The sequence below is a fragment of the Brienomyrus brachyistius genome, chromosome 8 (assembly GCF_023856365.1).
Source record: "Brienomyrus brachyistius isolate T26 chromosome 8, BBRACH_0.4, whole genome shotgun sequence".
NCBI classification, from domain to species: Eukaryota; Metazoa; Chordata; class Actinopteri; order Osteoglossiformes; family Mormyridae; genus Brienomyrus; species Brienomyrus brachyistius.
In genome coordinates this window covers 10,038,905-10,183,083 of record NC_064540.1, presented here as the reverse complement: position 1 = coordinate 10,183,083, position 144,179 = coordinate 10,038,905, and the positions used below count along the sequence as shown (strand labels likewise).

The 144,179-nt window shown below is 42.0% G+C and overlaps 7 protein-coding genes across 19 annotated transcripts in view; 2 read left to right on the top strand and 5 right to left on the bottom strand.

Moving 5' to 3' along the window:
- The window catches only part of LOC125747027 (inter-alpha-trypsin inhibitor heavy chain H3-like), a 55,679-nt gene extending 4,638 nt beyond the window's left edge, over positions 1–51,041 (bottom strand). Inside the window, exons 1-17 of the mRNA XM_049021696.1 lie at positions 50,895–51,041; positions 44,973–45,136; positions 44,657–44,761; positions 43,538–43,700; positions 43,312–43,422; positions 42,177–42,305; positions 41,077–41,193; positions 40,822–40,990; positions 39,227–39,349; positions 38,486–38,667; positions 38,216–38,395; positions 37,833–37,960; positions 36,951–37,117; positions 20,368–20,385; positions 1,949–1,987; positions 1,012–1,035; positions 544–663 (exon numbers count right to left, since the gene is read on the bottom strand). Of these exons, the coding sequence (XP_048877653.1) occupies positions 544–663; positions 1,012–1,035; positions 1,949–1,987; positions 20,368–20,385; positions 36,951–37,117; positions 37,833–37,960; positions 38,216–38,395; positions 38,486–38,667; positions 39,227–39,349; positions 40,822–40,990; positions 41,077–41,193; positions 42,177–42,305; positions 43,312–43,422; positions 43,538–43,700; positions 44,657–44,761; positions 44,973–45,136; positions 50,895–51,041 (2,086 nt within the window). The remainder of the gene's footprint in view (positions 1–543; positions 664–1,011; positions 1,036–1,948; positions 1,988–20,367; positions 20,386–36,950; positions 37,118–37,832; positions 37,961–38,215; positions 38,396–38,485; positions 38,668–39,226; positions 39,350–40,821; positions 40,991–41,076; positions 41,194–42,176; positions 42,306–43,311; positions 43,423–43,537; positions 43,701–44,656; positions 44,762–44,972; positions 45,137–50,894) is intronic.
- Positions 51,042–58,367: 7,326 nt separating this feature from the next.
- LOC125747946 (serine/threonine-protein kinase WNK2-like) lies at positions 58,368–95,983 on the bottom strand. Of its 8 annotated transcripts, none has more exons than XM_049023628.1 (29): positions 95,883–95,983; positions 94,654–95,429; positions 91,140–91,312; positions 90,633–90,853; positions 90,065–90,222; positions 88,284–88,372; positions 87,936–88,155; positions 86,052–86,289; positions 85,199–85,854; positions 84,666–84,800; positions 82,411–82,779; positions 81,984–82,193; positions 78,782–78,831; positions 78,241–78,418; positions 77,088–77,204; positions 74,185–74,355; positions 73,932–73,983; positions 73,685–73,831; positions 72,770–73,431; positions 72,572–72,629; positions 69,420–69,496; positions 68,500–69,104; positions 64,969–65,183; positions 64,274–64,477; positions 63,720–63,818; positions 62,692–62,736; positions 61,924–62,195; positions 61,552–61,650; positions 58,368–61,362 (listed from the first exon to the last, which is right to left on the bottom strand). In XM_049023628.1, exons 2-29 carry the CDS (start codon positions 95,308–95,310, stop codon positions 61,087–61,089), a joined length of 6,453 nt encoding a protein of 2,150 aa, XP_048879585.1. In that variant the 5' UTR covers positions 95,311–95,429; positions 95,883–95,983; the 3' UTR covers positions 58,368–61,086. The 8 variants fall into 8 exon arrangements, with proteins under 8 accessions (XP_048879585.1, XP_048879584.1, XP_048879587.1 ...); XM_049023627.1 differs by having other exon boundaries at positions 94,654–95,507; positions 95,883–95,959; XM_049023630.1 differs by having other exon boundaries at positions 63,744–63,818; positions 94,654–95,507; positions 95,883–95,959.
- Positions 95,984–98,367: 2,384 nt separating this feature from the next.
- Positions 98,368–105,609, top strand: LOC125747900 (ninjurin-1-like). Its single transcript, XM_049023499.1, has 4 exons — positions 98,368–98,509; positions 102,717–102,963; positions 103,818–104,024; positions 104,226–105,609. The coding sequence occupies exons 1-3, from the start codon at positions 98,477–98,479 to the stop codon at positions 103,976–103,978; spliced, it is 441 nt and encodes a 146-aa protein (XP_048879456.1). The 5' UTR covers positions 98,368–98,476; the 3' UTR covers positions 103,979–104,024; positions 104,226–105,609.
- A 2,540-nt stretch (positions 105,610–108,149) lies between these two features.
- On the bottom strand, positions 108,150–110,242 carry LOC125747898 (caspase recruitment domain-containing protein 19-like). 2 transcript variants are annotated; one of them, XM_049023497.1, is made up of 6 exons: positions 110,135–110,242; positions 109,421–109,560; positions 109,017–109,173; positions 108,861–108,917; positions 108,653–108,718; positions 108,150–108,512 (listed from the first exon to the last, which is right to left on the bottom strand). In XM_049023497.1, exons 1-6 carry the CDS (start codon positions 110,142–110,144, stop codon positions 108,397–108,399), a joined length of 546 nt encoding a protein of 181 aa, XP_048879454.1. In that variant the 5' UTR covers positions 110,145–110,242; the 3' UTR covers positions 108,150–108,396. The 2 variants fall into 2 exon arrangements, with proteins under 2 accessions (XP_048879454.1, XP_048879455.1); XM_049023498.1 differs by having other exon boundaries at positions 108,170–108,512; positions 109,421–109,517; positions 110,135–110,225.
- A 3,386-nt stretch (positions 110,243–113,628) lies between these two features.
- Positions 113,629–124,598, top strand: rad18 (RAD18 E3 ubiquitin protein ligase). Of its 2 annotated transcripts, none has more exons than XM_049023510.1 (13): positions 113,629–113,793; positions 114,222–114,300; positions 114,480–114,541; positions 115,943–116,013; positions 116,948–117,276; positions 117,593–117,692; positions 119,292–119,476; positions 120,316–120,386; positions 120,524–120,584; positions 122,757–122,885; positions 123,396–123,507; positions 123,811–123,855; positions 124,384–124,598. In XM_049023510.1, exons 1-13 carry the CDS (start codon positions 113,743–113,745, stop codon positions 124,484–124,486), a joined length of 1,398 nt encoding a protein of 465 aa, XP_048879467.1. In that variant the 5' UTR covers positions 113,629–113,742; the 3' UTR covers positions 124,487–124,598. The 2 variants fall into 2 exon arrangements, with proteins under 2 accessions (XP_048879467.1, XP_048879468.1); XM_049023511.1 differs by lacking the exon at positions 113,629–113,793 and adding an exon at positions 113,814–113,952.
- A 918-nt stretch (positions 124,599–125,516) lies between these two features.
- LOC125747910 (caveolin-3-like) lies at positions 125,517–128,805 on the bottom strand. Of its 2 annotated transcripts, none has more exons than XM_049023515.1 (2): positions 128,582–128,805; positions 125,517–126,126 (listed from the first exon to the last, which is right to left on the bottom strand). In XM_049023515.1, the coding sequence occupies exons 1-2, from the start codon at positions 128,690–128,692 to the stop codon at positions 125,785–125,787; spliced, it is 453 nt and encodes a 150-aa protein (XP_048879472.1). In that variant the 5' UTR covers positions 128,693–128,805; the 3' UTR covers positions 125,517–125,784. The 2 variants fall into 2 exon arrangements, with proteins under 2 accessions (XP_048879472.1, XP_048879474.1); XM_049023517.1 differs by lacking the exon at positions 128,582–128,805 and adding an exon at positions 127,798–128,527.
- Positions 128,806–132,056: 3,251 nt separating this feature from the next.
- On the bottom strand, positions 132,057–138,259 carry gpr61l (G protein-coupled receptor 61-like). 3 transcript variants are annotated; one of them, XM_049023513.1, is made up of 3 exons: positions 137,958–138,259; positions 137,417–137,544; positions 132,057–135,097 (listed from the first exon to the last, which is right to left on the bottom strand). In XM_049023513.1, exon 3 carries the CDS (start codon positions 135,001–135,003, stop codon positions 133,738–133,740), a length of 1,266 nt encoding a protein of 421 aa, XP_048879470.1. In that variant the 5' UTR covers positions 135,004–135,097; positions 137,417–137,544; positions 137,958–138,259; the 3' UTR covers positions 132,057–133,737. The 3 variants fall into 3 exon arrangements, with proteins under 3 accessions (XP_048879470.1, XP_048879469.1, XP_048879471.1); XM_049023512.1 differs by lacking the exon at positions 137,417–137,544; XM_049023514.1 differs by lacking the exon at positions 137,958–138,259 and having other exon boundaries at positions 137,417–137,940.
- Positions 138,260–144,179: the final 5,920 nt, after the last annotated feature.

The window sequence follows — 144,179 nt, the reverse complement described above, 5'->3', positions numbered from 1 at the left end:
TCAAATTAAATAATCTTGGAACTGTAGTCATATGGCTCTGGTGTAGAGCATTTTTATGGATAAAGTAATGCTCAATTGAGCAAGAAAGTTTAGCCTCTTCCTGAAGCATTTGAGATTAAGAATGAAATCACCCTGCTGACCATCTGATTTGAACCTGTGAACTTCCTTATCTTAGACACAGTGCCCCAACTCATTGAGACACACATCATCTGACAAATGAATGACAAATGCAATTATTAGGGATATAAAGCAGGGTTGTCTCTAGGGAGGAAGATTCAAGGAGAATATTAACAAGATATTAGAGAGGTAGTGAGCGCTCATAAGGGACATTGCATTCAGGCATAACCTCTTGGTTTCTTCATGTCCTTGGTAGATCCTAAAGAACCTCTAACCATTTGGCTTTTCGACTTTCTAGTATCACAAGAATTTAGAAAATTCCATCATTCCATACTCCAAAAACCCAAGTCCAGAATACCTGTCTATTTATCTTCATTATTATTTATACATTCTTGCTTGTGCTACAGTTACATGGAGTTGACTCACCTGCTGTCTGATCGTCTAGCAGCTTGTAATTTTGCTTTTGAGAAACTTGCACATCAAAGCAGAGCCGATTGCTGTGACCTGCCGTGGGCTGCAGGATCCGTAGATCAACCACATCCTCCACTTTGAATACATATAATTCATATGTAAGATGTATACAGTCAGAGACTTTTAACATGTTTAGGTACAGACCCCATTTTATTGACAGCAACAATGATTGCTTGCCATTTAAACTGCTTAAAATGTAAGTGTGACTGCTATATTTATAGCACTCTTTACACATGTATTTAATTTATGCCCAAAACAGCTGAAGAAAAATTTTTAATCAGAAGAGTAATACTATTTTAGATGGTGCCTCTGACTTTATGATACTGAGGAAAGAGTTTATGCTTAACCTGTCACTTGTTGATGCTTCATTTTGACTGATTCTACTTTGGTTGCTTATGGGTCTTTGTATAGGATGCTACTCACCAGGCTGACGTCCTTGAATGGTAGCTAAAAATATTAAAGAAAAGGAATAAATATGTAAATGAAAGGATGGAAGCTACAGAAAGGAAAAATAAATGTGTGCATGCTGAATGCATCATGACTGCTTGAAGTGTCTAAAAGTGAAAATTGGCTCTAATTTTGGAATTCCACACAAAAGTTTTTTTAAAGTTTAACATGTTAAATACCTTTAAGTATATAAAATCTGGAATTAATAATTAGGAGGAGAATTTGACCAAAATCATTTTTCATCTGTGAAAAAAATGTTAGATACCCTCTGGAGTCTGAGGCCTCTCAGCCACTTTTAAGGTAGTCTGACATGTTTTGACATTGTGAAATATTTTGCCTATCTAAAAACATTAATCCCAAAGGGCTACAAATGCTGTTATTCAGCTCAAACTCAGCTCAGCACCAATAATATGACACCACTTAGAATGTCGTTATTCTATTTTTTTTTTAATCTACTTTAAACATACACTTTTCAAAAAACTATTTTCAGAGGCGCTGAGAAATAGTAAAAAAAAATACATTATAAGCATTTCTAGCCAAGACTTTTGAGCTCTGAAGCTTATAGACAAAGGGGTTTGCCTAAACACAGGTGAACGAGACATTCTGAAATTTTATGGAGCTTGATTAATTGGAGATTGATTACTAAAGTGTTAGAACTTTGGAGTGACAACTTTTTCTTTCCAAAGCCAGTGGCCTTCACAATGAATATTGATGAGACAGATGTCACCACACCTGTAATAGCTTGCATACTGTCAATGGTCCATCAGTCTAGAATGCCACTTCACCCCTCGCACCCAAAACTTTGGAAAGGCAGTGTTAATTTGAATATGGAAATTAATATTGCAGTTTTAGGCATTATGAAGTAGGACTGAATATTAAGACCTTGTGCTTGTGTGTGAGTATTTGTACTTACGACGTATGTATGGTCCTACGTAATCGTAATCCACATCATCTAGAGAAGAAATGCAAAAAAAGTAAAAGTGATATATTTTACTCACAATCTCTGTCTGCCAGTATTTACCCCTCAGATTTATACATTCTTCGCAGATATAATTTCATGGCTATTTGGGGAAAATGGCTGAGGATAATTAAATCGGGGCTATAAATGACACCATTTGAATATCCCTTTTAATTCAAGGTAATGTCAGTTGCTCTGTGCAAAGTTCAAACATTGTATTTCACTGTAACATTTAGTCCTGTCTTAGGATTCCCATGATCCTCAGAATTACCTAATATAAGCATAGCAGGCTACTACCACGCTTTCATTTTTAAAATAAAGCAGCTTCTGAGGATTTCAATTAGGTTCATGGTATAAATGAAATAGTCCATGTTCCACATTTAGCTTTATGCCAATATCATGAAGGGTTTAACCCCCGGTTCTTGCTTAATACATTAATTAGACTTTTTGCATGGATGCACCTTCTTTTTCCAGGTGAAAATGTAGTGGATGTGACCATGCTGATGAGGGGAGAATACATGTAACTCAAAAGCGAGTAGCTTTTCCAGCAATTGATCGGAGAATAAAAAGTAATAAAGACAGTGATAGAAGTTAAAAAGTCACAGTGAAAAAGACAAGAATTAGAAAGGAGTTTGCTAAAGTTCTTCTTATGCTGGAATAGCAGTCTACTGAAAAAGTAATTAAAAAGCATTTCACCAAGACCGTAAATGTGACTTGTTTAAATTGATTCTAAGACATGTTATAATGTACATTATCCGTCAATCAAATGATGACTAAATTTGAACACATTGGCATGACAATTGGAAATACCCATCAGGACTCAGCAAAATGTCCTTGATGTTATTTATAACGGTGAACAGGTGAGCCATGGGAAAACACACCTTATGATGTGTGTTTCTCCCCATACCATAATAATTGTCAAACAAAAAATAATTGAGATCTTTAATAAAAACTATGAATACATCAGGACTCACCAAACATCCCAGGACTCCCTTCATGAAGACAAACAGGTGACCCATGGAAACACACAAGGATTTTGGAAAAATTCAACATTAATTGAAATTTTAACAGTCACTGTCAGTGTATAAGCTAACAACATTTACCCCAGAAATTATTGCACTCAAGAATTAAGTCAGATCAACAATGCAATAAAATGGAAGCAGAAATTTTCTGAAGAAAACTTCTCACTTTTGTGATTTTAGTATTAGACTTTGTCTAGAGTCTGTTTGCTGGGACGCTGTATTGGTAGAGCACTCGAATGGCTGTTGAGCAATCCTAGCACTCGAATGGCTGTTGGTTTGAATCCCATGAATGTCAGGAGTGATACTATTCTGTTCTGCCCATGAATAAGATCCTTAGGCTGCAATTGCTTTCTCCTGGGCATGATGTTAATCTACATCCAGCCCTATAAGAAGGTCCTCCAACTTACAAGGAAATATGGGGGTTGGTGGCAGGATTTTCACTCCAGCCACTAGAAAACACTGACACTGGTCCATTTGGATCTGTGTGGGGCTGAGGTATGACCTGCCACTGGGTTGCACTTAGGTTCTCATCTCTGAGGTGGTGCATTGTGTGGTGGGTGTGGCAACACACTGTTCAGTGCCTGCTACTTGCCTTACCTCAATGTTATAGGCAATGGAGAAGAGTTTAATGGGGAAAACAGAAAATGTTCAGAAAAGCAAAACGGAAAACTGTAAAGAAACACTACGAATATTGAGAGAGGCTGAATTAAGCTACAAAAAAAATACTATTTCAATGTCTTAAAGTTAAGCATATGATTTTATTAGAGTTAAGCCATCAGTGTTGACACACCACAGCAGACAGTGCAGAAGACTGAGATGCATCCTCTGCATTTAACCCATATGTGACATAACATAGGAGGGGTGGCTACATCAGCACCCAGGGAACTGTAGCTTGCTCAGGGTAACTCACTGATCAGGGATTCAAACCAGCAATCTTTCAATTACAAGTGCACTTCCCTAACCATTAGGCCACCACTGCCCTATTGCTACAACTAAAACAGAATAAAAGGGAAATCAGCCTTCTACTGACTGAGTGCCCTTTATTTAACTCGCTATAGCAATGAGACACAGTGGGATGTGATCTGTATATCCAGGTAAACCAGTCACTCACCTCCTATAGCTGAAACATGACATAGAGAAAAAAGATGAGAAACACATGGCAAGTTAAAAATCAGATCTCAGTGACAGAAAAAAGAACAAGCAGGTTCAGAATGAAAATCTCTAATGTTATTAAGGAAAAGGTGTGATTGGAAAAATCATGGTTATATACATTACACAAACAACCCTGATTTTAAAAAAGGAGTACTTTGCCACATCATTCATTTAAAATCTACATTTTCCGAAAGTATAAAAAAACCTAATGTGATTGTTTTTGCGTTTTAGTAAATAAAATGTTGTAAATTTTTTCCAGTATACTTTTTTTGTTCTCAAAAAGACTGTCATTCACCAGGTTACTGAGATTAAAATACATCTTGTAAGCTGATTCACTGGTATCTTTACAGCCTCCTCAGTGCTGGATGGTGATTTTTAAAAAGGTGGGAGCACAGTGTGGACAGCTGGCAGTATGACCTATAAATGTCTTTTTATTTCTTTATTTTATTAGGTCTGCTCCTTATATATTAATTCTGCTCTCATTCATCAGAAGACTTATTTAGCATGAAGTCAACAACATAAGCTGCAGTATCTGCTGAGCTTCAAAGCTTCTAACTCAGCTTAAACACACATAGACAGCAAGCTGACTAGCAAACTACTCTACTAAAAATCACTTGGCAAAGAACCTTGATACCAGTTCCAACCAACTTTGGGGTGAAGCGCTTAACTCAAAATAGCATTAACAGTTCACTGAATAAACCGAAAGTACATAATGAGTAAATATAAATAGTAAGTTGAGCATTTTAAATGTACATGTTGGAAAATATTGTGACGCAGTGGGACCGGTCAGTGGAGACTTCGTTATTTGCATCAGCCTACCGGCATGTCTGATGCTGCGCCGTTACCTGTGAAGTAGCCAGTAAAATACTCTGTGTTTTCATGTATTTACACTGTAAATAGTAATTGTTGTAATGGTTTGCAGTAAATGCTGTAATGTAATGTCTTTACCATGCTGTGCACCTGGTTTCATTCAGTGGCTACCCAGAGTGTGAATATTGAGCAAATTGTTAACTTTCCTTGTCTGTGCTGTTATACAGCAGGTTGTCTCTGGCACTGTGCTACTAATAAAGGCAAACTCCCTAAGTGTATAAAAAATCATGTCTGGTTTTCTTAAAACATGACAGACCACACAGATCCTATTAGAGTATTTTGTAGTGTATCTTTTCCCTTCCTGATTACATGTTAATAAAAGCGATTGAGATCTGATCACATTCGTTTATCACATGATATGAGGACTCACCAAACCTTCCAGGATGCCCTTCATGAAGACAAACAGGTGACCCATGGACACACACAAGGATTTTGAAAACTTCAACGTTAATTGAAATTTTAACAGTCACTGTCAGTGTATAAGCTAACAACATTTACCCCAGAAATTATTGCACTCAAGAATTAAGTCAGATCAACAATGCAATAAAATGGAAGCAGAAATCTTCTGAAGAAAACTTTTGTGATTTTAGTATTAGATTTTGTCCAGAGTCTGTCGGCTGGGACGCTGTATTGGTAGAGCTGAGTGCCCGTTGATAAACTCTGATAAACTGGATAAATATAATTACACATCATCAGTGTCATCCAGGAAAACGGTACACATCTAAAATCAGAAACACCTACAGGGAGTCCTTATGCGGTGGCTAGAATGGGCACAAAAAGGTACTGCTATAGTATAGGGTGGTTTGGTGGCTCTGTGAATAGGAATCTATCCTAGCGCTCGAAAGGTTGTTGGTTTGAATCCCATGAATGCCAGGAGTGATGCTATTCTGTTGTGCCCATGAATAAGATCCTTAGGCTGCAATTGCTTTGTCCTGGGCATGATGTTAATCTACATCCAGCCCTATAAGGAGGTCCTCCAACTTACAGGGAAATATGGGGGTTGGTGGCAGGACTTTCACTCCAGCCACTAGAAAACACTGACACTGGTCCATTTGGATCTGTGTGGGGCTGAGGTATGACCTACCACTGTGCTGCATTCAGGTTCTCATCTCTGAGGTGGTGCATTGTGTGGTGGGTGTGGCAACACACTGTTCAGTGCCTGCTACTTGCCTTACCTCAATGGTATAGGCAATGGAGAAGAGTTTAATGGAGAAATCAGAAAATGTTCAGAAAAGCAAAAAGCAAAACGGAAAACTGTAAAGAAACACTACGAATATTGAGAGGGGCTTAATTAAGCCACAAAAAATATTATTCCAATATCAGCAATCATTGATCATTGTCGACACACCACAGCAGACAGTGCAGAACAATGAGATGGCTGCACTGCATTTAACCCATACTGTATGTGACATGACATAGCAGGGGTGGCTAAATGAGCACCCAGGGAATAGTTGCTTGCTCAGGGTAACTCACTGGTCAGGGATTCAAACCAGCAATTGCTGAACGTGAAAGAATAAATAAATGATCAAACCCAAAACTCAATGGTCAATTGCAACCAACAGAAAGCCCAACGCTTCCTGAATGAAGTGGGGCAGTGTATAGTTCAGTGGGCTAAGACTCTGTGCCTGTGATCAGAAGCAGAACGGAAAAGGACTGTAAAGAAATATGAGGAATACTGAGAGGGGCATAATTAATCCATTTAAATAAATTAAGGAGTCACAGTAAAATATTATTTCAATTGTCTTGAAGTTAAGCATATGAATCTATTAGGATTAAAACAAAACAAATGTGAACTCAGCCTTCTGCTGAATATGCTGCAGTGATAAGAGGCAGCAGAACATGATCTGTATACAGTATATGCATGTAAGAGAGTTATACTGGAGGCAAGAGAAAGGAGAATACTTGTAAACTTACAAAATCACAGTTCAGGAAAGCAAAAAAGAAAAACTGTATGAAGTAATATTATTAACATTTTTGAGAGGGACATAATCAAGTGATTTAATTCCATTAACATGGAGTCACAGAGAAAAAATGCTGGGTGCCCTTTATTAAACTCGCTGTAGTAATGAGACACAGTGGGATGTGATCTGTATATCCAAGTAAACCAGTCACTCACCTCTTAGTCCTTAATCATGGCAGAGGGAGAAAATAAGAGAAACACATGGCAAGTTAAAAATCAGAACTCAGTGACAGAAAAAAGAACAAGCAGGTTCAGAATGAAAATCTCTAATGTTATTAAGGAAAAGGTGTGATTGGTAAAATCACGGTTGTATACATTACACAAACAACGCTGATTTTAAAAAAAGGAGTAATTTGCCACATCGTTCATTTAAAAGTTACATTTTCCGAAAGTATAAAAAACCTAATGTGATTGTTTTTGCGTTTTAGTAAATAAAATGTTGTAAAATATTTTCCAGTATACTTTTTTTGTTCTCAAAAAGACTGTCAATCACCAGGTTACTGAGATTAAAATACATCTTGTAAGCTGATTCACTGGTATCTTTACAACCTCCTCAGTGCTGGATGGTGATTTTTAAAAAGGTGGGAGCACAGTGTGGACAGCTGGCAGTATGACCTATAAATGTCTTTATATTTCTTTATTTTAGTAGGTCTGCTCCTTATATATTAATTCTGCTCTCATTCATCAGACTTATTTAGCATGAAGTCAACAACATAAGCTGCAGTATCTGCTGAGCTTCAAAGCTTCTAACTCAGCTTAAACACACATAGACAGCAAGCTGACTAGCAAACTACTCTACTAAAAATCACTTGGCAAAGAACCTTGATACCAGTTCCAACCAACTTTGGGGTGAAGCGCTTAACTCAAAATAGCATTAACAGTTCACTGAATAAACCGAAAGTACATAATGAGTAAATATTAATAGTAAGTTGAGCATTTTAAATGTACATGTTGGAAAATATTGTGACGCAGTGGGACCGGTCAGTGGAGACTTCGTTATTTGCATCAGCCTACCGGCATGTCTGATGCTGCGCCGTTACCTGTGAAGTAGCCAGTAAAATACTCTGTGTTTTTATGTATTTACACTGTAAATAGTAATTTTTGTAATGGTTTGCAGTAAATGCTGTAATGTAATGTCTTTACCATGCTGTGCACCTGGTTTCATTCAGTGGCTACCCAGAGTGTGAATATTGAGCAAACTGTTAACTTTCCTTGTCTGTGCTGTTATACAGTAGGTTATCTCTGGCACTGTGCTACTAATAAAGGCAAACTCCCTAAGTGTATAAAAAATCATGTCTGGTTTTCTTAAAACATGACAGACCACACAGATCCTATTAGTGCATTTTGTAGTGTATCTTTTCCCTTCCAGATTACATGTTAATAAAAGCGATTGAGATCTGATCACATTAGTTTATCACATGATATCAGGACTCACCAAACATCCCAGGACGCCCTTCATGAAGACAAACAGGTGACCCATGGAAACACACAAGGATTTTGGAAAACTTCAACGTTAATTGAAATTTTAACAGTCACTGTCAGTGTATAAGCTAACAACATTTACCCCAGAAATTATTGCACTCAAGAATTAAGTCAGATCAACAATGCAATAAAATGGAAGCAGAAATCTTCTGAAGAAAACTTCTCACTTTTGTGATTTTAGTATTAGATTTTGTCTAGAGTCTGTCTGCTGGGACGCTGTATTGGTAGAGCTGAGTGCCCGTTGATAAACTCTGATAAACCTGATAAATATAATTACACATCATCAGTATCATCCAGGAAAACGGTACACATCTAAAATCAGGAACACCTACAGGGAGTCCTTATGCGGTGGCTAGAATGGGCACAAAAAGGTACTGCTATAGTATAGGGTGGTTTGGTGGCTCTGTGAATAGGAATCTATCCTAGCGCTCGAAAGGTTGTTGGTTTGAATCCCATGAATGCCAGGAATGAAACTATTCTGTTGTGCCCATGAATAAGATCCTTAGGCTGCAATTGCTTTCTCCTGGGCATGATGTTAATCTACATCCAGCCCTATAAGCAGGTCCTCCAACTTACAGGGAAATATGGGGGTTGGTGGCAGGATTTTCACTCCAGCCACTAGAAAACACTGACACTGGTCCATTTGGATCTGTGTGGGGCTGAGGTATGACCTGCCACTGGGCTGCACTTAGGTTCTCATCTCTGAGGTGGTTCATTGTGTGGTGGGTGTGGCAACACACTGTTCAGTGCCTGCTACTTGCCTTACCTCAATGTTATAGGCAATGGAGAAGAGTTTAATGGGGAAAACAGAAAATGTTCAGAAAAGCAAAACGGAAAACTGTAAAGAAACATTAGAAATATTGAGAGAGGCCGATTTAAGCCACAAAAACATACTATTTCAGTGTCTTAAAGTTAAGCATATGATTTTATTAGAGTTAAGGCATCTGTCACGATCCGTGATAACGGGTGAGGCGAACGGGCAGGCGAGCAGACAGGCGAATTACGGGGTAAACTTGTATTTTTAATAAGGGAATCGGGGGAACGGAGAGCAGGAAACATCTGACGCGAACTAACATCAATGACAGACAATGGACTCAGGTAAGACATGGACTGAAATACACAAGACTGATCAAAGTAACTAGACACAGCTGGATACAATCGGGGAAGAACACGTGGGTAATCAGGGGGGCGTGGCACATATGAGGAGCGGACGAGCTGGGCATGACACCATCAGTGTTGACACACCACAGCAGACAGTGCAGAAGACTGAGATGTATCCTCTGCATTTAGCCCATATGTGACATAACATAGCAGGGGTGGCTACATCAGCACCCAGGGAACTGTAGCTTGCTCAGGGTAACTCACTGATCAGGGATTCAAACCAGCAATCTTTCAATTACAAGTGCACTTCCCTAACCATTAGGCCACCACTGCCCTATTGCTACAACTAAAAACAGAACAAATGGGAACTCAGCCTTCTACTGACTGAGTGCCCTTTATTTAACTCGCTATTGCAATGAGACACAGTGGGATGTGATCTGTATATCCAGGTAAACCAGTCACTCACCTCTTTCTCCTTAATGATGGCAGAGGGAGAAAAGAAGACAAACACATGGCAAGTTAAAAATCAGAACTCAGTGACAGAAAAAAGAACAAGCAGGTTCAGAATAAAAATCTCTAATGTTATTAAAGAAAAGTAAGAAAGAGGGAGACTGGGTCCCTTTTATTCAATTCGCTGTAGCAATGAGACACAGTGGGATGTGATCTGTATATCCAGGTAAACCAGTCACTCACCAATTTGTCCTTAATGATGGCAGAGGGAGAAAATAAGACAAACACATGGCAAGTTAAAAATCAGAACTCAGTGACAGAAAAAAGAACAAGCAGGTTCAGATTGAAAATCTCTAATGTTATTAAGAAAAAGGTGTGATTGGAAAAATCATGGTTATATACATTACACAAACAACCCTGATTTTAAAAAAAAGGAGTACTTTGCCACATGATTCATTTAAAAGCTACATTTTCCGAAAGTATAAAAAACCTAATGTGATTATTTTTGCGTTTTAGCAAATAAAATGTTGTAAAATATTTTCCAGTATACATTTTTTTGTTCTCAAAAAGACTGTCAATCACCAGGTTACTGAGATTAAAATACATCTTGTAAGCTGATTCACTGGTATCTTTACAGCCTCCTCAGTGCTGGATGGTGATTTTTAAAAAGGTGGGAGCACAGTGTGGACAGCTGGCAGTATGACCTATAAATGTCTTTTGATTTCTTTATTTTAGTAGGTCTGCTCCTTATATATTAATTCTGCTCTCATTCATCAGAAGACTTATTTAGCATGAAGTCAACAACATAAGCTGCAGTATCTGCTGAGCTTCAAAGCTTCTAACTCAGCTTAAACACACATAGACAGCAAGCTGACTAGCAAACTACTCTACTAAAAATCACTTGGCAAAGAACCTTGATACCAGTTCCAACCAACTTTGGGGTGAAGCGCTTAACTCAAAATAGCCTTAACAGTTCACTGAATAAACCGAAAGTACATAATGAGTAAATATAAATAGTAAGTTGAGCATTTTAAATGTACATGTTGGAAAATATTGTGACGCAGTGGGACCGGTCAGTGGAGACTTCGTTATTTGCATCAGCCTACCGGCATGTCTGATGCTGCGCCGTTACCTGTGAAGTAGCCAGTATAATACTCTGTGTTTTCATGTATTTACACTGTAAATAGTAATTTTTGTAATGGGTTGCAGTAAATGCTGTAATGTAATGTCTTTACCATGCTGTGCACCTGGTTTCATTCAGTGGCTACCCAGAGTGTGAATATTGAGCAAATTGTTAACTTTCCTTGTCTGTGCTGTGAAGGGGGGCTAGGCCGCGTGCTAACCTCTGTCACACTGAGAATGGGGAACTAACTGGAACTGGAACATAGGCAGGACAAAAAGGGGGGCTCCGGCCCTCCTCGAAGTGCAAGTAAATTTAGAAAAGCAGAAGGTACATTGACAGGGTCGCGGTAACATTAAGCTTACGCTTGACGTGCGGGGACATAACAAGGGAGGGGGTCGCTGACACTGCTAAATTGCAACATAACAAGACAAGGTAAAAGGGAACGGGTGTGGGGACTAACGCCAGCAATTTCAAAACAACACTTGTATGTTACGTCAACTGGAAAAATACCAACAAGAACAGTAGACGCCCTAAACGGGGTATAAAAACCAGACCCTGACAAGAGATATTGAGCTACTCTTGGTATGTACTGTTTTGTGCATCTAAGTGTGCTCCCGGATTGCAATCTGTGACGTCATTAAAAAGAGCTGACTTGCAACCAACCTTCGCCTCAGACTGCATCCTTCCCTCATCAACGGACTCGGTGGAGTCTAACTCCAACAATTTGGGGGCTCGTCCGGGATGAGGAGGAGGTTGTGCTAATTGGAACCAGAGACGAGGTCTTGCGGACGCGGACAGCCACGGGGCCCAGAGAAAAAGGTAGGCAGAGCCTGTTTTATCAAACTCTGCATATTGGCTATTCCTAAAAAGTGGCTGGAAGTGTCTCAGGATCTGTCAACCAATATTGGGGCGAGGGTTTGTTGGGGGTGTAGCTCTGAAGGGTCTGGGACCCTTGAGAATAGTATTGTTGTTGAAGGGTCTGGGACCCGTGAGGAAAGCGCTGTGATAGAAGGTCTGGGACCTAGGAGCCTTCGCAGGGGGTCAGGGACCCTGTAAAACAGAGGGCTCTCAGATGTGACGGTGGGTCAGGGACCCCGCACAGAACCTATTGGCAAGGGTCTGGGACCCGTCCGTGGATTGGCACCCCACCTACTGCTGGCAGGTAGTAGGACAGCTGGGCCTGAGCAGCCCGGGGATATAGGACCCCCAAGCAGCTCGTTTGGCTGGAGGAGTCAGGTTCATCCTCCCGAAAAAGGATCATTGTAGGAGGTATAGAATCCTCGAAACTACCCGTGTAAATAAAGTGTATTTAGTGCGAGTTGGTGACTGGGGGTTGGTGGGGAACTGGTGTGAGATAAGGTGTACATAGAGCCATTTATTCTTTGCATTTACAATTGATTACTTACTGTTTACTGTTGTCCGTGGCTTGATAATTGTGTGTGTGTTTATGTTTTGGTGGTGTTTATTGGTGGGGCACTCAGTGACAGCGAAAAGGTGTACTAAGTGTGGGGGGGTGAATCCACATCCTGAGGCGCAAGGGATATTAGATCAGGAAAAGCGTAGGTCGGATAAGGTAAAACATGGAGCACGAATTTGATAGAGAATTGGATGACGGAGGCTGGGGTCCACCAGTGCGCGGGCGGTGGAAGCCTCTGTCTGAACAAATGCAGTTGCTAAAAATAGCAGTGGGTAAAGCAGCACAGGAAAAGGGCCGAGAGAGAGAGACGGCAGATGCGTGGAAGCGTATGGGTATTGCAGTGAAAAGTGCTGGATACAAACCAGAGGAGAGGCAATCATTAGGAGCACTTTTATGGCGTAAGGAAAGGGAGCATAGAGGCCTGAAAGATGAGGCAGGACGTGAGCTAGAGAAAGCAAGGGGGTTGCAACAGGGAAAGTGGAGAAAAGAGGGAGAGAAACAGGAGTAGGAGAGGCAAGTGTGGGCTCACCTAGCCATTTTCTGGCAAGGGATCGATCACCTGCATAGGGAAAGTGGAGATAACGATAACTGTGACCCAGTCCCAGAGGGGCAGGGAACTAGGAGAAGTGACAAACAACCCCCGGCGTACACCAGCCGTGGGGGTTTTCCCACCGCTCCCCCTGCGCACATGTGTCCAGTAATACATGTTACTGGTGGAACTGTTCAGGTTCAAACGCAGGGAGAAGGGAGCCTCCTAGAAGGGGATTGCTGTAGTGGGGAGGAAAAGGATTCAGATTGTGAAATCTCTAGGGAATCCGAGGGAGAGAGTAAGGGAACCCTGGAAAAGGTATAACTAAACCAGCGTTTCAGGAAAGGGTGATTAGAGAGCAAAAGGAGGAGGCGGCCCAGGGTAATCGGGGCAGCCTCACCCCTCTCCGCGAACGGAGCCGTCTCCAGAGAGGGGAAGTGGAGATTATCGGTGAATTGTCGGGGTATTGTGAGGAAGATGAGGATGAGAAAGTGTTGATTGATTTGGACGGGGAACAAGGCGAGGGGGTAGAGCCTGAGAGAAGGGAATCCTCAGGGAAACTGATTCTCAGGTCCCGCATACTACCGCGGCGACCTAACCTGAAGTCTAAGCAGTTTCCCCTATTAAGGGGGGCTTCAGGGGGCCCAGAGAGATACAAGCCGTTCTCCTTAGGAGACGTGCAGGCACTAGCAGACAAGATGCCCCCTCCTGCAGACGGGGGAGGTCACTGGATGGATAAATTAGACCAGCTGACGCAGGGAACAAAGTTGGCCTTGGGTGATTTCAGAGCAGTGGCTGCGAGGTGCCTCACTAAACATTCTCTGCAGGAAATAGAGGAAAGGGCAGGGACACTTACTCGCAGCGACGGTGTGATTCTAACAGACGTAGTGCTGGGCTTGGGGGAAGCCATGCGGGAGATGTTCCCCGCCCCAAGTGGGGCTAGCATGCCAAAATTTTCGTGGGACCCTAAAACACCCCCCAGAGAATATCTGGACAAATGTAAGGAGGATTGGACGCGGAGAACTGGGTGTCACCCGGGGCAGGCGGGGGTTCAGCAGGAGTGGTTCCGGCGAGCGGTCCTGGAAGGTGTCCCTGAGCAAGTGAAAGCAGCTATGTTAGCTAATCCTGACCTCCCAGGCGCTGAGTCCCCCGTGTGGGATAGACATGTGTTGCATCATCTTCAGAGAGCGAGGGACGAGGCCACAAAAGAGGAAGGAGGTCTGAAAGATTTACAGACACAGTTGTTGAAACTGCAGGTGGGAGAAGCGAGACAAAAAGCACAGACTTACAAAAAGAAAGGGCAGGGGAGACAGATGGTGGCAGGAGCACCACCACCCCAGTTCGGCCCATGGGTTGGACAAACCCCCAACTACAGTAATCAGGGTTGGGGTCCCCAGCAATGGGGAAGAGGCCGTGGGGGCCGAGGCCGGGGAGCCGGGAACTGGGGATGGGGCCGGGGTATGTCGCAGAGGTGGCCACCGCAGGGAGCTTGTTTCCGGTGTGGGGCTGTGGGTCATTGGGCCAGGGAGTGCGGAGCAGGACAGGCCCAAGGAGGACCCCCAGCAGGACAAGCGACTGCACCCAATCCACAGGCTGTTCCCGGAGGAGGGCAGTACCCCACCCTTACAGGATCCAAGGACTGGGAGTGGGGAGACCCCTCCCAGTGACGGTGCCCACGGGTGGCCCGGGACGCAGGGGGGGCAGACCCCATGCTGTCCCTAAAGGTCATGGACAAAGAACTGCCGTTCTTGGTGGATACAGGGGCCACATATTCGACTTTGAATGTGATGCCTAACCAACAACATCTTTCCACCACTACAGTGACCGTTGTGGGCTTCTCCGGGGAGGAGCAGAAACTGCCAGTGACTAAGCCTGTGAGAGTGCGGTTGGGGGGACAGACCTTTCTACACCCGTTTGTGGTCTCCGCTGCAGTGCCTGTGAACCTTCTGGGGCAGGACATGCTGGTGAAGCTGGGGGCTTCAATTCTGTGTAATGCTGAGGGTTTGGTTGTCACCCTCCCCGAAGGGACCCGCCTGCCATGTGACGGAGCGACAGGCGGCACCGGGCAGTGGCTGATGCAACCTGTGTCACAACATCCGGTGGCTGACATCTACTGGGGCCTCCTGCAGCCTAGCCCGGCGGGTATCCTGGCGGTGTACTCCGCGTGGCGCTCCTGGATCTCCCTCCTGGAACCCTACGTTCCTCCGCCCGACCCCCCACATGTGACACTGTTTTATGACCGAAATTCCACAGAATGGTATGGGGACCTGTTTTCTGAGCAACTGGAAGGCCACGAGTGGCAAGTTGCTTCCCAAAACATTTATGTAGGTCCCGAGGGGGTGGCCTCAGCAGTCCACCTGTCTCCTGAGCAACTGCCCTGGTACAGGATGGGAGAGGAGGCGGTGCCACACGTCTCTCTCGCCCTACATCCTAAGCATCAGGCTAAAGATTTAGGCCCAATGGTGAAAAGAGCCACTTCAGCTACGGACTGGGTTCTCACTCAGATCCCTCAAATCTCGTACTCCCCCTCCTGCAGTTCCTACTGTATTCAAACTAAGGTGACAGACACAGCCAGGTTACAGCATGAACAATTGTCTAGGGACCATGGTAGGGAAAAGAGGGATCATCCCGGTGCAGCAGCACTACTGGCTTCTCTGCCAAACTCACTGTGGTCCACCAGCCCCACTGATGTTGGTTTGGTGGACTGCACGCCCGTCGACTTCCTACTGCACCCCAGTGCTGGACCCCTCTGGGTCAAGCAATATCAACACAAACCAGCTGCAGAGGAAGGGATAGCAGAGACTGTAGCCGGTCTCTTACGGGCGGGTGTATTAGAAGGGTCCACCTCGTGGAATACTCCTATACTCCCAGTAGAGAAGGCAGGAACAGGCAAGTATCGTATGGCGCACGACTTGCGCGCTATCAATGAGCTGCTGCTGACTCCCACTGTTCCGGTTCCTAATCCCTACGTCGCTCTCACCAATCTTACGCCGTCCCAAACATGGTTCACTTGCATTGATCTGGCTAATGCTTTCTTTTCTTTACCACTAGCACCCCACTGCAGGGACGTATTCTCGTTCACGTACAGGGGATGCCAGTTCAGGTACACGCGACTCCCACAGGGATTTGCTCTGTCTCCTGGGATTTTCAACCAGGTGTTGAAGCAGTCGTTGCAGGGCTGCCATCTCCCGGATGGGGTCACCCTCGTCCAGTACGTCGATGACTTGCTTATCGCGGCCCCGACAGCGGAGGCGGCACTCGAGGCAACGCGGTCAGTGCTCCTCTGGCTGGCAGAAAAAGGATTTAAGGTCAGTAAGGATAAGATACAGGTGGCCCGGACGGTGGTGTCCTTCCTGGGGAGGGTCCTGTCAGGTAAGGGAACAGGGCTCTCTCCGGCCCATCGGTCAGCCATCCTGAGTCACCCTAAACCAATTATTGTGAAGGACATGTTGTCCTTTTTGGGACTGACCGGATACAGCCGAACTTACATTGCAGATTACACAGGTCTGACGCAACCACTGAGGGCTCTGGTGCGGCCACATGGCCTGCGGAGCCTCAGCGCCACTCTGACGTGGGATCAACCTGCAGAGGAGGCTTTCATCACCCTCAAGCAGAGGTTGGCCCAAGCAGCTGATTTGGCGTTACCTGATTATTCTCTCCCGTTTCATTTAGATGTTTCTGAAACTGGAGACGTCGTGAACGCCGTCTTGTTTCAGAAAAAGGGGGGAGAGAGGAAGGTATTGATGTATATTAGCACCAAACTCGACACCACAGAACAGCGACATCCGTCATGCACCAGACATGTGGCAGGAGTGGCAAAAGCCGTGCAGAAAACAGCACACATTGTGATGGGCCATGCCCTACACATCCTGACCACGCACAGTGTGGTGGCCTATGTGAACTCACAAACGTTCACAATGACGTCTCTAAGACAGCAGAGGCTCAGCAAAATTTTAGAGGCGCCACATTTAACTTTTGTCCATGAGGGCATCAACATGGCTGATCGAATGGGGGGAGGGGCACCCCACGAATGTGAGGCCAGGGTTAGGAAAGAGGAAAAGGTCAGGGAGGACCTAGCAGCCGAACAGATAGAAGGTACGGAGGAGTGGTTTACTGATGGATGTTGTTTTCGAACAGAGAGTGGAAGTTTGCAAGCAGGGTTTGCAGTGGTAGCGAGAGAAGGCCTGGGATTCAGGACACTGAAAGCAGAGAGACTGGAGGGGGCCCAATCGGAGATCAGGGCAGTCATTGAAGCTTTAAAATTGGCCGAAGGTAAAGCAGTCACCCTCTATTCAGACTCAGCGTATGCGGTGGGGGCTGTGCATGTGGAACTCAGCCAGTGGCTGAGGGCTGGGTTCTTAACGGCAGGAAACAAACCGATTAAGCATGAGGCAGATATGAGAGAGTTAGCAGAGGCATTGATGCTTCCGGAGAAAATAGCTGTGGTAAAGTGCAAAGGACATGAGGGGTCAGGGACAGTGATAGCACAAGGCAATCAAGCTGCAGATGCGGAAGCAAAAGTGGCAGCGGGGTATGAGGTAAGCAGACAGATGGTTACAGTAGAAGAGGAACTGGAGGGACAGGGCAGGCTGACCTCAAGCAGGATCCGAGTCATGCAGGCCCAAGCCTCCCCAGAGGAGAAGAACATGTGGGCAGAAAAGGGGGGCATAGAAACAGAGGGCCTGTGGTGTAATAGGGAGGGGAAGCCAGCCCTCCCTATGGGAATTAGGCAACAGGTCATAGAGGAGGCACACGGTGTGGGGCATGTGGGGACAGGACAGATGCTTCACAATTTGAGAGCATGGTGGCATCCGTTCCTGAAGGATATGGTAAAGGAGTTTGTGAGAAGCTGTGAGATCTGTGCGCTGCACAACCCAAGACCCACGGTAAAACCAGAAAAGGGTCAGCTTCCAGCATGTCATAGGACTGGAGAGGAAATAGTCCTAGACTACACCGACATGATAATACCGGTGCGTGGGATGCGATATGTGCTGATGTGTGTGGATGCATTCTCAGGGTGGCCAGAAGCCTGGCCCACTAGGAGAGAAGACGGGGCCTCGGTGGTGAAGTTCCTAGTAAACCATTATATACCCAAGCATGGGTTCCCCGAGAGGGTGAGGTCAGACAATGGTTCACATTTCAAAAGCGAGGATCTGCAGAAGGCAGAAAGGGCGTTGGGACTTAAACATGCGTTCGGGACAGTGTATCATCCTCAGTCCCAGGGGAAGGTGGAACGCATGAACCAGACGGTCAAACAAAAATTGGCAAAAATCTGTGCACAGACTAAATTGAATTGGGTTGAGGCATTACCCCTGGCACTAATGTCAATCAGGTGCTTCATAAATCGGGGAACCGGGTTCACTCCGTTCGAGTTGCAGACAGGACGACAATTCCCAGGGCCCTACGGAGGACTCGAGGGGAAACCAGAACAAGGAGGGGTAAGCACGGCCAAAGCATATTATGAGGAGTTACAAGTGCTGGTGAAAGATTTCTCCAAGCAGGTCCAGGAAACGAGACCAGGGGCCCAGCCAGCCAAGCCACATACAGCGGAGTGGGTCCTTCTGAAGGTCATCAAAAGGAAGTGGTCAGAGCCCAGGTGGACCGGCCCCTTCCAAGTCACGGAACGGACGTCTCACGCAGTGCGGCTGAAAGGCAAAGGTGAAACCTGGTACCATTGGAGCCAGTGCGCAGCGGTAGCAGAGCCCAGCAGATCACTCGCCGAGATCCAGGAGGACCTCGCCGACAGCGCAAAGCAACCCGGTTCGGCTGAACCGGCAGTAACTCAGGTCCCAGCAGTAGGGGCAGAATAATCCCCTGACCTGAGGCAACCAGCAGGGTAGTCCACCCCTGACTGAAAGAAGACGACTACACCTCATCCACCAGAGAAAGATCGGGACCAGGATGACGATGATCAAGATAAAAAGGGGGACTGCGGGGGGAAAACAAGTAATGTGTATGACGTATAACGTGACTAACATGCCGATGGTGAAAATGTACGGTTCTGTCACCAAGGCGCTAGAAGGTCTCCACACCCTCTCTTACACCCTACATGAGCAGTCTGGCATAGGGAACCTTTGGGACGACTGGATAGCCTCCAAGTTTGGGCAGTGTAAGGGGCTAATTGCTTTGATACTAATATCGAGTGCTACATGCACTGGTCACTTGTGGCTGTTGTTGTATTCCCTGCCTATGTGCTCTTGCAATTCGGCTGATCACATCCACTATAGGGAACAAGGACAGGGACTCCCACACGTACATGTTAACAGTGCCCCTCCTTGCGACCGCAGAGGAAGGAGGGCCGGTGGAGGTACCATTGCCTGTTTAGAGTGTCCTCCTTGATAGGTGATCTCCTTGCGGAGATCAAAAGGGGGATACCGCAAAATTTCGCACAAAGCCATCCAATCATTAGAACCTGTAGTGATCTCCTTGCGGAGATCAAAAGGGGGATACCGCAAATTTTCGCGCAAAGCAATGTAATCATTAAAACCAGTAATGATCTCTTAGTAGAGATCAAAAGGGGGAATTGAAGGGGGGCTAGGCCGCGTGCTAACCTCTGTCACACTGAGAATGGGGAACTAACTGGAACTGGAACATAGGCAGGACAAAAAGGGGGGCTCCGGCCCTCCTCGAAGTGCAAGTAAATTTAGAAAAGCAGAAGGTACATTGACAGGGTCGCGGTAACATTAAGCTTACGCTTGACGTGCGGGGACATAACAAGGGAGGGGGTCGCTGACACTGCTAAATTGCAACATAACAAGACAAGGTAAAAGGGAACGGGTGTGGGGACTAACGCCAGCAATTTCAAAACAACACTTGTATGTTACGTCAACTGGAAAAATACCAACAAGAACAGTAGACGCCCTAAACGGGGTATAAAAACCAGACCCTGACAAGAGATATTGAGCTACTCTTGGTATGTACTGTTTTGTGCATCTAAGTGTGCTCCCGGATTGCAATCTGTGACGTCATTAAAAAGAGCTGACTTGCAACCAACCTTCGCCTCAGACTGCATCCTTCCCTCATCAACGGACTCGGTGGAGTCTAACTCCAACAGCTGTTATACAGTAGGTTTTCTCTGGCACTGTGCTACTAATAAAGGCAAACTCCACAAGTGTATAAAAAATCATGTCTGGTTTTCTTAAAACATGACAGACCACACAGATCCTATTAGAGTATTTTGTAGTGTATCTTTTCCCTTCCTGATTACATGTTAATAAAAGCGATTGAGATCTGATCACATTCGTTTATCACATGATATGAGGACTCACCAAACATCCCAGGATGCCCTTCATGAAGACAAACGGGTGACCCATGGAAACACACAAGGATTTTGGAAAAATTCAACGTTAATTGAAATTTTAACAGTCACTGTCAGTGTATAAGCTAACAACATTTACCCCAGAAATTATTGCACTCAAGAATTAAGTCAGATCAACAATGCAATAAAATGGAAGCAGAAATTTTCTGAAGAAAACTTTTGTGATTTTAGTATTAGATTTTGTCTAGAGTCTGTCTGCTGGGACGCTGCATTGGTAGAGCTGAGTGCCCGTTGATAAACTCTGATAAACTGGACAAATATAATTACACATCATTAGTGTCATTCAGGAAAACGGTACACATCTAAAATCAGGAACACCTACAGGGAGTCCTTATGCGGTGGCTATAATGGGTACAAAAATGTACTGCTATAGTATAGGGTGGTTTGGTGGCTCTGCAGATAGGAATCTATCCTAGCGCTCGAAAGGTTGTTGGTTTGAATTCCATGAATGTCAGGAGTGATACTATTCTGTTGTGCCCATGAATAAGATCCTTAGGCTGCAATTGCTTTCTCCAGGGCATGATGTTAATCTACATCCAGCCCTATAAGGAGGTCCTCCAACTTACAGGGAAATATGGGGGTTGGTGGCAGGACTTTCACTCCAGCCACTAGAAAACACTGACACTGGTCCATTTGGATCTGTGTGGGGCTGAGGTATGACCTACCACTGTGCTGCATTCAGGTTCTCATCTCTGAGGTGGTTCATTGTGTGGTGGGTGTGGCAACACACTGTTCAGTGCCTGCTACTTGCCTTATCTCAATGGTATATGCAATGGAGAACAGTTTAATGGCGAAAAAAGAAAATGTTCAGAAAAGCAAAACGGAAAACTGTAAAGAAATATTAGGAATATTGAGAGAGGCTGAATTAAGCCACACAAAAATACTATTTCAATGTCTTAAAGTAAAGCATATGAGTTTATTAGAGTTAAGCCATCAGTGTGGACATACCACAGCAGACAGTGCAGAACAATGAGATGGCTGCACTGCATTTAACCCATACTGTATGTGACATGACATAGCAGGGGTGGCTAAATGAGCACCCAGGGAACAGTAGCTTGCTCAGGGTAACTCACTGATCAGGGATTCAAACCAGCAATCTTTCAATTACAAGTGCACTTCCCTAACCATTAGGCCACCACTGCCCTATTGCTACAACTAAAACAGAATAAAAGGGAAATCAGCCTTCTACTGATTGAGTGCCCTTCATTCAACTTGCTGTAGCAATGAGACACAGTTGGATGTGATCTGTATATCCAGGTAAACCAGTCACTCACCTACTATAGCTGAAACATGACATAGTGAAAAAAGAAGAGAAACACATGGCAAGTTAAAAATCAGAACTCAGTGACAGAAAAAAGAACAAGCAGGTTCAGAATGAAAATCTCTAATGTTATTAAAGAAAAGGTGTGATTGGAAAAACCATGGTTATATACATTACACAAACAACCCTGATTTTAAAAAAAGGAGTAATTTGCCACATCATTCATTTAAAATCTACATTTTCCGAAAGTATAAAAAAAACCTAATGTGATTGTTTGCGTTTTAGTAAATAAAATGTTGTAAAATATTTTCCAGTATACTTATTTTGTTCTCAAAAAGACTGCCAATCACCAGGTTACTGAGATTAAAATACATCTTGTAAGCTGATTCGCTGGTATCTTTACAACCTCCTCAGTGCTGGATGGTGATTTTTAAAAAGGTGGGAGCACAGTGTGGACAGCTGGCAGTATGACCTATAAATGTCTTTTTATTTCTTTATTTTAGTAGGTCTGCTCCTTATATATTAATTCTGCTCTCATTCATCAGACTTATTTAGCATGAAGTCAACAACATAAGCTGCAGTATCTGCTGAGCTTCAAAGCTTCTAACTCAGCTTAAACACACATAGACAGCAAGCTGACTAGCAAACTACTCTACTAAAAATCACTTGGCAATGAACCTTGATGCCAGTTCCAACCAACTTTGGGGTGAAGCGCTTAACTCAAAATAGCCTTAACAGTTCACTGAATAAACCGAAAGTACATAATGAGTAAATATAAATAGTAACTTGAGCATTTTAAATGTACATGTTTGAAAATATTGTGACGCAGTGGGACCGGTCAGTGGAGACTTCGTTATTTGCATCAGCCTACCGGCATGTCTGATGCTGCGCCGTTACCTGTGAAGTAGCCAGTATAATACTCTGTGTTTTCATGTATTTACACTGTAAATAGTAATTGTTGTAATGGTTTGCAGTAAATGCTGTAATGTAATGTCTTTACCATGCTGTGCACCTGGTTTCATTCAGTGGCTACCCAGAGTGTGAATATAGAGCAAATTGTTAACTTTCCTTGTCTGTGCTATTAAACAGTAGGTTGTCTCTGGCACTGTGCTACTAATAAAGGCAAACTCCATAAGTGTATAAAAAATCATGTCTGGTTTTCTTAAAACATGACAGACCACACAGATCCTATTAGAGTATTTTGTAGTGTATCTTTTCCCTTCCTGATTACATGTTAATAAAAGCGATTGAGATCTGATCACATTCGTTTATCACATGATATGAGGACTCACCAAACATCCCAGGATGCCCTTCATGAAGACAAACAGGTGACCCATGGAAACACACAAGGATTTTGGAAAAATTCAACGTTAATTGAAATTTTAACAGTCACTGTCAGTGTATAAGCTAACAACATTTACCCCAGAAATTATTGCACTCAAGAATTAAGTCAGATCAACAATGCAATAAAATGGAAGCAGAAATCTTATGAAGAAAACTTCTCACTTTTGTGATTTTAGTATTAGATTTTGTCTAGAGTCTGTCTGCTGGGACGCTGTATTGGTAGAGCTGAGTGCCCGTTGATAAACTCTGATAAACTGGATAAATATAATTACACATCATCAGTGTCATCCAGGAAAACGATACACATCTAAAATCAGAAACACCTACAGGGAGTCCTTATGCGGTGGCTATAATGGGTACAAAAATGTACTGCTATAGTATAGGGTGGTTTGGTGGCTCTGCAGATAGGAATCTATCCTAGCACTCGAAAGGTTGTTGGTTTGAATCCCATGAATGTCAGGAGTGATACTATTCTGTTGTGCCCATGAATAAGATCCTTAGGCTGTAATTGCTTTGTCCTGGGCATGATGTTAATCTACATCCAGCCCTATAAGGAGTTCCTCCAACTTACAGGGAAATATGGGGGTTGGTGGCAGGATTTTCATTCCAGCCACTATAAAACACTGACACTGGTCCATTTGGATCTGTGTGGGGCTGAGGTATGACCTGCCACTGGGTTGCACTTAGGTTCTCATCTCTGAGGTGGTGTATTGTGTGGTGGGTGTGGCAACACACTGTTCAGTGCCTGCTACTTGCCTTACATCAATGTTATAGGCAATGGAGAAGAGTTTAATGGCGAAAACAGAAAATGTTCAGAAAAGCAAAACGGAAAACTGTAAAGAAACATTAGGAATATTGAGAGAGGCTTAATTAAGCCACAAAAAATATTATTCCAATGTCAGCAATCATTGATCATTGTCGACACACCACAGCAGACAGTGCAGAACAATGAGATGGCTGCACTGCATTTAACCCATACTGTATGTGACATGACATAGCAGGGGTGGCTAAATGAGCACCCAGGGAACAGTAGCTTGCTCAGGGTAACTCACTGGTCAGGGATTCAAACCAGCAATCTTTCAATTACAAGTGCACTTCCCTAACCATTAGGCCACCATTGCCCTATTGCTACAACTAAAACAGAATAAAAGGGAACTTAGCCTTCCACTGATTGAGTGCCCTTTATTTAACTCGCTATAGCAATGAGACACAGTGGGATGTGATCTGTATATCCAGGTAAACCAGTCACTCACCTCCTATAGCTGAAACATGACATAGAGAAAAAAGATGAGAAACACATGGCAAGTTAAAACTCAGAACTCAGTGACAGAAAAAAGAACAAGCAGGTTCAGAATGAAAATCTCTAATGTTATTAAAGAAAAAGTAAGAAGGAGGGAGACTGGGTCCCTTTTATTCAATTCGTTGTAGCAATGAGACACAGTGGGATATGATCTGTATATCCAGGTAAACTAGTCACTCACCTTTATCTCCTTAATCATGGCAGAGGGAAAATGAAGAGAAACACATGGCAAGTTAAAACTCAGAACTCAGTGACACAAAAAAAGAACAAGCAGGTTCAGAATGAAAATTTCTAATGTTATTAAGGAAAAGGTGTGATTGGAAAAATCATGGTTATATACATTACACAAACAACCCTGATTTTGAAAAAGGAGTACTTTTCCACATGATTCATTTAAAAGCTACATTTTCTGAAATAACAAAAAAACCTAATGTGATTGTTTGTGATTTAGTAAATAGAATGTTGTAAAATATTTTCCAGTATACTGTTTTTTGTTCTCAAAAAGACTGTCAATCACCAGGTTACTGAGATTAAAATACATCTTGTAAGCTGATTCGCTGGTATCTTTACAGCCTCCTCAGTGCTGGATGGTGATTTTTAAAAAGGTGGGAGCACAGTGTGGACAGCTGGCAGTATGACCTATAAATGTCTTTTTATTTCTTTATTTTAGTAGGTCTGCTCCTTATATATTAATTCTGCTCTCATTCATCAGACTTATTTAGCATGAAGTCAACAACATAAGCTGCAGTATCTGCTGAGCTTCAAGGCTTCTAACTCAGCTTAAACACACATAGACAGCAAGCTGAATAGCAAACTAGTCTACTAAAAATCACTCGGCAAAGAACCTTGATACCAGTTCCAACCAACTTTGGGGTGAAGCGCTTAACTCAAAATAGCATTAACAGTTCACTGAACAAACCAAAAGCACATAAAGAGTAAACATAAATAGTAACTTGAGTATTTTAAATGTACATGTTGGAAAATATTGTGACACAGTCAGGCTGGTCAGTAGATTCTTAATTATTTGCATAGGCCTGCTGGCATGTCGTCTGCTGCACCATTAGCTATATATGTACATGATCTCTATATATATGAATGTAAAAGAGTCTCTTACTTTGCTTGGTTCTAGCTGGTTCTAATTCATGATGGTGGAGAGTTGAATCATTGCAAACAAGAGAAAAACATGCCAAGTTAAAAGTCACTGAACAAAATTGAAATTTATAGTGTTACAGTGTAAAGCTACATCATGAACATTTTGATTTTGGGAAAATTCATTATTTCATAATGTACTTTGTCCCTTTCTTCATAACTGTCAATCAAAGTGATTGAGATCTGATCACATTCATTCACCACAACTGCTTATATACATCAGGACTCATCACGATATCGAGGATGCCCTTCATGAAGACAAACAGGTGACCCATGGAAACACATAAGGATTTTGGTAAAATACAACATTAAATAAAGTACAGTATAAGCAGTCACTGTGAGTGTGGAAGTCAACAACATCATCCATCCATCTTCCAATCTGTTTATCCTACTGGGTCGCGGGGGGTCCGGAGACTATCCCAGAAGTAATGGGCACAACCCAGGATATAGGGGCAGCCCATCGCAGGGCACACTTACACACCATTCACTCACACATGCACTCCTACGGGCAATTTAGCAACTCCAATTAGCCTCAGCATGTCTTTGGACTGTGGGGGGAAACCGGAGTACCCGGAGGAAACCCCACGACGACATGGGGAGAACATGCAAACTCCACACATATGTGACCCAGGCGGAGACTCGAACCCGGGTCCCAGAGGTGTGAGGCAACAGTGCTAACCACTGCATCACCATGTCGCCCCTAGCATTCACTTATTAAATTTAAAGTTACTGTGAGTGTAGAGGATGTATATATGTAACTGTATACAGGTAAAAGAATTACTCACCTGCAGGTCTTCAATCATAACATAATTAAAATTATTAATCATGAATTCATAATTAAAGGAATAGAGAAACAAGGAAAATCATTGAGCCAGTGTATGAAAGTCAATTTTATAGTGTAATAAAAAGGTACATGATGAACATTATTATTCATAAGGAAATGAAGATGGTGAGAGAAATTAAATGAAGTTACTGGGAAAATGACAAGCAACAGAAGAATTTTGATCTTGAAGTTATATTTCTAAATCTTGGAATACCATTTCGCTGAATTAAACATTTCAAAGGATTTATAGAAAAAACAGTAACAGGATTTTTTCTAAATTAAAAATATTCTATAATGTACTTCTCCCCATACCATAATGATTGTAAATCAAAAAATAACTGAGATTTGAACATCATCTTTAATCATAACTGTTGATATTTGTCAGAACTCACCATGAAGTAGAGGACCTCCTTCATAAAGATGAACAGGTGAGCCCATGGAAAAACAAGGATTTTGCGACAATTTAACATTGTGGGGAAAAACATTTACAATGGAAATAATTTCACTAAAGAATTAAGTCAGAAAAACGATGGAATAAAAAGGTTCCTATGTTTCTATGGAAAGTTTCTCTATTTTGTGATTTTAGAATCAGATTATGTCTACAGCAGTTCTCAACCTTTTCGCACACAGCGACTTAACTTATACCATGTGACCCTATGTCAAGTATAGGTCTAAATTAATGCTATGATCGAGTGTACAGTGCAGTGCACGGTAAGAAGTTGTGGACCCGAGACCCGTTAATATACAACTGTGGAAAAATATTAGACCAATTTTTTATTGTACTTATTTCTCAATTTATGAGTTTGTGTTAGTAATTTATCTGTAGTTCCTCCAAGTATGTAAGCAATAACTTCCTCACCGTAAATTTTCGTCACACTACTAGTCATAACAATTTGATTTATTCAGTTCACTGCCGATCTCTGCAGTTATGTGCAGCAGGATTACCCATGTTTCCCTTCACCAGCTGATGCTTGCTAGACCTCAGGCAGCAGATCAGAAGGTCCAAGAGATGACAGTAGTGGATATCATCAAGCCTTAAGACAACCCACAAACTACACCAGCAGTCCTGATTAAGAAAAACGACGGGTAATGGAATTTTTGTGTGAATTTCTGTAAACTAAATGCTCTGAGCCAGAACAACTCATATCCACTGGCCGAGATCGATGATGCACTGAATGACATCACCAGATCAATGTGGTTTAGCTCCATAGACCAATGAAGTGATATGGCTCTTGTTGCAACCTATGGGAAGGTGGGGTTTGACATCGAATGCAGTTCCTGATCAGAGTGCAATGATCACAGCTAAGACATTCAACAAGGAGTTCTTCTGCCATTTTGGTGTACCAGAGGGACTACACAGCAACCAGGGTTAAATCTTCAAGGTGCAGGTATAGTGAGAATCTGAAAACAGCTGGACATCGTGAAGACCCGCACCACTCCCCTTCACCCCCAAAGTGATGGGCTGGTGGAGTGGTTTAAGTACATGCTCAGCACATAACTTGCCATCCAGGTCGCCCACCCCCAGTGTGACTGGGACTGCCACGTGCCCCTGATCCTGTGGGCAAACTGAGCAGTTGTGCAGGAGAGCACTCGGTGCATGCCAGCTACAACTGGTGTTCAGGTGGAAGCTGTCCACGCTTGTGGATTAGAGGTTGGGCTGCCGCTGGAGCTAAAAGTGGTGTGAGAGTCAGGTATGGAGTATCTGCTGTATGGTACCTCTGGGAGTATCTGAGAGGTGTCCATGAACTGGCCCGGCAGCACCAAGGCACAGCAACTGTCCAGCAGAAGCATGACTACAAAGCAGTAAACTTTAATATTAGGGACCTGGTTTGGATATGCATTAATGCAAAGGGGGCTGCTCCCCACGCTCGACAGTCATTGGAGGGTACCGTGGGAGATCCTCGAGCATTTCTCCAATGTTGACTAACTCATGTGGCTGCCAAAGCAATAAAAGACTGGGGTTCTACACAGGGATCACCAGGCATTGTATCACCCCCTGGCCCGACCTGAACCACCTGCACGATGACACACCGAGGATATTGTGATATGCCAGCCACAGAGCCTCTGCAGCATCAGCGGTACTTTGTGTTGGACTTGGGAGTTACCGGAGATGGCTGATCCCTCAGGTGAGGGCGATATGATGCTACAAGCCTGGTTCCGAGAGACTGATTATTGAGATTACTGGTGTGCCTTGTGTGGTGCTGTTTGTATATGTAATTTCACGATTTAATGTGTGCAATGTGTGCAAATGTTTTTGTTAGCGTCCACTCCAAGTATTAGTGTCTTGTTGATTGCTGTCTTCCCTGTGTGTTCCCCTGCTAGTAATCTCTAGCAGTGCCATGTTAATAAACGTTGCCTCCTCTAATTAGTAAACATATAAACACACTCACCTGGTAGTCCTTAATCATGAGGGAGGGTAGGTGATTCATTGCAGCAAGAGAGAGAGAATTAAGTGAAACTTCAGAACTGACTCATAGTTACAGTAACAACAAAGTGGACACTTGAGCACTTAGTTATAATGAAGAACTGATACACAACTAAGCAAAAAATGGGTCATGGTGAAAACAGAACAGGAATTCATGGAGAAATACTCACAGCCAAAAAACAAGAAAAGTTAAATAGGGGAGTTAGGGCAGAGGCAATGGAGAAAAACCATTTCATCGAAATGAAACAGATTCACAATAAACTTAAGCATAGATAATGTTTTCATTAAGATTAAAACAGAATAAATGAGAAATCACCCTTCGTTTGAACATGCTGTAGTACTCTAATTGGAAAAAGGGAACCGATCGTTATATTTATAAAATGACCACTTACCTGCAGCTCCTTAATCATGACGCAAAGATGAATGATTGCAAAGAACAGAAAGACATGCTAAGTCAAATATCAGAACTTAGTGACATTAAAGGGAACAATTCAATTTAAAAGTGAAAATCACAAATGTTATAAAAAGGAGTAGAATTATTTTTTTTTTGTACAGACCAACTGGGCTAGTTCTGTAAGAACATACTAGCCAAGATAAATTTTTACTAGCCCACAATAAAGAACAACCAAAAGACATCACATCTTTCAGTAAGAATCTGTCTTGTAAAACGTTTACTTATTTAATCATTTACTTATTTACATAAACAAATTATTCATTCAGAGCACTACATTGTAACACATTCAGTACATAGCCAAGCCCTACCGGTCATCCAGCTGTCCAAAAATGCTCCGATTCTCACATCCTTGTGTTTTTTTTTAACATTAGGACATTTTGGTGATGCATTAAATTAAATTAGATTTTTCAGTGTCTTGATCTAGCATGTCTATGTCTCTCTTAATTATTTGCTCTGAGAAATGGAAAATCAGGGCTGTCGAACGATTTTTTTTGAAAATTGCGATTAATAGCAAATTTCATTTGTTATATACAACTATAGAACGTTTCTAAAAATCTTTGCTCATATTTTTTCCCATTTGAGTCTCAAAATATTACATGCATTCATGCAACAAGAAAAATTATAATGCATTATGACTTCAATGCTAACACATTAACTTTGATAGCCTTATACTGTATGTATTTCTTACTACCCAGCAGGCTGGTGTGCAGTGTTTTATATTCACCTTCCATCTACATCACTTGCCAAATGGCTAGTGAACAAGCATAATTTCCAGTCCTGATTATACAGGAAAATGAGTCATTGGGAAATTTCATGGCAGTGTTTCCCACACCATTATATTATGGGGGCAATCCGCCCCCCCAACTGCACCTCCCACCCCCATACACTTAATTTTATTTTCTATATAGCGCCAGATCACAACAGAAGTCATTTAAGGTTACCTTTCCTATAGAACAGGTCTATACATTGTCCTTTTATTAAACAAGCTAAATAGCCGTATACTATTTATCTTATTTACACAACAGCTTGTCATTTTTGTGACAAAGAAACACATGAGCACCATGAATCCTGTCGGCGTTCATCTGCCCCCCACCCCCCGAAAAGCTGTAAACCGAGGGGAAACACGGCATGCATATGTAAAGGAGTATTATATACACCAGCAGCCATGATTTTACCAAAAGGACTCCTTGTCACATCAGTCATTTAAAAGCTACATTTTTTGAAAGCATAATAAACCCTAATGTGATTGTTTTCATGATTTAGCAAATAAAATATAAAATATTTTCTCAGAAAGTTTGTCAACTGAAGTGAATGAAATTAAAATACGTATAATAAGTCAATACACTGATTCCCTACCGGACTCACTCACCAGTCAGTGCAGGGAAGGCTTCACAAAGATGAACAGGTGAGCCATGGCAACAACATAAGAAATTTGGGTCAATTCAACATTAAATAAAACATAAACAGTCACTGTGGGGTTAATTCTCCCAAGCACTTTTTATCACTGGAGCATATTCTCTCATTCATTTAGCATAGGGTTTATGCGCAATTAGGGTAGACATGCGCTCTGGGGTCTGTTCTCCCATAGAGAGGTTAAAGCCTAATTCGTACTTCACTTTTCCGCGAGTGCTTTCAGGCCACACATGGCCATGTGCGTGCAATCTTCTGTTTGTAACCCGGGTAAATAATAAGTATTGTGAATGTCTTTATATTTGTGTAATTAAGTTGCTTTATTGTAGAAAGGTGAGAAATGTTATGGTGGTTTAACCGATGGTTAATTTATGATTGGTTGTTCAGTTTGTCTGTCTGTTAGCCCATTCACTGTTAAGCTGGGGGCGGGGAAAAGGAGAGAGCGGGAAGGGCTAGAAGGAAATGGTGGAGTTTGTCTGTGTTCGGGACGAGAGAGAGTTTTTAATAAATACATAGTCCCTGTGTTTGGGGGAAAAAGCTTTAGAAACGAGTGGAGTATGTGTGCATTGAATGGACAGTGAACGTGCTTATGTCCCCACTGGGTTTTACGGTTTCTAAAACGCCATTCGAAAGAATAGGTTAATGTTAGCTTGCCAACGCGGGGAGCTAACGCCATTATAGAAGCGGAACAGTCGAAAGCTAAGCGAACGGCGAGGTTTTCACAGTGGAATAACCAAGTGGACTGACGTCCGTCCGGAAGACCGAGAGAGGGGCAGCGGTGGATTTAGAGCGTTGTGGCTCGCCACCACCCTGCCTTGTGAGAACCGGCGTGGGACGTGCACTGGAGGGGACTTTTGGACACCTGTTCGCCTCGTGGAGAGGATACAGCTACTTTTTCCAACTCAAGAATCAGGCCTGCATCGTTCAGTTAATGGGTACCCATTTCGTTTAATTCCATGTGAAATCGATGTAATGTTATTCTCGATTTATTTTCCATTTGTTCTGTGGTTTAGGGTTATCCAATGTGTAAGGAGTTTGTGGGGTACGGGACTGATTTATATTAAATTGTGTTATATTTAAATTGTGATTGTTGACTGTATTGCGGTGGAAGGTTTTACGGGAGGGAAAGTGTGTGTGCGTTTCATATACAAGTGAATGGGACAAAGAGACAAAGTGGTAGTAACATATGGTATATTTGGGTCAATTTAATATATACATATTATGAACCCAGTGCTCTGCCGCAGCAACCTCGGATTTAGGTAGACCGGGGAGGGTAGGGAGCGCTACAAGTTCATACTGTAATTCGCTGCAAGTACCTCAGCATCTCCTCATGCAGCTGTTCACTATAAGTACTACTACTGTACAACAATTATTCTTCTACTGTTTCTTGGTTGACTGCTGCTCTGTGAAACTTGTATTTAACCTGAAAAAGATGGCGCGGACATGCAAGAAGCATAATTAATGAATCAAACAAGAAAAGGCAGTTAAACCCTCAGTGATTTTGGCAACAAGCAAAACGTGGATGATAGACTATATAAGCCCTTTAGTTTTGAAAATTAAAGCATGACAGAGGCTTACTACGATTACATTACATTACAAATTTTCTCAAACCTGAGAATCATTCTACAAAAACAAAATGTAAAATTTAGGAATTTTGTGCAGAGCAATTGAGATGACCTTAACTAAGTGGATGTATTACAATTATGTAATTCATAATTTTGATCTAATGATCCCTCATAGTAATTATTCCCTAACAGGCACTACCTTTGTAGTTGTAAGTCGAAATAACACACAATTAGATAAAAGGTTCAATCTTACAACTTTACTGTAAGTAACCCACAGCAAACAATCAATGAGTACAATTAAATGTACGTTAATTTCTTCAATCGCTTTGCTCTGAAACTGATTAACTACCCCAGAGGCATAATCAACACTTTGGACAATAATATAATGTGAGTCCATTGTCAAATTAAAAAAAATAAATAGAGAAAACTCATGTTATGAGTTTTTGAAAATGATCCAAATGGTGTTTAAGAACAAATCCAAATACTACAAATTTTTCTCCCTCTACATTCTAAACAATTCTATAAACAAGCAAATAGGCCTTTAGTAAGTACATGCCTAACCAACAGATACAGTTTAAATGTAAGTACAGTATTAGTAGTAGCATGGACTGAAAGTTTAGAATGTATTGCTGATAAAATAATAATGCAGTCAACTGCATAATCCAAACAAGCTTATATGCTACAGTGTAGGCTGCATGTTAAAAAGTTTCATTTGCAATATTGCATTGTTTGTTTTACGCATGATTTAAAACAGACCTCGACAGTGCATACTGGAAAGTTCACTTAAGTCAGTGGCAGAATTCGCATAAGGGTCATTTACACGCGACATGCCCATCTTTTGGTGTTCTGACGAAAGCGCGTGAATCGCCTAAGTGCACTTAAACCCCAGACTTAAGCTGATGGGAGAATACACTTAAGTGAAAAACAAAAATGCCTAGCTATGCACTTTGTTCACTTAAGTCCAAGGCAGAATAAACCATTCTGAGTAAAAACTGACTCACCTTGTGGTCCTTAATCATGAGGGAGGACAAGTGAATCAGTCAAGTGTTTCAAAATGTATAATGCATTTACCCTTTACTTAACTTGAAATATGGGTCATAATAGCATATGGATTTACTACTGTGATTCACTTGGCTGGCATTACTCTATGGTTATAAATAATTAACCAACACAATTCGGATCAACACGATTCAAGAAACATTTCACATAAGAATGAATGCATTATAACAATAACAGGATAAACCTGAGCCAAAAGAAAGTTGATTCCTTATTTTTCACATTATATATGTATACAATATTTATATATCATTCTGTAGTCCTTCATATTTATGTTATATATGTATAAACTGACTTACCTTGTGGTCCTTAATCATGAGGGAGGGTAGAAGAATCATTGCAAACAAGAAAGAGAGATTTGCTAAGTTACACATGAGAAATTAATCATAATTACATACAAAGTGGACAATGGATGTTTAATTATTATGGAAAAAAAATAAATTGTGGGGAGAGCAGAACAACAAACACACAACAGGAATTCACAGAGACAGACTCAGCTAAGAAATGAGAAAAGCAAGTAGATTCCTTATTTTTCACATTGTATATGTATACAATATTTATATATCATTCTGTAGTCCTTCATATTTATGTTATATATGTATAAACTGACTTACCTTGTGGTCCTTAATCATGAGGGAGGGCAGATGAATCATCACACGATGTTTAATTATTATGGAAAAAAAATAAATTGTGGGGAGAGCAGAACAACAAACACACAACAGGAATTCACAGAGAAAGACTCAGCTAAGAAATGAGAAAAGCAAGTAGATTCCTTATTTTTCACATTGTATATGTATACAATATTTATATATCATTCTGTAGTCCTTCATATTTATGTTATATATGTATAAACTGACTTACCTTGTGGTCCTTAATCATGAGGGAGGGCAGATGAATCATTGCAAACAAGAAAGAGAGATTTGCTAAGTTACACATGAGAAATTAATCATAATTACATACAAAGTGGACAATGGATGTTTAATTATTATGGAAAAAAATTAAATTGTGGGGAGAACAGAACAACAAACACACGACAGGAATTCACAGAGAAAGACTCAGCTAAGAAATGAGAAAAGCAAGTAGATTCCTTATTTTTCACATTATATATGTATACAATATTTATATATCATTCTGTAGTCCTTCATATTTATGTTATATATGTATAAACTGACTTACCTTGTGGTCCTTAATCATGAGGGAGGGCAGATAAATCATTGCAAACAAGAGAGATTTGCTAAGTTACACATGAGAAATGAATCATAATTAAATACAAAGTGGACAATGGATGTTTAATTATTATGAAAAAAAATAAATTGTGGGGAGAACAGAACAACAAACACATGACAGGAATTCACAGAGAAAGACTCAGCTAAGAAATGAGAAAAAACAAAATAGGAGAGTTATGGTGGAGGCGATGGAGAAAAGATTAATGGTAAAAACAGAAAATGTTAGTTCAGGAAAGTAAAGCAGAAAAACTTTGTAAAGTAAAATGATGAATATTATTTTTTTAGGGGGGATTAAAGAAGTCAGTGTTCATTTCAGTGCCAAAAACTATGATGAAAATTATTTGTTGATGATAATAACGTATAACGTGGACCGTAGTACTTTAGGAATACTGTAGTATTTTGAAAGTTTGGCAAGACTGGACCAGAATAGCATTGCTCTTGAAGATACTGTCAAAATAACTGTCATGACCTGCTCGTCTGATCCTCTCGAGTGCCACGCCCTCCTCGTTAACCTCATGTGAAATCACTGTGATGTTATCAACTGCTTCTTGTTGTTTCATTACTGTAAGTCCTGTGTATTTAAGTCCACGTCAGAGTATGTATCCCCAGTTCTGTCATTGGCGTATTTATGTCTGTTGTGCTCCGTTTTCTGATTATTTATCCCAGTCCTGTTGCCCTTTCCTGCTTCCCCGGTTCCGCTTCAATCAGGACAATAAGAAGGTATAATGTCTGGATTTTATGAACAATTAAATACTACCCATGCCTAGTCTATGCCTCAGCTGGCTTTAGGTAGAAAAAGACATGCTGACATATGGATACATTTGACATTTGATGCGAACATTAGCTTCCTGATATATCATCCATCCATCCATTTTCCAAACCGCTTATCCTACTGGGTCACGGGGGGTCCGGAGCCTATCCCGGAAGCAATGGGCACGAGGCAGGGAACAACCCAGGATGGGGGACCAACCCATCACAGGGCACACTCACACACCATTCACTCACACGGGCAATTTAGCAAGTCCAATTAGCCTCAGCATGTCTTTGGACTGTGGGGGGAAACCGGAGTACCCGGAGAAAACCCCCCAACGACATGGGGAGAACATGCAAACTCCACACACATGTGACCCAGGCGGAGACTCGAACGCAGATCCCAGAGGTGTGAGGCAACAGTGCTAACCACTGCACCACCATGCCACCCCTAAAAAAAAAAAATATTTATAATTACAAATACAATAATTGTTTTTCTGAAGAGCATTTCGGGTCTGCATGAAAAATAAAGACAAATGATGTAACAGTATATTTCTTGTACGCCTTTCATCACATTATTTTTAGTTCACTGAAATTACTGAATACATAACATGGGCAAAATAGAAATAGAAAAAAGTAGAAGTTCAACATGGAAAATATGGAACACATGTTAAGATCCTGTTTGTGGACTTCAGTTCAGCCTTCAGAAATATTATTCCATCATTTCTCCGCAACAAGCTGACTCCGCTAGCCGCACCCCCAGTATCTCTCAGTGGATTTACCGTCTTACTGACAAGTAGGAAGCAATATGTAAGGCCAAGCCCCCACCTATCTTTCCCTATGGCCATCAGCACAGGCTCCCCCCAAGGCTTGCGTTCTCTCACCCCTCCTGTTTTACTTTACAAAAATGATTATATCTGCAGAAAAGTCGATAAAAATCTTAATGTTTGCAGGATGACACAACCATAGTAGCAGGGCCGGAGTGGAACTCATTTTCAGCCCTGGAGTTTCATGCCTCTGACCGGCCCACTTTAGATCACAACCTATTATTATTAAAATCATGTAATTATAACCATACAACCATACAACAATAACACAATCATATAATGTTATATTTTATGCCACAATGCCACACGATTCATTGACTTGATAATTAACTTGAACGGTAGTTTGCAGGCAAAGTGCAACATCTTGCCTAACCCGTGTCATCGTCCTCATTTGACGTTACAAACCGCGAGCTCGTTGTAGCAGAAAAGTTGGCAGTTTCTGCACATTCAGCTGCGCCTGTTTCTAGAGCTTTCCTCTATTTAACGCTAGCCTTCTCCGCGCCGCCTTTGCTCTTCCTACTTCCCATCTTTCAAACACCACTGACGTGTGACGGGAGCAGCGCACATGATCAAAAAGGAAAAGAAGGAAAAAAGAGAACACTGGCCCTCGCAGCTCAAACATCAGACCGGCCCACCCCAGCAAAGTGCTGTCTCAATTTTGGTGCGTTCTGTCTCAAAATGTGTCTGGAATGTTTAAAAAATGATTTTTAATTATTGTGCAAAAGAAAAAGAGAGAGAGTCTGCAGTGGACAGGTCTCATAACCATACAGTATGTAGCCCTGCTCTTATCCAGGTGTCACTTTCCTTTATAGAATCCAAAGTTTGCATTCTATACCAATAATCATTCTTCTCTTTTCATGCTCTGGATGTATATATTTAGTGAACTTCCTTCTTGTAAGAGGAATGACTGGTTAAGTGGAAAGTGTTGCACTGCCAAATTTACCTCTGTGGTCAGGCTTTCCCTCCTTGGGTTTGTGGAGCACCTGGGAGTCTTCACCCTCTGGCTTAGTAACTACCATTGAGGTCAGTGGGGTCACAAAGCTGTACTTAAGAGAAAGATCGAGGGCCTGCTTTCTGAGTGCCTCCTTCTCACTCTGTCCCAGCAAAACCCTGTGGGACAGATACATAAGCACAGGAGAAATGAGAAATGTGCATGCATATACACATCACACAAAGAAAGTGACAAGCACTCAAACACAGCATACTTACACATCATACAAAGGAACAAGTAAACAAACACATTATACTTACACATCGCACAAAGAAAGGGACAAGCACTCAAACACAGCATACTTACACATCATACAAAGGAACAAGTAAACAAACACATTATACTTACACATCGCACAAAGAAAGGGACAAGCACTCAAACACAGCATACTTACACATCATTCAAAGGAACAAGTACTCAAAAATAGTATACTTACACATTGCACAAAGAAAGGGACAAGCACTCAAACACAGCATACTTACACATCATACAAAGGAACAAGTACTCAAAAATAGTATACTTAAACATAGCACAAAGAAAGGGACAAGCACTCAAACACAGCATACTTACACATCATACAAAGGAACAAGTACTCAAACACAGTATACTTACACATCGCACAAAGAAAGGGACAAGCACTCAAACACAGCATATTTACACATCATACAAAGGAACAAGTACTCAAAAATAGTATACTTACACATCGCACAAAGAAAGGGACAAGCACTTAAACACAGCATACTTACACATCATACAAAGGAACAAGTACTCAAACACAGTATACTTACATATCACTCAAAAGAAGGAAGAAGCACTCAAACACAGTATACTTACTCCTTCTGTAATAGTTGTTTTACTGTAAGATATGCCCAGAGCCTCTGGATGTACATCTCAAAGATGTAGATGTCCAAGAGGTTCTCCTCCTTAACTGACACATCTTGGTACGTTACTTCATTGTTTTTCTGTAAGCACAACCTGCAGGTTACAACTGCACTAAAATAGTCACAGAACATCTACAATGTGCACTAAATGTACTTTATTGCATTGAAGTCGGGTTAATTAATTTGTATACATACTTACTGCAGCATCAAACAAATTTGTGACTAGTAGACGAAATGTTATATTGAAGATTGTATGGAAAAAGTAGACATTTTGCTAAACTTCCAGAAGATTATAATCAGGATGAATAAATACTGCATAAATAGAAGTGTTCTCACCGAACGAGCCGTGATTGTTCCCGTGAGGGTTTCCAAGTCGTTGTCAGAGATTTGTCCTGCAACCACAATCTCTGTGCCATTGTAGTACTGACTGAAGTTGGACTGAGTAAGGTTGGACACACCTGTGTAGCTCAGTTGGACATCCAACAGTAGAGGTGTAGCTACTTCCTCATAAAAGCCCTTAAGAATCAAAGAAAAACAATATTCATCAAGAAAGACATCTGTGCTCATGGACTCCTCCACGTACTCAGGTATTCCCAAAGATCATACCTGCAATTGCAGATCGGCATCCGAGTCGGGGTAAATTCTTCGGGCTACACCACTGTTCTGCAGTGCCATCTTCTCCAGAAACTCATAATTTACATCAAAGCCAAATCCCAGGCAGTAAAGCGAGTACCTCTTGCCTATGGCTTCCTTAACATTGGCCTGAATACTGTCTAGATTGGTTACACCTATGGGGATAGAGAAACTTGTCTTTGGCTTCATACCTCTGAATTTCACAAGACTTTACATGTAATCATAAATATATCTTTCCTTACAGCGTTCAAGCTACACATGAACTTTGCCTCAACTATATGGTTATGGTGTTGCATTTGGCCTAATTGTATAATCAAAATAATACACACTTCCTGGCATACCATTCAGGCTGTATGCCAGCCCTGTGTCTTATACTGTCTAAGATATTCTCCAGATCCCCTTAGTGACCATGACAAGGATAACTGGCCAAAAGATGAATATTAGAAGATAGATATTCCCCAGAGAGCCTCCCAACTGCGAGTTCCTTCTGACTACAGCTATATGCTGTGAGACAGTGCAATATCACAGAGCACCTTCACGCTCTAATTACATGGCAGTGAGTCAGCACTTGTGTATGTCAGTGAAGAGATGACCAATGATTATGAATGTCAGTCTCCCAGAAGCCATCTTTGATTTCCTAAGAAACTGCATGCATTTTTCATTGTGATAGAAAAATATGCAAAAAAATGGTCTACATGAAATAATTTGATGTACCTGAAGTGGGGTCTCCGTCTGTGAGAAGAATGAGAATGGAGGTGCTGTCTTTGGTGTCATGGCTCTCAGCCAGGTTGTTCAGCATCCTCACTCCTTCCAGCACTGCGTTGTTTATATCTGTGGCTGAGGAGGAAATGAAGATTTTAAATACAGTTTTTCTGAATTGCTAAGACACCAGACCACAATCTTTAAATGAGACTGTCAATTACCAAAATTCATTTATTGAATCAATCACTCATTTGACAAAATTGTAAACAGTTTTCACAGAGACAGAAATAATTTGTAGATCTCAGTCACCATTTTTGCAAAACCCTAAAAACATTCTCATTCACCCAAACACGTTTTTCATCATGGTGGACTTAGATGCAAAATAAAAGTACTGGCCACAAATATTAAATATAACTGCCACACAACAATTAAATAGAACTGCCACACAGCAGTTATAATTTAAACACAATGACTGAAAACTGTTCACATGTTTCTAAACATGGACGAAGTCCATGAGTGACTAGAACATAGAACACAGGATAGATGAGAGTGCAAGTGTCATAGATGAGTCAAATTTCAGTGTCAGCAGGTGCGAGAAAAGGCTTTATAGGCTGCAGCCTGGGGGCCCCACGTGTGGCGGCACATAAAACACGAAGCAGCTGGTTAGGTAGATATGGCAAAGGTAATAAGGTCAAATGCTGTTCAAATGATGTGTCATTCACCGTTACGTACCACAGCATAGTAACGTTATAAAATGGTGGAAAGATAATATGATAGTGGAGCACAAAAACGAAAAGCACAACGACTGAGAGAACACCGTGAGCAAAAACTCCTAAAAAAGATCCCTAAATTGACAGGATATTTCAAGGCTGCTGAATCATTGCGTAAACCACATAATAAAGAAATACAGCACTGTCATGAATTGTTAGCATCTAATAATGTAACGATTGATGGCGCTACCTCCAGCGATAATGTTCATGCTTCATATTCAGCTCACTGTGAGAAAGAGCATGACATTGAAGAATCGACATTTAATACACTTAATACTTCATATACTTCCACCGCCATCATATCAATAGTTAGCCATGATGATGTCTCAGTTCCAGCGATCACCACAGTCTCACCTGTTGCTGCTGAGAGGGCACAAGAGGCTGCAAACTCCACCAATGCTAATGATAGCATTACCTATCAGGGGTGCGTTTCCCAAAACCATAGTCGTTAACTACGTTAGCAACTTACGTAGTACGATGCATCGTTAATGCTAACTTCCGTCATTGTTCGGGAAACGCATCCCAGGTTAGCTCGGACCCTGCATGTTGGGGTGAAATTTTTGGATTGCTGATGTCTGTTCGTGCCCCTCATTGTGTCTTTCCTCTATTAAATCCTGAGTTTTACCCTAACTTCTGGATTCCAGTGCTTCCCTTCCTGTCGTGATCTCAGTGCATCATAACACTTTGTTCTTTACTTTATTCTATGTAAGAGTCTTTGTGATTCTGAAAAGAGGTATATACATAAAATGTATCTAAAACAAACAATGAGGTCAAATACTCCATAAATCATTTCAGTGGTAGGATATGTGGACCTTTGACTAGATATACGATTCTTACCTCCCTGATCAGTAATCTGTCTCACAAATGCCTGTGCAGCCTCCAGGTTTCCAGGTGTAGCCGGGACCAGGTTGGGTTTCCATTTATAGATGGCATTGTCAAAGCTGATAAGGCCAAAGTGGTCTTCTTCTGAGATATCTCCTAGGATCTTCAGCAGGGCCTCACGAGTCTGAAGGAGCAGATTATATGACAAGTCAAGGGAATTCTAGTCCAAGCAATATACCAAAAAGGAAACCGATTAAATGGTACCTGTACCTGTTTAATCTTTACGCCGTGCATAGAGCCACTCCGGTCGATGATGAACACCACATTTTTAGGGATGCGGGGGAGATCCGTTGGGGCAAAGTAATGCACAAAATATCCCTTGAGCACCTAAGATAATATCAGCCAGTAGGGGTGGGGTAGGGGAGTACACAGAAGAACACTTTAAAAGAGAAAATCCAGGAGAAACATAAGTATTTTTTGTTTATCATTCTGTATCACTGTTTATGTGTTTACTTTAGTTAGATTCTCTCTTCTTCACTCTTATATGTAACGCACCCTGTAACTGAATAACCGCCTCTATTTAATCCTGTGCTGCCTAATGACTCATCAAATGCTGTTCTTTCACCACACATACAGTATAAGTCTTCCCTACAAATCCCATAATATCCACTTGGAGTTTGCCCTATACCATTATTATCACTGGATACTTAGAGTCCAGCCGTGCCAATATTATAGCCTATACTAGAATGAGGTACAGTGACCTTGGCTGCTTTGTGGAGAGCGTAGGAAAATCTACCATTTTCCTGATTTAAGACATACAAACAAGCTGTCTGGCTGCATTCACTGTGCACATTTTCAGACAAAAAACAGTACAGTAGTGGTTTCCAAACACCTTTGCAACTAACAGACTCCCCAGAAAGATCCATGTATTATTTGGAAAATCCATTATATTACCAAACATTCAGCTTCACCAACATCAACGAATTACATCTTAAATTCCAGCTGAGGGATCAACATTTGAGTCGTGCATTGAATATTCTCATATCACAGAGATCTATGGTCCTCTGTGCTTTCATGAACAGGGTGATAAAAGTTGCTCCCAATAATCATTTCAAAAACAATTCTTGCGTGTACAGTACGTATCAATGACATTTTGGTGTTTCATTTTATTGAGCCTAAATTAACAAGGCTTGCTAGCTATTAAATGTTTGTAGCTAAACAGTCATGTTCCCTCATCAGTCATCTCCATAAGTGGTCCATTAAGCTTCTAAATTTACTGCAACCCTTGAGACAAAAGGTCAGCAGTAGTTATTTCCACTCAGTGCCCTACTTGGCAACCTTACCTTATATATACAGTCAATCCCCCCTACCTGAAAATCGCTCTTTGATTTGGGTCTATTGACATCATAGACGATGAGCAGGTCACCATCGAGTCCATTTGTCTCACAGCCTGGGCACTGTTGTTGCTGCTGCTTTGTGGGAGCAAACTGCACTGTGGCCTGGGAAGGGGAGAGGTGGGAAGGGCAGAAGGCATGTACAGTACAGGTTAGGTATACAGGTAGATGTATAATCTGCAGAGCACTGCTTCTTGTCACACCTACAGTATTTCCTTCATAGTATTTCCTCTGGGGTAGTTTGCAGCCGAGTGTGAAGTGGCTGGGATGAAAATCGGTTCCTCCAAATCTGAGACCATGGTCCTCAGCCAGAAAAGGGTGAAGTGCTCTCTCAGGGTCGGGGAGGGAGTCCTTCCCCAAGTGGAGAAGTTTACAGTAAGTATCTCGGGGTCTTGTTCACGAGTGAGGGAAGGATGGAGCGGGAAATCGACAGGTGGATTGGTGCGGCGTTAGCAGTGATGCAGGCACTGCATTAGTCTGTCATGGTGAAGAAGGAGCTGAGCTAAAAGGCAAAGCTCTCGATTTACCAGTTGATCTACGTTCCTACCCTCAGCTATGGTCATGAGCTATGGGTAGTGACCGAAAGAACAAGGTCGTGAATACAAGCGGCCAAAATGGGTTTCCTCTGCAGGGTGGCTGGTCTCTCCCTTAGAAATAGGGTGAGAATCTCGGTCATTCGGGAGGGACTAGAGTAGAGCTCGATCCTCCGCATCAAGAGGAGCCAGATGAGGTGGCTTGGGCATCTGGTCAGGATGCCTCCTGGACGCCTCCCTGGTGAAGTGTTTCGGGCATGTTCCACTGGGAGGAGGCCCCAGGGAAGACCTAGAACAAGCTGGCGATACTATGTCTCTCAGCTGGCCTGGGAACGCTTCGGGATTCGCCCGGGGGAGCTGGATGAAGTGGCCGGGGAGAGGGAAGTCTGGGTTTCCCTGCTGCCCCCGCGACCCAACCCGGAAAAGCAGTAGAGGATAGATGGATGGTCTCACAGCACGTTAAAATATGGTGAAGGCATAAGATATGTTATCTGCCATTGAAAGTGGAGAATTAAAAAGAGCTGAGTATCAGTTTAGGGTATAATGTTTAGAAATATTACAAGCTCTTTGAACATTACCTCGTCGTCTGACTGTGAGATCCTAGTGACCTTGTCTAGCTCTTTGGAGATAAGTTTTCCACGGGTGTCCAGGAAACGAATCCCTTGCCGCTCACGTATCTGCACTTCAATCTGCCACACAGGGGATATGGATCAAAACCACAGTTACTGTGACACAGACCAAGAGGCTCGTGATAACACTATGCCATAGCGGTATAGCTAGAATATCATCATTCCTCCTATGTACCTTGAAATCCTTGACTGCCTGCGTGGGCTTAGCTTTGATCAAAAGCTCGTACTGCCCCAAACGACGTTTCAGGAGCTCCTCGTAGGTGAGTTCAAAGGTCACTTTACTGTGTGCTGCTACCGTCACTGAGGTTTTGAACTCCTCAAGTGTACGTCCAACCGCACTAAAATACACACAGAAAAGTGTTAATATTTTACTATGTTTAAAGCTGCTGATGACAAAGTAACCTTGAATCTCGAACGCATAATATTTCAAATTTATTCTCTTGTACTTTTCTTAAGAGACAAAAACTATGTTTTGAGCTTGATTTAGTATTTTGTGGGTACAGCAAACTAAATTTGTGCACGATTTTGTACAAAAAGTACATAAAATAAAAAAACCTGTGGCTCCTCCTGAGTAACAAATTCAAGTATTTTTAAGTCTTGGCTCTTTCACTTGTAGTATACCAATTTCTTGTCCACAAACCATCAAGGAGTACTAGTGAACAACTGAATCTTGCCTGTTGGCTACACTCTTGTTCTGAATGGTACAACCTGGTTAATCGCTCTCCTTTTCAGAAATACACCGCACACTTACAGTATATGCACAGTTCAGGGTGAAGCTCGGGCTTGAGTGCAGCACCTTTATCCAGCACCCTGGCACATATATTTGTCTTAATGTAATCATATGTGACCCTCCAGCACAAAACCGTACGGAAGTCGCATGGCCGTATTTTTAGATATTTTTTGAGGATTTTTTGTGCTCTTTCATTTGATAACATAATCCTAATTTTTGACCCAATTGTACAGTTTTGTGCTGGAGGGTCACATATTTGCAAGATCTGCACATGTTGTTTCAAGCAAAAAAAGATCTGCTGAATACTTTTCGAGCAAAAAAATCTAGTATATAAGATCTGTAATCTGTCTCAAAATGTAAAACGTTCCAACTAGTCATTCATACAATTTCTTTTGTTTGAAAAATTCTGTCAAACCCTTTTTGAGTACAACCACAGCAGACCAGTTCCTAAACCGTACGCACTCCCCATCTAGGCAGTACAATAAGCCATGCGAGTTCATTGTGTAATGTGATATCTTTTACACTGAATGTGAGCATGTGAGCTGAGGCAGATGTCCTCCTAACCTGACAAGTCCAGCACTTTGGCCACGTTGGACAGCCTGGTCATATTGCTGCTGAGCCTCTGCCTTCTCCTTCACAACCCCATCGTAGATTTTGCCATCAATGGTCCTGAACCACACAGTTATAAGAGTTAAAAACATAGCCTGTCTACACATGTCACATCCCCACCCAGCAGGAATAAAAGTTCTGTGAAGCAACAGAATGATTAATTTGAAAAATGGAATAAGGATTTTTTTTTTTAAATAGCAAAAGATACTTGTAAATAATAAAATATTGTGATTAAAAGGGGGATCTACGATCTGCTTTAGTCCAGACTCACATGCTAAACTTGCTGATGAAGGCATTTTTGGGTATTTCCACATGGAAGTTCACCTCATGAGACTCATTGGCCAGGTTAGCCACTCTGCTGGTGATGACAGTCATGGCATAGCGACTTTGGACCATAGACTTAATGTGGAAGCTGTAGATGTCAATGCCATCATCCTGCAATAGAAGAGAAAAGACGTGTCAAGTCAGCAGTGTTAGGCCAAAAAAAATCAATTCCCTGCAACTGGTCCTAGTGTTTTCTGAATACAAACAGGCATTTCCCTACAATGCATTCTCTTATCTGTAACAGACAACAAAACAAATCCTACTGATGCTGGTATTCTGTTTCTGTTTAAATCAGAGTACAGAATATTTCAGTTGATTTGCAGAACATCCTAGAAGGTGACACTGAGGACATCTAATGGCTTATCATGGTCACAGCTACCCCTGAATTGTCATTTCTTCCGCCCTTGATTCTATGTGAGCAAGGGCTATGGCATCTCAGAACCTGCACACATGTTAATGTAGCGGTCTGTGACTAAGGATTTTCCCTTGAACTTAACGTGATGCTGAAGCTGATGAAGGGGGAACTAGGGTTAGCAAGCGGGTTCTGTGTAGCCTGAGACTTGCCTCCAGGCTTCAGCCATCTTGAGTAATCATTCGATAAACCCGTTTCCACTACCTAACTGAAAATACCGAGTAATGATATTGTCAACTATTGAATGACTACCGATTGCAGTACCGATATCCATTTCCTTTACCGACTAACCAACAGAATTAGGCAAGTCGATTGCATCAGTCTTATGTATTCACTCTCATCGTGCAGAAAGTCAGCTGAATTATTCTAGGCCTATATATAGGCCTCTCTCTCTCTGAGTCTGAAAGCAGTGCGTGGACATTTATGAAATGTTATACAATATTATTATTTGTACACTATAAAAGTAGTGTACAGCGTAAAATATTTTTGCTACTGGAAGCCTATAGTATTAGTTTAGTTGTTTGTTGTTGATAATCATCATGTCTCAATCTCAACTGGTGAAAAAGCGTAGTAATTTGTGACTGCACTCTACAATCATCCCGGGAGCTATGAAAGCAAAATGCAATATATGTGGGCAGCAGATCTCCTACTAAGGTGGATCCACGTTAGATTTAGGGAAACATTTGTGTGCAAAACATCTGCAATTTTGAAATTGGGTCATATTTGCTGGAATTACTAAAATACACTGATCGTCATGCTGCCGACAATCTGAGTGATGAGTTGAAACGTTTTATCAGTGCATGGAACCTAACTGGCAAAGTTGTTGCTGTGGTAATGCACCAAACCAAGTTGCAGTTGTCACTAAAGCTGAATTATCACACGTTCCATGCTATGCGCAAACTCAAAATCTTATAGTCCAGAATGCTGCCAATGGCTTACAAAACCTTAAGACCAAGGTCAAAGCCATCAAAGAACATTTTTGTCGAAGTACGTTGGCTGCAGACAAGATTAGAGCACTGCAGGAGCAAATGCAGCCAAACAGCACCATACTGAAATTAAAGAATGATGTTGTAACTATGTGGAACTCAACTTATTACATGTGTAAGTGTGCTTGTGAGGTCCAGGAACCATTGAACACTGCTATTGCAATACTACTTACTCCAGTCACTCCTCTGACTGTTGATGAATGGGCAGCACTGAAGGAAGTATGTACTGTATTACGACCATTTCAGGTGGTAACAACAGAAATGAGTGCAGAACAGAACGTGACAATATCAAAGGTCATTGTTGTGATGCATGGGTTGATGTCAGCCCACAATAAAATAAAGGCTACCCTCAAAACTACGATCGCCCAAGGTTTAAGCAAGACATTTAGCAATGGATTACAGAAGAGATTTGGGCCATATGAAAGCAACGACAAGCTTGCAAAGGTAACATTTTTGGACCAACAATTAAAAAAAAAAAAAGGGTTTGATAATGAAGCCAACTGCATCAACGTACACAGAAACGTCACTGCAACACTGACACAGATGTTATCAAATGCAGCATCAACATCCGGACCTGCATCAGCTTCAATCCATCAACCAGCAGCAAATGAGACATGCTTACAGCTTAATTTTTTTAATTCATTTTTATTCTACATTCCTTATAACTCTTGTCTATAGTGACACTGTAGGACTATAACGACAGCGGCATAATGCAGACAGGCAGGTGTCTATGCCCAAACAAATTTTATGGCGGATGGCTGCGCATTGTTGCGATGTCTGTGCCCAGTGAACGGATATTTTCTAAGAGTGGCCAGCTAATTAACGAGAGACATAGTCGGCTGTCAGCTGAAAAAGTGAAAATGATCATGTTCCTTAACAAGAACCACAATCTTTGTTCAAAACTGTATGATAAATAACTAATAGCAGCTTAAAAGCACATTGACTTTTGAGTTGACTGACTGCCAGGTAACCCTATATATTTACGTAACTGTTAGAATAGATCTATTGCATAAATATTCATAAAAGAAATGACAACATTCAGATTTTTCTTTCTTATAATCTTTATTCAGTATGTCATGCCCCGATCGTGCTGCTCTTCCTGTGTGCCACGCCCCCTCATTAACCTTGTGTGGAATCCCTGTGTGATGTTATTCTGTACTCCTGCTTGTTTCATCCCTCCAATAAAGCCAGAGTTTACCCCTTTATTTCCGGACTCCCGTGCTTCCCTTCCCATCGTGCTCACTGTCACTGTGACACAGTAGGCCATAGTTTTATATATAGGCTCTCAATTTTGAGAAAGCAGTCTTGATTGCAGCTTTTACAACCAGCAATAGCATTATGTGTCAAATAACCCACACTAATGCGACGCTGCTAAGTGCTATAGGCTTACAAACTATTGTATGCATAGCCAACCCAAGTAGTAATGAGTTTTGGGTAATGAGTATTAAGTAACGAATACTGGACTGCCGAGTACTTGGTAGTACTGATTACTCAAAAGTAATGGATAACCACATCACTAGAAGGAACACAGAATATTAGACTCTGAACTGTAAGGTGCACACATGGCGTGAGATTTACACTGGCTAAAAACATGCAGGAATCGTACAGGGTACACACGATACACATGCCATAACAGGGAAATGCAACCATTAACAACAACCACAATACAACAAGGGCTGTATACAATTACAGACAGGGGCTATTTACAATTACACATTGGGCATGCTGGGACATGCACTCCGCCAGTGCTACAATACGAAAGTAAAATTGCATGGACATTTGATTGAATTTGTAGCAGCGTGAATAAGTTTGATTGAAGCTAGAATATCCAGTAATGTGCTTCTTTACCAATAAGGCAGTAGTGGAGTAAAATGAGGCAACTGTATATTGATGAGAATGTCACGATAATAATAATAATACTAATAATTATAATAATGATATACAAAACTGCAATCCAAAGATTTAATTTTATAGGCTCCACAAAAAAATTGAAGAAAATGACTAAGAAATACGAGAATGCCTAGCATGTGAAATAGTGGTAGGCATCACCTGTGTCTACAGAAATGGTTCTCAGCAGTCAAGGACACTCACCTCTTCAAACGGAACCAGTGGCTGAATGGCTCAAAAACACTTGAATTTTAACTCGCAGAATACATGTAGAATGTGCATTAACAACACGTTAACTACATGTTGTTGACGTTAACGTATACTCCACACATATTCTGTGTGTTAAAACACATAGACAAAGAGGAGAAAAAAAAGCGGCAGAAGTCATGAAAAGTCATGTTTTACGTTATAACCTAAAACTTAAACCATAATATGGCATGGAAAAGGAGTTCAAAGTTTTCATCATTTGAAAAGATTTTGCTAACTGAGCTAATGGAAGAGTTTGGGGCAGTAACTGAGGAAAAGCAAACTGACAGCAGAACAGTGGACGAAAAAGACGATGCCTGGGAGGTATTAACGGAGTGATCTAATGGCATTAAGGAGATGAGGGACAAGATTCAACTTATAGCATGCTGGAAAAACCTAAAGGCAAAAGCTAAAAAAGATGCGGCAGAAGTCAGGCAGGGAAAGATTCAGACTGGTGGAGGACCGCCACAAGTAACCTGCCGTCAAAAAAAAAATCATCGATATGATTCCGCAGCAGATTTCTCCCCTCTCCAACCCCTATGATGATGACGGCGTACTGGACAAAGCTACAGACCACAGTAAGTTACTACTACTAAAGTTTACCAACTCCTAATCGATCACTGCTACAATTTTTGTGAATCGATAGATTTATTATTACTTACTGCACTGACTCACAAGTAAGTATGATTGCTATGATTAGAATAATTTTAACAGGTTTTCATAATTGCTGGTTCCCCATATCACTGCATTAATTGCAACAATTGAGTAATAAAATGTATTCACAATGTAATTGATTTGAAGTGCACCACGCAGGTGTTAAAATTATATTTATTATGTTTTCTGTAGTAGCCTGGAATGTGTTATTAAATATGTTGTTTCCTACTGTATATTACTGAACTTCAAAATAATCTGAATAAAAGTGTGGTGAATGTACATTCAGCTGTAGGTAGCCATCATATTTAAGTGTATTCAATGTTATTTGTTTTTTTTCTGTATAGCTGAGACTCCTGGAGGCAGTGAAGCCAGATAAGTGCATGGAAGCAGCAACACAACCTGTGGGACCTCTGGCTGAAGAGCGTACAAAGCTTTCCTCTTACCAGGAAATTGTTGAACTTGAGAAGGAAAGATGTATATGCAATTTAATCTAGGTTTAAGTGGAAATTAAACTCAGACTACCAAAGGTTTAGATTTAACCAGGATTAAATGTAAACTAAATTTAAACTAGGTTTAAAGTTTGGTGCAACAGAATTAGTAGATAAATCTTAATTTATTCCAGTTGGTGCAACCCAGCTCAACAGTATATTTGTACTTAACTGAGAAGAATATAAACAAATAGAGCCATATTGATGTTCATTTGTTAAGGATATCATTCAAAGTCTGAGATACGGATAAACTACTAATAAACTACTTTTGTTTATCTACCATTAAAGCTTTCATCCTACTGGCTAGCTTCACATAATACAGTTTAGCAGGAAATACAGTATAGCTATTTCCAACACTTCTAGTATTACAGTACTGCACAAATTAAATTGCTGAACTGTGTATAATTCAAATATGCTATAATTCAGTCCAGTACTGTACATAAAATACAAGTTATTGTAGTTTCGCCACTGCATCTTGGTGACTTGTTCTTGACACTATTCCAAATTGACATATTTCTGCTCAAGAGTACATACACACGCATGGTTCGGGTTTTGAGACTAATTTAATCGGCGAGCGAGTGAGTGTTGTGCCGACGCAAGTGCATAGAGAGGATGAGTTTTCTGCTCGCAAGCGAACCTGCATGCGTGGTTTTTATGTTCACAGGTTTTGAGAGGCTGACCACCAGATCAAAATATTGGAGGCCTCAGTAAAGGACTTTGACTCCCAATTGTGCAACACACTAGAGCACTAGGTTACCATCGATCCCTGCTGAGTTGCTTCAGAGATGTGAAGCAAATAAAGTCTATTGGGCAATAAGCAGAACTGACCCCAAGAGTTCTGTTTGTATGCTTAATTATAATATCACATGCTGCTGCAAAACTACTTCTTTTCCTAGCTCAGAAAGATGTTTTAAAGGATCCCCAGAAACCACAGTCTTTGAATCAGCTGCAAAGATAGTTTTTAATCCAAGTGTTTAAGAAAGAAGACTTCTCGCTCAAGAAAAGAAGCTCAATGAATCCTGTACTGTAAAGTCCACAATACTTTGAAGAGATACTCTTCTATCATTTGTTTGTTCATTTGTTGAGGATATAGTTTTTAAAAGGTTAAGACACTGAAACTGTCATTTAACTACTTTTTGTTTATTTGGTGTTTTTATCTATTCAATTAGAACTCTTTATCCTGGTAAGGATCTTACCTTCTGAACGTCCCTCTTGATAACAGCAGAAGAAACAGAGGCCAATAAAAAGCTGAGAATAACCAGTGGTACCATTTCCAAGCAGAACTGGAGAGCAGATGGATATGGCGCCCTTTTAAATCCAGGAGGGCAGCAACCCATTGGCATTGTGACACTCAAAAGTACACAGGAGCCAGTTAATCATTTTACTTTTATTGAACGTATCAAAGTCCTCACATTTCCTTTTCCCAGTTGACCAGTTCTCTTACTGGAAGTTGAATGACCAGATATTCGTATTTACATATTTCAATCAGCCAAGTAATCAACCAATCAGTAAATCTTCAAATGATTCAGAATGACTGATTAGCATCAATTTGATTTCGTGAACACTTTTCAATATGTTTTCTGCACCGGCATGGTGAAAGACGAGGACATGATCCACGAAGGGGCTCTAAGGCAGAAGCGCTTATACAGTACATTAGAAAACCAAAGAAACAAACAATAAAAGAGACCACAAGGGATCTAAAAACAATGGCAGGTAAGTAGAAGCCATGAACTAATGCAGGGAGTTAGGCACCAGTACATAACAGGAATAAGCCAAGAACCAAATATGAAAGAACAACCACACTATGCACAAACATGGTATGGCTGCCCTCAAACCCATGACAAGAGGAGAGTCTTAGCCAATTAAACCATGCGGGAGCCAGAGGAACAGGGAAACACTTGGAGCTGAGAACACAAGAATTGCCAGTGACATGTGCTGGCCAAAAATATACCAGTGGGTATATATCTGGGGCTACGGAACTCTAGGTCTCGGGCCAGAACCGAATCCAAGGGCCAGTGCTCTAAGTCAAGCATTGTCGGGTCAGGTGAGGGTGCAAGGAATGCAGATCCCAGCATGAGAGAGTCTGGGTAGAGCCTTGGGATCGTCAGGTCAGAGTTAGTCATTCTGTTACTGAGCAGCAGAGTGATAGATGAAGGGACAATTCATGAAATAGCTCTCAGGCAGAAAGGATTTAATTAGAAGACCAGACAAGAAAACAAGAGACGAGGGGTCTAAAACACTGGCAAGTGGGAGAAAACACTGAACTAAAGTACGGAGCAACACAGGAAAAAAAACAGCAGCACAAGGGGAAACTCCAATGACTAACTAATGAACAGAATGAGGACAGGCACTTAAATGCACAGATGAGGGCTACATGAGGGACAGGTGCAGGCCAAAACAATTCAAACACTAGGGTTAGGAACAAGTAACAGGTGAGGGCTATTAAATACTTAAGGCTTCAAATACTAGGAGAAACCAGAATAACGGATAGAAAGAGGAATAATGGCAGGGTGCCCAGTCTCACCTCTCGTCTTCACAATGACGATGGAGATCATTAACCGAGCCTCTCGGTGGGTGGCTGGGGGGCCTAAGCTCAAAACTGGTCTTCATCTCCCTACCATTAGTGTGGATGACATGACCATACTCACCACAACCAAGGCATGTGCCAAACAACTGTTGATCAAGCTGCAAGAGAACATCCAGTGGGCTCGAATGGAAATAAAGCCGAGCAAGTCCAGGAGCATATCAGTCGTTAAGGGAAGGCTGGTGGATCACCGGTATTATGTCGACGAAGAACCCATACCAACAGTGTCAGAGAAGCCAGTAAAGAGTCTCGGACGTTGGTATGATGTAACCCTCAAGGACACCAAACAAGTGGACCACCTTAGGCAGGAAAGCATACGGGGACTGAAGTGTATCAACATGACTATGTTTCCAGGCAGAATGAGACTTTGGTGCCTTCAATTTGAGCTATTACCATGCCCCATGTGGCCTCTGACCATCTATGAGATCCCAATCTCAAAGGGTGAGAAACTTGAGAGTGTGGTCAGCTCATACACGGGTGGTCAGCTCATAAAAAATGCCCCCCCCCCCCAAGATGCTTCAGTAATGTACAGTACCATTCAAAAGTTTACTTTTTTTTTTTTTACTATTACACTATTTTGTAAAATAATTGCTGTATTAAGACATAAAACTGCAGAATAACATGGAATTATGCACTGACCAAAGAGTATTAATCATCAATTTGTTGGGGGGGGGATCTGTGTTTTGGGACTCAAATGGTTGCTGGTTCAAATTTCTCCGTCAATAGAGTGATCCTGCCATTGGGCCCTTCAGCAAGACCCTTAACCCTAATTGTTCCAGGAACCGGCTGGCCTTATCTTCTCATCTATGCTAGTTTCATGAGTTAGCCTCCTGAGATACTTTTCCTGTTGTCCTTAAGGGGTTCCCACATTGACTGAACTCTCATTGGTTGCTTTTCTTTAACTCTGGTCAGACTCCTCCAAAACCATTTCTACTCTAGCTAGGTCAGGTGGTGAAGTTCTGTAATGCGACCCTCTATCGCTCTCCTTAGGCAGCTTGGCCTGTAGGCAGCTTGGCCTGTACGAAACTGACTGGTACTGTACAATGTCCAAAATCATTCGGATACAGGTCAGGAGCTTCAGCTGATGGTCACGTCAAACTCCATAAATGGGAGGAAAGGTGATTTAAGTGACTGAACATGGCATGGTATGATCATTTCAGAAACAGAAATGGCTAATCTTATGTGATCCTCTCACACAAACATCTCTAGGGTTTACAAAGAATGGCTGAAAAAGAAATAAATAACCATCATTCACTGGAAGTTGAGTGAAAATGCCTTGTTGATGGCAGAGGTCAAAGACGAATGACCAGACTGGTTCAAGCTTGGTTCAATAGTAACTCAAACACTCCTTGCAACCAAGGTATGCAGAAGAACATCTCTGAATGAATGACCTGTTGAACCTTGAAGCAGATGGGCTAAAACAACAGAAGAACTCATGAGGTGCCACTCCTGTCAGCTAAGAAAAGGAAACTGAGGTTACAGTGAACATAGGCTTACCAAAATTGGACAATGGAAGATTGGAAAACTGGTGGCTGGTCTGATGAATCTTGATTTCTGCTGCAACATTCAGATGGTAGACATCAGAATTTCACATTACCAACATAAAAGCATAGATCCATCCTGCCTTGTATCAACAATTTAGGCTGGTGGGTTAATGGATATGGGATATTTTCTTAGTACCTTAAACTCCATAGTACCAACTGAGCATTGTTTAAATGCCACTTCCTACCAGAGAATTGTTGCTGACTGTGTCTATCCATTTATGACCACAATACCCAGTTTCTAAAGGTTACTTTAAGCAGGATAACACCATGTTATGACAATAAGCTCATTGTACTCAAGTGATCTTCACAGTCACCGGATTTCAATGCAAATGAACACCTATGGGATGTAGTGGAGTGAGAGATTCACATCATGAAGGTGTCGCCCACAAATCTGCAGCAACTGAATAATGCGATCATGCCAAACACAGACCAAAGTCTTTGAAGAATGTTTCAAGTATCTTGGTGAATCTGTGCCATTAAGGCAGTTCAGAAGCTAAAAAGGGGGTCGAACCCAGTACTATTAAGGTGTACCTCATAAAGTGGCCTGTGAGTGTATTTTACATACACACCCTATTTTGACTCAGAGACTCCACAGCCTAGGAGTTTGTGGGGCAGCACTCAACTGCTTATCTTTGTATCTCATTGGCAGAAAACATTTCATTACCCTATCAGGTCATAAATCAGACACTGCAGTTGTCGCACATCCTCCAGGGCGCTGTCCTGAGGCCACTGCCCTTCATGGTTCACCCTCTACTCCGACTTCATTTTGTTCCACTCATCTTCCATCTTATTCCACAATTCAGTAATTGTATTGTGTTTATCAAAACTTTGTTGCCAGTTACCTTGTAGAGATTTTTGATAGGGTTCAGATCAGGACTCTGGGCTTGTTATTTCTTCCGCTCGATGTTCTCAGCTTTGAGGAATTACTTCTGACTTGCAGTATGGTAAGGGACATTGTTTTGCATGAAAATGCTGACGGATTGGGTGATGTTTGCTGGGAAGGAGCCACATGTTGAAGGAGGTTGTGAGACACATTAGCATTCACCTCGCCATGTAGCCACACGAGAGGCCTGACTCCTACTGCAGAGAACATACCCCACACCATAACACATACGCCTCCAGACTTCTTTACACATCTTTCCCCAATTCAACACCAGAAACAAGGTTTCCCCATCTGAACCAACTAAATTTACCTTTGGACCAGCTCTCCCTTGTTCACACAACATGATCCACAGCAAAGGGCTAGTCAAGCCTTTTATTCATTTTGCTGATATGTGGCTTGGCCATTGTAGTGGTGGCTTTCAATGCATGTTGTCCCAGATGATTAGAACCTCTGAAGGCAAATTCTTCCTATACAGAACTGATTTAACAAGCAATTCCAGCTGCTGCGTTAAACTGATCCACCAAGAGTCTCTGTAAAATCCTGTTCTCTCATGCCACTCTGAAGGTCTTACAAAGTTCAACCTCTGAAAGTTCAGTGAAGATGCAGCTGGGAGCACCGAGTGAAACCTCTTACACTGAAGTGCTAGTATGGTGGAGCCATCATTTCGTCTGTAGGTGCCGGCGAGGGGAAGAGATCCCTTAAATCTGTGACAAATGAATTAACATAGAACTATTATTAGGTTGCTGGAACTACCTGTGCAATTACATGAAGATAATCCACACCCGTGTGACATTTCTGAAGGAATAAGAAGACAATATTTACCAAAGTCATGGTATAATAAAGTGTATGGGGCTGATGCTCTTTCCGTTTGATTTTGTTTAAAAAGTATAAATAAAATTTGCTTGCAGTTTATTTTGACTACTTTGCAATACAAATGGAAACAAGAATAATATTTCTGTAGAATTCCACAGAAGAAAGAAGTTACATGAGACAAAAAGAGATCAAAATTTTGGCAAGATTTTACAGAAAAAAAAGTTGCATATTCCAAAACCAAAAAGGTTGACAGGCTCACAGGACCACAGAAAGTGAAGATAAAATCTCCCACCCCATGCATATGAATAACATTATGATAAATGTGGCAAAGCAGCAAGGAGTAGGAGTTCACTATGTCCCCCCCCCACCCACAAATAGCCCGACTCCGCCACCCCAGATGTTGGTTAGAATAACCCCTCTGGGGACAACATCACCCACACAAGTGCAACGCACTAAGCAGCAGGCGTAGATTCACTTACATTTGAAAACAAACACAAGATCTAAAAACCCAAATACATATAACACTCTTTATAAACAACCAAATAAAAGCTTAAATACAAAAAATTAAACCAAAGCAAGAAAAAACAAATGAAAGAAAAATCATTCACGACAATACAGGACTACCTTTACAAAGGGGTGAAAGACTAGCTGATGGTGTACCCCCATAGTCACTACTCGTGCACACTCGAAAACTCAACGTCGGTGCAATAATCCACTACAAACCACCCACACATTAGCCACACGAAATTCGTCCGTACACAAACATGTAATGTTCTGAGGACTTTAGCCGCCCATTCAAACCAACCACACCTCCCCAATCGATAACCCAAATTAGGGAAAAGGACAAGATATCAGTGCCGTTTCTACCAGACCACATAAAGATCATTCAATAAAAACTAAATCCCTACATTCTAAAGGAATTAACTAATATACAGGCAGATTCAGGAAAGGCAAGCGAACAATTAAAAGACATCATTGCTGATTCATGATGGTCAAACAAAAAAAGTAAGAAATAACAAAAGAGGGTCAACATCTGTTGTATTGATTCCAGGAAAGACTTTTATTTTGTTGGAAAATTGGTATGCTAGAACATCTTAAGGACTCCAATTGTCCTTCTGAAAAATATCTACACTACAGAAGAAGCCACAACCAGGATGGAAAATGAAGAAAACTGACTAGTACCACATCAGTAAATATGTTAGACAAGGATGTTTATCCATCGCAGGACACACACTACAGGAAATTTAGAAACACGAATCAGCTACGTTGTATGTGTCAGGATCGGTCACGGTCTTGTCTCATTCGGTCCATCATTTCCCTGTTGGGCCAGCAGGTGTCGCGGGTCATCGCGTTCAATTCCCTGTATTTTCCTTGATTTGCCCCCAGTTATTATGCTTATAGTTTCCCTCCTTCCCTAGGCCGCTGCATTGCTAAATGGGCTGAATATGTGGCTGTAAACCATTCATCCTCAAGTGACGTGAGTTTGAAGCTGGCCTCTTTGAATATTTTTGACTTTTGAGACCTAGAATTCTATTTTCTTAAATTCCATGTTAGTCCAGTTCTGTGTGTTTTGTACACCAGTTGGATCCGTGCCTTTAGTGTCACTGCTTTCCCTGTCTTTGCCAAGTTTGTATCCAGTCCTGTGCTCCCTGTATCTCTTAATCTCTAGAGATGAATATATGAGTCTGCCAGTGCCCTTTTCCTGCTGGCTATGGTATGCTACCCAAAAGTGTCTGACTGATTGTTGGATGTCTTCTGTTGTAATCTCTGTTCTAAGTCTGTTAGATTTCTTTGTGTCTCCTTGTGTGTAGCTCAAGTCTTAGGTAGGTCTAGTGTTGCCTTCCTGCCTTGGTTTAGGCTCCTCATCATCTCGTTAGTTTTGAGTGTTTGGAGTTTTGTTGCGTAAGAAAGGCCCTTTGTACAACTGGCCTTGGACACAGATGGGTATGTTTGGTGTATGCATTCGACATATTCCACCAGACCGGGAGAGGGCAGATATATTGCAACAAACACAAATACACGCAGTGCAGTGAAATGGGTAAACTTTTTATGAGCAGTTTTAATGTTAGACTTCTGCAGTCTAAAGAAATCCTTGCATCAAAATTAGCTGGGACTCCGCCCCACGCTTGGCAAATTTTATCGGCAAGAATTAAAAATGCCGGAAATATGGATAAAAAAAAACTGGGCGAAATGTGCAGCAGCCATCCGGCGCAAACTCCTGATGACAAAATTGATGTCAGCTCACTTTGTTCTAATAAACTAATACAGTGCAAGTTAAGTATGAATTAGTCTTATGGAAATCTTGCGTCTGAGTGGTGAGCCAGAGGGACTAAAATACTGTAGACAGCATAATCACCGTTAATTACACAACAGCTGGGAGGTATGTGGCCGATAATAGGAATCACCAGGGATCCTGAGACATGGGCTGTGGGGGTTTGCCTGATTTAAGATAAGATATATAAATATATGTAGAACATTGTGAGGACACACAATGGAGTGACAGGCAAGATGCTGCCTCCCTAGCAGACCTCACTGTAAAATATGGCTGATGCCACTACAGAGTCATAAAATATCATCAGGAGCAGCCCCTGCACTCCAAAAGACCTCAGTCCCCGCAGTAGGTTTGGTGTTGTGTACCTAACACAGACACAGTACCTAACAACAGAGCACCACAAGATTTGGTCCTGACACAGGGGGTTCCCTGGGGGGCTTGGGTGGAATTTGAACCCCCAACCCAACTAGTCATGAGGCAAAGGTCCTACCCATCAAGCAACCATGCATTTAAGGACACTATGTCAGTAAAATAAACACATTTAGTCCCACCCCAATAAAGGCAGCAAAAACATTCAGAAATTGAATAGGTTTATTTGTCTCATTAAACAGGTTCCATGTTTGTGACCAAAAGCAAGGATTATACAGCAGGTAGAAGCGATCCTACAAAGTGCAAAGCCTCTGTGACGGTTCTTGTATTTGGTCACAACGCAGAAATATGCAGGAGAAACAGGAGTAATACTTCAGTAGAGAGCAGAATCTGCGCACTATTTTTTATAAAAGTTTAATTCTACTCAAAGGCATGGTATAGACATTTGGTGAATGAATTAAAAAAACATTTATTGATGACACTGCTATGTTTATAGAGGTTCTGAAAAAAACACACTTACTTGAGTAGGGTTCCTAAAATATGTGCAAATTATATCCATAACAAAGGAAAATAAGTTATTTTCAAATGTTTTTCATATTGTACAATTTTGCCTTAACTAACAAAAAAATTAAATTATTATTAAAAAAAAAAGTAGTAATATATAAATTTAGTGCAGTTTTCCATGTGTTTTTTTTCTTTTTTCTGTTTGTTCATGTAGAAGAAACTCAGAAAGTTAAATAGAATAAAACATGCAGGGTTCTCCACTGTATCAAGATTTTTCTGAAATTTGCCAAAATCAAGGTACAAAAACTCAGTAAATAAACTGTGCAGTTAGGAGGATAAACTCATATATCCTGTCACAGAGTGAATAGGGGAGACTAGAATAGCTCAAGACTGATATGGCAGACACCATACCTGCTCTAACCCTAAAGTATGCTACACACACACTACACATGCTTTACGCCTATAATATTCAGACATTACACTTGCCTTAAGTCTACAATGCTTCATTGTATGAGCGGTTCTTCCATTACAGCACTGTACTTGTGTATATTTATTTTGTTGTGGCAATTGGGTTACTCTCGTCCGCAACCTTTGGCTATAATGCAAGATCAGCAGCTCTGAGTGATGCCTACTCTCTCACACAGTCCACATAAATACCCAAAATATGCCAGAGCCATCACATAAATGACAGTGGCACTCGGTTACTTGACATTTTACGTATCCATCTCAACAGCTGCTTATCCAAACAGGGTTTCGTGAACCACACTAAATTCAACACCAATCCACTGCATGGCAATTGCACAACAAGGAATTCTCTAAACACCAGCTCAGCTGGACGGCAGCTCATTGAACAGTAGATAAAAACCATAGTATCTGGAAGAAACCGACATACACACCATGCAATCCCCACACGCCAAGAGATGAGTGGAGAATCAAATCTGCAATTCTGGGACACACACAATGCTGCCTGCTGAACCCTCATGCTCTTCCCAAAAAATTACAGTAATTATTATATATCACTCATAAAATTATTGCATAACTTATTACGATATTACTTACTGGACAAAACAGAGCGGTCTGGTAAATGCACATATGATAGAATTTACAGAATGGGGCCCAATCTAGAAACTGCCACTGAGTGTAATCTGCGTCGATGTCATCCCAAGAGACGGTGTCTTCAAATAGTTAGTAAACAGCATGTGAGTCACTGGAAATAAGCCAAAAATCTTTCTCAGGTAGCTTCTCTTTACATAAGCACCTGTATTTATTGTTCCAATTTGGTTGTGTTGTGACACAAAGCAGATTTATACTGATGAGAAGAATATGTACACAGGAACAGTTAAACCTTACAAACAACATGCTCCTTTAGTGAATTATTTGAAAAGCATCGTTGAAGGCACTTATACTCTGTCTTCTCAAGTACAAGTTTAAGTTTTTTTTAATGAATACTACTTCTGTAAGAGTTATCAGTAGCTCACAGTCTCCTAAATGAATGAAAATAGTAAATATCTATGAAAAAAGAAAAAATCACAGTGACTGTTTGAAGTTTACATTGAGAAAAGGGACCAGCAGCTTAATGGCCATGTGGAAAAACCTCATCTGAATGCAAAACCTTCTGTTCTACCGGCTGCCTCCTACCACACTCAGACAGAGGATGCGATAATTCACTTTCCATCTCCGATTATATTTATTTGAAGCAATTTATCTGATGCAGTGCCACTTCATACCTTGTATAACTAACTCAATAAAGGAAAAGATACTTAAAACCTTTGGCCCTTGACGACATGGACTATTCATCCCCAAGTCTAAACACACACAAGCCATCTTTCTCCAGCACTTTCAAGGAAATATGTGAATGAGGTAGTCCTATGGTCAAACGGTCAGCCGCAATGGACGACAAAAGTGAGGACAGGTAGTCCTATCATTTGCTGCACTCCAACAACACAAATAATGAAAAGATGAACCTAGAATAAGACATTCAGGACTTGGGAAACAGCAGGTCTTTGCATTAGCCATGGGAGAAGGTGAAAGAAGATGAAGATCACTAGTAACAGAGTGAACCAGGGCTAAGAATAGACAGTACTGTCACTCAGCCATACTGAAACAGGGAAAAGTACATATACCTATGACTAGTGCTGTGAAAACTGGGCCAAAGAAGAACTGAATCAGCTGACATAAGCATTAGCTACATTTGGCGAAGGAAGAGTGTAACTAACAAGTCTTAGCATTAGCCACACTTGGCGAAAGAGGAGAACTAGCAGACTCAATAACAATTATATATAATATAATTATATGTATAATAATGATAATAATTAACTAATAATAATTATCTACCATTTATAAAACAAGAATGGAAAGTGCAGTGGCTCAGAATAGTAGGGCTAGTTAATTATAGCAACACGTCAAAGAAAGAGTAGGACTAGCTGGTATTTGCACTGGTGCTGAATGTCTCTACTCGGTTGTGCAAAGGCAGCGGAAAGACCTGGGACTTGGAACTGGCCATGGAAGGAAAGGCCAGGGCTCTAGTAGCTCCTGGCATTTTAACCGGAACTATCCCAGACCATGCTGTTTCTTCTCCGAAAGGACCGGTTGGAGGTATGGCATAACCGGACCCCATGGATGCCAGTGTAGCGGGCATAGGGTGGGAGAAGAGTGGCTGAACAACTCCAACACCGGGAACCCTGCCAAAGTCCTCCTACAGAGTGAACAAAAAGGAAGAATTAAACCACTTTATTTTCTTTTACACACTCTACGTGTGGTCACAGTATTGCAAACAAGAAAGTTTTGAAGATAATACGATTTCCAGTGTTTGGTTGTACTCCGATTATGTTCCCGTGTGTGCCCCCTTCTGCTGGAGCTTCTTTCCCGTTTACAGGTCACTGACCTGACAGCCAGCTGTCCCCCTCCCGAGCGTCACCCATTCACTGGTGCACGCCGCTGTGTCGTATTGCATTCCGTCCCCCTGAACGGTCTGCTCAGTGTCCTTAAAAACCATGGTGCCTACAATGACCAATTTATCATGCCTATAAATAACTCAAAACTACTAAAAGTGATTTCATTAGAAAGTCCGCATTTTTAAAGGAATCTCTTTTAAAAAGCCGAATGATTTCTAATGGCAGAAGTCAAAAGGATGGTACGAGTGTGTAAGCACTCAAGAAGCCGTCGTCTGTGGACTTGACTGGCTAACGTGTTTGTGAGCCCAATCAAACTACCATTCATTCAGACCTTCATTTTAGCCCCCCAGCCAGAAGCTCACCTCACTGGTGTCCGAGGGTGAAGCTCTGCTCTCCCCGTTGTGCCTCTGACGCTGCGGACTAGTTAGATCAAGAAGGTCTTTGGCCTGCTTTGCTGCTAGAGTCTCCCGCACCCAGTCGTCCACCAGCCTGTGCAGCTCCTCTGTAAAGGTGCCTTTCTTGTTGTTGCTGTTGTTAGCTTGGGCCAGAGGCAGCCCTGGCTGGCATGGAGGGGGGGTTGAATCTGGGGGTTGCTTTACCATCGCTGGGGCTGCCCCGCCACTCTGTGATGACTCTGGCAAACAGAAGACTCTGAGGTCACTCCTCTTTCCAGAAATTGCGGCGCATTCCTACACTGCTACCGAGGCATCAAAAGAGATTCTCCCAGAAAGCCTTTCAATTAGAAGATGGAAGCTACCTAAACAGGCATAGCTGACATACAGTATAGCGAGGGCTTATACATTTGAAAATGACTGAATGGGAGTAAAACATAAATTTGAATTCCAAGTGCCTGTTGGTTAAGCCTCCTTACACATGTTCCAAAGCAACAGTGAACACTCTTTTCCAATAAACGACTTCATTCTGTGATTAATTACCTAACAATATCATTTACATACTTATTGCCGTCTAACTCGACAACACAGCCATATTGCGTCAATAACATGTCATGCCTATTAATAGGAAAAATGAAGATTTCCTACCAAAACCTGAAGCAAATAAACTCAGGAAACAAGAACAGTCAGTTCATGAGAACAAAGCACAGACTAGTAAGAGTTAAAAGAGATAGTTACTATTACTGCGGTCTTTGCCAACACACAGTCTTTTCAAGGTGGACCCTAGGAGACAGACAAGGTTAAGTCAGGTCACCAATAGCTATTGGAACAATGCTTATAAAAAATACCAACAGAGATTAAAAGATGCTCTCAACACTACACTGTACTCGGGGAACCATACACAGCAGGCAGGTGATCTACAAAAAAACAAAAGCTTAATTATGCCTTTTTAAATGACACATGTTTGTAAGCAACACTGGTGTGGTAAGCAGAGCAGGTATCTTAGAGCTAGGGGTACAGATGTAAATTTGAGACTTTGATTAGTAGGTGCAGTTAAATATTTACAGGTAGGCTGTTCAGAAGCTGGCAGGGTAACATGATTATAGGCATGAAACAGACACCACACTGACCAAGATGGTACATGCAAGGGCGTGAGAGCACAACCAACTATGTGTGCATGTACACTGACACTACAGCTGCAACGAGGCTTGCAGCTAAAATGGCACCATTACTTACTAAGGCTTTATGGCAACACCATGGGTCCCGGACATTATCCGCTACTGTGCCCACAACTGAACCTACTGCTACAACTTGGTGTGTATGGGCCTGTATGTATAGGATCTGTGACTCTGCTGTCATCTGCTTCAGAGTCTTTGGTTCCATCTACAGTTATGTTTGAGACTGCTGCTAGTACAGGGTGCCGAGAAGGTAAATTAAGTAAACCGCCACACCGCACCACCTAGCTCTATGATGGAACATGCTTGTCGCGCACGGGAAGACGTGTACAAGGCACCGCTCTTTAGGGAAAAGTTTGAATTCCCCGGCCACTTTCCGCTTTTTAGCGTGTGGAGAACCAGGAGCTCTGGGCTTCCTTGCACATGCTTCATTTGAGCCCGTGGCACCTAGACAGCATCTCAGGATCCGCCAAGGCCGCCGCAGCACAGGAGGGAAGCCCTACAGAGCTGCTCGGGGCGGTCGGTCAGCCAAAGGGAGGGTGAGAGGCAGCGGACGTGCTGACGTGGAGGAACATGCAGAGGGATACAAACAGATGGACAAGGACACGGGCCCACTGAGGAATCGAGCTCGCGGTTTGCTGCCGGACTTGGAGCTGGATCTCTCTGGTGTGTGAGGCTGCGTGGTCCAGCCTGTGGAGGAAGACAAAGAAGCAGTCAGGAGCCCCCAAGTGTCTTCATGTAGATGTGACTTTCACCTTATGTCTCATGTGGTTCCTGGGATGAGCTCTAGGCTCATAGTAACCCTCAACTACAGAAACCTTTTATTAAATTAGGAGTTTCTGACCATTCCTAAAGCTGGGACCCCCAAATGAAAAGAGACCGGAACTAGGGGTACCCTAACTCCTGATCAACTTGCTAGCATTTTATAAAACATTGGCATGTTGGAAGATGGATGGATGCAAGCAAACTAATGAAAGAGGATAATCTTTTTCTGTTTCTATGTATTTCAATATATATATATATATATATATATATATATATATATATATATATATATATATATATATATATATATATAGATGCTACAGTACCAATAAGCATTTGTGTGCTGTTGCATGTGTCCGAGAGCCGGTTACCAAGGTTACCATGGGCTGCCTGACCGTGTGCCATCCTCCCTGCTTTCTGCAAGCCTGAACAGTAGATGTTATCTGTGGAGAGCGAGGCCCTGAGAGAGCAGGGCTGCTGAGTCTGGACTGGCACCGAGGTCGAGGTGGGCAGCAGGCCAGCATTGGATCGGAAAGCTCCATCGGCAGGTCCCGAAGCCGTCAGCGAGGTTGTGGAGGGCTCACCTTTCAGGCACAGGGCACATCGGAGTAGCCATGACTGTGATGCTCAGAGCTTTTAAAAAGTATAAACAGCAACAGAAGGAAGCCTAAAAATTGATAGCAAAAAGAAATGAAAGATTTTAAATATGGGAAAATGAAATGGACTTTCAAGGCAGATGTAGGAAGTAGAACGATTCTGGCTCCCTATATCCTCTGGAAGAAAAAAATCAATCCAGCAACTTTGGTTTGTTTTAGTTCTTGCTGTATGGGGCACACTTGGTAAAATATGTCCGGTAACGTTCACTGAATCTGCTATGGACGTCTCTCAATAAATTTTATTAAGGCTGTTAAGGGAGATGTTTATGGTGGGACACTAATCGATAGCAAATAAGTCAATCACTGTATAAGGATCACTGATTTTTTCCTCTAATAGGTAGTATTTGATAGATTGTGTTTTTTGTCTACAATCAGCAACACGCTGTGCTGTCCCCTCCTGGTAATATGCTCTGACTCACTGGTTTTACTGGTCACGCCTTTCAGCTGCTGAACCAGTGGATTGAGGAGTTTCCCAGCTCTGAGCCTGTGTTTGCTGGCTCGCCGCCTGCGGCCAACAGGTGGTGCTGTTGGTAAGAATCCCAAGCTGGGAGGCACGGATTTACCCAGCTTCTTGTACAACGTCTCAATTTCCTGTCTCTGATGGGCCTGGAGCTCTGTAATTTCTTTCATGTGTCTGAAAAAGAGGAACAATGTAATAATAACATTTCATCAGAAAAGTCACAAGTAAACAGCTCTGTCTTTCGAAAATGTGCGACAGTGATACTTCCTGTTACAAACACATCTTTCTACATAAATCTGGTCAGGTCAGGTCAGTTTGGGGAGCATGCGCTGATGCAGTGCATTGCCACACCCACTAATAGCGAAACTCCTCAGGATCCTGGCCGACGACCCCTAGGCAGAGACACGGTCCAGTCCCACCCTCTGGAAATGACCATCCATCTGCCGCAGCCAGGTGTTGCATGGCCGTTCCCTTGGGCTTGGTCAAGCACCTCAGGTCCTCAGCAACAAGGATCCTGTGAGCCAGGTCACCCTCAAGGAAACGTGCCACATGGCTGTAGTGCCGTTATATGATGCTCCCTCACAATGCAGGTAATGTGACTCATTCGGGACGTCTCTAGCAGCTGCTCATTCGACACAAAGTCAAACCAGCGATACCCAAGGATTCTCCAAAGAGACACAGTACTGAAGGACTCCAGTCTTCGTCTCAGCTCAGTGGATAGCGTCTATGTCTCACAGCCATACCGCAAGATAGGGAGCACCAGGACTCTAAAGACTTGGACCTTCATCCTCTTGCAAAGATATCGGGAGCTTCACACACCCCTTTCTAGCGAACTCATGACCCTCCATGCTCTCCCAATCTGTCTGTTAACTTCATAGGAAGAGTCACCAAGAAAGTTGCTGAATCTCTTGCTGAGGTCGACACCTTCCCTACAGACAGACACACTACTGATGGCTCAGCCTAAGAAGTGATTAACCTGGATCTTGGTTTTTATCCAGGACACTCACAATCCCAGACACTCAGGATCCTTGCTCTATCCCTCAAGAGCCCCAATCAGAGCCTCCATTGACTCCACAAAGATCATAGCATCGTCGGCAAGTCAAGATTGGTAAAACTTTCCTCATCAACAAATGCTCCACAACTGCTGGACCCCACAACCCTGCCCAACACCCAGTCCATGCAAGCACTGAACAGAGCAGGAGCAAGAACGCACCCCTGGCAAACCCCAGAATCAACTGGGAAGAACATGGAGGTTCTTTCCCCACTCTGCGCAGCACTCACTGTACCAGTATACAGGCTGCCTATAACGTCCAGAAGCATCAGGAAGTTCCAAGCAAAGTCTCAGGAAGTCCCACAGGGCAACTTGATCAACTGAATCAAATGGTTTATAAATATCAACAAAATCTGTAAAGAACCTCTGCCGATATTCCTGCTTGCACTCAATGAGAACCCTCTGTGCAAGGATGCGGTCAGTGGTAGACTTCTTAGGTGCTCCAGTCGCTGATAGGTGAGCAAGTCATCACGGACCCTGTTAAGGATGACCCTAGCAAGGACATTACCTGGCACTGAGAGCAATGTCATCCACCTCTAGTTGCCACAATCCAAGCGATCATCCTTCCCTTTACAGATAGGGACTACAAGTCCCATCTTCCAGTCAACTGGGATGAAACCTGACGCCTAAATGGAAGCAAAGATTGCCTGCGATACCAGGAGGACAGTCTTACCACCAACCTGTATAAGTTGACCCCGGATACCACAGATCCCTGTGGCCTTCCCCACTCCCAGCTGATTCACCACCCATGAACCCCATGCGAGGGTCAGCCTCGAGAACCATGGACCCAGAGATGTCCAACGTCCTTGCCGTAGGGTCGGCTTTAAACAACTGCTCAAAGTAGCTGGCCCAGTGGATCACAACTGCAGTGTCAACCACAAGGACCATTCCATCATCCGCCCTGATTGCAAGTCTCCGAGGAACAGATTCAGATGTATATAATGCTTCGATTCTTCTGTAAACAGGACGTGGGTCACTAGACCACAGATGATGTATCACCAGCTCACAGACTCGTCTAACAAACGCCTCCTTATCTGCCCTCAGAGCCCTCTCAGCTGTCCTCCTCAGTTCCGGGTACAGTTTGGAGTTGCCACTAAGTCATGAGTTCCAACTCCTCTCGAAAATATCCAGAGTGCCCTTTGAGATTAAACACCTCCTTCTGGGGACACTGGCAACACAAACACAGCCCTCAGCAACCTTCAGGATCTTATCAAGAAAGGTCTCCCACATCACATTTGAGTCGGCAGTCGCACCTAAGTCTGAAAGTTCCTCACACAAACTGCGTGCAAACTCATCAGAAACAGCTTGATCTTGGATTCTGGCCAAGTCCAGTCTCATTCTTCTAGCAGGTCTGGATCTAAGCTGAATCTTCAGAGTAGCAACAGTAAGTCTGTGGTCAGAATTCACAAACTGATCACTTCTGTAGACTCTGCAGTTCTGCAGGAGCCTCCATCATCTGGCCACAAGGATGTGATCGATCTCCTTCGCCACACTACTAGTATTGGAGTACCAAGCCCAACGATGCAACTCAGGGTATCGGAATCAGGATCTAGCAACTAACAGTCCCTGATCTTTCGCAAAGTCGAGGAACATGGAGCCACTCTCACCCCAGTCTCCAGACACATGGGGACCGACACAATCCTCATAGCCAGGCCTGTCAGTGCCTGTGGTCACACTGAAGTCACCCATGACCAGAGGAGTGTCACCTCGTGGGCACTTATGAACTACCAAGCGAAGCTGCAAATAAAATATCTCCCTCAACGAGACATCACTCATCGCGGTCGTTGCATACACTGAGACAACGGACAAGACACCCAAGGAGAGCCTTAGCCTTAGTCTCATAATATGCTCGCTGAAAGGAATGACATCAGACACCATTGGAATTTGCCAATCCACCACCGCAGCAGCTACTCCCTGAGTATGGCATCCATCAGAGCGACCTCAGAGAGCCGCCACCGAAATGTGGAGTTTATGAAGCTCCCCGACAGCAGAGGAAGATGGTCATTTTGCCAGAGAGACAAGACGTCCCACGCGCCTACCCGGATGGGCCGCCTCAAACTGGGACCCAAGTGCCGCCATGCAGCAGGCGGCTCCTCAAATTTGGAATTACTATCATTTTGGGAAATGTTGGTAAATGGTGCAAAGAAACCACTGAGTAGGTTCAAAACAGCTGACAAAAACCGTTTCTGGTATTTTATGATCAAATAAGCTTGAGAATAAAAATGGCCTAAAAATTGCGCATTGAATTTCATTAAACGATATTTGCCATTTATATTTAAAGGCTAAGAAATAAAGCTGGATCTTATTAGAATTATGAAATCTGAACCTTTTTCTTATGATATATATCTCTTGTCACAATGAAAGTATGATTCTATTACTATTCTGCAATAAATTTAACAGTACTTTACACTGAGTCTTACACACACACAATTATCTTACTTCTCCCTAAGTCTCTGTAGCTCTTTCCTGATGTCAAGGTCTTCAAACTCCGAGTCATTGTCACTGCTGACGTAGGAGCAGGAATGGAATGTAGCAGCGTGGACAATGTGGGCGTGGCCAGTGCTGCCGTGGGCGGGTGAATCTGAGCTGTGGACGCTGCTGCTACGCCCAGACCTCTTCAGAAACGCCACAGCTTTCTTCACCAGGTCACTGCCCCTGCGCTCACTGGGGGGGCGCTGGAACTGCGGGGCGGGCAGATGTTTGATGGGGCTGCTGTCCTCCCCAGAATCAGAAGAACGTCGGTGAGAATTCGGTCTCACTGCGGCCACAGGGGAGGGGCTCCGCCTTGGAGGTGGGGGAGGGTCCAGGTAGAAGTCTGGTGGGGCAGAATACCTGTTGCAGCGCACCTTCAGAGTGACCTCATCTTGAGTGCTGACCACGGAGAATCTGCCGATGCTAGTGACAGGCACTACCCCCTTTTCTGCATTCATTGCAGAGCTGTCTTCCCTGCCCCGAACAACAGGAGGTGCTGTGGCAGAATAGCTGCTCCAACTGCTTGGATTCTGCTCCAGATGTTGTCTGATTTCTGGCGAAGCAGGAAACAGCTTTGGGGGAAACACAGGCAGAGTATTATTTCACTAACCTTTACGCCATTTTGTAACAGTCCCCTAAGTGGTGAACTGAAAAAGTTTACAAACAGTTCCCGATCTCAGCATCGTAGAGAAACTTTAATCCCATAGTTAACGGCTACCCCCAGGCACAAGGCCAGCCCTTTTCCTGAAGAAAAGACTCTGTGTACGTGAGAGTGTCGATAAGCATGTATTACAGCAGGAGCAGGGAAGTAGTTTATCGGAAGAGTATGACTGCAATTGTCCCTGTATTGTGGCAAGCTTCCCAGTTGCTGTTTCGGAAGAGCGTACCTTGAAGCGACTTCTTGACCCTGAACAGGACGCAGAGTGCGGGACTATGTAACGCTTTGTCTGGTCCCACTCAGGAGCTGAAAACAGAGAACGCTTCCCGTCAGTTCCAGAGCATCGTTGGTGCCAATCACAGCAAACTGGCCAGCTGAGAGTAGAAATAATAACTAGATTCTGTCAGAACCATAACAATGTATTCCCCAGATGGCCCCGTCGCCCCCCTCCCCATCTGTATTCACCCCAACCCACCCCCAACCTCGATCTTTAGCCCCATACAAAAGGCTTGGGCGGTATCTAATTTTTCATATCGTCAAACGGTCTATACATTATTTTGTACAGTATTGTACAGTATTTTCAAATGCGGCAGTATTGCAGTATTTTGAAATCTTGCCATGGAGCGTCCCAACAATAAAATTACTAAACAAGAATACCGCAGTATCTAAAACATTACGACAGTAACTCCCAAGCCTACCCAACGCCCTGGTTAGCCTCCTTATGCATGTTCCTTACGCATGTGGGGTCATGATTCAAAAACATTTCTCAAGCAAAACGATAAATTTCTAACATTTCTGTTCATTTTATAACACTATCAGCCTAGAGTTAGCCTAATCATAATTTACACATAAAGAACTAAATATTGAATATATAAATGAAAAATGCATTTGCCTTTTAAGCTTTGTAAACAAAACTTGTAGAGGCCTAATATGACATTAACAAATAAGTTGAACGCCTCAAGATTAACAGTTAGCGTTGTCTCTCCCTGATTCATACCACCTGCCGGATTTTACTTCACTAGTCTTCACTGCCCTATTCGTTCATCCTGCCATTTTACGGCAAATCATATTGTCTACATTTACAGCTAACAAAGCCGAATAATTTATTGGAATTAAGGTAGTCTTCCGTAAATATAAGTGAACGAAGATAAAATTTATTTAAGCTACAGCGTACCTTACATCTGACAAGTTATACAGCTAAGCATGAAATCCAGGTTTGTGAAGCATGGTACAGACCTCCGGTGTCAAAAAAAACAATGTTTTTCTTTCTGTTATCATTTTAAGTTCACTCCAGTCATCTATTTCCAGTTTTTTGGTCAACACTATTATCAATTACCTGAGACTAGGGATCTGTGCCGGAAATCAGAAGGTCACTGGATTGAATCCCGTGAATGCTAGGAGTGATCCTACTCTATGGGTCCCTTGAGCAAAGCCCTTAACCTGCGATTGCTTCATTCTGAGTACGATGTTAATCTACATCCAGCCCTGCAAGGGGATCCTTCAACTTACAGGGAAATTTGGGAGTTGGTGGCAGGATTGACACTCCAGCCACAGGGGAAAAAACATTCACACTAGTCCATTTGGACTAATGTGGTGCTGAGGTATCAGCTACTGCATGTCTGCACTCAGGTTCTCATCTCTGAAGTGGTTTGTTATATAGTGGCTATAACAATACTTACTAATTAGTGCATGCCCCTACCTAAATATCCCATATCTGAAATGTTAGTTGATATTTTCATCAGTTGAAATTGCTGCTACCCAGTGACATGGTGTTTTGAGATACATACAGCTTTGGTTCACTCTGAACTGAAATACTGTATGAAGTTTAGTGTATTTTGTGCTTGTTTCAGCAATATTTATATCCAGGGATGCACATAACGGATATGCACGTACGCATTCTTTGTATGTGCAAATGCGTATTTATTCTATGTGCATTCACACTGTTATGACAAGAAATCACTGCATGTGCACTGTGTAATTGCCTTTATACTGTCAAAAAAGTACACATTAGCCAAATAAAGGTTAAAATGCATGGTAATTTCTTGTCATAACAGTGCAAATGCATATAAAATACATACGCATTTGTGCTGCTACAAGAAATTTCTGCATGTACTGTTTTATGGTGAAAGCATACCTGCAGTTATGTATCTGTTTATATCACTCCAAAACAATAGAATCAGAAATAAATGGAAAAATAACATACATTTCTCTAGTTCTTTGTCCTATTGCCATAAAATACTTACTCTGCTGCAACATAATTATGGCAGCTGTCAGGGACATATAAAATCATCCCACCGTAACGAGACACATAAACACACATGTTCAGGCGCTATACAAAACTTTTATTAAACAGACAGAGAACACAAACGCTAATGGGATCAGGCTGGGTCATGAAAATGTTGAGAAACTAAGTGGTACAAATTGGGCACTGGCTGCGAAGTGTAATGGTGTGCATGCACAGACGTGCAAGGTACAAATAGGGCAGGTTATATGAATCAGTTCAGAAATGCAATGAGATGATGTCATTAAACGAGCACCAGCCAAACATTAAACGGTAGAAAATGATTTGGAAATAGTGATAGAAATCTGATGGTTCTGTCTCATCCAGCTATGTTTATACAGATGAATGGAGACGATTCTAATGATTATGCGAAAAATAATCGGGGTCAATTCAAATAATAATATTGACAGGCCTATTTGGAAATTTGAAAAAAAATCCATGGAATACTTTTAGAGTTAATTTGCTGTGCTGTTACAATTTTGGGGAATCCATCTCAAAATGAAATCAGGTGTAGATTTCATCCCTAATTTTTTTTTGTGAAGTGGTAATAAAATAAAATTCAAGACCAAAAGACTTTTTGAGTTATCACTGTTCAAAAGGTCAAATGTCTTCTGAGGTGTTGTTTAATGTGTCTGCTAAAGTTGAGAAAGATAAAATACTTTTGAAAGTATCATGCTAATGGGATAAGTGTCTAAGGCTGCCCTTTTCATTGTACAATTTCTCCAAAAATTTGATCAGTTCCAGATACCAACCTTATCCAAACCTTAGCCAAAGTTCAACCCTGCAGCATTGAAATTTAATAACTTCCAGATCTTTACTCATATAATGTATCTGCAAAATTTTCTGTTTTGGGATGATCTGTCTCGAAAGTTGACTAATTCTAGTTCTTCACCCATAAAACGCATCTGTAAAGTTTGAAAATGATCCATCAAATACTTTTTGAGTTATCATGCTAACATGATTGTGTGTGTAGTAGCAGCGGCAGTGTACTGGTGCAAAAAACCATATGTATTCCATGTTTACTGAGATGTGCCAGAATAAGAGCCGTTTTTCACAGTTTTTCTCAGGTGGGTCATAAGAAATTGAAAGGTTCTCCATACCGGTGACAGCTGAGTCACTGAGAGTCATGAGGCTATCCATCCGCTCAGGAATCTGAGGCTGAGATGAGAAAGAGCAAAACAAGAGAGCTGTACAAATAGCAGAGCACCAAAGCAGCCAGATCACAGGGTACGGAGGCACGTGCCAATGAGACACCGAAGCACTGCTATAAGACTCCTCATGGAGAACGTGGTACTCACCAGCTGTTCTCCCCTTCGGGGCAGGCCACCTGTCCTCTCGCGGCCGGGCGTCGAGGTGACAGATTCGCTGGCGGACTCGGGCGTGTCAGGCAGCAGCGGCGTGTACTCCTGGTACAGCAGGTTGCGCAGCTTCTCGTCCAGGGTTTTTATAGTGTTGTCAACAAAGCCCACCCTGGGGGGTCCCTCCCCATCAGATTCACCAAGACAAGTCGCCTGAGACGGGGCAGGGCTCTGGGGCAGGGAGAGTGGCAGAGATGTGGCACTGGGCTGTTGAAGCACCACGGGCTGTTGCGCGGAGCCTCCCTGTGCACTAGGCAGAGGCTCCACAGTGGTCACTGCGTCCGCAGCGGGCAGTGCCTGCAGTGGCACCCCCTGAATAGAGTTTGCCTCCAGGGACAAGGATGCCACTAGGGGGCAACAGGGGACCCCGTCTGTAACGGTGGCAGCGCGAACAATTTCCACTGCCTGCTGGGCAGTGTGGATGGGAGACACGCTTCTGACGAGGACACCCGAGGGCTCGTCTAGTAAATGGGGACTGAGCAGGGCGTGATATTCTCCTGTGCCTCCTTGCACTTCCACGGTGACGTTAGGTCCAGCTCGCTCTGCTGGGGTGATCTCCTCAGCCACAAAAGGTGACTCAGATGTGTCTTTGTTTACTGCCTCTGGAGGTAATGGCAAGTACACAGGCAAACAGACAAACTGGACATAATGTGTGGAATCTAGATGTAACAAGTGGAATATAGACATAACAACTACTCCACATGTAACACTAAATATGGTGTGTGAAAATAGAAATGTACATAAATTCATCTGAGTGTACCAGTAATGTTCTTTAAACAGTCCACATTAATGTACATGCACATCATTTGTTGAAAAGTAAATCTACCCGTGTGTGATATGTGAAAGAGAGCTTACCCAGGCAATGGAGAATACCATGCTGGTTACCTTTCATAGCAGCAGGAGGGGGAGATGAAGCAGCAGGTGAAGCCAACTCCTCCTTGTTGGGTGTAGGGCTTTCATCCACTGGGCAGATGATGAACCACCTCTTACCCGTGTGGAGCACTACAAGGGTGTAGATACATTCCCAGTCCGGTGAACTTCTCTTACAACCTGGAGAACCTCTTGTCCCTTTGAAGGCATTTGCTTAAGCAAGGAACTTTACCATTCTGCTGATAGACGGGCTGCTTGCTATCAAAGGGGGTCATTATTGTAGTCTGAAACAGAATCAGAGATGTAAGTGCATGAACTACAGGATGAAGATGAAAGCTTTGAAACAGTTAAGTACAGACGGAGGTAGTGTGTCTTAAGATCAAATAGTTTGCATCCAAGCAGAAAGAACTGTTTGGATGTCCTGCGAACACACATGAGCACATCCTGTGTGTATCTTTGGAAGAATGAATGCCACATGCAAGCACCTCTTCTCCAGGGAGAACAAGTGTACGGTCTGGTTGGGGGCTGCTGCCTGGTCCTGAGCTTCTCTCTCCCTCAGTGTCCTCACTCAGAAGGTCCTCTGCCTTATCCACAATATCTTTTAGCTGCTCAATGAAGATCTCCTTCTCCAGCTGCAGGATGAAGTCGTGTTCCACCTGGAACAAAAAAATCATTTCTTTATAAAATATATTAGCTTGTATATGTAATATGCGCTCCACCTGGGTTACATGTGTGTGGAGTTTGCATGTTCTCCCCATGTCGTTGTGGAGTTTCCTCCGGGTACTACGGTTTCCCCCCACAGTCCAAAGACATGTTGAGGCTAATTGGACTTGCTAAATTGGCCATAGGAATGTATGTGTGAGTGAATGGTGTGTGAGTGTGCCCTGCGATGGGCTGGCCCCCCGTCCTGGGTTGTTCCCTGCCTCATGCCCATTGCTCCCGGGATAGGCTCCGGACCCCCCGCGACCCAGTAGGATAAGCGGTTTGCAAAATGGAAGGATGGATGGATGTAATATGCGTGTGTGGTTTGTGTGTGTGTATGTATAGACACTCCTCACTTAATGACGAAGTTCCATTCCTAGGACTACGTCGTTAAGCGTATTGGTCAATAAGTGAATATCCACCCTTTACTGATACCTCAGGCATACCGTACTGGTAGTGGGTTCATATAGTAGTGTACTGTATACTGTAATACTGTTCCCACTATGTGTTTTCACTGTATGTGACAGGTGAAAATCTATGAGAGAAATTGTAATAAACAAAACACAGAAAATACTACAACAAGCTGGCCAATAAATGCTAACGTTAATCATCAAAGGAATTACAAATGAACGATACATTAGCATAAATAGACATGTATCACAAATTAGCATTACTGCAATCCAATAAATCACTTATTTGGCACATTAATGAACTAAAACAGTGCATAGAAAATAAGTCACTTGTACATATTAACTAAGATATAAAACAAAAAAAAACTTACAGCCATTGCTTTCGAAGACATAAGAAAAGTATAAGAAACATTAGCCTTGCCTTACACAATACTGGAGGTTCCCTAGCCCACAATACAAAGCAAACGCATCAAACTAAAGGCAACATGTCGAAGTAAACGTTGAGTTCAATGTAAAATAAAGGTCAATTCTTGCAAACAATATACAACCTTCCTTTGCTGATCCAAATAAATTAGAGAGCAGGATAAACATAGCCAAAGTTCTTGTACAGCAAACAATACTGACTGGTCACAGAGCTGGTAGTAAGTCCGGGCGGTAGTTAAACAGCCAAGTCGTTAAGTGAGGAGTGTCTGTGTGTATACACACGCATACACACACAAGTTGGTCTTCCTGTCTAATTGGGGACCATCCATTCATTTATATGGGAAAACCCCTAATTCCAGTCACGACACCCTTAACCCCCACCCAGCCCTAACCTTAGCCATAAGTAACCAACCACAATACAAGACTTTTGTCATTTTTACCTTTTTGATTGCATTCACAGATTTCTATAAACTTGAGGTTATCTAAATGGGGACCTCAAACGATGTCTGCGTATGTAAGGTATACCTGGACCACACACACACACACACACACACACGTATACACTGTATGGGGACACCCCTCCAAATCATTGAATTCAGCTGTTCCAATCACTTCCATAGCCACAGGTGTATAAAGTCAAGCACCTAGGTATGTAGAATGCTTCTAGAAATATTTCCGAAAGAATTGGTCGCTCTCAAGGGCTCAGTGAATTCAAGCGTGGTACCGTGATAGGATACCACCTGTGCAATAAGTCCATTTGTGAAATTTCCTCGCTACCAAATATTCCATGGTCAACTGTTAGTGGTATTACAGCAAAGTGGAATCAATTGGGAACCACAGCAACTCAGCCACAAAGTGGTAGACCATGTAAAACCACAGGGCGGGGACAACGCATGCTGAGGTGTACAGTGCGCAGAAGTCGCCAACTGTCTGCAAGGTTAATAGCTACAGAACTCCAGACTCTGTGTAGCCTACATATTAACTCAAGAAATGTGCGTAGAGAACTTCATGGAATGGGTTTCCATGGCCAAGCAGCTGCATCCAAGCTTTACATCACCAAGTGCAATGCAAAGTGTCAGATGCAGTGATGTAAAGCACACTGCCACTGGACTCTAGAGCAGTGGAGGCATGTTCTCTGGAGTGACGAATCACGCCTCTCTGTCTGGCAATCTGATGGGCAAGTCTGGGCTTGGTGGTGGCCAGGAGAACAGTACTTGCCTGACTGCATTGTGCCAAGTGTAAAATTTGGTGGAAAGAAGATAATGGTGTTTTTCAGGGGTTGGCCATGGCCCTTTAGTTCCAGTGAAAGGAACTCTTAATGCTGCAGCATTCAAAGCCATTTTGGGCAATTTCGTGTTTGGTTATGGCCCCTTCCTGTTCCAACATGACTATGCACCAGTACACAAAGCATGGTCCATGAGGACTGGTGTGGAGGAACCTGACAGGCCTGCACAGAGCCCTGACCTCAACCCAACAAAACACCTCTGGGATGAATTGGAGAGGAGGTCTTCTCATCCAACATCACAATTGCTCTCCTGGAAGAATGGTCATAAATTCCCATAAACACACTCCTAAACTTTGTGGACAGCCTTCCCAGAAGAGTGGAAGCTGTTATAGTTGCAAAGGGTGGGCCAACTCCGTATTAAAGCCTATGTATTAAGAATGGGATGTCAGTAAAGTTCATATGTGTGTAAAGGCAGGTGTCCCGATACTTTGGCAATATAGTGTATATTTAAACTTTGTAGCCCAAATAAACTGCAAAAGCTAAAGAATAAAACCGTTCACAAAGTACAGATACGGCGCAAAACTCAGGAGTACATGGGATTAGTGTTCGATTGCTGAGCACAGCCTACCATGTAGGTGGCGATCTCCTCAGGTGCATCTCCATCGAGGTCAAACTTGAAGGTGACCATCTTATGATTGTGAGTCTCTAGACGACACTCCACCATCTTATCCCCAGTATTACAGACCTGGAGGGAAAACATAATTTGTTCATGGCAGAGATCATCGGAGAAATTGAAGAATTTCAGTTCTGAGACACACTCATGTATGTTGACCATGGGAGTGTGTCCAGGATATCGCTGTTGGGTGACCTATAAGACAATGTGTTTTTAAAAAAATTAATTTCATAAAAAACAAACTTTATTTGTGCTAATAAATGGTTTATGGAAAAAACTAAGATTGGACTAATACATTATTTAGGGGGTATCTCTTGCAGTAGCAACAACAGGAGCTGGTAAGCAGAATACTCACACAAACAAAGAATTATCAATAAAACAGGACAGTTTGATGTCCTCCTTCTCAATGATAACTCTATGGGAGGTTAATGCTCTCTTTTTGAGAAGCAAGTTAAACATAATGGAGTATTTGTAAGGATAGTAATCCAAAAGTTGTAAGTATTCATTTAATATTTCGATGAGAGTAGATTAATTCCCATACGTTGTTTTTCCAAAAACAGGCTGGACAGATGCCAGTCCATCACAGGGCAGTCATTGTCATGCACACACACTCTCATACACACAAACATACACACACTAAGGACTCTTCAGAAACACGGATCCACTGAAACTCACTTCACTGTGACCTGCTGAAGGGAATCCAATTAAGTAAATGACGAGGCAGTGTCCAAAGCTCACTCAGTCCATAGAATATGGTTTTGAGAACATTCCTGTGGACTTAGTGGGTTTCGGATTTTTTTTTTGTTGTATTACATGAGGACTGAGTGACTTTGGGTTCCCAATAATATGGTATACATTCAGTATGATGAAAAAGTCTGACTTTAGGTCACTGGCAGACTCATCTCAAAAACAAGAGAAATAGACTGAGCTCTTAAAACAGCTTCTAAATAGCTTCATTTTTTAAAAATCAGTCACTATGCATACAACAGTAGCTGACATGTTTCCCCTGCTCAGTCAAGCAGGTAACATAGCTATAGTTTAATAATATAACTGGATGACTCATGGCTGGCAGATGTCTATGACCTGCAGGAAGAGTGCTGTGGAGCACCTGCTTAGCACCCACATTGAGCATGCTTAGTTTGGGCTTGCTGGTGCGTTCCTGTCGCGATCGTGCTCGTGTTGACCGCCGGTGGTGCTTCCTGGGCTTCCCCTCCGCCTTGCCGCTGCCCATCGAGCCCTCACAGCTGTCACTCAGCTCCTTCCCTGAGGCAGCATCCGAATTCAGGCTGTTTGGGGCGAGGGAACAGCTTAAACAAACCTGGCTGGCTTTCATTACAGAGCCATTTTACAAACAGCCGTGTCATAAATTATCGTTACGTTCTGACTTTAGATTTACTGAAGGACCCTGGCCTGAACACAGGGGTTCCTCGGGGATTCAGGTTTACAACTGTGATGCAAATTAACATGAGAGAAAACAGAGAGCAATTAATTACAACTTAGGAAGAGAAATTGTCACCCATTCCTTACAGGCATTTAGCTAAATAAAGCCAGTATGCAATGCTAGCGATGCCACCCCACTTTTACATTAATAACATAATCTAACTAACTTGATTCAACATTCAACCCCCAGGATAAAATATATGACACACCTGTCATAGCCGAAATGATGAAATGGCATAATTTTTTCTGGTAAAGCCTCCTGAAAGCATAGAGAAACAAGAAGCTCAAATCAATACATATTATTTATGCACAATAAATGAATGAGCCTTGGTATCATATATATCTTCTAATGGCACCTGCTCACATGTGGTAATACTTTATCTTTTTTTTTGGTGAAAAGGAGAGTGGGCTTGAGTGAGGACGCGAGAGGGTGATGCCACGCTCCACTGTTCTGCTGGACAATATATGCTTTCCCTCCTAGTAGATACTAGGGCTGCAGTGTCCCTGTTGGATCTAGCTACCGTACGGCAGTTTCTTCCCATCGTGCCACTTTCTAAAGCCACTCCTGCTCCATGTGGCTAATGGCAGTTTGAAAATTGATATTGTAGGTTTCTCTGTCAATCTGATATCGATCTAAACTAGTGCCAGACTTTCAGTGTCGGCAATCAAAAAGAAAAGGGGTTGAGACCGTGCCCTGATGTCCTGTCCGGAAGAGGAATGACTTTTAGCCAGTGTTTTAAGTTGCAATGTAAAGAAAACATGATGGTGACAAGTGATGTAGAAAATGTAAATATACATATAATATCCTGTTGTTAGGGTCAGGATGACCTAATGTGACAAGAGGAAAGCAGGAACTCGGCCTGCAGAAAGGAGGAACTGAAAAAGAGACATTTTAATGCTGTAAAATAGCATTAAGGATGCAATGAGTGTTTTACAGATGTAATCCAGCTGCATCAGCTGTGTGGAATGTGTTAAAGTAATGGAATGGAATGGTATTTGAAGCAGGATGTTTTAAAGACACGTTATGTGTGGCTCGAGACCTTGAAGGTTGAAGAAGGTGTTTGTGCAAAAGTAGATCAGCAATAGTGCATAAATGCACCCCATTTATGGGCATCCAACTTCCACACACATTTCACACCATGGTGCCAACATACTAGGCTGTGATCTTTTCACCACCCGTGGATTCTCCCTACTGGATATTGCTGGATCTGCCATTTCAGCTGTCGGCCATTGAGTTTCAGGGATTCCGCCTCAAGGCTAAGGGCCTCACCCCACTTCTGCCTAATACTGCCGCCATTCAGCGTATTCCTGAACCCACAAACGCAGTCCAGTTTGCCTCTTTCCTTGGTATGACAGCCTACTACCTGCGTTTTTTCCTCACCACTCCACTACCACAGCTCTACTGCATCAACTACTGCAGAAAGATGCACGTTGGACTTGGACGTCCACCTGCTCTTAGGCTTTCCAGGTCCTGTATTCCCAACTCACATCGCCTCCTATCCTGATACACTTCTCCCTCTCATGCCCCAGTTCTGTCACTGGTGATGCCTCAGCTATGGCAGTTGGGGCTGCATTGTCACAGCTGCAGGATGCAGTGGAATGACCCATTGCCTTTGCCTCCTGTGCTCTGAATCCCACCAAGCAAAAACATTCTGTGGGTCTGCAGGAGGCTGTGGGTTATGCCTGGGCTTGTGAGCAATGGCACATGTAACTCTATGGGAGAGCATTCATGCTGCACAATTACTGCAATGCACTGACGACTTTGCTTGCAACAACTGGTACAGGGTGCAAGCAGTTCAGCAGTTCAGCATTTCACCCTATGTTTCACCCCGGGTGATGATAACATTGTGCCAGATCTACTGCTCTGCTCCACCCAGTGGAGCCTCATTCTGTCTCTTCAGCCAGACCTTATCCAGATGTTGCACAAACCGCCGAAGGCAGATGTCTCCACTGATAAATTCTGGCTAGCCTCAGAACAGGACCCAGTTCTTTCTCAGCTTCCCAGCATATACATCCACGCAGGGTGGCTTGTTAAAGTCTCTGCTGAGTTGACCCTTTGCCACAGGGTCAGGAATGAGCTCCTATGTTGAAGTGACCATTGCGTGGCTGGTGGAGCTGTCACACCGGTGCTAAGAAGCCTTCAGGCATGTGTTCTCAGCTTGGTGCACGAAGGCCAGCTCAGCATTTTGCATGTCAAATAGCATTGTAGGGTTAGGTGGCCTGGGATTGACGGGGACAAAAAATCTAGTTGGGGATTGTGCTAGTGGGCTGCTTTGTGCGTAGGAAAATGGGTCCACATGCAGCACCCCCTCTGCAGCCTCTGGATTGGCCTCCAACTAGACATCTGTGGGGAACTACATCGAATCCCACACTTCCTTGTTGTGTTTGATCTCCACTACAAGTGGCCTGAGGTCGGTCTCCACAGGGTCTGTCACAACACAAGCGGTCACAGACTTTTTATACATGCTCTTTGCTTGATGGGGACTTCCTCTAGCTTTCTGATGGAACTTGATGGCATGTTAGCCACCTCCGTCAGGTAGCAATGCCAGCATTGCCTAGCCCACATGTTCACGCTGGTTCCCCTTCATCAGCAGGTGATTGGGACTTTCGTACGGGGCCAATGGAACCAGACGCATGATTTTAACCCAAAGTTCAGCCCCCTCAAAACGCAGCCACACATTCAGTCAAGTCCACAATGAAGACTCCTTGAAGGTTATCTGAGGGATTTTGTGACTGGTTTCTGATATGCTGACTTTGCCCTAAGCACCCTGTGTAGTTCATTTAATGCTCTGGGCATGATCATTATTATCGCGCTCATATTAAAACTATGTTAATATTAGTTGATTAATTGATGCAGCGTAGGGCATCTCAAACCACTCGCCAACTCCACTTTGTTGGACTTGTCATGTTTGATTTTGTTTACTTGGAGGGGGGGAGTAAATATTACGTACATGCCAGCTATGACTAGGTCACTGACCCTGATGATAATACGTCATGCTTTTATGCCTAAAAGAGACAGTGCGCGATAACGTAGAGTTTTGAAAAGAAAATGTGACTTTGGTTTCTAACAGGTCTAGTGTCTTTCCCTAAAACACTACAGGCTCATGTAAGGCTGCGAGTGAGAGGTTGGGGGTGGGCTTATAAAAGGATCGTGAGAGGATGACGGTGGGCTTAGTTAGGGTTGTGAGAGGGTGGGAGTGGGTTTATGTGAGGGTCAAGGTGTGTAAAGGATGACCGCTGGTGTCTACACATACAGTACTGTGCAGACAAACATATTTAAATGACGTAAAATGTAGCAATATGCATATATTCAAGTGTTTTTTTCTTGAGCAAATATAGTTACTAGTCAGGTAAATGGTTTAAAGCATTTACTCTGACCTTGACTTTGCACAGTATTGTTGAACATATTACCTCCACACTGGACTGTGATGCTACCTCAGCTGGGGGAGCTGCTGGCAGACTGTTGTTATTCTGCAAATCCAGTGCCTGGTTGGCATTCATTGCAGTGGCGCTACACTGTATTGCAGTGGCTAGGTTCAGGTTCAGCTTTGGTCCAGCTGGTGATAGAACTTCAGGCCACAACCCGGGGTCTGGATCGGGGGGTTGTGATCCAGCTAAGATCTGAAAAAGCAAACCTGATTATAAGGGCTACATTTGCATCACTGTTCATTGTCAATATTTAATATGATTAGTGATCTTCCATTCATCATTATGTGCCCATTATCCATTTGTCAGTTTATCTCTGCCTTTCATAATTAATATTTCATTCAACTATTTCTCGCCAATTTATCACTCATCATCTTAATGTTGTTCAGAGATACGGTGGGGAAGAGCTTACCTGCTCAGATGGCTCTGGAATAAAAGCGACATGCTCAGGTTGAGCGGGGGCTGTTGTGTTAGGTATCTGAGGACAGGCTGCCGTACTGGTGGAGCCCATGGTGAGACCTGCTGTGTTTGGGATCTGCTGTGGAGCAGCAGATAGCTGCTGTGTGGGCATGAAGGTTGGGGTTGACTGGACAGGTATTGATGCTGAAAGCTGCATAATCGATTCCACCATGTGGAGGTCCTTAGAGACTATGGGGGCGGAGGCGGGGGCGGGTGGGGCCATACTGCTGGGGACACTGTGATGGACAGAAGTAGGAGGACCAGGGAACTGTTCACCTCCAGCAAGAATGACCTCTGCTGGAACAAGGCATGATGGAGGAATCTGGAAATTCAAGAATGGGAAATTTACAAGTAAGCCGCACATATTAGTCTGAAGAACCTCCTCAGACACCAGACACTGTCCAGCTGAGTCTTAACAGCAGCCCACTTTGCCCTGGAATAACATGACGCACAGGCCTATGGGACCAGCTCTTCAGAAGCCATATGCCAATCTTCCGTAAGTCATCTTCTTCATCATGCATCTTCTTCATCAACCATCTCAGAGATTGCTGGTGGCAGTACAGCATTACATCTCAAACACTGGGGGTCTGAATCCGCACTGTGTATGTGGGGGGGTTGTGCATCATGTATAAATTTCCTTGTGTAGCCATGTGATAATGTCATTTTGACCGTGGAGGGACATTTTTTTCTGTCCCCACAAGGTGACATCTGTGACAACAATAAAAAAACAACTAAAAATGCCAAAGGTCTTGTATTTTGCTTGGTTACTTATGGTTATGGTGAGGGCAGGGTGGGGGTTAAGGTTGTCATAGTTAGCGTTAGCATTTTTCCCATAGAAGTGAATGAGCGGTCCCCACAAGGACTTTCGTGTACTTTCCCCCATGTCGTGTACAGTTCCTCTGGACACTCCAGTTTCTGCCCTCAGTCCAAAGAAAGGCTAAGTGGCATCATGTCCCTGTGCTGCCTGGGATGAGCTCCAAGCCCTGCGGTGACCCTGTCTGGAGCAGTGGTTGGAAGATGGATGGACAATCAGAAGTGAGCACGGTGACTCAGCAGATAGGCTGGTCACTTTACACCCATAGGGGTTTGCAGGGTTATACGTTCCGGTTTCTTCCAACAACACAAAAGCACTTTATTCAAATCAACTATCAACTTGTGTGCTCTGCAACGGATTACACCCCGTCGGGATCCACTTCCAATACTCGGTGTAACAGGCTTGATCAGTAAGGTGGCTGGAGAGCCCACAGACACTAGATGTGACAGTATGAATGCGATACACTCAGCAGGGTCAGAAATCGCAAGTGGAACCTGTGAAGTGAAGAAGCTGCCCACCGGACACTGGGGTGTCAAGGTCCTGACCCCCCCCCCAAAATCAGACAGACAGACTGAGGAATAATGATATCATGGACTAAAGAGAGAGAATATCAAAAAGAAAGATGAAAGAAAATTAAGTTTAAAGTTTAAAAGTGGGGGTGGTATTGTAGTGCATAATTATCCACTTGAGCCAATCACAAATAATTTAACTGTAAGTAATAAAAGAATGACAAAACAAAAGCCACATGCATATCCTATGGTTTGATTGCATCCAAGCCACTAACATCAGAATGATGGCTTGTGTTACTGAACATACAGACATGCGCACACAGGTGAGCACAGTCCCACCGGCGGACAGAGAGCGCGCGTCGGAAAATATGTCTCGTCAACCAGCTGAAAAGCAGACAAAAATATCTGCGTTATATAAACGCTACCAGGGTGGTGAAGATGGTAACACACCTCAACCATGAACAGGGTAATAAACAGGTTTCACATTGGGATTCTCTGGTTTAAACTATTGTTATTTTTAGCGATCAGCTATCACGTTTAAAGCCTACTGTAACAGTTAATGTATTTGCAGGTCAAGACAAACATCTGCAATAGACTGCAAGGAGACCATCTTGCAGCCTGCATGCGGATCTCAATAAATGGGCCAGACGTCTCTGACTTCACATATCAAGAGGCTCTAGAAATGTTTTTCCAGAAGCCCAGAAAGATGCACTGCAGTGACTAAAGCTGCACACTTTGAGGATAATTGTCATTAAAAAATGTTCTGATGTTTAGTTCAGTTATTGCATTGACTGTCGTCAGTAGAAGAAACACATGAACATCAAGAATCCTGTCCCCCCCCCAAAGCTGTAAACCTAGGGGGGAAACACTGCAGCTACACCTCACCTGCAGGTCTGGCAGGACATGGTGCACCGTGGGGGCTGCAGCTGGGACAGATGCTCGGTTCTGTTGACAGACCTGGCTGGGATCCTCTGCGGAGAGCACTGATGTAGCCAGTTCTGGAGTCAACATTGTGCCGGGCTGGAATGCAAAAGGGGTGATTTCTTAAAAATAAAAAGCATTTTTACATTACTGTTATTCTCCATAGCAATTAGGGCTAAGGCTCTTGCTTCAGGACCCAACAGTTGAACATTCTGCTAACCATGACATGGCCACAGATCCCGGACCCCCCAAGAAATGCCAAAACAATAAGAGACAAAAGAAGAACAGTAGTAATTTAGGGGTTTCTAGGTTTTCAGTCAGTTCACTGGTTTCACTTGTAGTCTACAATTAAATTCTCAATAACTGCACTTTTTAAAGAGTTTCTAAACCTACTGGTGGTTTTTGAGGGTTCTACTGCCTAATTATCTGTCAAATAGTCAAAAAAATATGAGACAAAGAGTGGTATAACTCAAAAAGTAGAAAGTGTCACAACTCACAACAGGATTCTGCTGATAGGGCCCCAGCTGGGACGAAGGTGGCTGGTAGGGGCCTTGGTTCACTATACTGAGAGGCTGCTGATATGGACCCTGGCAGAGCTGAGTTGAGGGAGGTTGCTGGGACCCCTGGAGCATCTGGTATGTAGCCTGATATTGAACGTGGTGTAGCTGGACTGTCTGCAGTGTCTGGAAGGCCCCCTGGGGTATCTGAGCTGAGAGTGTGTGGTAGGGTTCCTGGAATAGCTGGGTCGACAGCGGCTGAGAGAGATTTTGTTGCATCCGGGTTGGGAGCTGCTGCCGGAGCTCAGAGGCTAAAGGAATACAGACCGATGAGACAGAAGGAAAAAGAGTCTCCTGTTGGGACAGACAGGGTACGCTCTGAGCAGAACGGGCATCCGGCTGCATGAAGGTGAAACTGTGTTGACCAGCACTGACATCTGGCTGTATTGCGTTGAAGCCATTTTGACTAGCACTTGCATCTGGTTGTATTGTGTTGATGCTCTGTTGAACAACGTTGGCATCTGGCTGTATTGTGTTGAAAACGTGTTGACAGGTATTGGGGTCCGGCTGTATCACGTTGTAGCTGTGTTGTCCAGCATTCAAGTCTGTTTGCACAGTAAAGCCAAGGCCATTGTCCATGGTACTGTCTGAAGGGGCTGGGGAAACAGGAAGAGAGGAAGTGAGATGTAATATGCAACATACAAAACAGTTAGACAGACACACCCGTACTTGCTAACGACACAATGTCCCACCTCAACAAGAGACATTTAATAAAAGACATCTCAAATAAGAACCATATATTAAAAAGCACATATAATGAATAAGTATATGTGCGTAGTACCACTGTACTCACAAGTAATGTAGGGTATGCCAGCTGGTTGGTCAGCCATTGGCTCTTGGGCATCAGGCACAGTAGGGGGGCTCGTCTCCCAAGGGACCTTGCGGCAGGGCGTACTGCCTCCATCCTTCTGCTTATCCCCCTCTTCTGCAGACATCGCACGCTCCCGCCTCCACCGGATTAGAGACACCCGGTCACGGATCGACTTACCCACAGCCTTGACATCACTCTCTTGGAAGAGGCCGGACTCCACCTGCCAAGAAAACGTTTTTGCTAAGCAATGCAGAAAAAAAGTACAACAAACTGAAAAAAAACTTACATCAGGTCCAAACAGTGGTTGAGAAGAAAATGGATGAATATGAAGGAAATCTGGTAGTTTGCATTAAAGGACACTTTGATCTTTCTGTTCTCGTTTAGTACTCTGACATATTGGCGCAAACACACAGACGGAAACAGATAAACATACACTGCTATTAAACCAAGAACAGATTATGATTGGACAACTGCAGGCTTGCTGGGTCAAGATACACCATCTTACAGAACAACCAGGGTCCACTCTGAACTGACCAACAGCATACCGCTGCCACAGTGAAAAAATAAAATTTGCCCAGTTTTCTTTTATAATGAAATAAGAATCTCATTATAATTAGAAAAACACTTCATGGAAGCTCAGTGATACATAGATTGGAATGACCATGATTAGATTAGATTCAAATTTATCGTCAGCGTGCTGAGTACAGGTGTAGAGCCAGTGAAATGCAGTTAACATCTAACCAGGTACAAATTAAATATATATACAGAAATAAAATAAATCATACTAAATTATCTGTAACATACACATTAAGCGGTACGATGAGATGCCATATTGTAAATGCAAACTGGAGACACACAATCTGCAAAATGAATAGTTGGTGCAAACAAATGAACAGAGAGTGCAAAGAAAAACAGTGTTCAGTCGAGGAACCAGGTTATGTGTGGAGGGGGGCGGGCTGAAGAATCAACACTGAAAGGTACCACTGAGCATACTGACAGTGTTGGGGAAGAAGCTGTTCCTCAGCCTAACCCCTAAACTTCAGGTTGCAACTGTGTGGCTACTTCTTGGACATAGAGGATTATTCTCAGGTTGGAATGGGAGACACATTATTCCTTATTATAAAGATCTGAGCAAATAAAGTTACTACTGTAAAAGAATTTACACACATTACTCCTTATTATAAACATCTGAGCAAATAAAGTTACTACTGTAAAAGAATTTGCACACATTACTCCTTATTATAAAGATCTGAGTAAATAAAGTTACTACTGTAAAAGTATTTGCACACATTACTCCTTATAAACATCTGAGCAAATAAAGTTACTACTGTAAAAGAATTTGCACACAGGCAAACTATGTGCGGATGGCTTGACCGTAGCCTCGTCCTCTGCATAAAGTAAAACTTGATCAAATCATGTAAACGAATCAACATGACATTACATACCTATTAGGTTATAAGGGAAAACATTCGTCATTTAACTAAATCATCTGATTCTGATTTTAATCAGATAAATCAGTATTACATTGCAATGTAAGCCTTTCTTATTTTAACCAGATAATTTCACATCTCGTATCTTGTTATAATGAGATAAATTATGTCTCGTTGTAATGAGAGCTCTCTGAGAACTCTCTGCTGGAGTAGTACTTCCTTTGATTAGTGACCGGTATATGCAGATGCATGTGATTAGTTCTAGATATAATTTTTCCATTTCTAGTTATTACCATTGTTTTCATTTATGACTTAATGAACACTTGTTTGAGATACTTTGTAGACGTCTTATACCCACGGTCTATTATCATAAGATCAGAGGAATGTTTTTGAGAATTAAAGACACACAGCATCAGTGCTGCTGCAACAAACTCACCATCTCCTGGGCGACGCCCTCTGGGACTTCCCTCTCCAGGTCAAACGTGAACTCAATGGCTCCACTCTCCCTGTACTTGCCCTTCAGCTTTCTCGGATCCTCGATCCACAGCTTCAAAGCAATGGATGACTTCTTGCCGTCGTCCTCCTCGGCCAGCTCCACCCTCAGCCCTGTGTCTTCCGCAAAGAAGGCATGGCTCAGAAGGTCCTTGATGGAGAACCTACGGTGGTCATGAAACATTTAATCATTACAACAAAGGCCTGCATTAAAAAGAAAAGCCAGCAGTTTCATTAAGATATATTTTTAAAAGGGCTTCATATAGAAATAAACTTTATAGTAACTCCTGACCTCTTGTCCTTGCGATGGCAGATACATTCCCCGATTATCTCCTTGATCTCAGGGTCAGTGACCTTGTCATAACTGGCAGGCTTGACCCCCTGGAGAAATATCACAAATGCACAAAGATCATATAAATGATAGGAAAGCAATCTGTGGGCTTTCCTGCTACGTTATATATGGTATGAATGTGTAATAATAATAATAATAATAATAATAATAATAATAATACCCAGGTTTTAGAATGTCTTCAATTGATCATTAGTATGAAGTGATATGACATTGGCTACAAAAAACAGAATCACAGTGGCAACCAGGGATGTCTTGATTCACTTTTTTGGTACCCAGATCCAATCCGGTGTATTCAAATATATCTTCCGATTCTGAGACCTGATCTGAGACATGCGCATGCAGTAGGCATTCATAAGCCTTATCGGAATCATTCCTTATGATGTTTCTGGAAGTGCCTAATTAGATTTGTTGTTTTAAATGACACTCTGTTGCTTCCTCCTCTTAAAGGGTTGGCATTTCAAACACTGCAGGTAGCTTTTGGAACAACCTGATTTTCCAATTTAATGGTGTGTGAGTGAATGGTGTGTGAGTGTGCCCTGCGATGGGCTGGCCCCCCATCCTGGGTTGTTCCCTGCCTCGTGCCCATTGCTTCCGGGAAAGGCTCCGGACCCCCAGCGACCCAGTAGGATAAGCGGTTTGGAAAACAGATGGATGGATGGGATGATTTTCCAATTTAAAGAATTTATCATCTCAATAGTTAGTCATTTCAGGCCATGTGTCTCCTGCTTACTGCAACATTTGATGGAACCTTACAATCTGTGCAAATGACATAAATTCGGCATATGCAAGAAATTAAAGGGATCAGCCTTGAAATTCAGCTGAGGTCGATACCAATCAGTTAAAAAATTCCTGAATTGGTCCAGATTCTGATCTTTGATATCGGGTCAGGATTGGCAGTAACTACATTACAATTACTAAAGTCTAAGAGAGGAAACAGACCTAAATTAATAATCCATTAACATATTAGGAAACACTACTGTACGTCAGTCAGAATGAGACCAAAAACTATCCTTCTGTCCTTAAACAAATGTCTTATTCAGTGAACTAATCAAGATAACAATCACATATATGCTGTATACACTCAGTGGCCACCTGTGTAATACCAGCTAAGTCCTGTTTTTGTCTCCCAAACCACTTCAGGTGTTAATAATTTATGTTATGAGAAGGTCATTCTGCACACCACTGTTGCACTAAGTTGTTATTCTTGCATTTCATAGCTTTCCTGTTAACTTTAACAAGCCTGGTTATTCTGCCCTGACCTCTCTCATTAACAAGGTGTTTTTCTCCACAGAACGTACGCGACTTGATGCTTTTTTTGTTCATTGTACAATCCTCTATGAGCTCGAAACAGTGCACCGCGTGAAAATCTCAAAAGGGTGGCTGTTTCTGAGATTCTGAAACCACCACATCTGGGCCTAAACATTACATCACATTTAAAATCGCTTAGATCCGGCGTTTTAGCTGTTATACTGCTTAGTCACACAGCAGGTGAACTGCCTGACCCCGTCTCTTGGCTGTATGGATTCAGTTTGCAGGAGCAGGCTGTTTGATGAAAGAAACAGTGTCCCTGAAAAACTGAAAATACTTTCATGTAATCAGAGATCCACGCTGACCTAGAGATGCAAGTGAAACGCAGATGCGTCTAGGGGCATGCAGGCTAATGTAGATAAATCATACACTGACGCCTGGTTCTTGCAAGGCACAAGCACAGCTCTACTCACACTGGTGACCTTGCGGTATATCTGCGCTGCATTCTGGCACTCAGCATAAGGGTACTCCGAGGTGGCCATCTCCAGCATGCACATGCCGAAGGCATAGACATCCACAGCCTCGTCATAGTGCTCTTCATACATCTCAGGGGCCATGAACTCTGGGGTACCTGGGAAGTGCATGATAAAAGCAGCCCCCCCTTCAAGAAACTGCTTCCAACAATGATTCATAAATAGTAAGTCAATACTTTTATACAAAGAAATTTATAAGTAAGGATGAGAGAGCAGCCAGTCCCTAGACCAACTGAGTATAAAGGCCTTGCTCAAAGATGCCACCAACACAATGGTTTAACTCTTGGATATCAAAATGATTAATGTGCTTTCTGTTATTTCAAATATGATATTACTTTCAGTATCTCTGAAACTAGTTTCATACAATATGAATCTCAAATATAATGTTTACAACTTATTGATTTCTAGAAAGTTCACAAACCATTGCCCAAGCCACAGTACGTATGGCCTGATATTACCAGAAAATTTGAACTGGATGGAAAATAAAATCATAATTCCGACAGCTTGCCTATGACACTTGTCGCAAATGAGGCTCTCTTGAGTGTCGCCAGACCCAAGTCTCCAATCTTGACAGAGCCCGTGGGGCCCGTGATGAAGATGTTATCGCACTTGAGGTCACGGTGGATGATGGGTGGGGTCCGGGTGTGCAGAAAATGCAGGCCCTTCAGAATCTGCCTGCACCAGCTGCGTAACACCTTGGGTTTCATGAGCTTGAACCGACGCAGGTACCTTTGAGGTCATAGGAGCAGAGATGTAATTACCAATATGGACACAAGGTCACGTAAGGACACCACAACCATGGTATCATCCTTGTAGAGTCCGCAACAGGATTGTTTTACAAAACAAATGCAGCTGCCTCAAAATAAGTGACCAAACTAGAAATCAAAGATGCCACGACGTGGCAGCCTTGATGGTAGTTAGAACGTTCGGTCCACAGTTGTGCTCTTGTCCGTGTGCAGACCTTTCCTGGATCTGCAGAGACATTACACTACGAAAGATTAAGAGAACGGCTCACGTTTTCAGCGTTCCAGACGTCATCAGCTCAGTCACCAGCACAATGCACCCCTTGCCCTTGACTGCAGACTCCCAGAAGTCGTAGAAGCGCACAATGTTGGGGTGCTGGAGCCCCTTCAGCATCTCAGCTTCCTCCTTGAAACGCTGCCGCTCTGCCCGGGCCAGCTTGCGATCCTGGGACAGGGTGGCCATGTCAGGTTCTTCATATTTCGATTGCAATTCGACTGACTCCTTGTCAATCTTTTGTATTTTTTCAGAATTGTATTTCTGCTTTGGTTTCCCATAGATAAATTCAGAATTTTGGTAATGCAGGAATCAGGTGCAGAAATTCAGCAGCACTGTAACTAGATTTAAGTTTAGTAACTGAAACAGATTTCAGTGACTGAAGTACTTTGCTTTTATAGCTACATGATTAATCGATATTGAATCACGATTTATATTCCTATGTGATCTCACTCAACGCAGATAATTGGAATGACATTACATTATTTTTGATTGTGTAGAAAATGAAAGATTGAGCAGTGGGTCTAATATAATGAATTACAAACATTCACGGCCCAAAACTTTGAGACGTTTCATAAGTGGTAGCTCTGCCGACGAAATCCCTTGTTTGTCACTACAGACAACGCTTAATCGTACAATGCCTTCTCCATTATTTCAGTTGTTGTGTCTTTAGCTATATATTAAAAATATTCAACTGCATACTGTCATTCTGACTGGTCACAAATTGCTGAATGTGGTAACTATCTAATTTGTTTGTTTATATATATATAAGCATATAAGTGAAACGGTGCTGTGATATGAGGGACACAGGCCCCTCAAACTAAGAACTAGCTCCCGAATAAGTTATGCCAATAAAAACATTTGAAGAATGAGATGTGAACAGGGTGCTTAAAATCACCAACAGGGGTCTTTTGGAGGATTAGAAGCACGAATTCATCTAAATGTATGTTTCTGAATCACGGGACTGAAGTACCAGGAGAAACTTCTCTTACAGAGACAGCAACACATGCAGAACATAATAACACTGCATGCATTTTTGCACAAAATCTGTGTGGAAAACAATGAAAGAGCTGAAAATGAACCTATATTGTGACATCATAAACAACAGTATTTACCTTTTAGGAATGAAAGCTTGCTACTGGGATACTTCCCCCTCTGTGGTAAAAAGACTGAGGCAGGACCTCAAACTAGAAGTGTCACTTGCAAAAGTGCTGCAATCCCTTAGTTGCACAAGGGTGGAACACAGCACTATCACTTCCTTGTCAGCAATTTTCTTATAAGGGCGAGTGAGCAGGATATTAAGCCTTACATGAGAAAGCTAGCATGAGAATTATTCAGCTGCAGTCAAGTTTCAATACATGGAACATCACACCCGCATTGTGTAAATCCACATGATAACACCTTCTCATGATTACCTTTGATGTTATCAAACATTTCCTTATCTAAAAAGACCCAATTTCACAATGTTAAAGCTGGGGTTTCCACAGAATTGTGAATAACCACTCTACCATTCTTAGCAATGACGTATTTATGGAGAAAATTGGGATAAAACATGCCCACACACACGGCAACTGTGAACAGTTCTCAGCACAGAAGAGGTACAGAAAACAGAGATTATAGTGATATAATCTGATGAAGCACGGTGGGCAACTATGTTGCTGTGTATTCCTAGCAGGAAACAAACAGGGCAAGATCATCTCTCATGGCCAGCTGTGTTAAAGGTCTCCCACTTGCTCAATATCCACAGTATGAGGTACTAGCACTGATGTCCTTAAGTCCTTGACGTCACTGTTTCAGAACTAGATCAGCCTCAGAGTTACAGAGTGAGAAGAATACAAATGAGCCAATGATTAACCCTGCCTTTACCCTCCCTTTACTCTGCCTTTACCCTCCCTTTACTCTGCCTTTACCCTGCCTTTACTCTGCCTTTACCCTGCCTTTACTCTGCCTTTACTCTGCCTTTACCCTGCCTTTACCCTCCCTTTACTCTGCCTTTACCCTGCCTTTACTCTGCCTTTACCCTGCCTTTACCCTCCCTTTACTCTGCCTTTACCCTGCCTTTACTCTGCCTTTACTCTGCCTTTACCCTGCCTTTACTCCACTTATCTCAGTGAAACATACTGCTTCACCTCACAAGTGAGACAAGGCTCTCCTCAGCTAGTTAAACTTTAGTTTCCCTATCCAATAAAGATAATCATTAATTAATTACTTTTTTTTTTTTTTAATTCTCAGTCCATATCATAGGGTATTCTCTGATAATCCACCTGCTCATCCTGAAGATGATGACCTGGATATTCTCAACTGCACAGTCACACAATCTACAGATGAAACTAAAGGCTAAACCCTCGGTTTAGAGGAGAAAATCGTTACTTTAATAAGCCAGAGAGAGAGACAACTGGTACTGAAGTAATGCGATACCCCTGAGGGAGAGTTACATTGTTCAGTTGTTTCACAAAAATGTATCCATGTTTTATGCATCCATAGGAGAGCAGGACAGTGTAAGTACATTTGCACATTGGTATCGCAGTGTCTTCTTATTGTCTTCTTATAATCTGCAATATTTTTACTATTACAGGTACATGGCTCAGCTCTCAGCCATACAGTGGCTTGTTGGGAAGCTCAGAAAAGAGCGCGTTTTCAAAATTCAACTTTTGCATAAATCTAAGTTTCCTTTCTCAAGGAACTGCATTTTATTTTGGTTATTAAAAACCAGTGAAGGACTTGGAGAGACAAGTCAGTTTGTTAGAATAAAATTCATATGTCTGTGTAGAGTATTACATGTACATAAAACTGACCTTCATGAGATAAGCACCCCAAAATTGAACAGGTTTCTAAAAACATTTTGAGCCTCAAAAAAGACACGTGTTGCATGGGTAATAAAAATAAAGATCTGCTTATTTGGAAATAAGGTGCTCTTTACGTGCTATCAAACGAAGAACAGATGTGGTGTCATTCACAGGAGTGTAGGAGTCACGGGAAAAGTAGAAAATCACTGAAACTACGCACTAATCTCTCTCTCCTTTAATCCACTTCTTTCGCAGGAATAACACAAAGTGTACCTGAACTGTAGGCCTACCTAAAGTGTAAAGTGCATAAAATGTTTTAGGGGATTATCAGAGGATTTTTCCTTTGTGCAGTGAAATGGTGACATTCCACTTGTCAAGTTTCCAACAAGCCAAAGCTGAGCTGCGTAGCTGTAATAGTAAAAGAGAAAAGTTACAGACGAAAAGGGAAACACTCAGAATTGTCATTTTTCTGCCTAAACCTATGAGAGTCAAATGAGACTAAAACCAACAACACAACTGTCATTCATGACTAGATCTGATTAAGTAAAATCCTTCGATACCAAACCAAGAACAAATCCAATTTTCCCTAAAAATCAGACTCAAATGCTGAAGAAGGACAATGTTAAATGAACACTCAATTCCATAGTGCACATTTCACTTTAAAACTTTTCCGTTTCCTATATTTGGTTTGATAGTTGTCATGCACACCGAATAAACACTGAATACCTGCAGTTCACACCAGGCAACTTCAACCCAGGTGTCCGTGTCCAGACCCTTGTAGACGGTCTTGAAGGATCCTCTCCCAAGCTCAATGTCAAACTTGAGAAACCTGCCACTTGGTGAGGTGGAGACGGCTTTCATCTCCGCCTCCTCCTCGTTCTCATCGCTGACCGCTTTGCCGGTGCTGCTCTCATGGTCGGGGGCGGCGACGTGGACTTTGTGATCAGTGTCACTGCGTTCCTTGTCTTCGTCAGCGCTCACACTCTCCGTGGCACTATGCTTGTGAGCGCCGTGGCTCTCGGTGCTCGACGTCTCCCGGCGCGTCCCACGTGTCCTGTTAATGACTCTCTCAGGGTTCCCATTCACGGGCTTCTTGATGTTGTCACATTCAGCGGCTTCAGACGCTTGATCGTCAGAGTCGGACAGCCACAGGTTCTTCCTGACAAACCTTTGACGGAGGAGTCCTTGATTATTTGAAGAAAGGTACACGCTGGGGTCGCTTCCTCCTTTTGGTGTTGCTGCATTGCTGATGTAGTTCACGTTGCTATCACTGATGCTCCCGTTTAAGACATCATTAGTGTTCACGTCCAGGTGAGAACTGGAAACAGATGAAGATGTATATTCCAGCTTGGGATCTATACTGGTTACGCCCCCTGACTCCATATCTGGTGCCAGTTGAGAACGTTTTTATTGCTGATGTACTGTTGACAGCACGATCTTCTTCCAGAGGCCGAATGGGTAGCTGCAGTGCTGGCGTGTGCTGACGCAGTCTGCCATCATCGCTACAAAACCATTAGCACACTGTAAGCACAATGACGATGCGTCTATTTTTTATGTGATTTTCTAAATCTTGCATAACGCTGTAAAAAAAATACAGTAGCCTCATTAATTTTTTAAATTAATATCATTTGATCTTCATAATGCATCTAACCACGAAATAATATTACTAGCACACTGAAGGGTAGAAAGCCATAGTTGTAGCACAATGCCAGCGTGGCGAGGTAAGAAAAGCCCGAAACTGTCGTGATTCAGCAGTTTCATAAATCACTGTACTCGATTTTAACTGTCCGGATTAAAATAAATATTCATGCAGCGAAATGACCCTGCGCACATGCACAATCCTCTCTTTCTGTCCCGGAGCTGAACTGAACAATTTGCAACGCTCGTTTTTTATAAAACAACATTTTTTAAGGTTCACAAACGTGAAGTACAATATGGATATTATAAAACAATACCCTTTTGCAAGTTACAGACTCCATCTGCACCGGGATCTTTCCCGCACGGAAACTCACATTGTCATAATGACAGTAATGCACTGGTACAGCACATCTTTTTTTTCTACATAGGACCCACGCCCCTAGCAACCACTCTCATCCAATAAAACTGCACGTTTTCTGACCATACCGCTTTCAGCACAGGGGTCCATCAGGGCGACACCATTCAGTTCGTTCACCGGTGTGTGGGGGTCACGCAACCCAATAAACAACCAAAGAGTTGGTTTCGTAAAGTTTTTCTCGATTCTCAAATGACAATTAACATTTGCAAAACAACAAGTGTAATTTCCACACCATTATGTCACTTTTGCGTGGCAGAACACTTCTTATTGCTTCACACAAACGTTTTAATACATTTATGCAAATGATTTTGTACAAGTCTCATCATTTGGCACTATTTCCAGTTGCTTTAGTCTTATTGCTCAAAACAGATTATGTAGTTTCTCACTGTAATAATTTTACACCAAAAACTACACATGTATGTGATTTTGTGTTAGCCACCACATGCGAAATCATTAACCAAGCTTTCAAAATTATTCTAAAATATATTCAACAAATTGCAATGATGAGGCATTGTTGTGTTCTTGGTTTCCACAATATATGAATTTGTTGTTCTTGTGCTGCCACTGCCGGTGTTGTGTTATACAGTGCTGTATGACTTTTGTCTGCTATTGCACTGCGTCTTGAGATCTAAAGAAGTTACATGCAGATTTGAGTGCTTTGTCTTGCCAGTAAACTTTTACATACTGTAACGTAGAGCCCTGAAATTTTGAAACTGGTGTATTTCATATGAACAAGTATCAGTTTCCTGTAGAAAAACTGAGACATTGTCATTGATAAAGAAGGAAAAGAATATCATTCAGAACTTTGGAGCTCAGGAGCATACTTACACTTATATTTCAATGCTGACTATACAATTCATTTAGGAGGCACTCACTAATTCATCGATGGAACTCTTTGATTTTGAAACACGAGTTAATTGTTTTGGGTCAGTTACACGCTTTGGCAGCTAAACCATAGTGTTGTGCCATATGCATAAACTGTTTTGAGAAATGCTCTTATAGTCTTGAGAATGTTAAATATGTTTCATAAAATGTGCCAAAGGAAATGAGGAAAAACTCTAAACATGGAAACGTTCGACCCTACATTAACAAATTAAAAAACAAACAAACAAACAAACAAACAAAAACAGGTTAATACTGAGCATCTGCCATGATCTGCTCGTCAGCTCCTCATGTGTGCCACGCCCCCTGATTACCCACATGTGCTTCCCTGAATGTCTCCAGCCCTGTCTGATTACGTTGCTTAGTTCTGTTGTATTTAAGTCATGGTCTTACCTGTTTCCCTTGTCTGTCATCGACGATAGTCAGTGTCTGATGTTTCCTGTCCCGCTCCTGCAATTAAACCCAGTTTCCCGTACTTTGCCTGCTTGCGTGTTCCTGCTCGCTCGCCTACCTGCACGCTCACCCAGCGATCGCGAGCGTATCGTGACAGCATCTGATGAGCCAAGTTATTTTGAATTTTTATATTGATAACTCAGATTTCCAGACATCAGTAATAATAATAATAGTCAGACACAGGGCATTGAGACAAACAAGAACTAATACAAAATATCAAAACGTGATAACTAGGGAAAAGAGCAACTGAGAGAGAGAGCAGAAATAGAAACACCAAACAGAGCAACACACAAAAGAAGTTCAACCATAACTGACTGGAGAACAGAGCAGGACCACTTAAATACACACAAGGCTAACAACATACGATACAGGGCAGCTATAGGAACAATACCCAAATTAACCAATCAATGAAAGCACAGGACAACGAACAACAGGTGAAAGTCACAACAACTAATAAGCAAAGAAACTATAGGAAACATAGACAGCATAAACACTAGGAAAATACTAAAGGTTTACAATACTGGGACAATTAGGACCATAATAATATGCAAATCGTAATTAGAAACAGTAGAATAGGGAAAAACCTGCAACAGGAAAATGATAAATAACATACATTATAGGGAAACGGAAAACCAAAAAAACACGCCTTTAGGAAAGAAAAAAAATCTATTGATCCGATAACCTGATCAATGAATAGATTCAGGTACTCAGCTGACTTCACTTGCACTTTCCAATTTTGTATTTTTGGTAGCCAACATTTTAAAAATGATTTTTGTCTGGACGGTAAGTACCACTTAAACACCGGACTTATACTCCATTCTATGGTTTAGAGTTTATAATTGTAGCAAAGGACTTATCTCTTTATTGCGAGTGATTTAATCTGGAGATGATATTGTGGTGAAAATAGCGGCTTGACAGTAGCCTACATCGAGACAGTTAAAGTACGGCACAGATATGTGCGGAAACATACTTTTCCCTTGACTTAGTGGTGGAGGTTGAGGGTGGGGATTTCCGGACTTTGCTAACCTGAAAGCGTTAAAATGTTGAAGTGGTTATTCATTTACTATTTCTTGCGCGCTGTTAAAGCTACACTTCTTATAGAGGGTACCTTACGTGTCAAATAATAGTGAATTTTCACTTTGTCTGATATACATCACCATGGAGATCATGGAAATGAATGGAGAACTAGAGGTAAGAAACTGATAAAAAATACATTTCGGTGGGCTGTAGATTTTAATACAACTCCAACATATTGTACCGTAAGTCAGTCGCTGCTTCTGTGCAAAAGCTAACAGGGACATTATTTAAAATATTATTTTTATTTTGAACTATTACCATCAAAATAGGCGTCTGTTTACAACAATTAATTTTACAACCGTGTGCATTTGACTTATACATGTGACAGTATAGATTTACGTGTTTAGTTTCCAGAAGCTCTATTCGAAAAGCATCAGTGATTATAGCCTTTCAATGACATGTATGTGGCTAACGAAGAAAAAGTTTAACTTTTTTTCATTGTCTGATTCCATTACTTCCACTTTTACATATTTGTCATATTTAGATGCTTTTTGTCCAAAGCGACGTACAAATCAGGCAAACGGCACATTACAAACAAAAGTCCAGTCAATGTGTCAACTAGACGTAAGTACAACTAGACTGAGCTTCCAATGAACGCTCAGGTTCAAGCGTAAGCAGTACTAGGGTAAGAACTACATGTTTTAACAAACCAAGAACCTTCAAACTATTCAATAACCAGAAGTGCATCAGAGCGCAACGAGGCATTAAGCTATTTACTACACAAATGTAATTAAATATAACAAATATATCAGTATGCCTACACGCATATTATAAATAATATACGTATCTAAGAAGAAAATATATGTATGCCTGAAGAAAAAATATCTATGTAAGATGCGTGACAGACCGTATAGTGGAAACGGAACGTAGGTCATCGCACTGTGATTGGCTGAGAAGCACCTGCAGGTCATTTATCGCGCTCTGAATGGCTGAGAAGCACCTCCGTGAAATTGACCCGCCAGTTTAAATTTTTTATTAAAACAGGTCTCAGTTGTGTTTGCTGTGTTTGTGCAGTTGAATTTTTTGTTTGTGCTGCAAACAGGTCTCAATTGTTTGTGCAATTGTGCCGTTTAAAAATGTTCATGTTGTTATTATTTCTGAGATATCCCTATTGGTTTATGCCATTACATGATCGTTGTATAATGCTCATTTCTCATATAAACAAAATGTTTACAGTATGTTTGATGCATAGTCGTTTGATGCATTTAGTGAAGGCAACACCAAACAAAAAGAGGTCAAATGTAAACACTGCAAAAAACAGTTTCAGCTACAAGAAAATCTGTTTCACCTCTAACAATATTTAAAATACAGTGGAAACCACTTACAGTATATGGATGAAAAAGCTTGGGATAGAATCAGTTTAAACTGTCCCATTAATTTCAATAAGTGAATTCTGATTGGCTGTTGGAGGCTCTACCCACTTTTTTTTAACCTTGTACTGCAGTCACCATTTGACCAGCTGTGCAAAGTTCATGGATCCATCCATCCATTTTCCATCCATTTTCCAAACCGCTTATCTGATTGGGTTGCGGGGGGTCTGGAGCCTATCCCGGAAGCAATGGGCACGAGGCAGGGAACAACCCAGGGTGGGGGGGCCAGCCCATCGCAGGGCACACTCACACACCATTCACTCACACATGCACACCTATGGACAATTTAGCAAGTCCAATTAGCCTCAGCATGTTTTTGGACTGTGGGGGGAAACCGGAGTACCCGGAGGAAACCCCACGACGACATGGGGAGAACATGCAAACTCCACACACATGTGTCCCAGGCGGCGACTTGAACCCGAGTCCCAGAGGTGTGAGGCAATAGTGCTAACCACTGCACCACCATGCCGCCCCAGTTTGGGGATCCTGCCATCAAAATTCTGACAATGGCAGTTGTTTATATTTTCATATTAAAGTCAATGAGTGAATTCTGATTGGCTGTTGTAGGCTCTGCCCTCTTTTTCAAACCTTGTACCACAGACACCCATTGACCAACTTGGCAAAGTGTGGGGATCCAGCCATCGAAAGTGTGACAATGGCAGCAGTACAAATATTTGTAGGATAGCAGGCGACATAATTTACCTGAAAATGATGACATAGTTGATAGATTTTCTATATATCTGTTTTCTGATTGGATGAAATTTGATTGGGTGCAGGAGAGGACCGTGGACTGTGGACGTCCACCAAATTTTGTCAGTTGCTTTAATGGCAGCCCATGACTATGTGTCTCAGCTTTGGTCGGTTTAGCTTAAAAGCTGTGAGGGGGGCTTTTTGAAGACAACATAATCAGATGTTAGTCTCCCTGAGACATAAAGAAAAAGAAAAATATATATATTATAATGATCATCTGCTTATAATGATCAATTTAACCCAGACGGATGTGATCACTACAGTATACATGGTTTGTTTGAAAGAAATGGAAACTATTTATTTTCTACTTTTTTGGAATCTTGCTTTTTACTTTAAAATTAAAATGTCATAAGATGTTTTCATTTCAAGCGATTTGTGCTTTGATTTCAGTTGTTTGAAATGTTCAGTGAATAACCATAAATGGTTCATCTGTGTGTGTTTCCTACAATATTTTTTAAATCATTAAGATAGTCTTTCGTTAGAAAAAACACCCCAGGGTTAATAGTCTATTTATTTACAGTACAAACTTTGTCAATGAAAAATGAGGCAAAAAAACAAACAAAAACTAAATAATTGTTCATTGATCGTAATCAAGGTAATATGTTCCATTAATATTGATATTGATTTGAGGTCGTATCACCCAGTCCTACTGCAAAAAAGTGGTTGCAATTAGCAGCTGCACTTAGTACTGTATATAAACCACGTAATTATCCTTGGACAAAAAAAATAACTAATGCTGTTTGAATAAAAAAAATCACCTGGTATGTTTTCTTCAATGATGGTGTTACCCACCTTTTGATGTGTGATGTAATAAAAAAAGTAAATTGTTGCAAGACTGAAGTTTGCACTTTCAGGATATCACTCTTTTGGCCATGTACTCAGGCTTTGATAGTGGAAGCCATACTGAACTTTGTATTTTGGTCAGAAGTGGAATTCACACGATTCACCTGTTACTGCCCTATGTGTGTAAGACCCTCTTATTTTTCAAACAGAGACACAGGGGGATCAATTCATGGACAATTTGGGTGACTGTTGAGTGTTTCCTAGATTACACAAGGAGTCTGCATTTTCATCTTTGTACTGGCCAGAAATTTGAAACCCAAGAGTAGAAACCTGAGCAATGCAATTCTGGACAAAATCCTTGCTTAACTGTTACAATATACTAATTCAGAATGAACCTTCTGACACGTCACCCTGGATGTTTCAGGACATGACGCTCACACAGGCTATAGAAGATCATAGGAGATTCCATTTCAGGTCAGAGTTTCATGCTGCCCACACTGCAGCATAGTTGCATAGTCGTAGGATTCATTGTGCAAACGTTTGTTGCTGAGTAAAGAAAAATTAGCCTATTTGAGGAAGCGAAGGGTTCATATCTGAAAATTTCAAAGGAAGCGTAGATGAGAGCCGTGGAATTACATTCTAGTTACCCATAGCCCCATGGAGAATTCACCACACAGACCGTGAAGGCTGACTGGAATCAAGGCTCTGCTTAAGATTAAACTATTTATCTTATATTTATGTAGTAGGTGCTTTTATCCAAAGTGATGTACAATTGGGTGAGGAGGGTCAGCAAGTCCCTGAAACAGTCAGGGTTAGTAAGGGCCTTGTTCAAGGGCCCAACGATGAAAACACCTCTGGAATCTGTAGAGCCACACAACACACCACACAGTTAATAGATCAAAGCCACTTATAACATTTGTCCTTGAACCATGCTGTATCATGAAGGTGTTGTGACTAAGACTGAAAAAGTGAAAAAGTCAGGACATTCATCAAAATCCCATCATCTTTTGTAGGTAACGTGATCAACGAGATTGTACATTTTGAGTGTAACTTACTACCCTACTCCTTACATAAATGATAAGGTTGAATTGGGTCCACCATTGTCTGCTGACTGAAATAAATTTGACACCTCAGTGCTATGGCATTAGATACTGTAGCTGTTTGGCGCACTGTTCTCAAACTTTCAAAGTATTATGTCTTTGATTCCCACCCTCCACCTGGTGTCCACATGCTCTGCTATACATTCATTGCCTGTTGGGGTTGGGGGCATTCAGGTTTTAAAATTTAAATTGTATCTGTATCTATATTCAAGTGTATCTATACACAAGCCAAGAAATAAGTAATAAGAAATAAGTATTTCAGTGTATGGGATAATCAGTTCATCATGCACATGACAAATAAAGGACTTTGACTTTTAGACTCTTCGTGACGAGGCTCACAGACGTCCACACCAGCAGGCCGACCCCCTGAACATGAACCACTACGCTAACAAGAAGAGCGTGGCAGAGAGCATGCTGGATGTAGCCTTGCTGATGGCCAATGCTTCACAGCTGAAGGCCGTCATGGAGGAGGGGTCCGATTTTACCTTTTTCTATGCGCTAATCGCGCTTATCAGCATCTCCCTCACCCTTCAGATCTTGGTGGGCATCCTCCTCATCTTCATTGGTGAGCAAGCTTGTGTTCACTAATATGCTCTTGACAGTATAGTGTAGTACACAAACATATCGCAGCCTCGATTACTCAACTCCACATTCACCTCAATATGGTCAACTAACGGTTAACCACTGCTTGTCACCAGCATGCCACTGTGGTCAGAGCTGGGATACCAGGGTTTCTATAACCGAGCCACACTGAAGAAAGTTGTGAAAACCTATTAATGTATTTAAGCGATTCAGGGACTTGTTCTGTCAAATCAATGTCATTTTGTAAACCTGACTCATGGTGTCCTCTCAGCCTGCCAAATTACGGCTTATTTTAAATGCAGATATTACAGGCATTTGTAAGTACAGCTGATGATTACACTTTTTTTCAATCTGTGTTAACACAAACACTGCACCCATATGGATAATGTTAACACTGCGACAGCCAGCAGATCTGTTGAGTCATTATCCATCGCTGGAAAAATCTCAGCAGCCTGAATGTGATACATGCATTGGATAAAGCTTCAAAATGTCACACAGAGTGTGGGTATAAACATATGCCTCATCCGTTACTTTTCCCACATCACCCACTCGTGTAATATCCTATAAGTCGGCACTTTATTCCGAATCTGAATGGCTCACAGGGGCTCGACCCATTTTGTCACATAGGATCAGATGGCAGGCTAGGGCTACATCAGCCATCTGGCATATTCATCATAAGAGACTGACCTCCCTCTGCTGCAAATTCTTTTGTGGAGACCCCTTTTGTGGACAAAATTTGCCGAGGTGGATCCTACAGTCCAGGGCTGAGTTTTAATCCCTGTCTAACCCTGTGGCAGGGTTCTCAAAACTCAAAGCTGATTTCTACACCCTCTGCAGTGAAGTGGGACCTTAATGACGAGAGTAAGCACCACAAACTGAATGTCCTGGAGAACCTCACCACAGCGCTGGTCTTCCTCATTGTGGTGGTGAACATCTTCATCACGGCATTCGGTGTCCAGAAACCCACAGGACGGTCAGACGTGGGGCGAGCTGTCTGACCATTTAGCCAATGTGTGTTTCCATGACTCTCCCTAATTCAGCAAGGTGGGTTTCCCTTATCATTGTGGCCCATGAATGGTAAGTGAAACTTAGTCAGTGAGGAAAATCTCATGCTTTTATACAGGAGAACTAAATCAAAACAAATAAGGAAACCATTGATGCCTCATCATTGTATGGTTAGTTGTATGACTTAAGTCTAAATGTGAGATTCTCAGCAATAACATTGATCTCTCTCACTCTCTTCAGGTCCTTCTTGTTCTGCCTCTTTACAAGAACTAATGGAGAACAGAGTCTGATTTCAGCAGAGGATGGAATGACTTATCACAAAAAACAACGTCACACATATTATGGACTGCCACACTGATTGCTTTTCTTGCTTTTTCTACTCTTAGAAAAAAATATTGTCAGTGGTATTTTTCATTGTTTGCATATCAAGACATCACAATTACTTTGATGGTTTCAAATATTTTATATAATGTCTGTGAAGCAATGCCTACTTAGGTTCTTCTACAGTAGCAATCATAAACGTTAAATACCAAGTAGGCCCAGGATCACAGCAACCCTGCATAGGACAAGTAGGTATAGAAAATGGATGGATGGATGGATGGATGGATGGATGGATGGATGGATGGATGGATGGCGATACCATGAAGTACTTTATAACCGTTTGTCATTACCTCTTGTTGAAGCTTTGTATAAGAATAATTCCTTTTAATGGAAAATAACTAATGTATACTCAGTTGCTAAATCACTTTATATATCACTTTGCATCAATACAACAATATAATTAGCATTTTGAAAAGCATTACATGAGAATTACATGTAGTAAATACATTTTTTGTAAAATTGAGTCAAACTATTTACGCCTAAATATTTACAGTATTTAAAAGATTTTGTGTAATCTCTTCAGCCTATTCAAATGGCATATAATGTACTTAAAGTTATTTCATAAAGTTTATACGAGATTTGCATCATGCCATTTAGACTCCATATTTATATACCCAGAATGAATATAATAGGTCTACACATTAGTCACATATTTCCAAAACAGAGATTCAGTTTACCATATAAACATTCAAGTTCCCAAACGAGCTTGATGGGCCGAATCGCCTCCTCTTGTTTGTAAAATTCTTATGTTTTTATGTTCTTAAGTTTATTGTCATATGTATTAGAAATACAATGAAATACTTGTGCTCGTTCTCTCTCTACCTTACATACAGTAAAAGCCCTACATAAATGGAAATGAATAAAAATAATAGAATAGACAATCCCTATAAGATTAAAAATTCTCACATTACACATCCACTGCATCAGTAATTACAAAAATCTGTATAGTAAATACTGTACTGCAATTATGATAAAAACTTGACAATGAAACATATGCAGTAAAACATATTTTTTGGTCTAATGAATATGCCAGAGGAGAGTAGCTAATCCCTGCTCAAATTCATTAAATGAAACAGGTGCTATAAAGGGGACTCAGGATTCTGCAAATTTAGTAACAAAGCTGGTAAGTTGGTGATTGTGCTATTACCAGGACACAGTCTCCCTCTAGTGGTGACATTTTCATTAAACAATTTTTATTTTTTGGTACTATGTATTATCAGCATAGAATAAAAAGCAAACTATGTATGTATATTTGGTGGCATGGTAGCTCAGTGGGCAGTGCTCCAAGGCTCAGGGTTCAAATCCTCCTTCTGCCCCTGTATGTAGAGTTTACATTTACTCCTTGTGTCACATGTGTTTCTTCTGGTTACTCCTGGGTTTCCTCTTATGATGCAAAGACACATGGTATATGGTTGCACATATATTATATATGCCCTATGATGGACCGGCATCCTATCCAGAGCGTACCCCTGTGTTTTCCTCTGTGATGCCTGGAAAAGGCCCCAGGAGGCCACGTGACCTTTCTCAGCAAAAGTGATTGGTCGAAGGAGGGACAATAAATGGTTTTAACTTGCAGCAATTATAATTACTAGGTGCTTAGAAAGGGAAAATGAACATACAGTGGTTGAAGCTTTACTTGCATGTGCTTGCAGAGTGGACATGAAAGAACTACCCACTTCCTTTTTGAAGGTATTATATAAAGATATGATGAAATCTATTACTGGTCCGTTAACTGCTTGGCCAACTCAGGCATTTATTGACCAAAGTTCTCCTCTGTGAGCTGGCCTAGTAATGCACAGCGAGAAGGGAGCTTCCTGCTATAGAGCTAATATCAAAGTCTAAGCCCATTAAAAATATATAATCTGTCTACACCTACATATATTCATTTGTAACGGAGACTAAGAACTTTTCAGTGTATATTTCCTAAAGGATTGTATTATTCTTAAATACAGTGCTGAACCAAGATGCATGGCTGAATCCTAGAAGGCCACACATACACATGTTTTTGACTGTTAGTTTTACAGATATGATGAGCTGTTACGATTGTGGTAGTGTGAGCAGTGGCAGATGATAAAATTAATCTGGACGAATTAAAGGATTAAGAACACAAGGTTAAACCTTTAACAAAACATTTTCAAAGAATGGTGTAGAGGGGCTTGTCAGAGAGATCTCTGATATTTAAACAAATCAAAAACAAATAGCAGACACAATTGTCTAACTTCTATGTTGGTTTTGACAAAAGCATCTTCCAAATGATTAAATTATAATTGTGCTCAAAAAGGTACATGCTAACGAAAAGAGTTCTTCCAGAATCAGATCTGATGTCTGCTACAGCAGCACAGCAGTGTATTTTTAGGTGCCTAATCCTCACCCTTGAAGCCTGAATTGTATACTAATTATTGCTCATCCATACTCAAGTAATTAATTCCTTGAGTTATTGGAATGCAGTTCACATGGTGTCCCTGTTAGGCACAGTGCATTCGCTAAAACAGCAACTTCTCTAAAACAGCAACTTCTCTAAAACATGACTTCAGCTTTTAAAAATACAGGTAGTACATCTCATGTACAATATGCAATCTTCAAGAAAGATAAAAAATGACCGATTAAAAAAGTATATATACACACACACACACACATCCATTTTAATGTCCCCTGTCACTAAAAGTAGAAATCAGCACCGTTCATTCTTATAGGCTGAATTCTGACTTTATACATGAGCAAACAAAAACATGTTTAATACTGTACAGTGTAATTTAAAGATCTTTGGCATATGAATAAATGTAACAATAAACTGAAACATAACTGAATATTTAAATGCATTTATAAGAAATATTTCCCACTACTGCCTCCCTTCTGAGGTCAGGCATCCATCCGCCCAGTGTGTTCCCCAGCCCTGTACTGCCTCCCTTCCAAGGGCAGGCATCCATCCACCCAGTGTGTTCCCAAGCCCTGTACTGCATCCCTTCTAAGGGCAGGCATCCATCCGCCCAGTGTTTCCCCAGCCTTGTACTGCCTCCCTCCTGAGGGCAGGCATCCATCCGCCCAGTGTTTCCCCAGCCCTGTACTGCCTCCCTTCCAAGGGCAGGCATCCATCCGCCCAGTGTGTTCCCCAGCCTTGTACTGCATCCCTTCTAAGGGCAGGCATCCATCCGCCCAGTGTTTCCCCAGCCCTGTACTGCCTCCCTCCTGAGGGCAGGCATCCATCCGCCCAGTGTTTCCCCAGCCCTGTACTGCCTCCCTCCTGAGGGCAGGCATCCATCCGCCCAGTGTTTCCCCAGCCCTGTACTGCCTCCCTCCTGAGGGCAGGCATCCATCCGCCCAGTGTTTCCCCAGCCCTGTACTGCCTCCCTTCTAAGGGCAGGCATCCATCCGCCCAGTGTGTTCCCCAGCCCTGTACTGCCTCCCTCCTAAGGGCAGGCATCCATCCGCCCAGTGTGTTCCCCAGCCCTGTACTGCCTCCCTCCTAAGGGCAGGCATCCATCCGCCCAGTGTGTTCCCAAGCCCTGTACTGCCTCCCTCCTAAGGGCAGGCATCCATCCGCCCAGTGTGTTCCCCAGCCCTGTACTGCCTCCCTCCTAAGGGCAGGCATCCATCCGCCCAGTGTGTTCCCAAGCCCTGTACTGCCTCCCTCCTAAGGGCAGGCATCCATCCGCCCAGTGTGTTCCCCAGCCCTGTACTGCCTCCCTCCTAAGGGCAGGCATCCATCCGCCCAGTGTGTTCCCAAGCCCTGTACTGCATCCCTTCTAAGGGCAGGCATCCATCCGCCCAGTGTTTCCCCAGCCCTGTACTGCCTCCCTTCTAAGGGCAGGCATCCATCCGCCCAGTGTTTCCCCAGCCCTGTACTGCCTCCCTTCTAAGGGCAGGCATCCATCCGCCCAGTGTGTTCCCCAGCCTTGTACTGCCTCCCTCCTAAGGGCAGGCATCCATCTGCCCAGTGTGTTCCCCAGCCTTGTACTGCCTAGGATAGGCTCCAGGTTTCCCTGGTTAGAAGAAGCCGCCAGAACATGGACGGATGGACCCCTTGCTTGTCCTAATGATTTTTGCCCATATTTTCTGCATATAACAGCAACAGCGAGGTGGCTGGTTTGCTGAAGCCCAGAGCTGTATATGCCAACACCGCCCTGGCACCATCCCACAGGGCACCATCTGAAAAGACAGAGAGATGCCTGTCCTTCAGGGTAAAAAGTGTCAGCTGATTAACTACACGAGTAATATATGCAATTCACCTAAAAGCCCATTTCAGACACATACTGGTGATTGATGAATCCTGTACTGATAAAACTTACCACTGTAGTAATACAGTAGAGCGCCCCCTACAGCAAGTCCAAAGCAACTGACGAAAAACCAAGGACCTGTGGGGTGACAGAAGGGGGCTTAGTCACCACAGATCTGTATGACTGTGTAGGCAAATCTGAGTGTGGGTAGGAATATAAGCATGGGATAAAATTCCTTTAGGAAACTCTGATTTATCATCTGTTGGAAGGTTTCACTCACCCCTGTTGTTAAGTACAAATCGTTCCGGGGGGGATTTATGAGCTTGCTCTGTGTTTCCTACAGTGGGAACAGAATGGGTTTTTTCTCAAAAAACAATTCAAGTAGAAACAATTAAGAACAACTTAGAATAGCTCAAGCTTTGAGTGTTGTTCTGACCAGGGTGAGGGGTCCGTGTGGGAAGGCTGAAGTACACGGCCTCCGCGTGCAGGTGGAGCAGCCGGTACAGCTGGTGACATGCCTCCTCCCCCTTCCCTAGCAGGTTGGTCTGGAGCTCAGCCATTCGCAAACAGGTGGGCACATCCAGGTTCTGTAACTGGAGTAAGCAGAGTGAAAGAGGACTGGTCTGGGGAGGTGGGGCTTACACACTATGCGCAGACAACTAACAGGCTGCAACACACACACAAGCATACCAATGGAGGCTCTTACAACAATCCGTCCAGCTTGCTTGCCAAATATGAGAAATGGAATCATTTAAACTTACTTAGTCTGAGGTCCACAGGCAGTGGGAAAAATAAAATATAAGGTTTAAGTGCATTTCGGAAGGACGAATGTGGGCTTACTTTATGCGCTTCTGCGTATGTGAGTATCTGAGGTGAGCTCTGGTTGAGCTCCAGGATGAGTCTATCCAAGAGCCTGGAGTCCATTCTGCGGTCTACCCTGAGAAACCAGGAGTCCCTCAGCAGCTGCTTCTGGAAGCTTTCTGCACGTCAGACAGCGGTGCTATTCTCAAAACTACAATTACCACAAATCCCTTACAGAACGCTTTCCGTTCTTATATACACCATAGTGGATCTGGGTGTGGGCATTTCAATCAGTTTGACAGCGTTTCTGAGTAAGGAAAAGCACGTTTGCGATAGATAAAATATAACCTGCTCTGTCACTACGAGACAACTACATTGTATTAGATAGTAACTATGACAAACATGGCCGCGACTGTATAACACGCAAACTTCAGCGTAAACAACTGCATCTCGCCGCAAAGCACGGACGTCATACTACGGCATTGTAACTTGTAATCTATTTGTGAACATTTCCTTGTATACTTTAGGCATTTTATCAACGAGAATATTTCACGGGTGTTCTGAAAGCTAGCTATGCGATTATGATGCAGTTTGGAACAACATACTGCGCCAGTGCTTTGAAGTGGGCCGGGACTCACTAGGACACAGTACCGCAGCTATTTGTTTTTACAGAGTACCGTACTACCGGCACCTCTCAGTTATCAATCACTCGTTATCTTGAAATTCACTTGCTGCGAAACGGGATTTACGTACCTCCTGTCATGCTGAAATAGCCAGATTCAATTTATTGACAACGATCCGAAACTAAAACTTTTCGCTCTTCCATCACTTCCTTACTTTCCGCGGCAAATTTGGAACAATACTGCCACCAAGGGGCAGATTGCTGTCATAATCTCAACAAAGCAGGAATACAGCTGTCCTGATGGACATTATGAGTACTATGTGTGAAATATGAATGATATAAAATACGTCTGATTTATTTTCATATTTATCCAGGCTGCCAATTAGTCATTTGAGTCTTTTTATTCGATCCGCCCGTTCAGCTACCCACTGCTTTCATGTATAATATTGTCACCCTCCCCCCACTCTCCCATCCTCACATACACACTGATTTGTTTAAAGGTTCAGAAAATTAATACATTCAATAGACACCAATTCGAAATTAACATATATGTAATTACACTTTAAAATATCAGGATTTAATAGCATTAACCATGCAAATGTGATTAAGGATTTGAATAATGTGCTCTACATATTTATTTGGAATAAGCCTCACTATTTAAAAAGGGAAGTCATTGGCAACACTACAGAAAATGGGGAACTTAAGGTCTTCGATTCTGAAACACTTAACTACACATTTAAAATCTTCCAGAAAAATAAAGAGTTCATGGAATATCTTTTCTAGTCATTTATTTTCCTGCTCAAACAGGCCGGCAAATTACTATACAAAGTATTTTATTTGGAATGCCAAGGTTATATTATCTAAAACAAATGGTTTAAATCACTCTTGGTTTGAACATGGGTGTTATGGAGGGGCATGACGCAGGGAAAGACAATCCATGTTGTGATTCACAAACAAAGGTATCGATTTAAGTAAAATAAAGCAAGAAATAATGGGGTGGCATGGTGGCGAGAGTCTCCGCCATGGTTCCATGTGTGTGGAGTTAGCATGTTCTCCCTGTGTCGTCGTGGGGTTTCCTCCAAGCACTCTGGTTTCCTCCCACAGTCTCAAAAAAAAACATGCCGAGGCTAACTGGAGTTAATAAATTGCCTGTAAGCGTGCATGTGTGAGTGAATGGTGTGTCATTGTGCCTTACGATGGATTAGCACACCATCCTGGATTGTTCCCTGCTTTGTGCCCATAGCCTCCTGAATATGGTTATAGAAGGTTATAGAAAATGGATAGATGGAAAATAAACAAAAACGGACCATTAGGGTTCAAAAACAATGCAGGTTAACTATAATAACTAAGGCGGGGGGGGGGACACCACGGGAACAACCATAGCTACAAAATATATAAAGTGACTGACTAAAGCAAGGGCAGGCACTTAAATACACACATAAGGTACTTTCACGCCGCTTGAATTTTCTTCTGGAACCAAAACCTTTTTCCAGAACCAGAGACTTTTCTCGTGATCACAAAGCAGGAACTTAGCCCAACTGTAGTTCCTTGGAAGCAATTCCAGAACCCTGTTTTAGACAAAGGGTGAATCACAATATGCATACTTGACGGCACTTGTGTTCTCGTGTACCCATTTTATGTCATCTTCCATTGCCGAAGACCAATACTAAGGCCAATACTAAGCACCCAAGTACAGAGGACAGTAAAAATCCCCAGACGTTGCTCTTGCTTCAGACACAAACTATGGGGGAGGTGCTTACAATGACAGCTTGCTGATTGGTTGACCACAAGCCCGGATACTAAGTTGGAAGTTACATGGAAATGCAGAAAAAGATGTAGCACAGCAAAAATTGAGCAGATGGGGTTATTTTTGTATCCAATTACATTTAATGCATCAATTAATAAATTTTTTTGCTTGCATCTCCATATTTCTGCAATGGTAAATTCAGCCGCTAACTAATATACTTTTATCTAATATCACCATTACCAGCAATTAAACAAAGAGCAGGCAAGCTAAGACAGCACAAGACACAATCAGGAGCACAAGCAGGTAGCAACATCAATGACTAGATCGGAGAGCACAAGACTGGGAGGTACTTTATACATCCTTGATGAGGGAGCAGATGAGAGGCAGCTGGAGTGAGTCACACGAAGGCTGAAACGAGAAGTTAGACAAATTAGTAACAGTTGGAGAAAGAACAAGGGGGCAGGAATACAAGATGTGACAATAATGTTACATTGTTTTTTTTTTTATTCCATGGAAAATAATAGATCAATCTGCTGGTCCATTTTCATAATAAATTATAATCATGCTGTGGGTCGTATAAGTAAAATATAAAGGCTGTGTCCCGTTTTGATCACGATGGAGCGTTTTGCATCTCCCATGCTTATTTGACATAAAGGTCCCAGTTCCCGTTGGGTGGTGTGAAAGCCCCAAACATGAGGTTCAACAACAGACGGACGTGAGTGGTAACAAGCAGAAGGAACACAAGCACAGGTGTGGGCAATCAACAGAACAAGGGTAAAACACCAAGGGTGACTGGAATACAAGTCTAACTAAACATTACTATAATCAGGAAACATCAAGGAACCATAAAAAAATCAATGAAATACAAAGAAACATAAGTTGTCAAAATTACAAACAGTTGAGTTTCGAACCCACAAAAAAAAGGGAATGCTGGATGATACACTCAGCCTGGTAAACCATGCAGCAGGCTGGTAAGTAGGTGAACACATTAGGAACTTAACTAAGGAATACTAGCAGAACACAGAACAGGCTGGCCAACGGCCAAACAGGGAAATGACAGACAAGGCTGGGATAAATCCTGACAATGAGACTCTTCCGGTCATGCAATTGTTTAATTCAAAAGGTCAGTTGTTACCATATAGTGAAATTCATGAAAATTTTCAAATACACAATAAACCAAAGGAATACAGCGTTGTGTTTCATGTAATTCCCAGAGGCATGTTATCCTTTTTGACCAATTCCACTTTGTCTGATTTGTATTTGTATTACATTTTTGAATCTTTATTGGGAACAAGGATATAGCAAAAGTTAATGATAAAGTTATTAGAAATATTCTTTGCTATGTAACACTTCCTGCAGCAAGGTTCTTTGGTCAAACTTATTTGGTGATGTTCAATGGAAAAAAGCATGGAATATCCAAAATAATTCTACATCAATAACAAAGTCGTATCTTATCAAGTGTTACACAGAATTTACTCAGTGAAACAGATTTTAAAAATATGTAACTTAGATGCTATATTTTAAACACCTGTGCTTTTTCTGGGATTGAAGGACAAGACATTGAATAATTCAAACAATGTATACATGCTATACAAATGTCCAAAAACAAGAAAGCACAAAAGACATATAAAATCATGAGACTTTCATCCATCTATCCATCCAATTTTTATGATCACTTGTCCTGTTCTTTTCTTTGATACTTCTTTCTGTGTACTCCTAACTGGGTTTAAAGTTTTTATATGGAACATATGTTCCTTGTGCTTCCCTTATCTTTGTTAATATAAAATAACTTTGGGGGAAAAACATCCATAATTAAAACATAACGTGATGTCGTGCAATATAATGCGCTTGCTGCAAACCAGGTAGCGTCGTAAAACATATTGAGGTGCGCATGCGCACAACGGTGCACACTTGCGCGCTGCAAATCCGGCAGCAGCCGCGCGCGGGTTTGTTTAATTGAGGAAAAGCTCAGCAGTCTTTTCATGTTGTACAATGTCGGCGTGCCCTGAACCCGATTTACCCACAAATCTTGCGTGCCTTAAAGTAAGTCTGACAGAAGTGTTCAGCTAGCTTTTATGTGTAAAGTGTTTAAATTGTCGTCTGATTTTGCGTTGCTATGCTAGTAGCCGGATTATGTTTGAGGTTCAGGACGACGGGGGTTGGTAGTGATTTATAACAGAATTGTAATTCAGCTACGGGAAGGTACCCTCGTTTTTGCGTATTGACAGTTTTCTCAGTTACTCGTTTATACCCTTTTTGGTTGTGATTATTTTATTTTTGGTGCTCTGTTGTATTCCACTCAGCTGTTCTGACCTGTTTTGCCGTTTCAACCCGTCGATGCCCTACTCCGCTGTCCCATCTGTTTTGACTACATGAATATTACGATGATGAATAATAATAAAATGATTAGTTTTATTGTGATTTTCTTTTTTGTTGCTGTGTTGCTGTTCTGACCCGCATTGCCGTTTCAGCCCGTCGATGCCTTACTCCGCTGTCCCATCTGTTTTGACTATACGAATATTGCTATGATGACCAAGTGTTCTCATACCTGTAAGTCACGGTACTAACTGCTCTGTGCACCTTTTGTCTTGTCATTGTGAAACAAAATTACCAACTAGCTAGTTACTGTATAAATATTTGAGATGGAAATTGCTTTATTTGAGTTTTTTTAAAGTTTGAAGTTATCCGGTTGTAATTGTTTTTAAAATGGTGTTATTCCTTGGTTTCAGTTTGTTCTCTGTGCATAAGGAAGTCCCTCTCATGCAAGCTGCAGTGTCCAGTGTGTAATTCTGTAAGTATACTTGCGTTCAGTACCAATCTATTGATAATACATTTATGATGTTTCTAATGTACATTGTGTCAATCTCTTGAACAAACACTACTGAGTTTTTTTCGGTATTTTTTTTAGTCTTTTGCTAATTTTATTTATAGAACAACTATGTTTGTATATATGTTTGTAGGTATTTTGCATATTTCCTTGCATAAATATGTCCTATGTGACTTAATGGATGAGAGCTGTTATAGTAATTTAAAGGAAAGGTTTACACTTTAATGTATAACTAGGTCTCTCAAGATGAATATTTAAGAATATGTTTATTCAACTAATGCAACAGATGTCTTGAGTGTGTGAGTGTATGTATAGTTTCTGTCCCTCTTTTAATAAGAGACGCTAATTTTTATTAAGAGACTACCTCCCACACCTGCGGTTCTGAGGCATACTGCCATCCAGCCTTATGGTGTATTTTGAAAAGGAAAATCCAAAAGCCGTCAGTAGATTTGAGGTAGGGCAGTGATGATGGCCAAACCACACTTTGCGCTCTTTATCCCTATAGCATCCAAGGAGTCAATGGTGTTCTTAGCAGCCTATAATCATGCATTGTCCTGCTTGAACGTCATTTTATTTTGGAAGCCAAATTGCAGATTTATGCACATTTGCCAGCCTCTGGACCAGGGGTTTCCAACTTCGGTCCTGGAGATCTAATATCAACTGCCAGGAAGGAGAGAGAACCTACTGGACAATAACTGTCCAGGACCGAAGGTGGTGACCTAGCTGTAGTGGATCCTACATTGTGGTGTTATTGGGAATTTTAAGTACTCTAGCAGTTTCAGAGATCTCTTTGCCACTTAGTGGATTTGAATTAATTATAATTTTTTTTTTACAGCATTCCTTTTTGATGAGATTAATTTTTCTGACTGAAAATTCCCATAATGCTCCTTAATCCGATTTACTTTGCCTGGACTCCAAATTACTCTCAAATTTTTGTACTCCTGTTGATCTCAAAGTTTGTCTGTTTCATTCCCATTGCAAGACGTTACACTTTTTCATGCTTCTCAGCAGCAAAAAGATCTTTCTTCCTTCCAGTACTTGATGAGAAATGTGGCTTACCTAATAATGTAGGATATTACTCTATGCAACTGCTTTTAAGTAGGTTTACCTTTAAATTACAACACTCTCTGGGATTGGTGCAGTTTGTTTAAAGATGCAAGAAAATTAACCAGAAACCAAAAGATCGCAGTAATTTGTATTTTGTTGAAAGGGTTACTAATATGCCTCTTGCATAACACTTTGCAAGGCAGCCCCTGTTCCTATTTTTGTGCTAAACTAAGTTTTCTTTAGGGATTAAAGTACATCTCTCCATTCCATATTTTTATTTTGGGGGGAAATGCTAATTGTGACCTGTTTGTCTTTTAGGAAGCAACAGAGTCAGATCTGAGAAACAATCGGATTCTGGATGATCTGGTCAAAAGTTTCAAAGCTGCAAGGTACAGCACAAACTGGATCTTCTCTCACTTTCTTTCTTTTACCTCTGTATGCATAAGTTCTGTTGATTTAGGTCCTTACTTCTAAAGAACATGGCATGAAAGTGCCAAGGAATGGGTCAGGTCTGTACATGTTTGTCTACTGATTTGGCCAGTAACATCACATGTAGCAGGGGTGTCGAGTAACCATATTTACCACCAACCAGGGACGGATTACAGACCGGGCCAGCGGGGCTGCTGCCCAGGGGCCCTTGGGGTGCAAGGGGCCCATGGGGCCCCTAGCCCAAAACAATTTGCAACGCTTATCAACAATGAATTTTCGTTTGTCTATTTTAGAGGGCCTACATTCTGCCTACAAGGGCCCCTGACCCTATAGGGAGGGCGTTTGGCTGCCAAGGGCCCTTGAATTGTGGTGGTTGTGGTGGTGGTGGTGGTCCTGGTGGTGGTGGGGGGGCCCTCGCGAACGTTTTGCCCAGGGGCCCACACAACCCATAATTCGTCCCTGCCACCAACAAATCTGCGGGCTGACCAGGGCTTCATTATTTAGTTGATAACTACAAAGTTCAGGTCATACTGTTATTTATTTGGTTAAAATATTTAGTTTATGTGAATGATATTTACAAATGTGAACATCGAAGTAAACGTTATTCCTGGAAATTGTCTTTTTTAAATACAACTCATTATTGGTACCCAGAAATCTCTCTGAAGATGTAACATTATAATGAAAGTTCCGAATTTCTGATTCTGACACCTGCTCAGACGTGGTTTGTTGAAGATGTTATTGAAGTATTCTGAAGTCCCAATGTGGGTCAATATTATTAATTTTGTTTAATTGCCACTCATAAAATGATTTTAAGTTATACTGCACTTTGGTTGTATTTATTAAATGTGACATTTTTTACACACCTGTCTGCTTTTTATCTTCTGTTAAACCTAGGCATAAATTGACGCAGACGATTTTTGAATCCCCGCCTATTTCCCCGAAGACCCCCGTCTCTTCTGTAAGACGGAATGCCATGAAGCCAGGGCTCTCGAAAGTGGACGGCACCATTCTGAGCCACTTTTTCCAAAAAAGATCTCCCACCGGCTCGGAACAATCAAGAACACCCAAAGTCCAAAAGGACAGTAGGCAGGGTCAGCAGAACACTGCAACTTTGGTTATGAGTGTGAAGGAGGAGCAGGTGGAGGTGCCTGCTGGGGCACCTGTGTCAAGCTCCGCCTTTCCCTCAAGTTCTGCCTCCCCTAACCAAAAACCTGTCATCAAAGGTGACATTTACCTCTGCATTTGTACCTGGTAGAAATGTTGTACTTGGCTAGGAAGCAAATTGTTAAAATTAATTTCCATATTCTTGCCAAAACATTTTCAAGGGCTATAATTTTTTTTTTCGCTACGTCATTTGAGTTTGAATTGCAAATACTTTATTTATTTGTGATTTACAAAAGTATTAATCAAACAAACTGATTTATGTTGCTGTGTCCTCATGTATTTATTGTTGCCAGCAGTAAAACAAGCTGAATAGGACAAAATAGAACCTGACAAGTAATTAAAACAAACTTGTGTGTTTTTTTTTTTTTTTTTTAGTGGAGTGTCCGGTGTGTAACTTGGGCATTCCTGAACAGTATATTAATAAACACTTGGACAGCTGTCTGACCAGAGATGAGAAGAAGGAGAGCTTGAGAAGGTATGATTTATTGTATTCCTTGGACTGTGGGGAAATATGTATGGTTTTTGGACTGGTTCACTGCCACAGATGTTTTGCATAAGACAATTGCTCAAAACCTATCTGATGGATCTGTTTGAAATTTTGCAGAGGCCTTGTATTGCTGCTGCATTGCAACTGATTAAATTGTGAGACAGATCGCCCTAAAACTGAAGCAACACTGCTTAGTGGCATCAAAGGGAAGGGTGAAAGCAGACATATGAACTTGTGAATGTGATAAGTTAAGTTAAAAAGCATTTAATGGATCATATTACTGCTTCACAGAAACATTATATCGATGAAGATCTATGCCTGGTTTCATTTTCAGACAAATTTCCCCAAAATTAAGCAGCAGTGCTGTGTGTCAGCCAAGTAAGGTAATGGAAACTGTAGAAGATACTTGGTCTTATGATTACAGTAACTCTAAAAGTATTGCATGGATTTTTCTCAAACTTTGCAGACACATTTTAGGAATGACATTCTGGAAGAGATCAAACTTTGAAACAAATCGCCGCAAAACTGAAGCCATGCCATTTAGACCTGGAGCTGTTTAACTTTTGAGAACTGTTCCAATTTGTCACTTAGTGTCAGCAAATGGAAGAGTGAACTAAGAAGAAATGTGACTTGAACTTGATAACTCAAAGTATGTATTAAATCATATTAGCACTTCACATAAATATACAAGTTCTTGAATCTGGTGGTCAGTGTTCTGATGCTGTAAAACCTCCTACTGGACTGCAGGGGGTTTGTGGCTGGGGGTGGTCCTGAGTTATAAATTGAATCTTAGTATGGCAACAGTTAAGGTACAACAGGTCAGTGGTGGATAGTTCAGTACCTGTGATCATCTGGCCAGAATTCACCAGCTCCCTGTATGACCGTCCTGTCATGAACTTTTAAAAGTTATCTACCAATGGCCTGCAGTGTGCATGGTGCATTACAGGTGTGTTTTCAGGATGGTGTGTGCTCTACATGACACAATGCAAGCATGTTTTCAGTTGACAACATGACGAACACCTGAAACTTCTAGCCAGACATGATTTTGCGTTAGGCTAGAGCTGTAGCCTTATATTTTCACTTGCTTGCTGTTGTTTGGATTTAGTGGTGGTTATATTGGTCTTACAACATTTTAGGTCTTACATTTCTTAAAGCCTTTTACTAGTTCACTATGGAACAAACTGCAGTAAACTTGCAAACCAAAGATTTTAAACAAGCATGTTGCTGGTTTAGTGGTTGGCTAAGGTCACACATGAGAAGTAGGAGACCTCTGTGGTTATGGACCCCTTCAGAGCTGCATGTTTTGTGTTATTGGTTAAAGCAACAACTTTGGACTGCCTTGACCAAGGAGTTAACATTCTGTAATGTTGAAAATCTTGTTTACATGCGCTATGTATTCACTTATCCTAATGCAAAGTGGTCCATGAATGGTTTAAAACGAATAAATGAATATGAAGGATAATGCATTTGTTTTGACTGAATAACAGAAGTATTTGGGAACCACAATGATAAAAAGTATACAAATGGGTCAGGTAAGAATGCAAATAGATGTCCCCGGTAACAGTGATGATGTGGTATTTTTTTCAGTTCCGTCGTCAAGAGGAAGCCGTTGCCTAAGTTAGTGTACCACCTGCTCTCCAATCAGGAGCTGAAGAAGAGGCTGCGAGAGCTGCACCTCTCTACCCAGGGCCCCCGGGTGCAGCTGGAACGGAGGCACCAGGAGTTTGTGCACATATACAACTCCCAGTGTGACTCCCTAAGCCCACTGTCAGGTAACAGCCAGTGTCAGCGTACTGCAAGCAGACCAGTGTGCCTCATTCATTTTGATAACTTTCCGGTAAACATTTTCCATTATCATTTCACCAAGTGTTTCTTTGTTGTTCAGACCTGCTTTTCCTGCATTTCACAGCTGTAGAAAAAGAGTTTTGGATTTATTAAAGGCATATTTTTGGGGGTAGTTTAGCGTAGGCTTGTTGTGTGCCCATGTCTGAAAGGGAAAGCTATGTAGCTGTAAGTTTCTCCATTGTATGCAAGTCCTATCCTGGGTATATTTATATAACTAACTTGTACCTGACCCATGTTTCGTCAGTACTGTTCCTGTACAAAACATGTCTTTCCTCAAATCCAACCGTCATCTTTGACATTACGAACATGCATTTTTAATACTGCAGTTTTAAGATTTTGTCTTTTGCATTTTATCTTAAGATCTTTTCTTAAGATAAAATGGTGAATCTTATATCGATGTGGCCAGTGACGCCACTGCTAATGCCTTTCCTTGGCATGCTTTGTCAAATGTAGCGATGCCACACTGCCTGCAGGAACGTGGGCATTTTGGGACTCTAATGTGCTTTTTGAGTGGCCAAAGGCAAGAGAGGAAAGAGGATTGGGATTGCTAGATTGGGAGGAGGAATTTCTGGGGCTGCCCGTGAAGGACACCGAGCACTTGGCTTAACACTCTTCTTAACATTGATGGGTATAGATGCCAAAGACTGCATGTAGTACGAGTATCCACTGGGTATTGGGGAACTATGATACTAAGAAGAGATTTTTCTGTACTCTGAGGAGGTAAACTGCTGCTTTTACACTAACCTGCTTTGTTATCCATCAACAGTGGAAGACATAGCAAAGGAAGTGGAGAGGGATGAGAAGCTCAGGAATCAACCAGAACTGAAACATCCGCCTGTATGTTCTTAGACAGCACTTACAGACCTGAGTGTCATTTTTGAATTTTATAGTTTGTCTTGAATTTACAATTAATCAATTGGAAAAAACGATAAAAAAACACTTTTGTACCATAACCTTTTAACTTCCTTTTCTAGGCATTGGTTTTTTCAAAAACACAAACTGAAGAAGAAATAGAAGAAATCCATGCAAATTACCGTAAGTCAAAAGGCCAGAAAATGCAGTGTTGACCTTGAATGTCAAGAGCAGTGAATGTTTAAAATTCTGTTCCGATTCACGATTCTTCAAGGTGGCGATTTTTAATATCGCCATGAGAGTTAAATTGATTTCCAAACATCAGTTTAAACATGGTTTACTGATTGTCGTTCACGTTTGGTACCGCTAATATACAGTACTTGCCCAGTTGCCCACAGCTTGATTTGTTCAGGAACTGACATGTAGAAGTTTGGCACAGTGCTCTCTCTCTTCCTGTACCATCTTTAAAGCCACAACTCAACTCAACGCAAGTGTGTAAAATTGGAAATTCCATTGAATATACCTCTTCCGTGAACACAGTTGCTAAACAATTTGAATTATTTCTACCTTTTCTTAAAATCCTTCTTTGGGTTTCACCTCACCCTATGTGACTCATCAACACTCGTGTAGCTCATCACACTCATTACCAGTCATAACACTTTTCACAACTACAGGATTTGGAATCACCAAGACGTCCAGATATCTTGCCTGCTAGGTATCTGATGTGCGTCTGCAGTTCTTTCACAACTGTGTCCAGTTGCATCTGAACTAATGGCAATCAAGTGCCAATCAACACCGATTTGCCTCTTATCTAATGTTTTTGTTTGTCGAAAAGCAGAAAATCGGGGTTAAAATATGAACATTCTTTTTTTTTTTTTTTTTTTTTAATAGCCTGGTTTGAATTTCCTGACCAAAGCAAACACTCAGATGTTGTTGCCTAACATGAAAGAGAACATTGGATGTTTCCCCAAAAATATCAGAGTATAACACAATATATGTAATGGGATAACAGACCCAGCAGGTATTCTTGGTCTTATCAAATACTCTCTTGTTGGTGTTTGCATAATATATTGGGAAGCCAAGATGTTCCCAAACTACTGATTTAGCTACTGTGTCTTTGAGCTTTCTCACACTAGCTGTAACCTAGTAGCCATACTTTGTGTAATGTTTTCCATGTTCAACATCTGCTTGTGAGTTTAGCTTTCACCTGTATCAAGAAATGTGTGATTTTGTTTCATTGCATGTTTCAAACTGAAAATGCTGTTACCACAAGGCACTCGAGTATGTGTACTGTTAGAGCTCTTTACTTTAGATGTAGACCTGAAATGCTCTTCATCACGATCTATTTAAAAATTACATATCAAATCGGCAAACGCACATTGATAATACCAATTCAATTACTGCCGATTCCTCAACCTATTTGCTAGTGTCAGCAGAGCTCCCTGAGGAAAGGAAAATAGATGCCTATATGTCTGGGAACCAGCACGAAACCCTTTTGTCGGATTTGAAAGACCATCACTTTGCTCTGAAATTAAAGGGGAAAAATGGGGGGGAATCCATATTAAATTGCTTTTAAATGCAGAAATTATGCAAATGCATGGTTTCTTAATTTGAAATATGTAGGGTTGGGGTTAGATGCTGTGTGTATGTGTTGGTAGTATTTGAGTTGACACAATGTGCAATTAGTTTGCTTAAAGCAGTGAGTGAAGGTTATTTTGCGATTACTGTTTACCTGTGGTTGCTTTTCATATTCTAATTCTATGCCTGTGGATATGTTGCATCTTCCCAAACTCTCTGGAGTCTCTGCGTATCTTTCTCGTGTATTTCAATTCATAACTCACTGAAATCTTATAATAGAAACATGAAGAAAATGCTGACTAAATCCGTAATCTGTCTTCTTTTTGAAACGTCCGTTGTCGGAAGTATTAGTTCTTAAAATTAGGTTACATCGGCAAAGAAGGAAACCATCCCATCTTAGTATGTTTTACCTGCATGGGGGGTGTGTTGCACCGCCCTCACCTGAAGATCACTATTTGCATTCTGAATAGCTGCATTAGCGCCTATTCAAATCGAATTCACATGGTAATTTGGTGAACAATGCAACGGTGAAATGCGATCCAGATACATCCCCATCATCACCATAAGCTGTCCCAGATTTATTCTGTAGTAAAAATGGTTTGCAGCTTTATGGCAGAATTTTCTTTCTGCTATGAATATGGTTTGATTTATATAGTATGTGGAAGTAATTGCAAATAACTTTTAAACCCATTCCTCCTTTATAAATGAAATGTTTAATATGAGCTTGCTTGTCACTGGCTTGATTTTAACTTGCACCTTTTTCCTTTGGTGTGACAGGTAAACAGCACAGTGCTGAATTCTCCCGCCTGATTTCCCAGGTAAAAGGTCGCTGGAAATCGTCCAAGAAAGCAAAGGTAATTGAGGTGGTGCAGGACGGAGAGGAAGCCAGAGGAGAGCATTCCCCAGGTACGCACGCATTCACCTGTAAAGTCATTATTTAACTACTAACATTTATCTCAGGCTCATCGGGTACCGTCTTTGACAGAGTCTTGGTACTCGTGGAAATGTCTGTATGCCATTCAACAGTAGGGTTGCAGAGAGAGAAAATTTCCAGCAAGTTTTCATGGAAATTTTAACTTGTCAGTGCATTATAAAACTCCCATCAGCTGCCTCTGCGTGTAATAAAGAATCGAATCTTGACTTCGACAAACTGAACAGACTGACTTTCATCATGAAACCTTGCAAGGCAATTCTATTCATGGTCAAAGCATCAGGTTAAATGTAAATGTCTTGAACATCTCTTTTTAATTTGTCACTTGTGTTTTTATTAGTTCTTGTGTGGCTCACAACTGTAAATGCACTGAAATTTGCTTACCAATTCAAGTTAAATTTTGTTGGAAAGTTTGCTAGTGTCAGCATTCTTTTTTCTAATTGAAATGGTTGCTGTGTTTTTCTTTTCCACAACTCTGAATACAGAGTGTCTGAATGACTCGGGGTCGTGCTCATTGGTGACAGCAGAAGCTGCTGTGATGTCAGAGGTCCCTCCCAGGTCCCCCAGTCCTGCTCTCAGCAGCATCTCCATCAGCAGGTAGCATTACTGAGAAAAGTGTCTTTGTGGTGCCAGTAGCCCAAACCCTTCAAGTCTCTGTGTGGTGAGCAGTGCAGCCATGTAAACGGGCGTCTCTACAAGGATTAAAATTGCCTGCAAGGGTCTGAGTAGCTTGTCACGGGAACACCTGGTGCAGTGTCACAGCAGTGACTGTCCTGTGTGCTCCAGCCTGTGAACATCTGAGATCTTCTCTCTTACCAGGAACATGTATTGGGCTTTGGGCTTTGAACCCATCGGTGTTACCTTAGTCTCAACGACAAACAAGATTTGTTTGATTTCCAGCTCCATTTCAGATGTGTTCAGCCCAGAGCCAAAAAGAAAGCATGAGTAAGTTCTTCGAAGTTCTCCATCTTCCTTAAACATGAGCAGTGCGTGGTGCCCTCTTTTGGGGGCTGTTTTTCTGAAGCCATAAACGTCTTTATAAAACTTCAAATAGGATTGTTATTGTTCTCAAAATGAATTTTTTTCTGTGACAATTTATTTTAAACTACTACAAGAATTATCGCTGTCATACCATGTAATCACTGGCTGTGGTTCTGCTTTCACTAAATTTGTTATTCAGTCCCAGAACAGTGTTTGTAATGATTGATATTAATAAGTCACAGATAATAGTTGTAAAATACTGAATACCATGTTACCATGAAATCATGATATTTTCTGGGATGGTTATCATACCATGAAAATCTCATACCTTGGCAACCCTAGTTTCGTGAGCGTCTAGTCCTGTTAACTGAACCGGCTGAGGTGGATTTTTAAAAGGGTTTAAGAAAGCGATCCTCACTTGTTCGTTTTTTTTTCTTTTAATGCATAAATAAATGCAAATGCTCTGTTCCTCTGAACCTGTGGCTCTTCCAGGATGCTGGAGAGTACCCCCAGCAGGAAGCGTTTGGCATCCAGCCCCCAGGACGCAGACCTGGCTCCTCTCTCCACTTCGGATAAACGGGCACGTTGGCACTGAGGAGGCCGCAACAGAAACTCACGTTTTTCAGTTAACTTTGGTGGCACAGCTGGCAAAAGCGACTGAAATGTTTCTTAATCTGTAATATCATTAAAGCTTTTTGTTTTATGTATATTTTACGCAAGTTTTCATTCTTGTAACTCATCGGCAGAGGTAACAAACCTGATGAATGCTTTTGAAGTCCCTGCACGTTTGTGGAACATTATTAGCCACGAATGGATAAGACAGCTCTCCATTATACCTGCTAAATCCAGTGTAACACCTGTCTGACGCTGCATGCGTCCAGGTGCTTTACTGTATAAAGTTTGAAAGTATTAGTTTGAGCAGAAAATGCTGAGATGTCTTTGTAACACTGAAATGAAATGTTTTTCATTTAATTGTCGTACAGGGAGTTTTGTTTGAGAACTGCTGTGCTTTGGCAAATTCTCTTAAAGTTGTATGTTGAGTGTTTTTTGACAGCACTCTTAAAAACCGTATACTGTGGTATAACATGGGAAGTGTGACTGAATGAGAAGGTAAATACTTTGAGAAATTGGTTTAGGGTTTACATACCCCACCATGTTCTCTATATACAGGTGAAAGCAACCTTGGGGTCAAAGCGCAGGGTCAGCCATCGGCTCCGGTTGGTGCTAGGGGCCTTGGTCAAGGACCCAATGCTGATATCAAGGATTTGAACCAGCAGCTTCCTGATCACAGGCACAGCCCTAACCTATGGAGTCACACTGTTGCTCTAAGGGTTTCTGATTGAACCCTCTTTGTGTTTGTTGTCTTCCCCATCAGGAAAATATAGTATCCCATCCAATGAAGCCTTCTCTGAATATGGATTCTGTTTTGTATGTAGTCGATTAGCTATAGTTCTCATTTGCTGGTAGAGATGAAGGTATTTCAGCATGTAGAGGATGAGTTCAGATATTGTTTGTTCATTTTCTGGTGCCTGAACCGTGTGATTATGGGAGTCTGCGTATCTGTTGGAAGGTTACTGTAAACGTTAGTAGGACTTCTGATATTTTCTGTTAGACTAGGCACAGTATTGGGATAACATTTACTTTAATTGAGAAATGCACCAACAGATCTCTTGAGTTGCATTATTATTGCGTATATTGGTTACCCAGGAAAGAGAATGTCCTGTGGCACATTGATCCATTTTACTATTTAACAAACGTGTAGGCTGTATGAATCTGTGAAAGCAGTCAGCAGTTGGGGTCCTGGACCTGGGAGTTATTCTGTATATTTACAAAGAGGTACTGGGGTGGTGCTTGGTGATCCTGGAAGGCTGCTCCGGGCCTGCTGTATACGCTCTACACCTCCTTGCGCAGAGTCATTTTGATGTTGCTGAAGACCTTTCCCATAGCTTCGCAGAGCGGGTCGCAGAAGGTGTGGATGCAGAGTCCATAAACACGGCTGAGGCACTGTGTCTCAATCAAGTAGCTCTTAATACAGGGCACCACCGCCCAGATGTGGCAGAAGGAGATGCAGGCAAACAGAAAGCCCCACAGCAGGGACATGGGGATGCCGAAGACGGCAGACAGCAGCCGGTAGCACCAGTACTTGGAGACAGTGAAGGTGGTGTAGCTGGCCTTCCACACAGTATCCAGGCTGTGGCTGCCATCTGGCTCAGCAATCACATCCTCAAATTCCACCTGGGCAGCAAAGAGGTGCTTTTATCATACAGAAACGCATATTCGCCTTGGGAATGAAAGGAGTTTCTGAAAATGACCAGGTTTCCATTTAAATAATTAATATCTGAACACTAGTAAAAACGTACAGTAGTTTAGGATAATCTTGGAAAACCTTCAGTGACCCTTAGAAATCATTTAGCCGCTGATAAGGATGCAATGTTCACATAAATATACTGCTACTTGCTACTCTGACTCAGTAGATGGCAGTATGATGCAGGACATGAACTCTGGGGGATGTATGGTGCAGCTGAATGCCTATGTATGGTGTTACGGTGTACACTTACTCAACCCCCTCCTGCCCCCAGAGCAGTATGTTTGAGCCGAATGGATGCCCTCATTTGGCAAATTGGGAAACAGATAAGGTCCATCATTACAAATAAATGTCTGAGAATAGAGAGAGACAGTTTTATAAGTAAATACTCATTTTTGAAAAGTATGTGACGGTATATTCACATATCAAAAGCTGGTGTGAAATTAGTTCACTGCTGACATAAAGAATTAAAATTAGCATGAAAGAGCAAGAAGGAAGAAAAAAATGTGGTGCAGTGGTCTGGTGGGTTGTCACTCACCTTACACCTTTAGGATAACAGGTTTGAAAACCACTTCAGCTCTTTGTGGGTTGATAGGCAACAGTGTCACCTTACACCTTTAGGATTACGGGCTTGAATCCTGCCTCTGTTCTAAATGTGGTCTCGGGGGTGGCACTCATTTTACACCTTTAGGATTACTGGTTTGAATTGCACCTCCACTTTGTGTATGGGGAGTTTGCATGTTCTCTCTATCTTGTGCAAGCTTCCTTCCTAAGTCCAATGACATGCATTTATTTTGATTGGCACCTATAAGTTGCTCATAGTGTCAGGGTGTATGTACAAGCCACCCTGTCAGTCTGTCTATAATAAGCAGCTGCAATACCAGTTGCACAAACTTAAATCTCTAGATTCATCTGGTAAATCAGTTACATGTTTTTTAATAGAAGATTATACCGATTGATGTGGAATTTTCTCTAATAATTATATTAGTAAATCAGTCATGTTCCATTTCATTATTCTGGCACATTAGTAAAACGTTTAATCATTATAGTGATAAATGAATAATGTTCTCTTTAATGGTTAGACTGGTAGCTCAGTAACGTGTCATGATACCACATAAAGGCTGAGTGTACATTCACTGGCCACGTGATTAGGTACACCTATTTAACTGCTCATTGAAGCAAATATCAGCCAATCATACGTCAGCAGCGCAATGTATAAAATCATGCCGATACAGGTCAGGAACTTAAGGTAATGTTCACGTCAAACACCAGGACTGGGAAGAAAGGTAATTTACGTGACTGAACCTGGCATGGTTGTTGGTGCCAGACAGGCTGGTATGAGTATTTCAGATACTACTGATCTACTGGGATTTTCTCACACAAATATCTTTACAGTTAACCAAGAATGGGGTGAAAAATAAATAATTGAAATGAAAATGCAGTGTTGATGGTATAGATCAGAAGAATGGCCAGACTGCTTCAAGCTGATAGAAAGACGACAACAACTCAAATAAGCACATAACCACTCATGGGGGATATTTTACTGCCATGCTTTAAGCCCCTTACTTTCAGTTGATCATTGTTTAAATGTCACAGCCTACCTGAGTATTGCTGCTGACCATATCCACTTTCTGCCGGATAAGGTGCCATGTCTCTAAGCTCATAACATCTCACGCTGCTTTCTTCAACATGACAATAAGTTTACAGTCCCTTTGGGATATGGTGGGATGGGAGATTTGCATCGTGAAGGTGCAGCTGACAAATCGGCAGCAGCTGTATGACACTGTCACGTCGACATGAACCAAATCTCTGACGAATGTTTCAACTCTTGTTGAATCTATACCATGACGAATTAAAGTAATTCTGAAGGCAAGAGGGGGTCCAGCGTGGTACTAGCACTCATAAAGTGGCCTGTGAGTGTATGATTCTGTTAATGGCTCATACAACACAGATAAAGCATGCCAATTTTACGGAACAGAGTGAAAAAAGCTAAAATGATATTCAGTTATTCACTCTTTCAGTGTTTCCCTTATTATATACAGACTACTCAGCCACTGAATATGGGAAAGTCCTTGAATAACATTAGCCATACAGAATCACGTTATAAAAAGAGACATGTACATGTATATACTGTGTAAACTGCTTTTTAGGTCCAATAACGGCACCTAAACCCACTGTTTGTTACACCCATTTCCCTCCTTGAAATAGCTTCAGAAAGTCTTGCTGTTGTAGGAGGGTAGGCTGCTGGCTATTTTGAGAAACTGCTACTGCAGAACTATATTGAATGCAGGTCTGAAGTTTCCAAAATGCCACTCTTACAGTCCTACAGCATGCATGCTCTTAAAGCATGCAGCCCTCTCACTAGCATTCAGAGGTACCACCTACCCTGACAACATCTTCATTTATCTGTTTGGGGTCCCGGTTGATTAGGTCGATCTCCTTGGTGTTGCTGTCCTCCACCAGCTTCTCCTCCATGGCATTGTACTTCTCAACCATGGTATCACCTGAGACCTACTTTAGCTTGAGGAACAGAAGGAGCGGAATACTACAGTGCAACACTAGGAGACTGGAGTCTGGACTTTCTTAATTGTCTGTTCCTAGACTGACACCAGGATTAAAATACTATCCAACAGCTGGTGTAGCCTTCATTTCAGTCAAACATGGGGTGGGGTCACATAAACAGCCAACCCACGTGGGCAATCAATCACACCAAAAGTTGAAAGGTATTTCTTAAAGGGCAATCCAGGCTTGAGTCCCCACGAATGGCACTGTGGCTGGAATTATTGGCACCACATGGACGATTTCTGCTTGTAATTCCTGTCCAAACCAAAGGAAACACTGGAAAATAATCTTTCATGTGAGTGAAAAATAAGGCTTCAACCTTTACCTTTAAGTTTGCATATACAGTATCTCATCATTTATGAAATTGCTTTAGTGGCAATAATTAAATAGTGTGCGTGAAAAGGATTAGGCTCTGTGGATTAAAACTCCTCAGCTGGCAATCTCCATAACCAATATAATTGAACTCCTCTCCTTTTACTATGCACAGCCTGTACCCCACACATACAGATGTTTGCATATTTGCCGTGATTTTTCAGTGGTGAGTGGAAGAAGTCAGAGGAAACGAGGATAATTGCTGATCGAGGGATATTTAGTTGCAAAGCTTTACATTGAGAAAGTACTCAAAATTATATACTCTTTAGAGATTCAAAAAAAGATTTCACAAAAATATTATGGAATGATTTAGAACTTTGTATACATTTTCCAAACCAAACTAATTGCTTTCAGTGAGAGTGAGTAACGGTGGCTATAGTTTGAGGAAGAAACTATCCACTGGTGAAACTTATCACTTAACACTTCATCCTGTCAGCTTCCCGCTACCCAATAAAATTTGATCCATGCCCAAAAATAAACTTTATATTTACCTCCTGTTTCATACTTATGGTTCAGCTCACTTCATGGGCAATTTAAATTAGTTTATTTATATTCTCAGTTGAGCAACTAAAATAGTTTTAAAATTCCATATACAAAAAACCATTGTTTTATTATTACTTAAATCATTCCATTTAATTAATCCCTTAATAATACAGTAGATAATTCATCGACAAGTCCAGGCATCACCTGTGCTCCCCAGTATAATGAAGCTCTGTAAACAAGCTGCTCTAATGAGGAAGGATGAAGCCATTAACCAAAAGACTTCAGAAAGCCACCCTAACCGTAACCTCCCATAGCAGGTAGAAAGACAGCACTTACTTTAGTAGTAGCTACACTAGTGAACAGTGGCTTGTGGTACCATAGCGATTATGCACCATTCCTTGTTGACATAAATGCACAACCCCCCCCATGACTCTTACTGGATGCTGATGTATCTTTGATCATGTGGAAGGCGCTCAGACCATCTATCTGTCCATTGAACTGCACTGCATTCCAGCAACCTCCACGGGAGAGAGTACACATAGTCCTCCCCCTGAACATCAGACTGTGCCTCTAATTCAATCAAGTCCCTTCAGTAGCATTTTTCTGAATTAGATTTGGTGAACTTTATTGATCCCAGCAGGAAATTCTTGTGCATACAGCAGCAAGCACGTGGAAACCAGACGAACATACATGGATCAGTACTTTCATGTTGTTTATGCAAAATTTAGACCTGAATGTTGCAGAAAATATCAAGACTCATCTGACCAGGCAAATGGTTTTCCAGTCTTCCATTGTCTTTCCATTGTCCAAAGAGCAGACTCTATATTCTGATGTCTTTTGACTGGAGATACCAAATGCCTGAACAAGCTCATAAGGAAGGCCAGCTCCATCAGACGACTGACCCTGGACCAACTGGAAGCAGTACTGGATATGAGGATGTTGGTTAAATCGGGCAACATTATGAACAATTCTGCTCATCCCCTCCAGGGGGCGCTATTTTGGGGTACCTTCAGCCAGCAGCTCACCCCACCACAGTGTGCTAATAAGCACTACTGGGGTTCTTTCTGCTTGCTGCCATCAGGCACTATAGTGCCTCCTCCTGACATGTCACCCCTGAGGGAGTGCTAATTGCATTAATAAATCATGACGCACCTTTTATCTCAAGTAGCTACAATATTTGTTCATGATTTGTGCTTCAGGAGTTACTACTAATTATTTCTGCCCCCTCAAGTAAAATATTACCAAATTTGTTACTACCGAACATGCCCAAAGCAAATATAAATAAATTAAAATGAAGGTGTAACTAGCTAATCACATTTGCTAGATCATTACATCCATTATTCTATTGCAATATATGGATGGCATGGTTAGAGCAAGTATATCCTGTCTAAGGCATACTGTACATACACTTCCTGTAATTCTTTAATTTGCCATTCACTGCAGAGAACATAAGTTAGCACATCTAATGTTAGTGATAAATGACACTGCACGGTGACAGACTAGCTCCCTGTGTCACCTACTTAACACATGAAGCTAAAGGTTGCTTTTGATTAAAAATATCTATTGATGCTTATATCATTCCACGAGCCAAAATTTATTATACGTTTCAATAAATACATAGTACATCAAGTTTATATGTCTGTATCTGTGATGGTGTACGTGTCTGTATCTGTGATGGTCTATGTGTCTGTATCTGCATCTGTGATGGTTTGTGTGTCTGTATCTGTGATGGTCTACGTGTCTGTATCTGTGATGGTCTATGTGTCTGTATCTGTGTTGGTCTATGTGTCTGTATCTGTGATGGTCTATGTGTCTGTATCTGTGTTGGTCTATGAGTTTGTATCTGTGATGGTCTACGTGTCTGTATCTGTGATGGTCTATGTGCCTGTATCGGTGAAGGTATAGGTTGGTGGTGGTTGAATTCAGTCCAGCACAGAACAAAGAGCAATGGGTGTCTTATTAATCCTAATTATTTTATAATTAGGAAAATAACAATGCATACATTTATTTGTGACATATTATTTCTTTATTTTCTGTTTTGTCACTTATTCATCCATTTTTTATATTAAAATGAAACCAAATACAATAAATAAACATACCATTGTGTAAATGCTTTTAATGTTGTGTATAACATTTCTTTTTCTATTTTATATCGTATCTATATCATGGTCAGAACATTTAAGCTTTATCTTAATCATTTAACACAAAATGAGGGGAAAATACATAGAAGCTGTTTAAAATTAACATGAAATCAATTACATTGTAACCCTGAAATGGAAAAGTGGTATTTGAGATGAATATAATAAATTATACATACTAAAAGTAATATGCAAGTTAGGTTTTGAAACATAAAGTTCTACAAGGCAAATGCTTTCAGAAAGTACATAATTTCCCTCAAAACTCTTCCATCCATCCACCCACCCATCCATCCATCCATCCATTTTCCAAACAAAGAGCTTTATTAAAAAGTAGTAAAATATATATATTTTTAATAACAATAATAATCCCCCTATGACTGTGTAATAAATTGTCTTAAAATTATTACTAGTGCTGTTAAATTTAAAGCATGCTTAAATGTAAGTTTTTCTTTGACACCCCAAATATACAAAATAATATTATATATCTATACCTTTGGAAAATATCTTTGAAATATTTATTTGCATATCTGGGTCATTTAAGGACATAAGAAATTTACAAATGACAGGAGGCCATTCGGCCCATCAAGCTTGTCTGGGGAGAACTTAACTAATAGCTCAGAGTTGTTAAAATCTTATCTAGCTCTGATTTAAAGGAAGCCAGGGTTTTACACTACACTAGCAGGAAGACTATTCCATACTTTAACTACACACTGTGTAAAGAAGTGTTTTCTCAAATTCAGTTTAAAATGTTCTCCCGCTAATTTCCACCTATGGCCACAAGTTCTAGTCTTTAAACTAATATTGAAGTAGCCATTTGACTGAACAGCATCCAGACCTGTTAGAATCTTATATACCTGGATCATGTCCCCCCTTAGTCTCTTTTGCTTTTGCTTTCAGAGGAGCCCATAACATATATGTACTTTATATTTCTGCTCCCTGCATAGATTGCCCGTTGCCACTGTGCTGCTAGTTTAGTGTCTGCTACACCACCCACCTTGGTGTCAATATCATTAATGTAAATTAGGAACAATTATGGAAGTAAAACTGGACATTGGTAGGCCTGGGAGGGGAGGAATATTGGGTCTGTTATATCTTAGGCCTTAGGCAAGAAGAGATTGTTTTGAATACTGTGTGGTCCTAAAATTGAACCCTGCGGTACCCCACTATGAACACAGGCCTACTGTGACATTGTGCCTCTAATAACTACCTGCTGCTTCTTGTCTGTTTTCCTGTTTTCAATCCAAGCTGCTACAGTTCCTAAAATCTCTGCAGCTCTGGGCTTAAGCAAGAGCCGTTTGTGGGGGACAACATCAAAGGCCTTCTGGTAATCTAAGTAAATCACGTCGTAGACCCTTTTGTGATCAATTTCTCCTGTAGCTTCCTCAAAGAACTCAAGTAGATTATTTAAACAGGATCTACCTCTCCTATATCCATGTTGGCTATCCCTCAGAATGTTATTTGAATCCAGGTAATCTACCATTTTCAATTGGATTAGAGCTTCCATTACTTTTCCAGTTATGCAAGTTAAACTGATTGGCCTATAGTTTGCTGGATTACTTCTATCCCCTTTTTTGAATTTTATTAAACCACAACAGTCCCAGATGTCAGTTTTTATATTCAGAAAAAGGAGAATAATTAACTTGATTCTAAATAACTTTCCAAGACAGGTCCATCAGTCTTCAGATCAGATTGCATGACTCAGGTGAAATGAGATGAACAGTCCCATTGATTTTCCGATATCATGAAATAATCGATTCACCTTCACAGCGACCAAACACAGAGGCAGTCAGAGCTGGGCATTCACAGGCAGTTATATGGAAAAGTGCTTTGGAAGCATACGGGGTAGTTCAACTGTGGTATGTGACACTTAAGCCTTGATCCAGTATTAATGAATAATGTATTACTATTACAAATGTCAAATACAGTATGTGCATAAATGGATGACAAGTCAAAATGTGAGCAATGCCATCCAAAAGAGCTGCATTTCTAATCAAAGTCTTCTGGGATCTGTCCAGGGATTCGGACTTCCTGGTGCACAATATTCCTGGGGCTGGAGTTCACGCAAATGGAGCGTGCATCTGTGGTGGTCCTTTGGAGGAACTGCAGGAAGTTCTCCTGGGCTGAGCCCTCATGACTGGAGCCCCCCAGGTCTGCAGGGCGTGTGGCGTAGCACCGACGCAGCTTACCAAGCTCCTCGCGGATCTGCCGGTTCAGGAGGCCATAGAAAAAGGGGTTCATAGCAAAGGAGGAGTAGGCGAGCCAGGTAACTGCCTCTTCCAGGTCCTCTGGACTCTTCAGCGATGTGTTGAGGGACAGGTGCAGGTGGAAAGAGAAATAAGGCAGCCAGCAGACAACAAACTGTCCCACAATGAGTACAAGGGTGAGAGCTGCCTTACTGCCCCCAAATATCCGCTCTGGGGTCAGCCTCGGTGCCAGGGTCCGAGATGCTATGATAGTGGTCTGGCTGTTGATGGAGTCCGAGCGCTGCTTCGGGTTTGTGGCCCAGGAAGGCATGGGCACATGCTGAAGGGCAGCCAACCGCGCCACCTTATACACATTGCAATACACAAGAACGATCACAATGGATGGTACCAGGAAACACAACACACTGAAGATGATGGCAAAGAGCTTTCTAAGATTGCTGTGGCTCCAGTGGAGGGAGCAGTGGGCGGCACTGATGGAGCTTTGGTTTCCATATGCTGGCCAGCCAAACAAAGTGATCAGGGCCAATAAAATAGACTTGATCCATATGAAAATCATCACAGCGATGGCGAGGTTGAGTGTCATTTTCACCTCATATCTCATGGGGTGTATTATGTAGTAATACCTCTCAATGCTGATGGCGGTGATGGTGAGGATGGAGGCACAGATCAGAAACACATTGAGAAAGATGTAGACCTGGCACTCCAGTACAGTGAAGACCACGGAGCTGAAGAAGGGGGAGCCGGAAACGATGCCCAGGGGCATCAGCAGCACAGCGCACAGGATGTCTACAACGCACAGGTGACAGACAAACGCAAACTTCCGCAAATGAGGGGCTTTGACGATGGCCACCATCACGGCCACATTGGCCACAAGAGCCACAGCGTTCAGGGTCACCATGAACGATATCCCAAGTAGGTCTTTGAAGTGGGACTGTGCACTAATAACGCCGAGCTGTACGCTGGGAGCTGTGGGGTGGCCACGCAGCCCGGGGCTGTTCACTACTGAACGGTTGGCTGCCGGACTCAACACTGGACCCAACTTTTCCATTGCTGAAGGTAGACACTTTGAAAATATAATTCAGGCCTCTCCCATGCTTCTGAGTCCTTTCTTTGAAAGGTTAACCCAATTGTCAAGAATACCACTGTGGAAAAAGTAAGGGAATAGATAGAAATGATAAAACTATCAAAATGGTTAATTATTGCCTAGGAAATACAAGAAGCCATATTCACCATTCATTCTAAAGCAGTGTGGCAAGAAAATGCGATTAGGTCTGTAATGGGTATAACAAATGCACAGCAGGCTTGATTGAGTTAGTAGAGCACGCCACCTGCTGCTGTTTTGGTAATATGGAACAGATAAGCACACCCTCAGAAGGAGCTTCAAGTGTTGGTGAAGAAAGCGACAGCTCAGCAACCACAACATCGTTAGAAAAAGGAGATACTTTTTTCTATTTATTTTTCTTCCCTTTGTCCTGTCCGGCAGCTTTAGCAAGCAGAATCATGGTCTGAATGCCTTGCTGTGCCAAACATGGTTGCTTTACCATGAGGGGCTCTATAAACTCTGTATAGGCCCCTCATGTTGATCAATTTCTTTATTTTATTTTATTTTATTTATTTATTTCATTTTTAACACATGCAAAATATTGCAGTGGATGAGCTGGCCGAAGAGGAAGGACAAACTGGGGGGGGGGGGGGGGGGGGGAAAGCAAGAAAAATTAAAAAAAAGATAAAAGGAATAGGTGAGAAACATGTCAAGAGTGGATAAATTCAGAAATGGGAATTTATCCAGAAATGGATAAATTCAGGAAAAATTAGATAATAAGGACAAACAAGGTAAAGCAATGTTGGTGATGTGGCAGTACTCAGGGGCGCCGCTAAGGGGGGGAAAGTTGGGACAATTCTAAGGGCCCACGCCCTTTAGGGGCCCCCAGAGATCTGAATGGGTGTGGTAGGGGGACCCAACCTCATATTTTGTCATAGGGCCCAAAATTGCTAGCGGCGCCCCTGGCAGTACTTCTTGCAGTTTAACACACAACACACTGGTCCTGTGTGCTGAAAACTTGGGCCAGGTAAACTTTAAATACAGCAAACTTATTTCCCCGCTTTGAGCATTGCTATAGAGTAGAACATACAGAACGCATGTATTTACACCCACAAACACCAGCAATCGGGCTTTCCGTTTTGAAATTAAAGAAATAATGGGTAAATCATGTCCCATATCAGTTAAAAACAGGACGCAGCATTCTATTTTCACTGCGGTGTGGGGACAACTCTGCCAGAACCCCCCCCCCCCCCCCCTAGCAGCAAGGCAGCCAGAAAAAAACCCAGCAATGAACCGTACTGGCAGCATTTACTGGTGTTACTCCCTATAACAAAATGTATTTGTGTATATATTTATTAAAATTTGATTTCAGTTTGCAATCCCTTCAATTTTGTCATGTTGTGAATATGCTTAGGGGCAATTCAAAGTGAATTTTAAATAAAAATGATTATTACTGATTATGGAAAACAATAGCGTAATATAATACTTTTGCCATATCGCCCAGCCCTATGACCCCCCTGACCACTACCCCCACCTACTGAAATCTAACTAGAGGGAAAATTGATAAATGATAAATAGCCGGATCATGTGGTTTGAAAGGTTGAGAAACTCTGCTCTTAACCATTTAGTGTAATACTTCAAGTGCTAATGTACCATTGTTTTGACTAATCTGTCTGTGAGCATCTTACACTGACGAGAGAGAGAGAGAGAGAGAGAGAGAGAGAGCTGTCCTGCATTCTTTACTGCTCCATTACAGGAATGGATTGGTCAATTATTATTGTCTGGATCATTGTTGCTGTCATGTAGATTATAAATATCTAAATGATACAAAAGTGCATTTGAATTTTGCCTGACTTTTTCCGAATGCTTGAATGGAATCTCATTTTTGATGCTAGTGTATAATATAACTCCAAACATTTCGTTTCTAACCTTTCATTATATACAGGATGTGCACATTAAAGTGGTTTGAAAAAGGCAGATCAGAGGTGAATCACTATGGCTTTGTGTATGCCCAGCCCCTCACAGCCCATGGGCCCTCCTGTGTGCTGGAGATAAGGGAGAAAAAGGGCACTTTGTCCATGCGAGATCATTTTCTTAAAGCGACCTCCAGTGAACTGGCATTTTTGTGATGTTAAATAACTGCTCTTTCTGGCCGGCTGCTATCCTTGACTGAGGTACTGCATTGCCGATACATGCTGCTAAAGGTCTTTCAGGCTTTCATCCGCACTAGATGCTCCTTAGCATTAGCATGTATAATGCTGCTAACAGTGTTTACAGGAGATTATAAGAGATCCCCCATTTAAACAACTCATATGGAATTTAGAATTATTTTGAGGTAAAATTCCTTTTTAAGTACATCATGTGACAAAAGTCAGAACAGCCCACAGTCTGCTCTAAACTCTCTGTTCCAGTGACTGACCTCTCTCATTTTCATGCTTTTCAGAAAATTGTTTTCACACTAATAGGTTCCATTTGTCATCGGGCAGATTTTGAGTCACCTCCGCTGGACTCCCAGCTGTCAGTGAAACTGGCTGCCTGCCGCTTCCACTGTAGAGCAAGACCTTAATCAATGAACAATGTCTTCATTCAACAAGAAAGTCTCCAGAAACTATAATATATTTTACCTAGCTAGTGTTTCAAACTTGTGTGCTTGACATTGCAAAGAACTTACACATGTTAAAAATATTACATGAGTCTTACATAATGCACAATGTCAGACCACATCAGTAGTTTACAGTAGTTAAAAGCACTAGCTGGGATGTTGAAAATGTGTGCCGTTCATCACACCTTGCCTGCCTGGACATCCCACAGTGCTTCTATGGCATCAGTAATCCACTTACTGAGCTTGTCATCTTAAAATCTGGTATGTGTGTCCTTCTCTCAGATTAAAGACAATAATATCATAAGACATGCATTGCAGTTGGTCTTAAATTAAAACCAGAAATGAAGGTACACCTCACCTCAGAAATGCCATATCTGGGCGCATCTGAATAGCTCTGGGTCCATTTTGTGTTCTTCCCTTCTGGCATTATGTGGACCTTGTGCCCGTCGTGGTGGAGGTGGTCCTAGGAGCAGCTGTGCCCTAGTGGAAGGGTGACGGTCCTGGGTGGTACTGCAGCCGAAACTCAATCCTGCTTTATCAGGTGCACAGCCAGCCTGGACGAGTGGCAGCCCTCGCATGCAGATGGGGGAAGCAGCCCTGCACCTGTCCAGTGCTGGGCTGGGGGGCACTTGGGGATTCTGCTGCTGGGTGTAGCAGGAGCGAAGCTGAGCTGTTTGGAGAGGGTGCCCCCCTGCCCTCTGTGTGCCCGCTGCTGTGTATGGCACCGACTGTCACACATTGTGTGCAGTGATGTTTTTTTTTTCTTTTAAAACACACACGCTCTGTCCAGCAGTACAGCGGGCATCCCCTAGGTCCCAGTAAGCACAGTTTTAGAGACCCACTGTTACTGCTGCAGAATATGCTACAAATATGTAAAACAATTATGGTGTACATTTTTCATATGTCAAAATATTCTATGTCTTAAGTATTCTAAGTTTATTTTTTAAGCAATGTTATTGCGAAAAACAAAGATTTTTTTTTGTTTTCTATAGCTTTGTATGTTTCTGGAAAACCTTGTCAGGTGACCCAGGGTGTTCAGGCCCTGACCAGCATAAGCAGATGGATGGATGGATGGATGGATGGATGGATGGATTCAAAGAGAATGATATGAATTGTGAAGTACCAACGTTTTGTGCTAGTGGCTTGTGTTCACATAATGGATTCCATACTGTTTTAGTTTTTGGGTATGTCTGTCACGTAGTATCTCTTTAACACGTAATACTTGTCCTCTGCAGTTTCCAGTGGGTCCACAGTCTATCCTGGAAGCGGCGGGCACAAGGTAGGGAATATCCCTGGACATGGCATTGTCTCAGTGTGAATTTTAGCAGCATAGCTTTTTTATAATTAAAGAGTAAAAAATTGCATGAGAACATTTATTTAGCATAAGCTTTTATCCAAAATGATGTACAGTTCATAAAGTAAGGTCAGACAGTCCCTGACACAGCTGGCAATAAGGGCCTTGCTCAGAGGCCAAATGGTGACATCACTCTACTGGGCATGTGATCTGAACTGGTGGTCTTCTGATCCGGGGCACGGACAGTCCTGACCTGTTCAGCCACACATGGCCCCAACTCCACATCAGTTCGGCTTTTCCTGCATTCGTTGTTTCCTCCATTTCTAAATAGATTTATAGCCATTGCAAGTGTTGTATTTAAAAAGTTACCAAGACTCAAAAAGCAGAACATTCTATATTAATTTACAGCTGGCATACTATTCAAAGGAGGACTAACAATGAAGGTGCACAGACCACTGGAATTCCACTGGAAGGTTTTACTGCGGTGAATCTAGACAGTGATGAAATGTTATACTTTGCATACTTCTGCATTTCAAGTTTTGAATTTCCTTTCATTTCATAGAAGTCCACAAGTATTTCACAGATAGTGGGGCTGAGAAAACACGCAGTTGTTGGAAGGGGACAGAATTATCCTCATCTAGATCCAAAAAGCAGCCAAAGCACTGATTCATACTGGCTTTCATTTTTTGGACAAGAGTAGCTAAATGGCTGCACAGTCAGCCGTCGGACATTCATGAGGTTAGGTTCCAGATCCCGTCGCACAATGAGGTGGAGGTTGGGGTGACCCACCGGGGTAGTCAGGGTTATCTCCGAGGGGTCCCACACGAGCTCCACTAAGGAGGGAGGAGCGGAGGTTAGGCTATCTGGGACCTCCATGGGGATAGGGACTGGGACCATGGTAGCCAGGGACACAGGAGCAGGATCAGGAATAACAAAGAGCACTGAAATGGGGACATTCCTGTGGAGGACACATGCAGGGAGTTATGGGCGTATTCCACCAAAGTGAGGAAGACTCCAGGATTTAGATGAGTGGGAGACCTTACAATGAAGCATCCGCTCCAGGTCCTGGTTGGCCCTCACCATCTGTCCATTGGACTGTGGGTGAAAACCAGAAGAAAGGCACGTGGTGGCACCAGTCAGTTTACAAAACTCCCTCCAGAACCTGGACAAAATTGTGGACCCCTGTCTGACATAATGCCAGATGGCAGACCATGCAACTTGAAGACATAGTCCACCAGTAACAGTGCCATCTCCATAGCTGAGGGGAGCTTGGGAACAGGGACAGGGACCAGCTTTAGAGAAGCTGGATAGTTAGGACCCCAGTAAATCCTCTAGAGAGAGGAAGACCAGTCACAAAGTCTTACGATACGTGAAACCAGGGGCTTCGGGGAATCTCAAGAGGCTGCAATAGGTCTACTAGAACTCGGGACAGGTTCTTATTACAAGGGCAAGTTGGGCATGCAGCAACTTATCCCCTGATGTCCTGTAGCATAGTAGGCCACCAGAAGCGCTGTCCTAGGAGCGCTCGGCTGCGATGCACCCCTGGATGACAAGCTAAAAAAGAGTCATGTCCCCACAGGAGGACCTGTGAGCGTAAAAATTCTGGGATGAATAGATTATTAGACGGACAGAGCGTCTGGTTTGTGATTCTTAGAGCCAGGTCTGAAAGAGATAAGGAAGTTGAAACGATAAAAAAGTGACCATCTAGCTTGGCAGGCATTGAGTCACTTAGTCAATTATAGATACTTCAGATTCTTGTGATCTTTCAGAATCAGAAATGGATCCTCAGTGCCTTCAAGCCACTGCCACCACTCTTCCAAAGGCAGACGGACTGGTAGCAACTCAAGATTACCAATATCATAGTTCCTCTCAGCAGGGCTTAACTTGTGGGGGAAAAAAAGCACACGGGTGCATCTTATTGTCTGAAACATGTCTCTGGGAAAGAACAGCCCCCACTCCAGTACCCAAAGCATCCACCTCCATTACAAACTATCAAGAGGGATCAGGGATCTGCAGAATAGGAACCAAGGTGAAACTACTGCAAAGTTCCTGGAATGCCTGTTTTGCTGTCTGGGACCACTGAAAACAAACCTTGGTGGAGGTGAGCTCTGTCAGAGGAGCAACAATGGCATTATAACCCCGAATAAAACGGTTGAGAGGTTGGGGCCTCAGTGACAGCTCGGACCTTCACATGATCCATCCGGACCAACCCCTCCCCGAGAATGAACCCCAGGAAGGGTGTCGGTGAAACTCGCATTTCTCTGCTTTAACATACAACTTATTAGCTAGCAGTCATTGGAGCACCTCACAAACGTGTAGGACGTGATACTGTTCAGATTGGGGAAAAACCAGAATGACATCTAGGAATAGGAAGACGAACTTGTTCAACATGTTCTCCATTAATCAGTTCTTGGAATATGTCCGATGCAATAGTTAACCCAAAAGGCAAAACCAAGTATTCATAATGACCAGAGGGTATATTAAAGGCAGTCTTCCACTCATCCCTTCACGGATTCTAACCAAACTGCTTAACTTAACTGCTCCATAAGTCCAGTTTAGTAAACTACCTAGCCCCCTGAAGTAAATCAAAGACTAAAGACAACAGAGGTAGGGGATTGCGGTTCTTGACTGTGATCTGGTTCAGGCCATGAGAGTCAATACACGGCCCCAGTGACCCATCCTTCTTCATCACAAAAAAGAAACTGGCGCCTGCTGGAGATGATGATGGCCGAATTATGCAGTGGGTTTGTCATATGCAAGCGGTTTATTTAAACTGGTAATATCCATGGCAAAAAAGCAGAAACAGGTTTCCGGGCTTGTGGTCAGTAGACAGGCAGGGTTTGGGCGATCAGTGTCGGTATCCGGGGGGCAAGGCAGACTGAAGTCCGTGGATAGGCAGAAGGTCTGGCGATCTGCATGGGCACTTTGAGGGCAAGACTAGAATAGAATCGTAGTCAGAAAAACAGATCAGGGTCACAATACAGGCAGGCAGGGGTCCAGACAGGAAGAGGGGATACCGGGCAGAAACGCTCAAACTTGCAACCAAAGTTGAAGATCTCCCATCTGGCTGGCATGCCAGAAGCGAATAAGAAACATTAACCCGATGAGCTTCAGCTGTCAGAGGGCAGCGTGCTGTAACTGGTTCTTCCAGTTACCGGTGCCGGCGGGGAGTGAACATTGTGGTCGCTGCAACACTCCCTTCTCAGGGAACCCCTAGGGCATAAAAGGGAATTTCTGTGTGATGTCAATGGGGCATCCTCGGAGCAGTCCATGACAGGCGGCTCAAGTTACTATTCATACACTGAATATTCCTTTTAAAGGAAAGCATTAACAACAGAAATAACCATTATGCAGAAATACTAATCAGATTGAACATTACTTAAATATAGATTGGTATAGCATAACATATAAAAATAAACATAAGCATTTGATCAAAGATCATTTGCTGTGTTTTACTGAATTGAAATTTCCTTAAGAACATAAGAAATTTACAAACAAGAAGAGGCCATTCGGCCCATCAAACTCGTTTGGGGAGAACTTTACTAATAGCTCAGCTTTGTTAAAATCTTATCTAGCTCTGATTTAAAGGAACCCAGGGTTTTAGCTTGCACTATACTAGCAGGAAGACTATTCCATACTCTAACTACACGCTGTGTAAAGAAGTGCTTCCTTAAATTCATTTAATAATGTTCTCCCACTAAAGACTACTTATGGCCACGAGTACTAGTATTTAAACTAATAGTGAAATAGCCATTTGCCAGATTTAGCTCAGCTAACCTCTCCTCATAAGACATTCCTCTAAGACCGGGAATCATTCTTGTAGCCCTATGTTGCACCCTTTTCAAGGCAGCAATGTCCTTCTTAAGGTATGGTGACCAAACCTGCACACAGTATTCTAGGTGGGGTCTTACTAATCGTAGCATCACCTCCCTAGACTTAAACTCCATACACCTAGAGATGTAACCCAGCATCCTATTGGCCTATTTTATTGCTTCCCCAGACTGGCGAATGTGGGACATGGAAGCATCAACATACACACCAAGGTCATTCCCATAATCAGCTACCTTTATTTCAGAAGAACCCATAAAATAGCTGTACTTTACATTTCTACTCCCTGCATGGATTACCTTACATTTATCTATGTTAAATTTCATCTGCTAGGTATCAGCCCAGTCACTAATTAAATCAAGATCCCGTTGTAGCCTCTGTGCTGCTAGATCAGTATCTGCAAATTGTGTCGTATGCAAATTTAACCAATTTACTGTATGTATTGGTGTCAATATCATTAATGGAAATTAGGAACAATAGTGGTCCTAAAATTGAACCCTGCAGTACCCCACTGTGAATGCAGGCCCACTGTGACATTGTGCCTCTAATAACTACTCGCTGCTTCCTGTCTGTTAACCAGCTTTCGATCCAAGTTCCTAAAATCCCTGCAGCTTTGATCTTAAGCAAGAGCCGTTTATGGGGGACAACATCAAAGGCCTTCTTGAACTATAAGCAGAACACATTGTAAGCCTTTTTGTGAAGCTTCCTCAAAGAACTCAAGTAAATTAATTAAACAGGATCTACCTATCCTAAACCCATGTTGGAGACCATTTTCAATTTGGATTAGAGCTTCCATTACTTTTCCAGTTATGCAAGTTAAACTGATTGGCCTATAGTTTGCTGCATTACTTCTATCCCCTTTTTTGAATATGGGCATTATATTAGCATGCTTCCAATCAGAAGGTACCTCACCAGTAGATAAGGATTTCTGAAAGTAAAGTTAAAGGTTGGCTAATAATACCCCTCATCTCTTTTAAAACTATAGACAAGATGCCATTAGGGTCCTGAGATTTATTTATTTTGAGCTTAGCTAGGCTTTGTACCTCATCAGCCTCAGTTATACATATATTTATCATAGACGACGCTGTATTCGTACCCATGTAAAATAATCATTTACCCATGTAAAATTGTCATGATTGCGCTTGAACGGGTGATCGCTCAGGCAGGCGATGCGGGCAGGAAACAGGCAGGCAGGCGGAATTAGGGGTAACTGGGGGTTTATTCGGGGCGAACAGCACGAACATCGGCTAACATCAATGACAGACAATCAACTCAGGCAAGACATGGACTCAAATAGACAGGACTGGGCGAAAATAAGTGGACTCAGCTGGGTACGATCGGGGAAGCACACGTGGATAATCAGGGGGGCGTGGCACACACGAGGATCGTATGAGCTGGGCGAGATAGAACCCCACCCCCCCACCCCCCCCCAAAGGCATGCTCTCCGGAGGCGCCTCA

Excerpts from the sequence above, each read along its gene's own strand:
- LOC125747946 (XM_049023628.1), bottom strand. The coding sequence starts at position 95,310 with ATGGAGTCAGGGGGCGTAACCAGTATAGATCCCAAGCTGGAATATACA. Across the intron at positions 82,194-82,410 it reads TTCCAGAGCCATCTGAGCAG|ATCTTAGCTGGATCACAACC; the intron begins GTAAGCTCTTCC and ends TTGCTTTTTCAG. Across the intron at positions 61,363-61,551 it reads GGGGGACAGCTGGCTGTCAG|GAGGACTTTGGCAGGGTTCC; the intron begins GTCAGTGACCTG and ends TTCACTCTGTAG.
- LOC125747900 (XM_049023499.1), top strand. The coding sequence starts at position 98,477 with ATGGAGATCATGGAAATGAATGGAGAACTAGAG. Across the intron at positions 98,510-102,716 it reads AAATGAATGGAGAACTAGAG|ACTCTTCGTGACGAGGCTCA; the intron begins GTAAGAAACTGA and ends TTTGACTTTTAG. Across the intron at positions 102,964-103,817 it reads CATCCTCCTCATCTTCATTG|TGAAGTGGGACCTTAATGAC; the intron begins GTGAGCAAGCTT and ends CACCCTCTGCAG.
- LOC125747898 (XM_049023497.1), bottom strand. Across the intron at positions 109,174-109,420 it reads CATACGCAGAAGCGCATAAA|TTACAGAACCTGGATGTGCC; the intron begins GTAAGCCCACAT and ends TGCTTACTCCAG. Across the intron at positions 108,719-108,860 it reads ATTTGTACTTAACAACAGGG|GTCCTTGGTTTTTCGTCAGT; the intron begins GTGAGTGAAACC and ends GTCACCCCACAG.
- rad18 (XM_049023510.1), top strand. The coding sequence starts at position 113,743 with ATGTCGGCGTGCCCTGAACCCGATTTACCCACAAATCTTGCGTGCCTT. Across the intron at positions 114,301-114,479 it reads GACCAAGTGTTCTCATACCT|TTTGTTCTCTGTGCATAAGG; the intron begins GTAAGTCACGGT and ends CCTTGGTTTCAG. Across the intron at positions 117,693-119,291 it reads AAGAAGGAGAGCTTGAGAAG|TTCCGTCGTCAAGAGGAAGC; the intron begins GTATGATTTATT and ends TATTTTTTTCAG.
- LOC125747910 (XM_049023515.1), bottom strand. The coding sequence starts at position 128,692 with ATGGTTGAGAAGTACAATGCCATGGAGGAGAAGCTGGTGGAGGACAGC. Across the intron at positions 126,127-128,581 it reads TAAATGAAGATGTTGTCAGG|GTGGAATTTGAGGATGTGAT; the intron begins GTAGGTGGTACC and ends TTTGCTGCCCAG.
- gpr61l (XM_049023513.1), bottom strand. The coding sequence starts at position 135,003 with ATGGAAAAGTTGGGTCCAGTGTTGAGTCCGGCAGCCAACCGTTCAGTA.